This window comes from Sciurus vulgaris (assembly GCF_902686455.1).
Source record: "Sciurus vulgaris genome assembly, chromosome: 5".
NCBI lineage: Eukaryota > Metazoa > Chordata > Mammalia > Rodentia > Sciuridae > Sciurus > Sciurus vulgaris.
The window spans coordinates 162,042,442-162,186,620 of record NC_136465.1 but is presented as its reverse complement, the minus strand read 5'-3'; the positions used below and the strand labels follow the sequence as shown (position 1 = coordinate 162,186,620).

Sequence of the window (144,179 nt, the reverse complement as noted above, 5' to 3'; positions counted from 1 at the left end):
TATTAGACTGTCGCTGGCTCTTTGCAGTTCCAAAATCCGTGGATATTTGTCACCACCTGCAGCAACAACTTGCACGGGTCTTATGGGTGGTGGAGTGGAAACTGAGGCACTTCTATCTTTCTCTTTAGTGCACTGCTTTCTTGCTTGTTTATAGAGGATAGAGGAAATGAGGTTTACTTGCTTTGAGAGGAGAGAGAGAGAGACTTTGCTTATCAGAGAGAAAGAGACTTTGCTTAAGAGAGAAACTTTGAGAGAAGGACAGGCTTTGCTTAGAGCTTAGAAGGAGAGAGGCCTGCCACGTCTTAAAGTCCTGCATCCTGTGAACTAAGGGTACGTCCACCCAAGGTGCCCTAGTGATGCGTCTCAGTTCTCCGTTCTGCGATCTGCCTTCCACCGCTGCCCCTACTCGCTGCTGCCGTGCGTGTCTTTCTTCTCCTTTTCTGCTAATGGCTGCTGTGTCTGTCTCGCTCAGCCTACACTTATATCACCTCCAGGAGGCGGAGAGCAGGGCCACGCCTCTTACACAAAGATTAGGCGAGACGCTCCGAGCAGGCAATTAATGCTCGAGAACACATGCGCATACATTGTGTGCGTGGAGGAGAAAATCACCTGAGTGTGCTTATGTCTATTAACCTCCTCGCTGCCGATGTGACCAGGCGCCATCCCGGCACCGCCAACATGGCACAGCCCCCAACATTAGACCCAGTGATTTTATAAACTATGTTCTCCTAAACTTTTAGGAACCAGTAAGATGAATGATAAACATGTCAAAATATTGAAAAAGAGCAGCTTATAAAATATTAGCTATAAAGACATAATAATAATAATAATACTTGAAATTTGCAATCCAAAAAGGAAAACTATAGATCAATTTCACTTATGAATATTAAATATAAAACCATTTAAATAAATTCTTAACAAACAAAATCTAAATGAATATTACCACGAAATGATTAAATTGGTTTCTACCAAGACAATTCTAATAAGAGAAAGTATGTTAATGTAATTTACCACATTAATAAATCAAAATGAAAAATCATATAGTCTACTTTGTAAATGCTACAAAGACTTTTGATAAAATTCAATTTGATACTAGATTAAAATAAAACTATTAATAAAAAAGGAAAAGATAAATATATATTTATGTTTTCGATATGACCAGAGATCAGCATGATGCTGAGTGGGAAAATCTTAGTAACATTCCCACTGCAGACAGCACAAGGGTATCCGCCATCACTATCGTGATCATCATGACCGTCACCATCATCACATCATCAACATCGTCACTATCATTACCATTATCACAACTACCACCATCAGCAACACTAACAACATCATCACTATCGTCAACATCATTACTATCATTGTTACCATTCTTTTCAAGAGATTTTTACATGTTTTAACTTAATTTTTCCTCACAACACTACAGGACAGGTGGAAAATAATTCTTTCTATTTATAATAATTATTTAATCTTTTTTCTGTATGTACTAGCCTGTACAATTGGATTAGGCAAAAATACAAACTTGGAAAATGAACAGTTGTAGTCAACTTTTTTGTTGCTGTGACTAAAAAACCTGACCAGAACAACTGTAGAGGAGAAAATGTTTATTTGAGGGGGGCTCACGGTTTCAGAGGTCCATTCGTCAGGGCTCGAGATGAGGAAGAACATCATGGAGGAAGGAGGGAAGCAGCCCACATGGTGATCAAGAAGCAGAGACAGAGAGAGTCCACTCTCCAGATACTAAATCATACCCCCAATGAACCACTTCCTCCAGCCACATCCCACCTGCCTCCTGTTACCACTCGGTTAATCCCATCAGGGATCGATTCACTGATTAAGTTAATGTTATGATCCAATCATTTATCCTTTGAACCTTCTTGCATTGTCTCACACATGAGCTTTTGCAGGACACCTCATATCCAAATTATAACATGATAACATGAACCATATCTTTTATTTGAAAATTATTTGATTTATAGTTGGAAAATACATAATATTCAAAGTCTTAATTACTAAGTTCAAAGTCAATATAAAAACATTTCCATTTGAAGTCTTGTTTTTATTATTTTTAATTTTCATATCAGTAATTGAACCCAGGGACACCTAACCACTGAGTCTTATCCCCAGCCCTTTTTACTTTTTATTTTAAAACAAGGTTTTACTAAGTTGCTTAGGGTCTGGGTAAGCTACTGAAGCTGGCCCTGAACTTGGGATTCTTCTGCCTACCTCAGCCTTCTGAGCCACTGGGATTATAGGCCATTTCAAGTTTTGATGGACAAGTTTGTGTTAATCCAACTTCCTTACAAGAAAAACTAGAAATTTGGGTAATATAAAAACAACAGCTGTTTGAAAGTATGAGAAGCTATCAAAGCAACCAGGACCTGAGGAAGTAAGCTTCTTCCAGAGCCAACTAGTTAATGACATATATTCAATGTTAGTAGCACAGGGTCTAATCCTGCGAATTGAGTAGAAAGCAGGGGCTATAAGGCTGAGATGCTGAGCAAAAATTTCTATAGCCTTACCAAACCGGAGAGAGAAACCTGGATTCCACAAGGTAGCTGAAAGATGAGAAGTCAGTGGGAATTTCATTCTCAGGGGGAATGGAATTGTATTAAGATTGATTTGGCAATGCAAATAACCACCAGGCATTTGCTAGTTCATAAAAAACATGGAGCTAAGAACAAAAGAAGCCAAGCACCAAATTGCAACAGGGATCTTGTAATAATTTGTTAGGACTTCCATAACAAAGTACCACAGACTGACTAATAGATAGAAATTAATTTTCTCACTGTTCTGGAGGCTGAAAGTTCAACAGCAAGGTATTGACAGGGTTGGTTTCTTCTAAGGCCTTTCTTCTTGGTTTGCCCCTGGCTCTTCCCCCTGTGATTTTACCTAGTCTTCTTTCTGTATGTGTCTATGTCCTAATCTGCTCTCTTTATAAAGACACCAGTTATACTGGAGTAGAGTCCATCCTAATGATCCCAAGCTAATTTAATTACTCTTTGAAAGGCCATTTCTGCAAATGCAGTGTCATTCTGAAATACCAAGAATTAAGATCGAAACATCTGAATTTGAGAAGAGACTCAATTCAACCTACAAAAGATACTAAAAGATACGTAGAGAAAAACGTTAGGAAGTACTGCAATTTGGATGTGACTTGATCGTGCCCACCAAAGCTTTACGTGTTGGAAGCTTGTCCCTGGAATGATGATGTTAATGGTAATGTGGTGGGACCTTGAGGAGGTGGCCCGCTGACAGGTGTGTAGGTCATTAGGATGCTTCCCTGGGAAGGGATTAAGAAGGTTCTTTCAGTACTCTGAGTTAATTCTCACAGTAATGAATAGTTGTAAGAGTGTGCCTGGCCCCTCCAAATTTTCTATTAATCTGTCAGTCCAAGTGATCTCTCCCTCTCCTATAATTTCCACCTTGATACTATCTGCCATGATTTTATGAAGCCAGAGAGGACCTCACCAAGTTGGCACTTTTTTACACTTTCTGTCCCTAAAATTGTGAGCTATATAAATTTCTTTTCTTTAAAAATTAACCAGCCTTGAACATTTCGTTATAGCAACAGAAAATCAGTACAGCTACTTTACAGATAACTAGAGAGACAAAAATTGAAGGTTGGGACTCAACAAGAAGGAGCTCTGGTAAACATGCCAAGCATTTACTTAGATCCCCTGAAAGATTACACCTTAAACAGTAGACCAAATTAAAAGATCTGCTTTCTCATATACTGAAATCCATATCTGAACTAGCTCAGTGCCAGATTAAGGTTAAATGAACTGCCTTCGGACGTAGCCACAAATTCTCTCCAAGGGAAGGGCCAGTATTTATATCCTCCAATTACTTCTTCTCCTATGAAGTGTTTATCACACAATTAAAAATTACAGGGCTGGAGGTGTAGCTGAACGGTAGAACACTTCTCTAAAATGCATGAGGTCTTGGTTTGGATCCCCAACACCATAAAAACATAAAAACAAATTCAACTAAAAAGATTACACCATTTAGCAGGAAATAGAAGCAATTGAAACCCAGCTGAAAATAAACAACAGAAATACTAGGTTTACACCCAAAGGACATAAAATTAGCATGCTATAGTAACACAGCCACATCAATGTCTATAGCAACTCAATTCACAATAGCTAGATTGTGGAACCAACCTGGATGCCCTTCAACAGATGAATGGTTAAAGAAACTGTGGTATATATACAAAATGGAGTATTATTCAGCCATAAAGAAGAATATTATGGCACTTGCAGGTAAATGGATGGAATTGGAGAATATCATGCTAAGTGAAATAAACCAAGCCCAAAAAACCAAAGACCAAATGTTTTCCCTGATAAGTGGATGATGATATATAATGGGGGTGGAGGAGTGAGGGGTGAGAGCAGAATGGAGGAACTTTAGATCACATAGAGGGAAATGAGAGAGGGGATATGAAAAATGGTGGAATGAGACGGACATCATTACCCTATGTACATGTATGATTACACAAATGGTATGAGTCTACCTTGTGCACAACCATAGAAATGAAAAGATGTACCCCATTTGTGTACAATGAATCAAATTGCAGTCTGTAAAAATAAAAAAAATAAAAATAGAAATACTAGTAATTTAGAACTATTATTCTATTTGTACTGCAGCTATTTTTAAAAAGGCTTTATAAAGCTACCAAATGGACCTGCAAGTACATTAATCACCTGAGGAAACAAAGTTCAATAATTATTGAAGAAAGGGGAAAAAATAAAGATACTCTAAAATGTAAACCACACAATGACCCACAACTAATACAGAATTACTGGGCATACCAAGAAGCAGGAAAATATGACCCATTAACAAAAAAGGAGCTAAAAATATAGATTCAGGGTTACAAAGACGATGGAGCTAGTTCATGAGGGTACTATACATAGTAACTACGTAACTTGTAACTACGTTTAAGTATTTACAGCAAACCACACATCTAGTGAGAAAATAAATTACATGACATCTAGAGGCAGCTTCAATTATAAGAGCAAACTGAGTATATTATAGATAAATGACTGAAAACTGATGATAAAGTAAATATCTCAAACCTGCTCAGAGGAGGGAAAATAAAACACAAAAAACAAAGGAACAAAATCAGAATAACCAAAGACTTCTAATTGTAAACTATGCAAGAAAGGAAGATAATCTAACATCCTTAAACTGCTAAAAGAAAAAAAAAAAAAAAAAACAACTGTCAATCTAGGATTCTATATCCAGTAAAAATAATCTTCAAAAAAGTAAAAAATAAAAGTTGGGTACAGTGGCACATGCCTAGCAACACTGAAGGCTGAGGCAGAGGATTTCAGGTCAAGACCAACCTGGGCAACTCAGAGAGACTCTGTCTCAAAATAAAAAATAAAAAGGGCCAGGGATACAGGTCAGTGGTAGAGTGTCCCTGGGTTCAATACCCAGTACCACAACAAATAAAAGAAAGAAAAAATTAACATAAAGACAAATGTTGAGAGTCTTTGTCTTAGGATTTAAGTATTAAACGAATGTTGATGTTTTTCAACAGAAAAAAAAATAATACCCACATGGAAACTTGGATCTACATGAAAGAGTCAAGAGAACCATAAATGGTAAAGATACAGATAAATATAAAACTCTTTTTAAAATTTTTCTTTAAATGATGATTTTCCATTTGCAATATAATAATAATAATTGTGGAATGTATAATACATATAAAACTAAAATGTGTGATAATGATACCATAAAACAGAGAATACTTTTCAAACAATAATACTCTTTCTTACATTATATATGAAGTAGTATACTATTATTTGAAAGGATGCTGTTATAAGTTAAAGATGCATGTTGCAAATACTGGAGTAACCACTAAGAATGTAAATCAAAAATGTTTAATTAATAAGATAATAATGGAGATACAATGGCATTGGAAAAATTCTAAATCCAAAAGAAGGCAGGAAAAGAGTAAGAATTCAACAAAGAGAATAAATGGGACAAATAAAATACAAAAAAAAATAAAATTAAAAAGGAAGAGAGTAGATTCAAATGCAACCATTTCAATATTCCATTCAAGATACATTGTTGAAATGCCCTAGGTAAACATGCAGATTTCCAGAATTAGTGAAAATAGCTTAAACCTCAGTCATGATAAAAGAAATACAAATTTTCATTACAGTGAAGGTGATTTTTTTTTTTTTTTTTTTTTTTTTTTTTGCAGTGCTGGGGAGAATGGATATTTAAAAGGTGGAAAAGAAAAACACGTTTTCTAACACTATCCTGAGGCGTATGGAAACAACCACTCTCTACGTTGTGCGTAGGCAAGGGAACTGACACAAATGTATGAAGATAAAACCCTGGGCAGATTCCCCAGCATTGCTGAGAACACAGCTGGACTAAACACTGTGAAGCTGTAGGGGTCCCACCACCCCTACATTAATATTTCATGTGCTGCATGTCAGAGGAAGCCTGGAATGATAGATATCACTTGGTGTTCCCATTTTTCAGGACCAGGAAGACAAGAAATAGGAAGTGAAAGGATGGAGGGCTATAGGGAGGGACACACTCAAGTCACGGGTCGTGGGCCCAGGGTAAAAACAAGAGAGAAAAGGGAGATAAAAGTGAACTACCGTTTTGGGACAAAATGAATTGAAAAGGGACTAAAAGAACTGACAAGAGTCAAAAAAACCATCCACAGTCGGAGACCCAGAGAACAGGGTCTCCTCCTCCTCTACTATTTGTGAGTAATGGCACAAGTTCAAATAGACCTACTTACAAAGTTAAGAGTAACATGAGTGGTCTAATACCTCAAATGCTTTCCAGTCTTCATGAGCAACAATTAGGAATATTGTGCTAATTTGTGAGTGTCTCCAGAATCACGAATTGGACTCTGAAAGAATATGTGGCATTGACTTAGGAGTCATATTCGGGTGATGATAAAATTCATAAGCTAAAGCTGCTTGGTAACAGTTGGTAAAACTGTTGCTTGTGATAACTCAGAAGACAGATCATTTATTAAATTAGCTTTGAACCTTCAGGAAAAAAGTTTAAACGGAATGTGAGTAACGTGTCTTAGTTGCTGGCTATATTTGGCTAGTAGTGTGGTTAAAAATGTGTCCCCAACTTCCTCAAAAAAGATAAGTTGACTTATCTGCATTAGTCAGTTTTTTGTCACTGTGACCAAAATACCCAACAAGAATGACTTAGCAGAGGAAAAGTTTATTTTGGCTCACTGTTTCAGAGGTTTAGTCCTTAGCATGCTGACTCCATTGCTCGGGGCTCAACGTGGGCAGGACATCATGACAGAAAGGCATGATGGAGGAGTCAGGTGGCTGGAAAGGACAACGAGGGAGGGGAAGTAGCCACTGGGAAAGATGAACCCTTCCAGGACACAAGTCCAGTGACCCACCTCCTTCAAACACACCCCACATCCCTACAGTTGCCACCCAATTGGTTCATTCAAATTAGGATGAACCGATTAGGTTACAGTTCTTATAACCTAATCATTTAACCTCTGAATATTCCTGCATTAACACAGGAGCTTTTGAGGGACACCTCATATCCAGCAGCATCTATCCCCAGAACACAGAATTGAAGATACATGTTATTAATTTAAATGAGGTCCTATATAACAGGAATCATTATTAAAAAAAAAAAGAACAACTGGACAGAGATATGCACGCAGAGACATGCCATGGGAGGTTGAAAGTCAACATTGGGTGATGTATCTATAAGCCTAGATTATGCCAAAGATGGTCAGCCAAACACCAGGAACTAAGAAAGAGGCAGGGGATAGACTCTTCCTCATAGCCCTCAGCAGGAACTAACCCACCCACATTGTGATGTAGACTTCTAGCCTCCAGAACTTCAAAACATGAAGTTTCTGTTGTTTAAGCCACCAGTTTGTGGCACTTTGTTATGTTAGCCCTAGAAAACTAATATTGCAAGCTATTATAGGAAAGAGATGCACTTGCTAGATGTGGTGTCATATGGCTGTAATTCCAGCTACTTGGGAGGCTGAAGCAGAAGGGTCACAAGTTCAAGGCCAGCCTGGGCAGTTTAGCTAGACCCTGTCTCCAAATAAAAATTTTAAAAGGATTGGGGGTGTAGCTCAGTGACAGAGCCCTTGTATAGCAAGACAGGGAGGGACCTGAGTTTGATGCCCAGTACTGGAAAGGGAAACTAAAACTAAACTAAACTAAAATAAAATAAAATGAAATAGAGATAAAGAAGAAGAAAGAGATGCACTCAGAAAAGAATTGACTAATGTGTAAATAGGAATAAAAGTGAGTGAATTCAGGGATTTGGGGGATTTACAGGGAAGGAGACAGCAACTGTTTTTCAATTCCAGTGGTAAAACGTACACACAACTGAGCAACAAAGGCTGTTTAAAACTCAGCCTTGAGGCAAGGATCAAATCAAGGAGATGGCCAGCACATTCAGTTAAATGTGCTGAATAGATTAAGGCAACCCAGAGAAATGTCGTGATTTACTTAATAAATCTTTTAGGTTTATGAAATAATTGACAGTAAAGAGATTTAGGGTGGGCGTCTACATCAGCTTAACAGTGGAGCAGTAGCTACAAAAAAGCTCCATAACTCACACCCATAATCCAGACTCCGAGGACAGCCATCAGAACCTTCAACAAATGGATAGTTAGGTAAAGTATAGCAACCGGAAAGAGAAGGGGTGGTATCTTATACAGTATAAACTGCAAAGGAAATAATTTTAACAAAGAAATTAAAATGAACTCCATAAGAGGAACTGTCTCTTGTTTCCAACCGCACCTAATTCAATGCTTAGACTAGTTAATTGGTCAACAAACATTTGCTAATTGCAAGAATAAATGAAAGGGGCCAGGCACAGTGGCACACACCTGTAATCCCACACTCAGAAGGCTGAGGAAGGAGGGTCGTAAGTTCAAGGCCAGCCTCAGCAACTTAGCAAGGCCCTAAGCAATAGTGAGACCCTGCCTCAAAATAAAAAAATCCAAAGGGCTGGTGGGCTGGGACTGTGGCTCAGTGGCAGAGCGCTTGCCTAGCATGTGTGAGGCACTGGATTCAATCCCCAGCACCACATAAAAATAAACAAAGAAAATAAAATTATCGTGTCCACCTACAACTAAAAAAATATTTTTTAAAAAGGGCTGGCGATGTGGCTCACTTCCTGGTTCTAAACAAACAAACAAGCAAGCAAACAAATAAAATGTAAAGCCAGAAACCAGAAGAATATGGGTCCTTTCTCTGCTTGCCTTTCCTGGTCCCATTAGGCTGGGGGAGCGGGGGAAACACTTGCACAGTATCTCAAAGAAAACAGAATTCCACCAATAGTAAGAAGGTAGAAAAGACCTTTATTTTAGAAGTTTGTATAGGACCTTGCAGGGGATCTTTGGCCCCAGACACTCACAAGCATTAATTTCTCTTTGCCTCCCCAGTTTATTTCCCCCAGACTAGTCCAGACTTCTTTTGAAACCCACAAATTTCTGTATTCCCAGTCCTTGTTTTTCAGCACATGATGCTAATCCCCTTTATTTACTGAGCAGACTGGAACCATCCAACAAAAGCATTCCAATCAAATCTTCACGTCAGCCCCTACTTTGTGAAGAATATTGGGACCTTCTAGTACCCCCACCACAGATAAGGACAGGACCTCATCTTGAAGGCAGCGTTTCTGGATTCATATTGTTTGGCAAAGAGGCTATGTCTGCTCCTTCCATTCATTTACAATGTCTGTTCTTGGTAGAACTGGAAATTATTGCTTTGGTCCCATTGTCCCCTGCCTTGCCCCTCCCCAACCTCTCCTCCTTCAGACCAAGAGCTCTCCCAAGATCCTGAGGTAAATATTTCCAGATGTAGAAAATTCTCAATTTGCTGGCTCTGCTTGCTAGATGAAAAGCATCCACAGTACATGTGCACTACTATTATGTATTGCATAGGAAAAGAAACAAAGGCATTCAGCCTTAGTTAAAACCATTCTACAAACTGGGGCAAAGCAGGAACTGCATTTCAGGACTCTTGACCCTCACCAACTCAGCAGATATCTCTGGACACATTCACTTTATGGATGAGCACCTTTATTCTGAGATCTCAAGACATATCCCAGTTCTTCTGAAACTGTGGGAACATTTAGAAAATAACATTTAGAACAATATTTAGAAAATAACATTTAGAAAATAATATTTCTAAATGATTTAGAAAATAATATTTTCTCTACCATAATGTTTACTCTATATAACCCAGGTAACGACTTCTCACATTTATCCTATGTATAGATATTGATGTGAAATGAATTTAAGCTTTCAATTCAGGTTTGCAGAAATCCAGAGTTCTCCCTAAGACTTCTGTTCTAATGATCTCTTCTGCTCAGTTCTACATGGTCAATCCAGAAGTAAAATTCAGTCTCTTCATTAACTTTAATAGAAAAGCCCCTAGTCACACAAAATACACATTTTTCTGAATATATGGGGATCACAGAGCAAACATCATAAGACCCTATAGCAATTATCCTTCTTTCTTCAAAGTCATTTCCTGTCATCCTCCACTGGAGAGTCTTCTGTTTTCCCTCAACCTACACAACTTCCAACTCCATGTCTTCCCACAAACTCCCTCCTATTTTCCCTCCCTCCCTTTCCAGAAAACCCAGACCCTCAAGGTTTCATTTTTTACCTCCAAGGTATTTTTCTAGAAAAATACTATTTCATCCACAGCGGAATTCTGATGTGAGCTGTTTATAGTAGATTAAAATCTATTTTAATTACTGAAGAGAATTTGGTAATTGATTCTAGTCTCTAGTAGTTGATTCTAGTCTTGCCTTCATTTGTTTTTCAAATGAGAAAACAGGCTTAGACATCATAAGCACCTTGCTCACTTGAGCTCTTAGAACAGAAGATTCAGAATCACATGGGAGGTTTGAGGTATACATATAAAATATTTTAAATATATATATATTTTATATATATAAATATATAAATTATATATATTATAATATATATATATTAGTTGCAGATTGACACAACACCTTTATTTCATTTAGTTATCTTTATGTGGTGCTAAGGATCGAACCCAGTGCCTCACAAAAGCTAGGCCAATGCTCTACCACTGAGCCACAACCCCAACCCGGTTTGGGCTATTTTTAATGTTGAATTTGGGAGCATATCAATTTAGTAGATCATTTGATCTACTAAATAAGCTCCCCAAATAATTTTTAGGTCTATAAAACCACAGTCTTAGATGTATAACTTGGGGCCTAGGGAAAGGCAAAACACAAAAGATGTTACAAATTTAATTTAAACCCAAACTCTAAGAATGACAGCTTGGATTCACACAACTCCTGAAAAGACTTTGGACAACTTTGACCCAGGATAAAGTAAATACTGGTGTCATTTTGGCGGAAAGAACACCAGACTAGGAGTCAAGGCTAATTGTGTGACCTTGAGCAAGTTGCTTAACATCTCTGGACCTCAGGATTCTGGGGGAAAATACTACTTTCCCTTCTTAACTCCAAGGACTATTTGAAGGATAAAATGAGGTCATGTATGTGAAAACACTTGTGGGAGGAGGGGAAAATAAATAGCTCTCTACAACTGCTAGGTATTATTTCAAAGTCCTACTTGGGCCTGGAAAATATCAATCTTCTGCATGTTACCAGTTTGCTAGGAAGGCAGCCTGTGGAGTTTTTCAAGAAGCCTGTAGGATCCAAGTTAAGCAGCTCATTGCTCAGACTGAGTAGCCAGAGAGGGGAATTCTTGATTCAGAGCAGCATCTGCTTGTGATTAAGGTTTCAGAGGCATGTGCCTAAACTGAACAGAATTTGTCATAGCAGCAGTCCCAATTGTAAAACAGATCCCATCCTTTTAAAGTGGATATGAAAGGTAAACATGAAAGCATTGTTCTGTAATTGCATGAAACAGAGCAGCACTTGTTTAACACACTCCACAACGCACACACACACAAGCACACACAAAGAGAAACAACAGGCAGAGCCATCTATAAAAGAAAGAAGTCCCTGCGTAGCAACCACCATCCCACACTCAGAAGAGCTCCCTTGTACTCTGTTCATTGCAAAATATATTTGCAGAGTGGGCCTCTCTGGCATCCACTCCTGCCTGACATGTTCTTCCTTTAAAGTTCAAGTTTGTTCAATTTGGATTCTTGTGGGGAAAGAGGAAAAAAAAAAAGAAAGAAAACAGAACAAAGCAAAAATTCATATCCAAAACTCACTATCACTTCTATCTGTTTCGGAGATCAGACAAGAATTAAATTAAGCATGTTTATTGTAGCCCAAAAGTCATAATAGAACTGGAACAAAAACCAAAGATCTAGTCATTGTGGAGCAGAGTGATCCCAGGACTTCCAGGTGGGCCATATGAATGAGAGGTTCTGAGTGTTCAGTGGGTGGAGGTAAAATGATATCCAGAGGTTCTTAAGAGGGTGATTTCAGTTCATTTTATATCTACCAAAGGTGGGTATAGGAGGTATTTAGATTGAAATTAGGGAGGGATCTGTTTAAAATGCAAAGAAAAAGGTCAGACTAGAAGTTTAAGGTAGGTCAGAATTTACTGATGAAGCTGTAAAATTTTAGCCAAAGGCATAAATGATAAACATGATGTTCTGCACAGGAGAAAATTACTGTTCTTTGTGGGAAACATTCAGAAGATGACCAGAGAATAAGCAATTTGAACAGCCTGGTTGTTGTCAATTCCATCTTTCTAGAAGCCTTGAAACAAAAGCAGGGAGAGTTGTGATTATGTATGCATACAATAGTGACCAAAAAGAGAAAAGAGAAGCCAAAGTGACTGTATGGTAGGTGAACCTAAGGACACCCTAGCACAAGAAAGTTGCTTCAGAAGAGCAGAGCACTGGGCCTGTGGGGCCAGCCACAGAGGCCAAGGGAGAACAGACTGGATGAACCATAGGCAATTCTATTTGGTTAGAAGTGTCCATGCTTTCCATCATAAAATGAACAGTCACCTTGTAAGTTAGATCACCATAAACCACTCAGATGCATCCAATAGTGACTTCTGCTTTAGGACAGTCAACAGAATAAGAATATAAAATGGTGAGATGAGCTTAGAAATGTCCCTTAACCTTAACTAGTAGTGCAACATCCTGAGTTCTAGGCCCAGTTTTATCAATTCTTGGCCAAGGTGGAATTTTAGGGAAAGGATTTTAACTTGTCTATGTATCTTCTGGAAGCCTGCAGTTGGGGGACAGTGAGTGACCCTGAAGAGAGAAGGAAAGATGATCTCCAAGCCCCTTCCAGCTGCAGACTGTGATTCCAGTTAGCATATAAAATAATTGAAGAAGTCTTCATCAAAACACTACCAGAGGCTACCTCTGGGGAATGGGACTGGGGCAGAGGTAGACAGTTGGAAAGAAAACAATCTTGAGGGCAGTTTCAATGAGGAAAAGTACAAAGCAGAAGGGATTTTTAAATGGAACATTAACCATGAAAAGCTCCAGTCAGATATAGAATAATACAGTCTAGAAGGTCAGTTATCAAAACATTACTGGTAGTCTAGAGTCTGAGCATGGAGTAAAAAGAGAGAAGTATGAGTCAACAGCAGTGTAATTTTATCTCCCCTCTTTCTCTCTCACCCTTTGATGGAAAAGCCCATGGTAGAGCCACTGGAGGATACTCCATTCCATCTAACTCCTCTTTGTTCCCTGAGAACCACTCCTCCATGGCCAGTGACAGAGTAAGGAAAGTTGGAAGGAGGCTGTCCCTCAGTTTCCTGTGCAATATACCATCTGGTTTTCTAGCATGATATGAGGAAAAGAAGAGCTTATCTTCTGCCCTATGTGGATCAAGCTACTTTCCCTGGAGGGTTCAGAGTCATCATCATGGCTTCTTGTATCACCCTGGCTCTCCTCTGTGTCACCATCAGCTGTGGGGTCTACAAGTCTGTTACCAAAAAAAGGTCAAAATAAGACCAGGCCATCAAACTCCATTTTCAAATTTTCTGTATTATGAGAGTGATTCCATCAGCAGGACCCTAAAACCCATCATTTGTCTATTTCTGATGGAAGACCTGGCTATCCATGTGTTTGATGAACTTGGTTGATACAATTCCAATGGAATGGCCCTTCTGATCTTTGCTGACCCATAAGGTTCCAGCATTCCAAAGAAAAGTACAAAACCCAGATTGATTTACTATACTTCATCACGTGGGATCAGACTAAGTCAACTATTGAAGGACCCAAGCAAAACTTTCTAGCATTCAAAAAAAAAAAAAAAAAAAAAAAAAAAAAGGCAGAATAAAAGCATTTGGAAATTCAAGCATTTGAAATTTTAACACTGTACTGTAAAACATGAAGGAATATATTGTGTCCACTTCCAAACCTTTAAAAGGTGATTTTTTTTTCCTCATCTTGCTTCTTGTTCTTTCAGTACCAAATTTCATAATGGATAGATTGAACAGGAGTTGAGATTTTAGAAACCAAAGAAAAAAAGAAAGAAAGAAATGAAAAAAAAAAAAAAAAGGAAAAGAAAACTTCAAATTAATAGGATAAGCAAGAATCTCTAAGTGGAGGATGAATCTTTTGCTTATGGCATGAAAAACCAAAAGGTGAAAAAAAAAAACACAGTTCTTTCTCTAAGGCCTAAGGACTGGTCTCAAACCAGATTCCCACCATAGATTTGTCTTCTTATTTAAATTGTAAGGAATTATTATTATTTTACCACATAAAAATTATTCAGGAATAGGAGGAGGATAATGGCTACCCAGTTATCATTCTCATAACCCTTCACTATAGATTACTTTTACTCTCCTTTGATCTCATCTCTTTGACATTACGTGAGCAGTTATTCTAGTCATCATATCTTCTTCCATCCTACAGATCAAAATAGGTTCTAATCCTGTTAATAACTCAGGTGACACTGATAACCCCTGACTCCTAAATCATCATCTGATAAAGGAGATGGGAAACAGAAAATAGTGTCACGGAGGGTCTATTACTCTTTTCCATGTTTCTCGTTAGAAAATAAAAATCTCCACCATTGGAGAAAGTTTACTTTCGTTTCCTCTGGACACGAGTTCTGGGCTCAAGTGTGAGAAAGGTTCTTCCTGTCCTTTTCCCTGCCCATCTCCAAGTCCAGCAGACACAGTGAATGTCTATAACTTCTATAAAATCAATACTACTGGTTGCCTTGGGTAAATGGGAGAAGTTCACTGAAAGTTATTTTAATGCATATATGTTAGTAAATAATTATAGTAAAGTGAGTCATAATTTGGAAAAGATCCTAAATGTGATTAATAGAGGAGAATTTCTGAATTCTATGTCTCTGTAAAGAAAAAAATTGCCTAAAAGACTTCTGTTCCACTACATTTTTAAAACACTTGAAAATTGGTTTAAATGCCATTATCCCATAAAATACAAAGAAAGAAGTTTTGTAAGTGGCCTAACTATTGCCTCTTGTCACCAGAAATCACAGGATGGGGCCAGTGCCTCGTTAGTTTCTACTATAATTGAGCAATCTCCCCGAAAACACAGGTCTCCAAGTTTTTATGATATAAAAATATGTAAAAAGATTGAGTACGTTTTCTAAATAAATACCACGTTCACAGACTCTTTGTGATGTTGATGCTCCTAGGTCTAGTCTGAAACTTCACTGCCTTGGAGGCCAAAGAGTGAGAACAAGAAGTAAAGACAAAGGCAGCTTTCTGCTCTATACCAACACTAAATCTGAGCCCCCACCATATGTTACTGGTTGAAAGAAGCTATAACTTAGGAACATTACTCCCTTAGTTTATCAAATTCAGAACAAAAATAAATGTTCTGTTAACTGTGAACATATCATGACGCTCACATAGCTGAACATTGTCCTTATCTAACTTTGTTTTCATTTTTACAGAGACACAGAACCCACAGAAGCAGAAACGAATGGGTTTTGTATAACCCTGGCCTTTTCCTAGAGCCTAATTATTTGTTCTCAGAAACTCAAACCACTTCACTATACCCAAGCAGGCCAGAAAGTTTGCAGGTAGAGTGAGCCAAAGAGTCTGGTTTGGTTATAGAAGCCAAAACACGAATCGACCCATTTGAGCTGACTAGACACATAGGCAAAAGAAAAGATCAAATTTATATACGTGCACGTACGTGCTGGTCTGTGTAGCGTTGTGTGTATGGTCACTGGGGCTGACAGAGAGAATGACAAGAGTATTTTCACTGGCTTGTCTTTTCCTTGGCTCATTTCTACTCTTGGAGGCAGAGCAGCAGGGCTGGGTCCTGACTGACTTTAATTCGCCTACCTCATTTCTTGACAATCAGGAATAGAAATTGTAGTACTCTTTGTTATTTCTGCAGTGGATACAACCCTTCTGAGGTTCCCTACCCCCACTTAAAGCATCCTTCTTCTAAACTCACAAATGTTTCCAAGATTCTGTGCAGTATTTGAGGTAAAGAGAGAAGGTTATTATTAATTTACTCAACAGATGCTTGACCTTCCTAGCATTTACATTGAACTCTACTAGGCTCTGTGGGGGCAGGGGGAAACGAATGAAAAGAAGCAGAACACATAAAATTTTTAATTCTAATGGCAAGATAAGAAAATGTTTGTTAATAATGTAATGTCCCCTTCAACAAAGTACAATTCTCTCTTGCTTTCTCTCCATATGTATAGATTTAGATCCAGCTATATGTATATGTACAGACATAGTTACATAACTCCTAGCTATACAAAAGGATTTTTTTCTGTATCCCATATAGAAATGTTTGCACATGCAGATCTGTACCTGGACAAAATGGTGACATGGGGGTCTCCACTTTCAGGGCTTCCCTGTGTGCTTATATGTTTTCTTTTCCTTCGAGGTCCATTTTGCTCATGATTACCCTGACATCCAAGGATCCTTCACCCAGAAGTTCACAATGGACCTTCCGCACTCCACTTTCCTAAGTGAGCTCCTCTCTGACAATGGCTATTCAGAAACACCCATTTTGCTGAAGCCTTAAGAAGTGCTGGTCAATTACCAGCAGGCAGCATGGTGTGTTGGCCATAAGCACTGGTCCTGGACTGAGTTGGACAATTGTGTGGAATCCTGGCTCAGACACTTGCCAGTTCTGTGATCTCCAGCAGCTTACTTAACTTCTCCATGTTTTAGTTTCCTCTTAGGTCAGATTAGGTAAAGGGGAATGGTGGCTTAAATCATAACTCATCTAACTTACGAAGCTTTCTTATGATCAGTCTCACCGTGATTTTACATACCACAATGAAAGAAAAGAATGCTCTAAATCATACATGTAAGATGCTGTTGATGGTAAAACATATCCCAATTTCAGAGTGTTAATATATGAAAAAATGTGCATTTGAAAAGTGTTTGAATACCAGAGTACCAGCTTCATAAGGATTGTATATCACAAAGCTATTCTAAGAATTATATATTATATCATACGTGTATATATGTATAATATTACAAATATTACAGAAGATAGCTAATTTAGAATGCTAAGGAAAATGCCAGGCACAAATTAAGTTCTTAATTATCAGCAAATATTATTAATGTGTTACTCCTTTCCTGTAATAGATTTCATTTTAACAAAAGATTCTTTAAACAATGCATTAACATATAGACTAACACTGTGGTTGAGGGTGTTGGAGGATTATTACCAACAGAAACATACCTTCTGGTGGCTTGGATTTTATGATGACCTCATTCAGTTTATACATCTGGAAAGTTACCCGTAAGATTGTTCCAACTCAAGACCCTAGTGCCATAAACCTGGGATCAAAACCTTTGACAGTCTTAAGACACACTTTCCCCTATATAAACAAACTTGTTAATGACTTTACTAATTGGTTGAAGGCACAAAATATAATACCAAATTTATAAACAACACAACACAAATTACTTTCCCTGACTTACCAGCTTTCTTCTGCTCTTTAAACCTGAAAATTTACTTCACTTATGACTATCTCAGGTTTATGTCACCTGTGATTACTTAATGCTCAGAACACAAAGACAAAACAGGAAAGAATACTATTTCACCACAAGAAAACATAGTCATCTTTCAGATGAGTGAATTAAAGAACAAGAATATTTTAGCAAGCACTTTGAATGACATAAGTGCCCTATCTTTAGAAATCTAATTCTGTCACCTTCATATTAAATTCAACACAGAAAATCTAGGGGCATTCATCCAAGAGTTGAATATGATGTACATAACAAATGTAATTCCCATAAATATGCTGTGAAGCCTCATTCCTTTATCAGTCCTCAGTTTAGTCTGCAGCTTGAAAACTTGTTTATGCCAGCATGCCTGTCTGCCTGCTAAGTACTATACTAACTCTGTTGAAGACTTGACTACAAGCCCCACAGTTGACAATATGTTGCCACAATTGCATAACTTCACAAAAGCTTTCATCTAGATCTTGCCAAAAAATTTACTGTGTCTATTTACAAGCAAGTCAACCATTTTCAGGGAGGAAGTCTTTTGCATCTCTCATATGAATAATATACTGTGATCTAAATTGGTTAAGAAGATTGACTAAAACCTTTTATATACACTTGTCAAAGAAAGGTTGATCAACTCTTTAAGATTCACTTTCTATATTGCTCTCACTAATATCCACCTGCTCTGGCAGAATTTAGGGTTAGCCAGAAGACAGAAGACAGTTATTCCAGTTTGCAACCCTGATGCTGGAATAATCATACTGACCCTTCCCTTAACACTCCCATCTACTGTCCTACCCTTTCATGAACTCATTTGGAATATTCATTAACATCTAGGCTCCCCTAATAAATAATATATTTCTGAGAAGACAGAAACTATGCCTTGTTCATCTTGGCACATTCCTTTACCCATCCTTCTTCCTCTCCACAATGCTTTATACATGGTGGAGCTGAAAATTTGTTAAATTAAATTAAATATGTCTCCAAATATGTTAGTCAGTTTTCCATTACTATAACAAACATGCATGATAATCAACTATAACCAACTTATAAAGAGAAAAGATTTGTTTTGGTTCACAATTTGGGAGGGTTAAGCCCATGAGCAGATAACCCCATTACTATTGGGCTTGTCAGTAAGTCAGCACCTCATAGCAGTAGAATGTGGCAAAGCAACCTCATTATAAGGAAGCAACAGAGAGGAAGAGGAAGAAGTCAGGGTCCCACTATCCCTTTCAAGGGCACATCCCATTGACCTAAAGATATCCCACTAGGCCCCACTTCCCAAAGGTTCCACTACCTCCCAGGAGTGCTGCAAGATGGTGACCTAGCCTTTAACAACATGGATCTTTTGGAGACACTTATCCACACTACAGTTCCTCCTCTGGTCCCCAAAATTTCATTTCCATCTCAAAATGCAAAATGCAGTCCATCCATCCCAGAGAGTCCCAAAGTTTTAACTATTTTCATCATCATTAAAAGTTCAAGTCCAAAGTCTCTTCTGAGATGCCAGGCAAACTCAACTATGAGACCCTGTAAAAGTCAAAAAGATAGTTACATACTGTCAAGATACAATGGTGGAATAAAAAAGAGGAATGGGAAAATAGCAAGGAGGGGTAAGACAGAAATCCAGCAAGGCAAACATTAAAACCTGTAGGTCCATGTTTGACACTGGGGTACGCTGTGGCAGGATGTGGGCTCCGAAGGGCTTGGACAGCCCTGCTCATATGACTTTGCTGGTTGCAGCCCACATGCATACACTCTCTAGCTGGCTTTGCATACTGCCTACAGCTTCCCTTGGCAGGTGTTCTGTGTTTCCAGGACTTCTCTCCTTTTGGGTTCTCCGCTGCAGCTTTGACTTCACTCACCCAGTCAAGATCAACTTTTAGGGACTTCTATCCCATAACACAGTGCCTAGCCCCTCAGGATTTCCTTTGAAATCTTGGTCGCGGCCTCAGTGACCCAGTAACTCTTGTATTCTTCATTCCTGCAAAACCAGCATCACAAGGGTGCCACAAGTGCGAACTGTACCTGCACCAGCTTTAACCAAGGCTCAGGAGCCTCTGAGTCTTCTGCAGGCTGCATACAGGAAACTAATCTTCATGGCATCTGGACATGCAGGGTGCCCTGGGGGCTCTTCTATCAAATCAAAGTCTTTGACCCAAATTTGCATTTCTACATCTTTGACCCTATGATAGATAAGATGGCCTTGCAGATTCTTTAAATACTCTGAGGCATCCTTCCTATTGTCAAAGTGCAAAATACTTAGCTTCTTTTTAATGGTATTAACAAGCACATGCTCCTTAGCCACACCTTTACATGGGCTCCTTTTCTTGCCGAGCTACAAATCTTTTGAATCTCCCTGCTCTGCTTCTCTTTGTTCCTGATTCTCATTATAAATTTGACAAAAAGCAGCCAGTAGTAATACCTATGCTGCTGCCTGAATGCTTTTCTGTCCTGAAATCACCTCTGCCAGATAAACTAGTCCATCACCTTTAAGCTCAGCTTCCCCCAAAGTCCCAGGACATGGATGAATATTTTTTTTTCCTTTTTTTTTTTTTTGTACCAGAGATTGAATCCAGCAACACTTTACCACTGAGCTACTTCCCCAGCCTTATTTCTTCTTTTTCTCCTTTTTGTCAGGGGCCAGGGTGTCACTAAGTTGCTGAGGTTGACCTTTCACTTGCAATCTTCCTGCCTCAGCCTCCCAAGTAGCAAGGGTAAATCAGTGTACCACCATGAGTGGCTCTGGGGCCAAATCCTTTGACACAGTGCAACACAGATGGCCTCTTGTCTAACTTTCAATAGAATGCTCATTTCCATCTGAAATCTCATCAGCATAGACTTTTTGTCCATATTCCTATCATCATTCTGATCTTCTAAACTCTCACTGAAATTGTCCTTCAAGTTCCATTATAGAATTCAAGGCTTTCTCTAACCCATTTCTCCCAACTTTTCACAACTCCTCCTGCAAACAAGTTCTAAAGACCCTTCCACATCAAAAGTCACCCCACTTTCTCAGTATGAACTTCCTGTTAAGTTCTCTATCACTACAAAAATATGTCATAAAACGAAAAGGGTTATTTTGGTTCACAATTTTGGAAATTTCAGTCCATGACTGATTGGCCCCATTGCTTTTGGGATTATGGCAAGGAGACTTATCATGGAAGTAACAAGTAGAAAGCAAATAGCATTCAACTCATACCAGGATGCAAAAGAGAAAGGAAAAAGGGCAAGGGTTCCATGATCCCCTTTAAGGGCAGGTGCTCAGTGACCCAAAGACCTCTCACTAGAGCCACCACTTAACACGTTTTGCCACTTCCCAACAGCCCCATGAGTTAGGGATCTTTGGGGGTCACTTTGTAGCACCCACCTTCTAAAAATCAATTGTACTTGAAGAAAACACATACATACATAAATCTAAAGACCCTGAAATTCATGGTCTAGAAAGACTGAGCAATGATTCCACTTTTACGTTTCTGGTTTTGAAGCCTTGGGTAGAGAAGAGAACATACCAATTAGAACTACAACCAATTTAACACAGATTTCATTAACTGATACTTTTTTTCTTGATACCCACCTATGAGAGAGAAAAGTCTTCTACAAGTATTGTAAACATAATCTATTTTCTATGATAAAATGGGCCTAGGAATGGTACTCAGAACACTTCCTAGAGGACCAGTTCTCCAAGGAGAGAGTTATATCTTCAAGAAATTATGGAGCAGTGTGCTTCCTATGGGTAAAACTCAACTGAATAAGCTAAATTAGAGAAATAACCTAGAAGTTAATACTGGGACCAAGGAACTTGAAGGAACCTAGAGATCATCCAATGATTCTAGTCAACTCCCTCATTTTACAAATAAAAAATTTAAGCCCCAGACTAAAAGTAGGATTTGACCAAATTTCCAAAACTTGGAGGCAGAACTGCAGAGAGCCCAGGTGTCTGAATTCTTCAAAATATTGGTATTTGGCTGAAATTTTAATGTAGATTTTACCAGAATACCAATTTTTAAATTTGTCTCCAGTGCATTTTACATATGGGGAAACAACCCTTTGAAGAGTATGAGGCCACTTTCCTTTCCTTCTCTCCAGTCCCACAACCTTTGTCAAGACTGAGAAAGAGAGAGGACCTCAAACACATCTTGCTACTGGGTTTTTTTTCCGGCTTTTTTCCCCAGGAGTTGTATATACCTGCAGCTTCCCTTTCTTACTACCATTGCCTCCTTATTACTCATATAATTTGACTTTCCTTTTTCTGCTTTATGAAAATTACTCTTAATTGGTTCCAAAGACTCCTACTTGTCAAAATCAATGACTTTTTCCATTTCTCATTCTGCATAGCCTCTCTAAGGCAGGAGACTCTGCCAATCATTACCATTATTAAAATTCTTTACTTGTTCGACTTCTGTAATTCTATCATATTCTCGTTCTCTTCCTTGCCCTTCATTTCCTTTCTTTCCTGTCCCCTTCACCATCTTCTCCCCACCTTTCATCACCTACATATAAGGGTATCCACAGCCCACATATCTTAGATATTTGCTCTTCTGGTTTTTTTTTTTTTTTTTTTTTGGAGGTAGTCGGGATTGAACCCAGGAACTCATAAATGCTAGGCGAGCACTATTCCACTGAGTTACAGCCTCAACCCTTCTCTTTCTAACATTTCTAAGCCCTTTGGTGATATTATCAACCTCCTCAACTTCAATTTGTTACTTATGTATAAATCATTCCCAAGTTTTTATTACTAATTAATGTAATATAATGAACATGTCTTTGTAACTACAGAAAAAAACCCACACTCCTTTACCTGGTCTTGCAAATGGGTTGCACCCCACGTTTTATGTTATGATTCCCACTACTCTCCTATATTAACAGTATCTAAGTTCAGCAAACAGGTCTTCTGGTGGACCCCTGTACCTGGCTGCATTTTCCATTCCTCAGTGTATCAGTGCCTCACCCTGAAACACTCTACTCACTCTTCTCTAAACTCATATAGCCTTCAAAGGCACTCATCACACATTCTCACATCACACCATCTCACATTCTCCATGAATACTCAGATCATTCCCACCAGGAAATGATGGTTTCCTTGTTTGGAACTCACTGTCCCTGCCACTCAGTAGGCCTTTAACACTCAGGTTTATTTCATATCCTCAACCACTGGCTCATTCCTAAGTATAAGACTCTACACAGTATTGGTTGTCAATAATAATTCAGATAAATATTCAGAATTGTTTTATACTTTCAAGTTACTAAAGAATGTTCTACTCCTATAGTTCCACTGCTAATTATAGGAGTTGCATCATTATTGGTTCAGAAAATAGCTCTAAGAAATCTCCAAATTTTGAAAAGTTAACTAGATGTTTATATTCTAAGAAACAGACTTGATTCCCGTAGTTTTAAGGCACAAACATAAAGAAGGAATTAGATATTGATGTCATCAGAGCATAATATTTCAAATAATATTTTATTTTTTAAAAATGCAAAAAAGAAAAATTTCAAGAAACAGCAAATACCATTAACCACATTTTACTGGCGTGTGACTCATAGAGTTCATGTGAATTAGCTCAAATTTCACAGTAATGTGATTCCACGTAAGAGCAGAAACAATCACTTTAGAGGACAGTGAACCCTTGATATAATTCAACGAACATCACTGGCTAAATCTATTCACAGTTAAAAGAACCAGTTAGTTTGATAAGAATGTAAATGATTTGTGGAAAAACTTGTGTTATTTACTAACTGGAAGCTTGTCAACTTAGTCACTTCTATTCTCTGGCATATCGCTCTCTAAATGAATACTTAATTAAATTCTCCATATCTCTGGATGCTCTGAGATCCCAAATCATTCTAAAATCCTTTGAGATTGTCTGCTTCACAGCTTCAGCAGGCCTCTGACTCTTTGCCCCTGGAGGCTGTCTTCCACATCTGCCTAGTGTGAGGCTTGACCTCATTTTGCTCTGCAGTATTTGACCAGTGATCAACTGTAAATGAGGCAAGATGCTCTATTAGGTATGTTTAGAAATGAACGAAAGTATTCTAAATTATTTCCAAATGAATTCTGTTTCTGTTTTTGTTCTAAAATGTTTTCATTGTTGTTTATTGCTGGTCTATATGATCTCTGACTATATATATACACATACACACACACACACACACACACACACACATATATACATATATTTTCCTACATTGTATACCTCTGCCTGGAATATATTCCCCTGTGCCAAATATAATAAAACCCACTCAATAAATAGTCATTAAATTGAATTCTTATCCCTGGAACAAATAAATTTTATCCAAGGAGGATAGGGTCTAAATTATTGGGCTCTCTTTGAAGTGGAAAATATGTTTCAGAAGTCAACTAGGTAAAGAACTAGTTGTTCTCCTGGGATGACTTTTGAAATGAAAGCTGACCACAAGGGAAATCACTATGACAGGCCTTAACTCTGTTGGATTTAATCACCTATGAAAGATCTTCCCTGTTGTGAACATCAGGAGGCTTATAAATTGGATGCAGGCTACTCAATAGCTTACAAAATTCAGCTCTCTCCAGAAGAATTGGAAAGAATGGTTTTATAAGTCCTATAGTAAGAGGGGCTGCCACAGTAAAATAGCAGCAATTGGGGCTGGGCAGTCCCCCTTTCCCATGCAGATTCCCCAGTAAGTGTTTTTGTTTCTTGGTTTTGTTAAAATGAGATCCAACTTATGGTTTCATAATTTCCCCATCAATAGCCCTGAAATGAAGTTACTACAGCCCTTAAACTGGAAAGACTCCACTAGCTGCATACGAATCTTTGTCCAAGATTCAAACCAAACTGAATGTTTGAGGGTTTGGGTTGTTTTGAGTTTTCTAAACTTCAAGCTTAAATTTTCATGAACCTTATTGCACTTCCTGATCTCTTCTGGGAGAGAGAGTGGAAAAATTGACCACTTTGGTGCCAGTATTAGAAGCAGCCCTCCAAGTGTTTTAACTAACTGCATGGAGAGAAGATGGGTGTAGGTAGGAAGATGGTAAGATCATCCAACTCTGGTCCTATTATTAGAAATTATCTCTGAAACTTCCTCTTGAATACTATTCTCCTGATACCTGTCATTAATCAAAACACCTACTGGCAAAGCCAGAGGGCTGTCATTAGAAAAAGAGAGAAAAAGTCAATCAATGGCAGCTTCAGAGTTTCACACTGATGGTCCTTGTCAAGAGGGCGTTTCAAGGAAGATGGACACACTAAAATCAAGGATGAAAAGGGCAATTGTAGTCAAAGCATCACTAGCATTGTCTCCTTCTTCAAAGAAGCTGTGGATAACTTGCTCACATAGAAATCCACATGGCAGCCAAATATGAAGTCAGATGCATCTGAAATTGTTTAGTATGAACTTTTGCTTAATAAATATAACACTGATGCCACCAGAGTCTCTCTCTTAGTAAATGTAAAGGAATCATTTAAGAGCAAGCCAAATTCTAAATGATGTTCATATCATTTAGAACAGTTTTGTGGTGTTCAAACAAAACTGACCATAGGTCAATCATCAGGTGTGGGAAGTTCTAGGGTCATGACGAAAGGGAAATTGCTAGACAAAACAGGAATATTGAAAATCAAGGAAATAGCTCAAATTAGGCACTTGTACAGAGGGAAGGAAATATCAATCTGGAGCTGTGGAATCAGCAGGAATCAGTGCAGAATGACCAGGGAAAAAATAAACTATATGAGTTATAAATCAATTTTTAAACAACTATTCCTATAACAAAACGTATTTCCTATATGAATTCTGATATAATTGAAATAGTAGAGGTACACTATTTTGAGTTCTGCAGCAATGTTTAATACAGAAAATTCAGAATAAAAATAATGAGAAAATATGTATATTTAACTCCCTATATAATTAATCCTCCTACCAGAAATGACACTATTGATATTTTAGTGTATAATTTTTGAGACACCCAAGCACAGATAAATACTTGTTTTAAAAATATATCCTAAGATGGTTTTGTATTTTTATTAAATATATTTTAAAAATCTTTCCATGAACACTAATATATATCTACATCATCATTTTCAATAACCTCATAGCACCCTCTACCACAATTTATTTAACCAATTCCTTATTTAAGTTCATTTACATAGTACCTTATCAAAAAAGCATTTTTGAATAGACCTTTTAACATTTTCTGAGTATTCCCTTTGAAAGGACTTGTAGATTCAGATTACTTGGTAAAGTCTATGTATTGGTACGGATTTCCAAATTACCTTCCCAAAAGGTTATGTAAATATATACTTGCACTAACAGTATGAGTCCTTATTTATGCACATTTTCACTAACCCTAGGTTTTATTCTAAGTCAATGCCAATCTAATAACCAAACTATAAGAACTTAGCAGAGTTTTACTTATATTTATCATTTTGATGTCTTACCTTTGTAATTTTATTGTTTTGCAATTAGATTTAAATATTTAAAAGGTACAAATATATTCTATAATAATATACTTTTGTGATTATGTTTAAATCTTATCTAATTATTTATGTTTTCTTCTAGTCCTTTTATGGTTTGGTTTTCCATAATTTAAATATTTAATTATATTTGGACTGCATTTTCCTATAATGACAAATGGAATTTTAACTTTATTTTTTCTCTAATGGTAGACAATTATATAAACAAAATTTTGTTTTCTCTAGAGATATTCCCAGTATACAGGCATCAGGTGTCCCCAAGACTCCCCGTAGACTCAATGGTTCACTAGGACTCTGAACTTAATGTTGTTATACTCATGATTGTGGTATATCATAGCAAAGGGCTACAGTACATATGTCTGTGTGTACACATGCACACACACACACACACGCAAGCATACATATAAAATCATACACTACATAATGCAGGGACACATTCTGAGAAATGTGTCATTAGGCAATTTAGTCATTGTGCAAACATATTAGAGTATAATACATACCTAAGTTGTCTGGTGCACCCTATTTTAAATTTTTTTTTAACTTTTTTTTTGAAAAGTAAGACACAAACACACATTATCCTAGTCCTACCCAGAGTCAGAATCATCAGTATCGCTGTCTTCATCTCACACCTTATCCCACTGGCGGTCTTCAGGGCAGTGACACACATGGAGCTCTCCTCTCCTATGATAACAGTGCTTTCTTTTGGAGTCCCTCTTGAAGGACTGTTTTGTTTTGTTTTTGTACAAGGAAGGAGTACACAGTAAAGTAATAAAAAAGTAAACACCTAAACCCATCAGTCATTTATTATCAAATATCACATACTGCACACAGTTGCATGTGCCATACTTTTACACAACTGACAGCACAGTTTTGTTTAGACCAGTACATCACAAACAGCTCAGCAATGAACTGTGCTATGACATTAAAGTGGCTATGATGTCACTAGGAAATAGCAATTTTTCAGCTTCATTATAATTCTATGGGAACCCTCACATATAGCAATCCATCATTGAGCAAAAATGTCATTATATGTGTTTTAGTCAGCTTTCTTTGCTGCTGTGACTAAATGATCTGACTAGAACAATTTTAAAAGAGGAAAAGTTTATTTGGGGGCTCACAGTTTCAGAGGTCTTAGTCCATAGAAGGCCGGCTCCACTCCTCTGGGCTGGAGGTGAGGCAGAATGTCATGGTGGAAGAGTGTGGCAGAGGGAAGCAGCTCACATCATCAGGAAGCAGAGAGAGGGAGACTCCACTCAACAGATACAAATATATACCCAAAGCCACACCCCAATTCCCACCTCCTCCAGCCACACCTGCCACTTCAGTTACCACTTGGTTCATCCCTGTCAGAGGAATAAATCACTGATTGGATTAAGACTCTCACAACCCAATCATTTCTCCTCTGAACCTTCTTGCACTGTCTCACATGTGAGCTTTTGGGGGACACCTCACATCCCAACCATAACAATATGGCACATGACTGAATATATACACAGGAGGAAGGGAAGGGAAGAAGTCTTCATAGCAACCTGTATCAAACCCTTAGTCATGCATTTGCTAAAATTTGTCAAGAACGATGATGACTAATGAATAAAAATAGGCATAAAAGTCTTTTTCCTGACAATAGTAGAAATATTTGTGCTAATTATTATATTAGTATTAGTTTCCAACAATATGCTCTTTTTCATGTTATTCCTAATTCAAGAAAATTTTCAAGAACAATTGTGGAATTTAACCAAATGCTTTTGGTCATCAGTCAAGATAATCAGATCTAAAATATTCAAAAAAATGCAGGCTAATGATTTGGTATCAAGCAAAACCAATCCTCAATGACAAAGAACAATAACAACTTACAACATGCAAAACCTCAGGAAATACTATTCTCATGAGCTGCTAAGAGTCTACCACAGAATTTTTGTCTTACAACCAAAATGATTAGAAAGACATCAGCAAAAGACAAAGTGATATAAGGCAAGTAATGTACATTAAATATAATTACTCTTACAGTTAAGACTAAAAGTGCTAAAAGGGAAAAAGTGTGAAGTGATGATACTCTCAGATAAGAGTCAACTCTTGTACAAACACAAAAAGGAGCATAAATGAACAAAAACCACTTTCAATTCTTCTCAGTTACTACCTTGGTGGTAGTAGTAGATTAATATTTTTAAATTTTTATATACATAATTTAAATAAAATATATAAGTAATGAGATATTCTAATATAGCCTGTAAACTTAAACAGTTAGTGAGGATAAAGAAGACAAAGATATAATACAAGAGACATTAAATTAAAAATCCCAGGAGGACCTTCCTGCCGCCGGGCTGAGCTGCTACAGCCGCATCCTCGCGATTCGACCCGACGCGCCCACTCTCGCGACATCATGGTGGTGTACTGGCGACAGGCTGGACTCAGCTACATCCGATACTCTCAGATCTGTGCAAAAGCAGTGAGGGATGCACTGAAGGCAGAAGTCAAAGCAAATGCCGAGAAGACTTCTGGCAGTAGCATAAAAATTGTGAAAGTGAAAAAGGAATAATCAACCCTGACTAAAGTTCAAAATGCTACACTTTCAAGGTGAAGAAGTGTGAGCACATGTTATGGCAGATAAAAATCATCTTGCTTCATGAAAAAAAAAAAAAAAAGAAAATCCTGTCTTGTTCATAAATGATGATGCCAATAAAGTGATGGATGTTTCACTCTAAAAAAAAAAAAAAAAAAAAGTCCCAGGAGCAGAATTTGAACTAGAAACATCAGTATGAATTCATTAGATATTTAATTCAATGTTGATTTTATTGCTTTATCCACTGACAAGATCTAGAAAAAATAACTACCCCAATATCACTGAGCATCTCTACTACCAAAACTATGCTTATGAAATTCCAGTTTTTACTTTTAAGACTTTTGAGGAAATGGCAGTTTCCAGGTCTAGGGCAAGGAAGGTACAAGAATGAACTTGATATGTCAGGTTATACCAGAAAGCAAGAAAGCTATTAAAAGACAGGAGCCCCAATAAGGACGTTCCCAGTGGCCAAAAATGAGATCGTTTAAACTCCGGGATGGATCATTTCAACTGATTGAAATACAGCAAGTATGCTTAAATCTATAAGTTTATATTGCCATCCACAAAAAAATAATCAATCACCTTTGGAAAATGAGAGAAACCCATTCCTTATTTTGAATACTATAAATGAAGGAAAAGAACTAAGTATTCATCCTACATTTCTGTATAAACTCTACCACCGGGCAACAAAATATCAAATAAGGGGAAGTATTTCTTAGAAAAGTATTCCAAATAATAAATGAAAAAACAAATGAGAAAACTAGAATATCATAATCTTAACTCCTAATTAATTGAGCATCAACAGCTGATAACACAAATAATTATGTGTCTCCAGATGAAAAAAAGTGCTCACTTAAACTCTCATCAAAGGGTTAAAATATAAGGTACCATTATTAATTCTCTGTAATACCAATTTGTATGAAATAAGAAGGAAAAATAAATAGATTGAACTTCACTATGAGCAAATTAGTAAAATCCTGACTGTGAGAAATTCTACATGTCAAATATCTTTTTTTTTAAACAGCAAATTATAAGAAACAAAAGGATGGAAGGGATATATATATATATATATATATATATATATATATATTAAAAGGGACAAGGGGAAAATGTCGGGGAGTGACATTGGTCAAATTATACTGATATATTGTGTGCATGGATGAATATGTAATGACAAATCCCATCAATATGTACAACTATAAAGCACCAATAAAAAAGGTGGGAAAAAAAGAGACTAAATTATGGCATCTAGGCATATACCCTTGAGTAATGAAAGTACTTAGGAATTCAAAAGAACTAATTATTATGAAACTAATAATAATGGTTTCTTTTGAAAGTATAAATGGGATTTGAGATGGAAACTGGGCAACAGGGGCTTTGGGAGTAATTTAGTCAGCTTTGCATCACTGTAACCAAAATACTCAACAAGAACAACTTAGAGGGAGGGACTCTATAGAGGGATAAGATGGGTGGGGGGGAATAAGAGAATGAATCAAAAACTATTACCCTAGGTAAATATACGATAACACAAATAGTATGCCTCTACTTCATGTACAGAGAAACAAGATGTATCCCATTTGTTTACAATAAAAATGAATTTAAAAAAAAGAAAAAAATGAGCATTTTTCTGATTAAAAAAAAAAAAAGAAAAAGAAACAACTTAAAGGAGGGAAAAATTGTTTGGCTCACAGTTCAAAGGTTCAGTCCATGGTTGGCCAAGTCCATTGTTCTGGGCCTAAGGTGAGGCAGCACATCATGGTGGAGAGGGCATGACAGAGAGAAGCTGCTTGGTTCATGGAAGCCAGGAAGCAGAGAGAAGAGGAGAGGAAGAGTGGGGAGGGGAGGAGAGGAGACAGGAAGGGTCTGCAGGGCAGGAGAACCACCTCCTTCAGCCATGCCCCACCTGCTTAGGTGGACTGATTAGGTGACAGTTCTCATAATCTACTCATTTCACCTCTGAGAATTCCTGCATGAACACAGGAGCTCTTGAGGAACACTCATATCCAAACCTTAGCATGGGGTATATGAAAAAGATCTGTTTCTTCTCCTGGGTAGTAGTTATTTTTTTAAAATTCATCAAGACATACATTTTTTCCTATATTTGTGTGTTGTTCTACAATAACACGTCAAAATTCTCATTAAATTATTTGCTATTTACATATATTTTATTAGTCAGATATGAATTGCTTTATTAAAATAGGTACTTAGCAAATGTTGCTGTCATGTTTTAGAGTGAGGCAACTGAACTATAAAGAAATAATTCTAGTTTGCATGATGACATTCTTCATCAAATAGCATTAATCATCCAAGACACCATTACATTAATAAGAAAACCACATAGTGGACTTCTACTAAAGAAAGATATGTCTGTCTGATTCATTCCAGTAAGTTTTGTTTGGTAGCTACTATGTGCCTGATTTTCATTTTATGACTGAATGATACCTCAGGTCACAGGGAATATTTGACTAGCTATGATTAAATAATATTTACCAAAAATTCTTCATTAATTTAACCCATAGAAAGTGCATTTCTCTAGCTTTTCATAGAACTACATTTAGCTCACATCCATGAAAGCTGACTCTTCAGTAATTTCCCAACAAGCTCCCTCTTAAAACTGCAGGTATTTTTTCCATCTGCCCACTGTTCACCAGTGGTAATAGCTGCTAGGCAGAGGGGAAGACTGTTAGCTTCCAACACAATTTCTACACCCCTAGTTTTTCTTTCTAATGGAACTCCAATTATTTGGAGTACCCACTGGCTTCCCTTGCAATAAGGCATAATTGTATGAAAGTAGGCAGAAGCCACATTGTGGGGCTTTCAGAAAAGGATTTTAGAACCTGCTAACTGAACTGACATGTGACTTCTCTCCCCCACCTTCCATCTCCATCCAACCAGGAACCTGGGATGGAGTTGCAGTAACCACCATGTGACTTTGACGAAGGAATCCAGTATATAGGTGTGGCCAGAAAAAGGAAAGAGGGAACCTAGTGCCTAGTAACATTGTGGAGCCACCACACTGGCCCTGTACTGATTATTTCCAGACTCCTATTTGCATAGGAAAACTAAATCCCAATTTTTTAAGTGCCTCTATTGTGAACTTCTGTTACTCAGCTATTAACTGATACAATAATCACTCTGATTATCAGTGTCAGTGTCCAACAATAAAAAGCACACACAGATACAGCATTTGATAAAAGTGTGCATGAAGTTACATATATGAACAAAAAGAAATAATTCTCAGAGATGAAAATTATACTTCGTAGAACATTTTGTAGTAAAGAGAACTGCTAGGACTTAACGGCTCTTGATGATGTGAAGAGAGAAATGAAATTAAAATGAACAATGGTCAAGGGCCAATCTTTGTGGTTTATCTCTACAATTTTCCATGGAATGCCATTGACAACATTAGCAGCAACAGCACCTTAAATATTTATTAGACATCTGTATAACTTAAAATTATAGACAGGGAAGTACTGATTGAATAAATCTGGTAGCATGATCCTGCCTCCTAGGGAACATTCATACATGTATATGTCACCACATATCTTCAAGACAGAGGCTGCCATCAAGAAGAAAAACATAGTTTTTGGCAACTACAGGACACATCGTTTCTTTCCATCATTGGCAAGACCTTGGCTGGGATTCTTTTGGATCAGTTACTGCTCAATGATGGCAACTGTGTACTCCCAGAATAACTGTGGCTTTAAACCACAGGGCAACTGACATAATCTTTGCTCTATGTCAGAAACAAGAAAAATACAGAAAATAGCCTGAACATTACTAAATTTATTGACTGCACTAAAATTTTGATGGTGTCTGTAGACCTCAACTATAAATTACTCTCTAGCTTTCTGTGCCTATGATTTGTCAGTATCTAAGTGGGTTGGACTGTGTTCATTAATTAGTCAATTAATCAACATTATTTTAAATAGCTACTATATACCCAGCTCTAGAGATTCTTGTTCTTCGTAGATTATCTATTTAATGACTATTTCTCCCTTTATAATGTATCCTCTGTACAGAAAGGCCTGAGGATATCTTATCCACCTCTGAATTCCCAGTGCCTCATCTATGTTATTAGATGCACAATAAACATTTGTTGAATTAATAAAGGTATGAAAGAATTATAAGACACAATTCTTTCTATTTCCCCTCTAGGGAGACAAAAGAAAACAATTATACCATGTTATCTAGATTAATCTTTATAGTTTTCCCTGTTTCCTGCAATGAAGAAAATGTTCTGTATCTACTCTGCCCAATATGGTAGCCTCTAGCCACACGTGGCAACTGAGTGTTTGAAATGTGATAAGTACAACTATACCACACTACTTCATTGCCATCTCATTCTATGCTGCACTAATTAGTTTTTATTTTTAACATTCACGTAAGAATTTCTTGAAGTTTGAAGTAGAGAATGGTGAGTCCTAACATTTGTTTTGCCATTGGCACTACCCCAAAAATGTATACAACCAAAAGAAATCCAGGAAAGATGATCATTATGTTATTTGCATGGGAATTTCACTTTTCTAAGTCATATTTAAAGAAAGAATAGAAGAGAGCTTACCATCTTTAGCTATGTAAAAAACTAGTCACATTGAAGTATGCAGTATTAAGTTGGAATTACAAAATCAAACATTTAGAATAAAAAATTAATAGAAATACTTTCATAATAATGTTAACAAGGAGACCATCTTCCATCCAAAGTAGCACTATATTGCTAACTGGATAGTTATACTGCAGGATATTCTTTCAATTACTCCATGTATGCTTATTGAGGGCTTACTATGCGCCAAACATAATTATAGCATTAGAGACACAGTAATGAATGAAGAGAAAACTTCCTGTCTTCATGGAGCTTATATAATATGGAGCCTATATATTCTATTTTGGTGAATAGAAACAACCAAAAAAACCAAAATCAAACAAAAACAAAAAACAAACCCCAAAACAAAGATACAAGTAAAATACAACGTCAGGTCCTATGGAGAAAAATTAATTAGGGGAGGGGATAAGGATGCACAGTGACGGAAAGGGCTGGCCAGGGAAAGCCTCACTGAAAAGATGATATCTGAGACAAAATAGAGGTAAGGAGGAAACCAGACTTGGAGGTAAAGGAGAAAGTTTCAGGCAAAAAAAACAGCAAAATCAAAGAACTGGCATGTCCAAGGAATAGCAAACAGGTCAATGTGCTCGAAACTGAGAAGGAAGTGGAGAAATGGAGAAGAGATCAGAGGAGGACCAGATCGAGAAGAGGCTTGGAGACTACTGTAACGATCTTAATGTAATCCTAAGAATAATGGGAAACCTTTGGATGGTTTTTAATGGGCAAGCGAGAAGATAGGACTCACGTTTTCAAAGACTCACTCTAATTGCTAAATTTAAAAAGATACTGTTAAGGGTGAATAGCAGTGGGAAGAAGTGTGGAGAGGATCGGGACAAAACAGAAAACACTCTCTTGCCCTCAACTAGCTTTGCATTCTAATTTGATATTCCATAACCAGAGCAGATACTATTCAATCTTACAAAGGACCTTTCTTAATTCAGATATTTACTTATGTAACACTATGACTTCTTAAAAGTTGATCTCATCAATATCTGCAACAACCAGAAACAATTGTGGGACATATGTCAAGTATAAGCAGCAAAAGCAAAATGAGAGACAGAAAAAGGGATGCTGTTTCTACTTACCTAAATCTCTAAAGAGGGAGCAGATATCCCCACAATCTAGCCTAGTAATTCACGTTTCACAAAAAGGTATTGAGACTAATAATAAACTATTCCATCACCAAAAGGAGGTCAACTTAACACAGGCTGCAAAGATTCAAGATTTCTCTTCTGTGATTCATCTGTCATCCACAAATCTCTAGCTTTCTTGGAAATGTTAATGGCCAAGAGAAATCTCACGGCAATTATTTTAAAACAGCAGCAAGAGCTTTAAGAAAGGCTACATTTGAGGTGAATAAAAGCACAGTCTTATAGGACAAGAATGTCAGAGTTAAACCTCACCACTACCATATACTAGATGTATGACCTTAAACAAACGATTCAGTCTCTACCTCATAGATCTGTGCTGAAAATGAAGTTGGGTAAGGCATGGGGTGTCCTTAGGATGACGCCTGGCCCATAGGAAATGCTCACTAGGTGTTACTTTACCAGTGTAATGATATTTATTGACCACATCTCCTGGGAGCTAACCTGAGTGCTTACACATCAATCCTGACACAGCTTTCTGAAGTAGGTGTTATTGGTGTCTGTGTTTCATAGAAGAGGAAAGAAGCAGAGGGGTGAAGTAGCACAGTCATGTCCTCATAAGTGGCAAATCTGAGTTCCAAACTCAGGTATGCTGGCTCCCTAGTGCTTCTCTTAAATGATGCTATCTTCTGCCTCGCACACGCTAGCCGTTGATCATATCTCCTTATACATGTGGTAGGCCCCAAGGTGCTCCTCCCCCAAAGAATTCACCTTGAATCCCTGAAACCTGTCAGAGAATTAGCTTACTTGGAAAAGGGTACTTTGTAAAAGTTAAGGATCTTGAGATAGGGAGATAATGCTGGATTATCCGAGTGGGCCCTCAACGCTATCACATGACCTTATAAGAGAGAAGCAGAGGGAAATTATGGGCAGAAACAGAGAAGACAACCATTAAAGACAGAGTGGAAGAAGATGTAGCCACAAACCAATAAATGCCACAGGTCACCAGAAGCTGGAAGAAACAAGGAAAGACTCTCCCCTAGAGCCTCAACAGGGAGAACAACCCTGTCTACAAATTGGTTTTAGTTTTCTGGCTTCCAGAACTATAATAAAATTTCTGTTGCTTTAAGCCGCCAAGTTTAAGGTAACTTATCACCTAAGAAATTAATAAATTAATAACTACTTCACCATAATCTAGAACCTGTGACATCTGTTCTTGGGTATGGGGGAGAAGAGGATAAACAAAATCCCTGCCCCCAGGGACATTGGGGAGATGGACAACACACATGTAAATCAATTAGATAAACTTAGAAGCATGCTGAAGAAAATAAAGAATGAAATGGGATAGGGAGGTCCAGAAAGGGGGTTCCTTCAGCTCGAGGGGTAAAGGAAGCACTCTGAGGTACCCGTGGGCACCTCACAATGATGAACAGCAAATGCTCAGACAAATGACGGGAGGAAGATGCTCCTGATAGAGGGCACAGCAGGGAAGAGGTCTTCAGCCAAAAATGATTGTGGCACATGATATGAACAGAAAAGTCAGTATAGTTAGAGAGTGAAGAAAGACGGGGAGAGTAGTAAGAAACATACTTAGTAAGGAAGGCCGGGGCAGGCCATGTAGGACTTTTGTATCAGTTATCCATTGCTACAATAATACTTTCATGAGATGGCTTGCACTATACTTTTTCCTTCCTGTAACAAACACACTGAAAACTTCAGAAGGCACACAAACAAATGTTTATGATTTATGCTTTTGAGGTCAGCTGGGGGCCAGTTACACAGCTCTGCTGACCTCGACTGGATTTGCTCTAGGGTCTGATGATTGGCAGGATGCCCACTGGCTGAGGATGGCCTCAACTATGGCTGCTGGTATAACATGGCTCTCCTCCATGTGGCTCTTTCCAGCAGGCTGGCAGGAAAATGTCACGGTGACGATAGAGACTCAAAAGGGAATCCCCAAAGTGAAAGACCTTTTCAACTTCTCCTTGTGCACTATCTGATAATTTCTCACTAGTTTAGTCCAGCTGGGACCAGATTCAAAGAGTGGGCAGGCACTACCCTTACATGGCATGGACACAGGGAACCATGAAGCAAAATCATCAAGTCAAGAGTCTGCAAGTAGGATTGAGGTTGTGGCTCAGCAGTAGAGCACTCACCTGGAATGTGTGAGACACTGTGTTCCATCCTCAGTACCACATAAAAATAAATAAATAAAAATAGAGTATTGTGTCCATCTTAAAAAAAACTTTTAAGAGACTGCAAATATGTAGGGTTTTGATAAACTAATTAATATGTAATTATCTTTAAGTAGGATGGTAATGTATTACAAATGTAGGAATTTGGAAAAAAGGATTTATTTGGCTATAGTACTCAGAGAAAACTCAGAGAAGAGTCTTGGAGGAGATTTTAGATTTAGACGGAGGGACAGACAAGAGGAGGGAGTCTTAAGAGCAGGAATATCATGAAAAAGGTTGGGACAACAGTGAACAGCATGCACCTATGTGGAATGAAAACACCGGCATGCATGCTGATATTGAGATGCTTTAATCTGACCCAATCTCTATCACCAACAGAATACGCAGTCAAATAAATGACTCACACTTCCATCTACATTTCAAACTGTTTTGAGAGTATAGAGTTCTCAATATAATAAGTAGGAATGTCTGAGGCTACAGACACCATGAGAGTACAAATTTAAGATTCCTAACTTGTGCAAAATGAAAACTTGATACAATATTTACCAATAATAATGGTAAAGAAACCTGAAATTGTGAATCAATGTATACATATAACAATCCTTGTTGGTAACCCAATGTTGAAAGCTACCATCAGGTTGTTATTCTGGAAGAATGCTCTCAAATGACTCCAAAATTGCTAAGAATCAAAACAAAATCCAAGAATCATCTTTGCAAGGCAACTGGTAATATAGCCATGAAAATAATCTCAAGAATGTTCATATGACTCTTAGTGTCACTTATATCTTGATTGGGCCAATAGTTGTTAAAGTAATTCTCAAGATTATTAGCACCTAAAGCTCTAAAAATTAAGGACATAAAATTCATTAGAACTGCCTCTTCGTTTGGCTTCTTAAACCCTTTTATTAATCTGTTTCCATGACAATTAATGCAACATAACTTCCAGTAATGAGACTCAGGGAACCAGTCAGACCACTAGGACTCTTAGAGATGAATTCAAATCCTTATAAAATTAATTAAAAGAGGAAACCATATGCAATGTAAATATTTAAATTAATTAATCTATATTTAATAGCTGTAACAGTGGAACAAAGCTGGAGGACATCAATGTTCCTGCCCAACTTGTCTCGGATGCACTGGCTCTTTCCACAAGTCCCACTCTACCATCCTGCAAGTCCGCTGCACTGAGCATCATGAGAAGATACCCTACCCACCCCCACTGAAGGAGCAAAATAGGAGGGTTTTTCTATCTCCACCACTCTCAGTGGGGCCCCAAGACTACACTTTCACAACCCTGAGTGGTGTGCTGGAAACCTTCAGTCTCTCTGAACCCTCAAAGGAAATAGACTGAAGTTGATTATTAACTGAAAAAACTAGGGTCAGCTAATCAACTAGACTTAAACTCTTCAGAAGCATAACCTCCCAAGTCTACTGCTGATCTCTGAGTGGCCTAAATGCCCAGGAGGACCTAGCTTTCCCTGGCAACCACCTAACACAACACACACACAACCCCCTCCTAAGAGAATGCTAGCACTAATTCTCTAGTGAGCCAAACCCACCATACCATGTGTTCTGATGCCCTTGCTCCATATTGAGATGAGAGTCCCTAGAGGCATCTATTTTCTCACGCTTTCATCTCTAGATCGATCTGTTTCCTCTTTCCCTCTCTGATCTTTGTATCATGCCTCCTGGCATGATACACTTAGAGCCTGCCCGACTTCACTGAACTTCTTACCACCACATGTTTAAGAGTTGGGAAGGAGAACGAATGTCCTTCTCATTATACACTGTCAATAGCATGTAATACCTCCTGTTAGCTATCATCAAGATAAAAGTGACAATGCTCTCTTATCATCATGATATATTATCTTCCATCTTTAAACAGGAAATTCCCTTGGTGCCATCCTTCTGTCCACAGCACAACTCTTTAGTCTTCTATAAATTTTTGGCATGTTGTATATATCCACTGTTTCTACTTATTCTCTTCATTCTTTTTTAAACCCTCTCCTATGAGGGGTCAGTTCCTACCAGTGTCATTAAAACCTCATCATCAAGGTCACCAATGATTACCACATGGCAAAGTCAAAGATAAACTCTTACAACCCCAGAAGCACTTGGGACAGCTGATCATTATGCTTTCCTACATTTATGTAGATAATTATGTTTTTTTTTTCCCTTTATTCACTTAAAATGGTTAATTTGAGTAACTCTTTAAAAAGTGGGACTATTTTAGATTTCTGAAATAAATCTCACCTAGGCATGAATCTAGTTTCCCATATAACTGGATTCTATTTGATAATATTTTGCTTAGGATTTTTATGTTTCATGTTCACTGAAAAGATTGACCTGAAATTTTCCCTTATTATAATATTCTTCCCAGGTTTCATATTAAGTTTATGCTACACTCATAAAAAGAGCTGGAAAGTTAATCAGTCATGATCCAATCAGAGAAATAGAATATGTGCATATATATGTAGATATACAGAAACACACATGACTTGTTATAGGATCTGATCTCATGCAACTGTACAAATTATTAAGTAGCATTTGTAGGATTGTTCCATCTCATTCTAGAGGCCACAGGGCAGGAAGCTGAAGAGGACAGATGGATGTAAATTAAGCAGAAAGAACAAGAAGAAACTGGAATCTACCAGCATGAGTTGAAATCCATAAGGACAGACTGAAACTCAGTCAGATCTTGCTGCATCTGGCATGAATGGTATGGAAGTCCTGAGGAAAGCTAGTTACAGAACAACACCCATACACGAGTGTTCCAGGAGTCAGAGAAACTGAAAGTGGTTCCGGGGGAAAGTGGAGCAGTTGCTGCTGCCCCAGCCAACGGGATGAGCCAGCAGACAAGTGACAGCTGCAGGAATTATAAGTGGCTTCTGCTTCGCTCCCATCCTCCACATTTCAAACAAGAATGTCTTATGTGGCCCACTCCAATAGGAAACATACAGGTAAAGAAAGTGAAATTCTAGAAAACGTATTTCAGCATGGGTAAGTTGATACATTACAAAGCTACCACAGAGAACTTGAAATCTGCTCTCAGCAGTTTTCAAGTCGTTATGCACCACAGTCGCCATATTGTACAAGAGAGCTCTTCTGTATGCCTACCTAAAATTTTGAATCCTTTGACCAATCTCTCTCCAATATTACTTCCTTGGCAACTGACTTCTTTGGTTATCAGGGAAATACAAGCAAAAACACAATGGGATATCATGATTCACCTATCAAAAAGGATAGAATTAAGACTGTCAATATCAAATGTTGCTCTAACATATTCTCAACAGAAATATAAAATGGTACAACCACTTTGGAGAATAATTTGGCAATTCCTTATGAAATCAAACACACATCTAACTTATTACTCAGCAATTCCATTCCTAGGTATTTACCTAAGAAAAATTTTTAAAAACAGTACAAGAACACACGTAGCAGGCTTATTCATAATTGTTCAAAACTGGGCATAATTCAAGAGTCCATCAAGAGGAAAATGGAGAAGCCAAATGTGGGATATTAATATAATGGTAATAAAAAGGAAGAACTACTGACTCACACAACATCAAAGATGTATGTCAAATATGCTGAGAGGGAACTTGCATAAAAGACTACTCAATGTGTGATTCCACAAAGATCAAAACCAATTCATGGTAGAAAAAAATCTGAATGTGATTGCCTGAGAGGAGAGGACTACAGTGAGGGATAGTGAGAAGATCATGATATAGGAAAAACCATGAAGAGGCAAGACTTAATTTACTAGGGTGATGGCAATATCCTACATCTTAAAAGAAGTTTAGGTTAACAGAATATATATTTCTCAAATATATACATATGATTTATGTATTTCATTTTCTATAAATTTTCTCTCAAAAGAAAAAAAACTATAAGCAAATATTAGATTCCAGTTAATGATACATATGCTGAAGTATTCAATGGAATTGTACTGATACGTGAAATATACTTTGAAAGGCATTAAAAGAATAAGATGGTAAATGATAAGAGAAGAAATAAAAGAATGCAAGTAAAATGTTTATGGTAGAATCTAGGTGGAAGTATATGGGCTCACTAAAGAAATCTGAGAAAGAATTTCGACTTTTCTTTCATCTTTTGATAACATTAGTGAACAATCTTGGCTTTTACACTCATAAAATTAGCCACTGAGAAAGTCAGCATTCTCTGCAAATCAATGACCAAACTGACATTTGATTTATTGTAAATTTCCTAGCAACACATAGAAAAGATATGTTAATTGGAAGAAAGAGAAGTTCAATAAAGTGATTTATAAATACATGGTGTTAGTAGTAGCTTTCAGAAAATGAAGATCACATCTGATATAGACCCTGTGCCTTCCCAAGGTTTTCTGAACCACCTCTTTCCATCTGGCAATAGTTTTTCTTCTTCAAAGTTCCCTTCTACCACTTGGGGACATTTCATTTTCAGCATCAATGAAAAAGAAATCTACTATGCTCCACTGCACATCAGAGTAACCAAGGTTAAAAAAAATTATCATTAAAAAAATTGGAAACCATATCCATAATTAAATGGTTATGGGAGAACCTCATAATGTTCAAGAGGCTATGACAGTTTAAGCAAAATAAAGGAAAACATTAACTAACTTCTCTAAACCATCAAAATGGTTTGGATTCGGTCCCAATTTTGGCTAAGATCAGCCAAACCAATTCGACCAGTGGAAACCTAAAACAAAATACAGAACTGTTAATATTTATACACTTTCAGAATAGCAGCTAAGACAAAACAGTTACCATTAACAAGCATTTCTGTAGATTAAATAGGAACCTCTAAAGCAGGTTTTCAGCCCTGGGAAACAAACCAGGGCCCAACCAGCAACATTAGAAAGATAATGAATGGAACTCTAAGAGCAAAGAAATGAAGGGATGTCAGTCTCTTGTTTATAAATATGCTCAGAAACCATTTGCCTAAAAGATTTAGGTAGCCTCCAAGTGAATCAGCAGCTGTCTACCTCTGATAAAATACACTAAAGTAAAATGGACAAAACTACAGAATAATATATATATTCCTAAAACAAACTAACAGATACAGAGAATTGAATGTTTCTAGAGTCACTAAAGAAAGTAAATCATTAAAAAACAAACTCCCAATAAGTAAACACAAAGCCCAAACAGTACAATAGAGAATAAATCTTCATATTCAATTGATTTATGTAGTATAATCTTAATGTCAAATCTAGACAAAGTCAATTTTAAAAGGGTAAATTATAGATCAGTCTCACACATGACAATAAATGCAAAATGTACTAAATCAAATATTGCCAGATTGAATATAATTAAAAGTTTTGTTTCAAAACCACATGGTTAGTTTAACACTAAAGAAATCTACCAATTTAATTTATTAAAGACTGAAGGAGAAAATGATATGATCATCTCAACAATATATGCAGAAAAGGCATTTAATAAGATTGAAAACCAATGCATAATTTTAAAAAACTATTTGTAATCCAGAAATAGAACATCCTTCTCCTTATAAAAAGTGTCTGTAAGAAGCCTTTGCAAATATCATGCTCAATGGTGAGACATTAAAATCATGCTGTCAATTCATGGACACTGCAGAGTTATCTCCATTCCCAACACATACTGCAGGTTTTGGTCAGGTATATGAACATGTGCACACATGCAAACACACACATACACGCACACACACACACACACACACACGCACAAAATATAGACAAACTTACAAGGAAGAAATAGAATGCCATTGTTTTATTTATCAATATTGTCTTCAAAGAAAATACTGAAGCATTTAAATATTTATAAACTATGAAGAGTTTAGAAAGTTTTTTTTCTATATCAGATCACTAATATAAAAGCCAACTGCATTTGTCCATACCATCAATAATGTTAGAAAAAGTATTTTTAAAAAGATTAAATAATTCTCAATTCCTCTCCAAAATGAATCTATAAAACCAGTGAAATTACCTTGAAGTCCCATCAAATTTTCTCACAGAACTTGAAAAGCTGATTTTAGATGATATATAAGGAAAAGAAATGTCCAAGAGTAGCCAAGGAACTATTGTTGAAGAAAAACTGGTGGGTGAGTAGAAGGCTGAGAAAACTTACCTTCAGATATTAAAAATATAAAGTTATATTAGTTAAAATTATAAGCTGATAGTTGAATATGGAGCTCAGAAAGGAGCACACACATACAAAGAAACTTGTACTGCATAGCTGCAATGTAGCTCAGCAGGGAAACGATGAATCAATCAGGAAATATGTGAGGATATTGAAAAAGTAAAATTCTACTTCTAAGATCATATACAAAATTCTAGATGAATTAAGAATTTAAGTGTAAAAATCAAAACATTTTAAGTTTTAAAAGAAAATATGTGGAAATATTCTAATCATCTCAGAGTTGGGAAAGATTTGTAAAAAAATAACACATTAAAAAACTACTAATCATAAAGAAAAATATTATTAAACATTCAAAATTAATGATTGGTTCACCAAAAAGTACCATAAAGAGGTTGAGAAGACAAAACCTAAGAGAAAAATATTTGTAACCCAGATAGCCGAAAAAGAATTAACAACTGAAATAGTAAAGAACTCCCATAAATCAATTATAAAAAGACAACCCAATAGAAAATGGACAGAGAGAAAAGGTATTTTACATTGAGTGGAAAGATAAATGGCTCAAAGATATATGGAAAGGTACTCCACCACTTTGGTTGTTAGGGAAACAAAAATTAGAAGGGCAGGGAGATAACCAAGCATTAGCTAGGACATGGAGGAACAGGAAATCGCAGATCCTGCAGCTGGGGACATAGAATGATTGCTACTATTCTGGAAAACATTTTGGCATTAGTAAAACTGAATCTATGCATACTACAGTGTCCAACAATCCCAAACTTTGGAATATAACCTATAAATACATACATACAAGAAAACATATATGCAAATACATTCTTTTACTTCCTAGAATCAAAATTAGACATTAATTCTGAAATGTGATTAAAAATCCTATAACATCCAAAATTAATATTCATGGAGCACACAATATTCTTTTCCAGGACATCTTACTCATTTACTGCTAAATCCACTAATAAATATCAGCATTATCCTTTTGTAAACACAGAGACAAAACAGATCTGACAGGTCAGTTTTAGATGAAGCATGAATGGCTTTCTGTTTACACTGACAAGTTTATGTCCTTTCAACACCAAAGACTATATCAAGTATTTATCAAAGAAAATCCTTTCTGAAGATTATTTCAGTTTAATCAGGATTAAAAGGAAATAAAACTTTTATCCTTATCATTCTTGAGTGAAGTAACTTGAGTTTTAATATCTTAATCAGAAAATACACTGAAGGAAACAATATTTGAAAGAACCTGATGTCCTGTGGTCTTCCTTAATAACTGCCCATTTTCAAGAGACTATAATCTACTCCACAGAAAGCCTTCTACCAAGGATCTTAATCAGATTCTGAGAAAAGTCACACTCAAAATAAACAATATGTCACTAGATCCAAAACAATGTAGGTATTAGCTGCTATACAAAAGTTTAGCCCCCATCTGATGAGTCATTTCTAAACTGATGAAAGTGTAAGTCTTTGAAGTGCTTTCTATTCAACCTGGAAAATATATAAAGGTAGGATATTTAGCAAGCAGGTTGACTGTGAAAATTTTCATTTTATACATCCTTGTTTGACTTTATGCTCACATCAAATTAAGAATGACAAAAATGAGTCTCTCTTCCTATATATTAGTATTAACTTTTTCTCTGTTTTCTCACGGTATTCTACTTTCAGCTTCCAAGTCCATAAGAAATTTAGAAGATGACATGGTGTTTAACACATTTCGGATGGGAAAAGCCTTTCAGAAGGAAGATACTGCAGAAAGATCAGTTGTTGCCCCTTCTCTGGAACAGTATAAAAATGATGACAGCAGTTTCATGAATGAGGAGGAAAGCAAAAATTCAAAGGTGAGTGGCAATGTGACTTGTCTTTTATTGTAATAGAAATGTAAATTATTTTTAAAAAATCTTCTGAAAAGAAAAATAGACATTTTTATTTAATAAGCAGAAATATATGCAAATAGTGACAATATTCATTAGGTAGGATAACTAATGACGTTTCATATAAAACAGGTGGCTTTCTCATCCCAGAGAATACCTCTTATCCAAAAGTTTTTCTCCCCACTAAACTTGTATCTGAGGTATTCTTAAGAAATCAAAACCAGTGCAGAACATCTTTAAATTGATCAATAAGGGCACTGAAAAATAGTATCATTGCTCCATTCTGAAGAAGACACCTAAAACAGAAATTTTCTCTTCACAGAACACAGGCTCCAAACATAATTTTGTGAGTCACGGTATGCCACTGAATCTGGCTATAAAGCCTTATCTTGCATTAAAAGGATCTGTAGCTTTTCCAGCTGAGAATGGAGTTCAGAATACTGAATCCACACAAGAAAAGAGAGAAATTGGGGATGAAGAAAACTCAGCTAAATTTCCAATAGGAAGGAGAGATTTTGACAGTGAGTAGTCTTTTAAAATTCAATTCTTACATCTTAATACCATAAAAAGATCTCTGAGTTTAACTGAATGTGGATCTAATCATAACAAAATCAAGTAAGACTAAGGTTCAATTCCAGTTAATATTAAGTGACTATCAAAAATGGGGGAATAAAAAAATGTAGGTATTATAATTTTGATTTACTCAGAATTAGTTACAGTAGATCCATTCTTATCTTTTTTTTTTTTTTTTTTTTTTTCCTTAATTTTGTGTGGTGATTGCAGTTCTTTGAGTAATTTAAACTTTTTTTTCTTCCTTCAGTGCTCAGGTGTATGCTGGGGAGAGTCTACCGACCTTGTTGGCAAGTCTGACACCTGTCAGTTCACATCATCTTTTGGGAAGAAAACAAAACCATTTCATTGCCAGTGGAAAGAAAACCCTTAATGTTACTATAACCTGTATTACTTTAAATGTCTGCTTTAAAAGAAAATAATGTTAAGACATACCAATAATCTAAATGATGTGCTTTTTCCATGTATTAAACTTTGTGAAAATTCTGCATAATTCTGACTCCGTAGTGTTTTTAAACAGTGCTTAACACACGAGCCGTACATACACTTCAAAGAAAAATACAAAAGCATCTTAATTCACACCTGGGTCTTTTATAAACTAAGTATATGACTTTGGTGAACAGCTTTGCATATGCATAAATCTAAAGCTCATAAAAGACACAATCATAGTCTAAAAAATTGAGTTAACTTTGTCTGGCCAGTAATCAATTTAGCCTTGGCAGTACACTTATTGCCTTTTGCTACTCTGGCTAGTTTGCCATCCAATTTATTCTGTGAATCGTTTGATGTTTTAGGTCTCTTAACATTTTTATGTTGAGGTGGTTCATTTCTGTTATCATGGAGAATATTTTCACCAACCAAATCCACCTGTTTCCTTTTTGAACTTTCATTTCCTGTCTGACCACTTGATTTTCTTGATACTTTGTCATTTTTACTTCCATCCAGATGAACATTCCCAGAACTTGTTGCAATTGTTGCTCTTCCAACAGATGAATTTGTGCCCTCTGTTATGCAAGATGAAAAGGGGAAAGAAATCATATAATAATTCATATTATTACTTGTGACAATTTTAAAATAAACTTTAAAATGGGCAGAGAATATTCAAAAATCAATGACTTAAAATAAAATAATACTAACCAATTAAACAATTAACATATATAGCTACATTATAACATTAATTTTCATTTTTTCATACCACCTCACATCCCTTCCCAATAAATATTTATTTGAATATATGACATTTAATATTTAAGCAAATGCTATGAATTTTAAAATATATTTAGTTAAATCAAACTGGAACCTCTCCTTTCCATACATTTGTACTTAGATTTTTAACCTCTTAAATAAACTCAGGCCTTAAAAAACATAAGCCTTTGCATTTCCGCACTCTGCAAAAATAATCTGGGTTTACCTAAATTAAAACCAATAGGCATACTAGAATCAAATTATTATTTATTTACGCAAATAAGGTCAATTACCAGCAAGGTTGTTTTCCATATGAAGAAAATACAAAGGCTTTGATGCAGAATTCATGTTACTCCATTTATCCTTGCTTATTATGTAGTCATCTTTATAAGTACAAGCAAACTGTGACCTAATTAAGGTTTGCTTCATCTAATAATAGAAAAAAGAAGAAAATACGCAATTTATACTTTAGTTTACTTTTTATCTAGATAAATACACATTCTATAATGGTTGAGGTATAAAAATATTTCACTTAAAAATTCTATTATTGATTGGAAAGTTTTGACCTTTTATGTTTCATAGTTTGCAAACTCACTCTTTTGCCATGGTTGGCATTTTTGTTCTTTCAGCAATACTAGCTTTATGTATAATTCTGATTTTTTTGGTAATACTTATTAAAAAAATCAACTTCAGACTCTAGAGTTTTTTGTTACACATTCCTGTGTCTGGGCTGCTTTGGAGGGTGAATTTTATTATAAGTGAAAAGAATACACATATACATAATCATACAAAATGTTGGTTTTACATTCTAAGAAATAGAGCACAACTCTTTTGGAAAAACAGCCTATGGCATTCAACAAAGTAAAGAAATTGGGGAAGGGAGAAATGCTAAAATAAAAAAAAGAAATAAGAGGTCAAAAGAAGCAGAACAGAAAAAAGCAAGAGAAAAGAAATGGCATTGGAAAGTCATTATTTCTTGTTTAAAATCTGCCTGTTTAGGAAAACAAGAAAGATGATCTAAATGATCTAAAGATGATCATTCTAAGATTTAACCAAGTATTTTAACTGTCAAAAATTCAAAATATATTCTTGTATCTCTCTTCAGACATAAAATAGGAAGGTCTAATTTTCTTCATAATTAGGAAAAAATCAGAAAGATATGATTAAGAATTAACTTGAAAATTAAGAAATTTTAAGAATTAAAAGTAAAATTTAAGAATTACAAAGGATATAGCAAAGAAAGTAGTTTCAGAAATGTGTTCTGCAAACATAAAAACACTGAAATGCTTTAGGGATAGGAATTAATTTCAGAACAAAGTAGCCTGTATCTATAACGCAAATTTTAAAAATTAAGCTTTTCTGTAACCATTTAGTTATAATGGGGAGATTTCTCCAAATAATTAGAAGTCACTTCAAATCCTACAAACACTTCAAAGCATAATATATGCTCAATATTATTTGTTGAAAAAATTACTATAAAGCAGACTTATAATTGAGCAATTTTGCATATTACATTCAGTAATTTATAGAATTTATATAATCAAAGAGATCAGTGTATCAGTCTACTCAGATGTTGCAAAGATAAAGGCAGTAAAACCCACTAACTATGGTCTAAGAAATTAGAACAGTCTTCTGTTCAGTTGCTTCATAAAGGCAAATTTTGTTAGGATGATACATTTTCTATCTTTCTGACTAGTAGGGTTTGGGAGAACCTCTTTTCCCCAGATCACTAAAAATTATATTTCATGTGCTTTAATGCGGCATCAGACAACTGGAGTTTGTTGCGATCTTCCATTTAACCACAAAAAAATTAACAAAATTGCAAGGAAAAAAAAGTACACGATCAAAAAACTATGTTTTTTTTTAAAAAGCAAACTAGAGTTGGCTGTTGATAACAAACAGGACTATGAATGTGATTCCTGTGATATCATTCCCACCACAAGGTTTCCTATAATACAACAGAAAGTTTTAAATAGCTCTCTCTGGACTTAACTCTATAAATACAGAATTAAAATAATTTATAAAGCTATATAAAGAAATTTTATTTAAAAAACAAACTCTACATTACTTTACATCATATCATTGCTGTAATAACCTTACTTGGAACTTTTATTTCTATCTCCAAGACCAGAACTAATCATGGACCTTATCTTTTCATATACTTTTTCCATTTCACCAGTTATTGCTTTATAGAGAATTATAAACTATTGCTTATAAAGAGTTACAAAGAGTATGGAAAGACCATACAGGCAAAGAGATGCTAAGTGACTGTCTTAGATCACTCCTTCAGTACCTACAGAGTGAAGGCACCTATAGGTAGTTTCTTCCTACTACAAAATCTTCATCAGCACCACCCATAAAACACTCTAAATAAAAAAACAATAATTATATTATTTATTACAGACAACTGATATCCTCTCAATCTTCTATTTAGCACAAATTTCTTCAGCAAGCTTTATTATTTTTATTAATTTTTAATATACGATCTAAGTAAAACTCTTCGTTTTCCATGTACGTAGAGTCACAAAATTGGTGTTATGACTAGCTAGATTTCCTCTCTTCAGGTTTCTTATAGAGCAATGCTAGAGCCCTTAGTGACCACAGTTATGAGTTAAAGTACAAACAGGTTCAAATGAAAAAAAAAAAAAACCACTTTACTTATTATGAAAAATAGCATTTTAAATATAGCAAGATATGAGAAGGAAATACAAGAGCTTTATTGTAGTCTTGGAATAATTGTGTCCAAAGAAATAACTGAAAGTAGTTATATTAAGGGTTTCTTTTTTCATTTTATAAAAAATTATATACAGATTTACTTTTCTCTGTCCTGTACAAAGATCTTTTTTTTTTTTTTTAATCAGTTACTGTTTATTAAATTCCAACTTAGGTGGTAAGAAAACAGTATACAAAAAAGATAACTAGAATGGCTCCTATTAAGTTCCAGCTACGTAACAGGCACACAGTATACAAAGGAGGTAAACAGAATGGCTTCTACAATCACAAAGACATTCTATTTATAAAATTTGCTGTTGACACGCAGCTGGAAGGAATAACAAACTGGATAACAGACTCAAGATTGAAAAGGTTTCAGAAGGCTAGAACCATAAAGAGAAAATAATAAGATGAAAATGGATGGTAATAAACAAAGTCCTATATTTAGTCCAAAAATATCAATTACAAATGTACAGGACGAGGAGAACCTGACTTGAAAACAACATAGGAGAAAGACCTAGGCGTTTTACCTGAGCATGAACTTGACTGAAGTCAGCAATGTGATGTCTAGCTAATAAAGTAGCAGAGAAAGACAAGGTGGGAGAGGGGAGGGACGAGCACCTGATTTGTAGTCAAAAGGCCCAGTTTCTAACGTTGGCCCTATTACTTATTAGACAGAAAGTCCTGGATAAGCCACTATACCTCTCGCCTTTCCACACATAAAGAAAATAACATTTACCTTACAGAATTGCCAGAATTACATGAAGTAAAAAACATGGGCAGAGACTATATAACTCTAGAGATATAATGTAGATACTGTATAGTTATTATTGTAGTAACATATATGAAATAGGTATTCCTATAAAATAAGCTTCGTTGAATTACATCTCCCAGGTCCGGGCTAATTCTAAAATGAACCTAAGAATGCAGCTAAAAAAAATAACTTATAATCAGTTTTTTCATTTTCATTTTTAAAACAATGCAAGCTACAATGGCTTGTATTTACAACTTAAAAGAGATTGCTTTTTCTTTGTTCATAAAAGTTGAATTTTTCTGCACAAGATTAGTGGCTACATAGAATTGAGATTACTTCCTGTTGCAAATCTTCCAAATCTCTCTGTGTATTTGATTTGGAATCACAAATAAGCAAAACAATTCCCTCTTGAAAGTGCTTTTGAAGTACTAAACAACTAAGAATAATGTCCAGATTCATACATGGCTGTTAAAATCATTTTATGTTCAAGTCACATGAGAGAAACGGATTGAAAGTTTTCCTTTGTAGAATGATTTCCCCCTTTGGAAAGATTTCTATCCACAGTAAAATTGCAATGAACTTCAAACTTGCCAAGAATTGGAAAAGTCTTTTTGCCACAAGCTCTTTTTAAATTGAAATTATTAGTAGGTTCCCAGTTTGAGGAAAATAGTACTTCACATAGGAAAGCCTGACTCCAGTTAAATTAAGATGAATAAGTCAAAACACAGAAAAGTCACGGCCATTCTGAGTTAGCTGCAGTATTAAGAAAATGGAAGTTCTAAGTTGCTATGCTACCATACCAACACATATATGTACGAGTTTGAAAATGGAAATTATTCCCAACATGTCTATTAACTAAAATAAATATTCAAATTTATCTTTTGATTCTTATATGATCGCATTTTCAAAAGCAGAGATTTGGCACCTTTGATGGCATATGAATTTGTACATACTTCAAATAATTCATTCTATATCAGTTAAATTTCACTTACTTTGATAAATAGAAAAAGATTTTTGACCTCAGTAGTAACATTATCTTTTTATGACCCTTCATTATAATTATGCTGCCTCTATTTACTCTTTGGGGATAGTATAAACCTTGAAGTCTGACACCTGAAGATAAATCCCTGCTCTCTTAACTACTAGTACAGAAAACAATGCCTTCTAGAGTTGAGGAAGGATCATCTGGGATTAGCAACACAAAATGTCCCATGACAGTAGATATTCAATAAATCCCAACCTCATTAATTCAGCCAAAACAAATTCAATTTTAGTCTAATACAAACATTCCCTCTTCATTCTAATAAATGATGCTGCTCAATCCCTTAAAGTCTTTTCTTAATGTCACCTTCTCAAGGAGACCTCTATTTATTATCCTACATAAAATCAGAACACACGCAAAGGGAATACTCTCCTTAGTCCTCTCCCCATGCACTTGTAACCTTCTAACATACCATATAATCTTCTTGTTTGGTTTGATTATTGTCTGCTTTCCTCAGCTAAAATATAAACTCCATAAAGGCAAAACCCTTAGAGTTTGGCAACTGGTGGGCCACTCTAGTTCTCCCCTCTCCACAGAGAGGAGGCCACAAGGCCTCAGACATGCCCACCAGGAGACCAGACCTCCCTCTTAGATCCTGTTCCAGGATCCTGGAATCCATGGGCACTAGCTGGCATTGGCCTCTTCCTCCAGGTTCAAGGGACGACAGTTATGGCAAGGGTGATGGGGGCAGGGTACCCTCACAAGCCTCCTGATGGAATGCCCCTCCAAGTAGGAAACAAAGCTGGGTTTGAAGTGAGTGTAGGAGTAGGCCAAGGCTAGGGCCTTCCCTTTATGTTCTCACACCCCAGCTGCACACGTGTGGAGCAGCTTTGTCCACTGTAGCAGGGTGTCTGCCTTGTCCACTGATGTGCCATGTCCAGTGCCTAGCATAAAGTCTGGTACACAGGAGGCACTGAGGCCTGGCTGAATGAATTCATGCACGAAGAAGTAAAATTAAGGTTATAACAAGGGTATGTGAGAAGATGTGAGAGAACAAAAAAACACGGGTAAGCCAAAGCTCAGAGGTAGAAAGTGATGCACAGAACAGACTCCATTCTCTTCAACAGAGACAAAAGCAAACACACCTTAATTCACATTCATCCTCTGGACCTGTCCCTCCCCAAGGCTTGTGGGGGGGCTTGGCCTCTGGTCTGAAAGAGTCTGGGGGTTTCAGTCTGTCTTTCAGAGGTTCTCACACCCTTCTCTTTGACCTCCGTCCCCATTTCATTTTCAAATGTCTTAAAAAAGGAGAGCAGCCATGTGTCTGAGGCAGGTCCCACCCCTCAAGCGGAGTCCCCTTTTCAAGTAAGACCACACATGATTTTAGTCCCCACCTCCCACAGCTACAAAATTAAGCATATGTGTCCTGGGTAAAAAGCCTTTCAAAACACCCCGAAGTTTGTTGGTCGGTTCCCTTCTCTTTCAGCACTGTTCCTTTATGTGGGCCCAAGTCAATCCTCAGCTCCTATCCAACACTGTCAAAGAACACCAGGGGAGAAAACAGCCATCAAACTGCTCATCTCTCAAAGACTTTATCCTCGCCAGATGTTTAGTGTACTTCTTTGCTTACATAGCCCTGCTATGTCCTTAAAAATGTGTTTATGGGATGATCATACAACAAATACTTACATAACAAAGAAATGGCAAAGTAATTATAGAAAAACAACAAAATTCAATGATGTAGTCCACAGACATTAAGTACTAACAACTACTAATAACCAACAGAAAGGCAATACTTAGTAATAAATAAATGGGTTTCAGGTACATAGATGAAACAGATTATAATTAAAAGCTTTGGCTGGGCGTGTAATCCCAGAGACTCAGGAGGCTAAAGCAGGAAGATCCGTAAGTTTGAGGCCAGTCTTGCCAATTTAGCAAGATCCTTAGCAACCTAGTGAGACCCTGTCTCAAAATAAAAGGCTGGGGAATGTGGCATAAGGGTAAAGCATTCCTGAGTTCAATTCCCAGTACCAAAAAAAAAAAGCTTTGCTAATTGGACCAAGGAGCATTAAGGGCAAACAAATTACAGTTCTCTTTTTAGTTGTATCAAGATGAAGAATTATTTAAGGATAATTGTAAATTTTATATAAAACTTTGTTTAAAAAATTAATGATTATCAGTCTACAATAGTGTCTAACACATAGTAGCTACTCAATAAAAATGTGTTGAATAAATGAATGAATTAAAACTAAGTTTCTTTTTAAAAACAAAGACCAAGGGCTGGAGTTGTGGCTTAATGGGAGGGTGCTTGCCTGGCATGTCTGAGGCCCTGGGTTCGATACTTAACACCACTTATAAGTAAATAAAATAAAATAACCATTGCCAACTAAAAATATATGTATATATTTTTAAAAAGGCAAAGAAAATATTAAATGCTTCAAGAAACACATTAATAACTACTTATAGGCACAAATGTTTTGTATGAGAATAGAAAAACTTGGCTCAAAACTAAATAAAAATATAAAAAGTTGCTCTAGTCAAGAACAATGTAAAATATTCTTCCCATGTTGATTTACAATTATTTATATTCTGCCATTATATCTCCACTCAGGTACAATTTTAAATTACATAGTAATGTAGTTGGACCTGGAGAGTCTTCCAAAGGCCCATGTGTTAAAGTCTTGTTCCTCAGCTTGGCAATACTGGGAGTAGTGAAACTTGAAGAAATGGGGCCTAGTGCACAGTCTTCAGATCACTGGGGACATGCCCTTGGAGGGGACAGTAGGACCCAAGCTCCTTCTTCCTTCCTCTCTCTTTCTTCCCCAGCCATGCAGTGAGTGGTTTTGTTCTGCCACAGGCTCCCTGTCATTGCCATCCATCACCACAGCCTACAAGCAACAGGGCCAATCAGTCATGGACTGGATCTCTGAAATTATGAGACAAGTAAGCCTTTTCTCTTTATAAGTTGATTACTGCAGGTATTTGTTATAGTGATGGAAAGCTAGCACACACAGTGTCTTAAGATTCCATTTAAGATATTAGAAATGCAAAGGAGAAGCCCATGTCTTATTTATTTTCCCATTCATCCATTCAACATACTTATTCAATATTTGTGATAACAACTGCTTATTTCTTTTCTTCTTGTAGGTCTAGTGAATTAAATAGCCAAATCAGATTAGTCAAGACTGTATAAAAGGAAAATTTCTGTAAGTTAACTCTCATTCCTCATTTTCCACCATTTCATTCTTACTGTGTCATATGCAATGTACGTTTAAATATAGCTTTAAATATTTATTTGTTCTAAAAACAAAACAATATTTATCATTTTCATGACAATATATTAAATTGTACCTTAACTTTTTTATCTTGCATTGACTTGTGTATTCGTTCTCTTAGGGGTTTCACCAATGAGTTATTCCCTTGTGTGGGAGATCTATGTAAAAAAAAAAAAAAAAAGGCAAAAACGTATTGCTATGGTTTCAATGTTTATGTCCCTCCAAAACTCATGTTGACACTTAATTCCCAAAGCAAGAGAGGTGAGACCTACAGAAGGTGATTAGGGCATGAGGGCTCTGCCTTCACAAAGGGGAGTAATGCCCTATCACAAGGTGTAAACAAGTCCATACGGCCCCTTTTGCCCTTCCACATTTACATGAAGATGCAGTAAGAAGGTGCCATCTGCAAGGAATAGACCCTCATCTATGAACACCAATGAATGTGCTGGCAACTTGAACTTGGATTTCCAGTCTCCAGAATGATGAGAAATACATGTTATTTACAAATCATCCAATGTAAGCTATCCTGTTATAGAGTACAAATGAACAAAGACACTTATAAACCAACGTAATTTACAAACTAGTTTTCCCCCACTGCTCTACCTAAAAGTGGCTAAAGGATAGAGAACAGCTGAAGTTATATGTTTATAATACTTTATATAAGTACCCACATCCCTATTTGAGAATCCTAATAATAATTTGCTTAATTAAGTCAATAACTAAATATTTCTTGAACTTCTGCATTTATTTCTAAGACACTATACTATGCCTTAAAGGACAGAATGCCACCCTTTCAGGATAAAAGTTGATTCATTCATTGACTCTATGTTCAGGCATTGTAAGATCTAACTAAGGAAAATAAATATCTACGTAAGTAAAATTCAAAAGGGTAAGGAAACGCAAAAAAGAAAAACATGAGAATTAGAAGGTCAGAGAAGGCAAAATGGAGGAGATTCTGGAGTCTGCTCAGGTCAACCCGTATTCCTCAATAAATTAATACCTTTTTAGCTTAACAGAGTCAGAGACTGAACCTCTTTGACTCAAAAGATGGTTAGAGTAAAGGATAGTTTACCTAAGAAAGAACAGCAATAACCTTATGTCGACTTAAATTTATAAACTACATACACTACTTAATTTTATCATTTTGGTGCAGATGATTAAATTTTTGCCTTTCTATGGACGGCCTGCACAATGACAACTAAAAACCTAATGTGGAATTCCCTATATGTAATTCGAATGTGTTTGGCCACAGATTAAAGTACAGGAAAAGCTCTTTTTAAAGTGGACTCAGGAATTTGATTTAAACAAATTCTACAAATATAAAATTTTCTCTAAGAAAATGATATCATTTAATCCAAGAGAATATTAAAATCATCTATACTTCTATAAAGCAAATTTGTTAAATAGAAAAAAGTTTAAAAAGAGAGAAAAAAAGAAAGGAAGGAAGGAAGGCAGGCTCATTGTTTTTATTCTACTTTCTGAGATTCCAGCACAAAGTGTCAATAAAACATTCCTAAGAGAAATTTCCATTATCAGGATAATACGTAGGTATTTTTAAGTAAAATGTGGAAGAATGATATTGTGCTCAGATAGAACTGTCAAGGAAAGATAGTAAGGAAGATGAGATGTAAAGAATTAGATGAAACACTGAATGAAAAACCATTAAGAAATCACTCTCTAAAGAGGAAAAAAAAGGATACTGAGGCATGGGAGAGAGCCCCTGGAGCAATCATGAATGGATATGAGCAATTTCAGACCTAAAAACAGGTCTCTAAAAAGTAGCTCCAATAGAAAAAAAAGAAAAAAAGAATTATTGTTATCTACAAATGACCCTCAAAACCTCATTGATACCAAAATAACTAATACTTCTAAAGCAAAAATATATTTCAGACCCAATAATTTTAATAGCAGTGATGAAAATCAAATGAAAAAAAAAAAAATAAAACATCTACAGTCTTACAACCCCCCCAAAAAAACCAGAAATGATCAAACAGTAGGATGAGTCTGTGAAATTTTTCTACAATGCACTAAGCACAATTTAAAATGGCTGTTCTACAATCATTAAAATTCCTAAAAGTCTATGTTCACTTAATTAAGAATTCACCCACCTATTGAGTAACTGACTTCACTGCTGTTAAAACTGGAGTACCCAGTATAGATGGAAACATACTCCCCCTGAGAAACAGATATGTTGAAACCTTAACCCCCAAACACAATGGATTTGAAAATAGAGCTTTTAGGAGATAATTATAGTTAAATGAGATCATACAGGTAAGGTATGATCTGACAGGTAAAGTCCTAATCTGTGGCCTCACAAGAAGAGGAAGAGAGCAATCTCTCTGTACAGGCACCAAGGAAAGTCCGGTCTCACACTTCCACCCCAAACAGAAGGCAAGTTTCTGATATTTAAGCCACCAGTCTATGGCTGTCTCTGTCAGAGAAGACTAAGACACCATCAAGGTCTTACATGCTAATTTAGCATATTTTTCTTAAGGTGAGAACAACCAGAAAATGTCAATTCCAATGTGCACATGCCTTCTAATTGCAGGTTGAAGAGCAGTCCTTGGAGCACAGGCCTCAGGCTTTGGAGAAAGAAACCTTTGCTACTTGTTAACTGAGCTCTCCTGGGCATATTAATCTGTCTCAAGTCTCTCGTTCTTCACTTACTAAGTGGAAATACTACTAAAAAGAGTGGTGAGGGCTGAGATAATTTAAACAAAAGCACTTAGCCAAGTTCCTGGCACATAGTAAAACAAACATGTTCTCAAATCAAAAAAAGGAGAATAAAAAGCAACATTGAAACCGAAAACACCTGCAGTACTCTCACAAAATAATACCTTTTTAATACATAGCCTCTTTGCATTTAAATATTCACTCTCCCTTTAACTTTTGTTTTCTTTCTTCATACTTGTTTGTAGTTCCCAACCTTCCTACTGTAAGCATATATTTCTTTTATAATCGATGAGTGATTTTTTTTTCAAAAATTCTCTAGAATTAATATTTATACATATATAACTTCCACAGTACTTACCTAAAAAGTGTAAGAATAGAAGTTGCATTACAATGAATCGTGCTTCCATCTCCATATAAAACCTCTGCTTTGTTTCTGGTAGGAACACAAGCTGCTTCTTCATCCAAAAGAACTAGTAAAGTTTTCACGGTATCTCTGCCACAGTACACAGTGTCGTGGTTTATGGCATGAGTTTTGGGCTAGAACAAAAAGCAATTCTAAGTACATGTGAAAATCACCCCAGCTAGGTGAGTCAGCCACACCTTTCCATTTCACGTACCACTCTTCTTCCTCTGCTGTTGAAGCAAGAAAACATAAGCTATAAGAAGTGGCTGTAAGACGTGAATGCTTCTCTTCCAAGCCATGCCATTATCCATCTTATCAATTTGTAAATGCACTAAAAAACAGTCTCACCAAAGGAAGACATTAGGATCTGATCAAAGTAACATTTGAATCAGAAAAATCTAGTTACTCTCTAACTATATAATCTCAGCCCTAGGTGGTGCATCTTCTCTCTCATTCCAAAGGGCGATATAAGGTTCTGGAGATCTGAATACTAACCCTCATAGATGATAGTTAAGATCTAATCAAAAGAAAAGTGAAAAATCAGTTGACATGCATTCATTCAATCATCATTATTTAGTTTATAGTATATTCCAAGCATTATGCCTGAAGCTAAAGTTACAAAGATGAAACTCACTACCTTCAAAGAACCCACAGTATTGGGCATATTGATGAGGTAAGTAAGTGATCAACACATTGCATTACAGAATGCTAATTGATGTTTCTAATAAGTATATGCACAATGGTGTGGAAGCATACAAAACTAAGTGGTCAGTGTGAAGTCAAGGATGGTGTCGAGGGAGAGAAGAGCAGTGGGAACGAGCATTAGCACCCTCAGAGACCAGGGAGAGTGACAAGGTTGGGGAATAAGGTACAGGGAGGAAGTAATACAAGACGAGCCTGGAAAAGCTTCATGTATCATGCAAAGAAGTTATAAATCAGTCTGTTACACAGGTAAAATCTCTTGCTTTATTAAGCAAGCAAGTAACAATAACACTGCTTAGATTTTGAAAAATCAATGCTGGCAATGTGTAAAATATAGTTCAGGATAAGAATATTATCAAATCTGGAGACAGGGTCACAAATTAAAAGGCCAGTTCAAGAATGAAAGGGTCTGTAGCACTAGAGATAAAGGAGATTAAAAAGGGAGAGCCAAGCCGGGTGCAGTAGCACAAGCCTATAGTTCTAGCTACTCAGGAGGTTAAGGAAAAGGTGTCACTTGAGTCCAAGAGTTCATCCTGTCTCCAAAAAAGGAGACGTGGAGCTGGAAAAACTTAGTGACTAGACAGAGGAAAGAAAGAAAATATATAATAAAATAATTTTGCAGATAGATATAGATATACACAAACTTGAGGTTTTGATACCAGATTATTAATTGTATATACTGTACAACTCTGGAGAAATTTCTTAACTCTTCTATTCTAAAACCTAAGTTTAAAACCAGATTTTTTTTTTTTTTTTTTTTAGGGTAATGTTGATTGATTCATTTCCTTCCCCCCGACCCCTCCCACCCTTCTTTTCCCTCTATACAGTCCTTCCTTCCTCCATTCTTGCCACCCTCCTTAACCGTAACCCTAAACCTAACCCTAACCCTAACGCTAACCCCTCCCACCCCCCATTATATGTCATCATCCGCTTATCAGCAAGATCATTCGTCCTTTAGTTTGAGATTGGCTTTTCTCACTTAGCATGATATTCTCCAATTTCATCCATTCGCCTGCAAATGCCATAATTTTATCATTCTTTATGGTGGAGTAATATTCCATTGTATATATATATGCCACAGTTTTTTTATCCATTCATCAACTGAAGTACAAAAACCAGATTATTAATAATATACCTAGGTTTGATTATTACCAGATTATTAACTGTGCCAGATTACTAACTGGTATTATTATACCAGATTATTAACTGTATATGCTGTTCAACTCTGGAGAAATTTCTTAACTCCTCTGTTCTTAAACTCACTGGCAAAACAGGGGCCATGATAGAGCCATACATGCGAGGCTGATGAACACTGTGCCAAGATAGCAAATCTGCCTTTTCTGGGCCATTATTGTAGCTCTGACGGTTTCCTCAGCTTTCATTAACAGGGTCTTGGCCTCTTTACTTGGCAGACTCAGGCCACCAGGTGAACTATAATGTGCAGCTCTACTGAAATTAAAACAAATGTCCTACCACCATCTGGTGCTTAATACATAGTTTCCATGAGTACAAGAGAACCATATTGTTTAATATTCATTTCTTTGACTATTATTGGATTGAACTTTTTCAAATATTTGTGATTTGGTGGAAAACATAAAATTAAGAACCAGGTTGTTTGTATCTTATTTCTTCTGCCAGAATGGGAGAGATTGGTGCACTTCATTACCTGAGATTGTGACAGTTCCTGTCACTTATAGTGATAACCTGGTTGTCATCTGAGTCAAACTAGCCACTGGAAATGTTAACACATATGAAATAAATGGGGCAGCATCCCAGAGTCTCATGTCATGCCTTCGAAGTAAATCTAAAAAGATGCATTGTCACAGAAAAATAACTAAAAGTGGGCATCAAGCTCTGTGAAGGAAAGAGTAAATGATAAAATTAAGCAAGTTTATGCTACACACTGGTTGCCATAATAACAGCTAATAAAAAGGGGCCTTATTTAACTGGATAAACTACAATAAATGAATTAAAATGCATACTCCAAAATTCTGCTCTGGAGCTAAAAACACAGTAGTCAATTTTTCCTGTGATAGCATAGGTTAGAATCTTTTATATTCAATTACCTACCTAAGACAATCAAGAAAGAAGTAAACGTTCTGGGAATATACACTTTAAAAACTGCCAGGTATGGGGAAAACTGGATTAGAGTAGATTGGGAAAGGAGGTAGAAAATAAGAATTATGGAGATCTGTACAAGAAAAGTCAATTGCTCAGTGGAAACCATTTCTAACAGGACTGTTGAGGACTTAGTCTTGGGGGTCAGAAGCCAGGCTCTTAACTTATATCTGAGTAAATGGAAAAATAATTATTTTATAAGACTAGTTACTGAAAAATACCATAAAGCACTTCAATATCCATCAAGAATTAGAAATTTTTAGTGCTACAAGGGGTATTGGAGATTATCCAATGACTTACTTCAGCAATACAATTCTGCCCAAAGATATTATGATTTACCCATGTTGAACATAATCCTGTTGAGAAAATTAAATTTTCAATATCATCTTAGAACACAGGAAATGCATTCTTCAGACTTAAGTATCAATAGTAAACCACTTCTATGATAAATAGAAGAGATAATGTTTTGTTTAGATGCACAATGAAGAATAAAAAGCTCATTACCCGGGCAGGACTGATGTCAGGGGTGCTGACTGCTACGCCCTCTTGTTGAGAATTGATAATGTTTTTAATCCTCAAGTCCAAAGCCTGAGCAGCTCCCTCAACTGCTTTACAAAAAGGATCCCTGCTGTTCTGGCCTTTAGTCAGATGAATCTTTATCACTGACAGAATCCGACCCCCTGCAATGCTGAAAATAGAAATAAGATCACCTTTATAATAGTATTGCAAACAGCAATGTGCTTATAAACTTGAAAATACAATTTTCAGTGCTAATCAACACCTTTCAAAGAATTTAGCTTTGATCTTACAAATCAAATAGTAAAGTACTTTAGAAAAAGATGAGAACCATTAGAAACAAAATGTTTAAAGTTTTCCTAGAGGCAAATAATTTCAATAAGTTATGTCTTCCTTGATTTGAAAGCTGAAGGGAAAAACTTTAGTTTACATGAAATATGATACAAATCAGACCCAGTTTTATACATGCAATATCCTTAAAGTATGTACTTTCAGATATTACTAAAATAACAAAACACCTACTCTCATTAAATGTCTGGAATGTGACATTATTTTAATTTTAAAACCAGTTCCAAAAGTTGTTAATGTAACCCCTACGTTGCAGATGAGAGAATTGAGTCTCAAAGATTAAATGGCCTGGCTGAGAACACATCGTGTCTCGGCTAGGAGAGGAAGGAGATTGGTCTGAAACATACGATATACCATTCTAATATGTGAAGGGTTATTGTATGTGAACAAGGAAATTTAACAGGTTAGTACTAATCCAAAGCAAACCAAAGGCTGGAAAACTATGACCAACATACAAGTGTTTTTAGAAACTTGAAATGTTTCTTTATGCCAAGCCTGACCCTGAAGGAACTTGGATTGCAGCTGCTGCTCTAGAGGACCCACCTAGGACCGACGTGAGACATACATAGGAAGGATCTAGGTCCATTCGGAGACAGGAATTAGAAGTTTGTCACAATAGAAGAGGGCTCTCATTTGAAGTCAGAAGATCCTCATTCCTAGAGGCACCATGCAGAATGAGAGAGAGGTCTGGGCTGACCATGGAGTCAGGCTACTAGGGACAATGACACTTCTGCTATTTGCTGCCGAGAATATGCTGCTAAACTTCTCTTTTGTAGTGGCATGAGGAAATTTTATGAATTGAAGTTTTCACCCTCATGGCCTTTTTGCCAGGTATTTTGTCTTAGAAAACAGTCAAGCTGCCTAACAAGCATGGGAAAAATGATAGTTCACATTTAAATAACTGGTCCAAGTAGAAAAGTTAAAAGAAAATTAATGATGACAATACATTAGATCAGTGTCTCACAAATGTTCCTGATCATCAGAATCATATCCAGCTTTGTTTAAACATCAACTCTGGATTCTACCCTACTGAATCAGCATCTCCAGAAGGACACTGGATAGTTACATTATTTAAAAAGCACAACTGGTGATTTTTAAAGTCAAGGTAGAAAACAATTCAGGCAAAAATTAGGTTCTTTGAGAAAGAAACCATATTTAATAACATAAGTAAATGAACATTGTTCAATCTCGAGTTTTTAATAGTGAAACTAAATATATGTAATTGACTATTATTTATATTAGTAATGCAATAGTGCTTACAGGGTTTTTGCACTTACACTATAAGTCTAAACACTCTGGGAAAACATCTCACTGAGCATGGTGGGAATAGAGGAAAATCTCCAAATACCCACAAACTCTCTCTCAGAAAGGAATAAACAAAGCTGGAGTGGTAGGTCAGAAGCTGTGAGTGTAAGAAAGCAGGATGAATGAGGTTTTCCTAAGGCAAATACCTCCAGAAGCATTGTGACCAGAAGGCAAAGCCCTGGGCTAGCAACAAGTGGAACAGGGCAATAACAGAGAAGTGACTGGCAATACGTGGATGTAATTATTGATTATTCTTCATTTTACTAAATAAAGTGACCAGCTTTGAATTTTCAGTTTCAAAAATTTGATAACTATTTGCTGAAATGAATTTTATCTTTAAAAAGTAAATTTGATGGGAAGCACTACATAAGATGGTCTCAAAAATGCTTCAGAAATATTTAAAACAAGAAAAATTTTAACAGATTAGACTAGAAAATTTTAAGCAGGTTTAACACTCCATAAGCATATATCTAGTCCAATATGTAATGTTGGTTTGCATTAAAATTGGGTAATAATCTTGAAAGACAGCATTTAAAACTTCTAAACAACAAGAACTAATTTATATAAACTAAAGCCTAACTAACTCCAGACATTTTTTTCAGATAAAGGTATGGTATGCATTTTGCGGTGGCACCTACTGGCAAAATGTAGAAATGCAGCCAACAAATACACAAATGCAACTAAGATGGCCTCATGAAAAGCTGGCAAGAGTGATGAATGTGAGAATCAATTTGTTGTTGTTGTTGTTTTCCTTTCTTTCATGTCTATTCCCATTCTTCCATGGACTCAAAGGTGACTATAACTCCCCTACTATAAGGTTAGTAGTACAAACTTATTCTCAGATACAAGAGTTAAATATATTTTCATTTCTATTATAATTATGGTTTCGAGACAAAGAAGATTAAGATACCAAGAGTGAGAGACAGGCAGGAGTTATGTATACCCACTATACACTCCTCCATCTATTATTTCAAAAATAGGGAATATATTTTGGTTTTAAATAATTTTACTCTTTTAAATTATAAAATGAATATTTACTTACTGGAAAAAAATCAAAAACTAAAACAAAATCATCATGAGGAAGAAAATCCAGATTGCTCACTCAAAGCCACTCACCATTTAGATACCCACTTCTTCAAGGTCTTCCCTTGGAAAGAGAGTAATTAGTACTACACAGGATACTCAAAATAAATGGCTGCTAAATTGGGAAACCTAATCCCTCACCATAGATGCCTCTCAAACAAATGCACTTCCACCCCTGTTGATCACTTTCCCAACCAGAAATTCTTCCAAAATTATAACTTATGTTGGATTGAATATATGCTTCCATCTCAACTCCCAAAATCTTGCTGAAATGACAAAAAAGAAAAAAAAAATTTTTTTTTAAATCTTTAAAGAAAAAGAGAATAAGCGAGGAGATGATGGCTGACACTGGCAGAGACATTTCATGAAGGTATGAAAAGATGAAAAGTAGATGGACGAGTGGAAAGCGACAGCCCAAAAACCTAAGTAACTGCACTAAGAGGGACATCAGAAATTAAAGTTGGTACCGAAGGTATGGTAGAGACAGGGGAGTGAGTTGTCTACATAAGGAACAATTACACCTCTAAAATCCCTTCTCCCACTTTGAGCAGCCCAGATAACACACCTGTCCTTCTTGACATGGAAAGCAGGATTACTGGGAAGAATCTCACCCAGGAAGACTCCAGACCCAGGACAACAGGGACGGGAAACAAAGGGGTTTAATACAATTCTACTTACTGAACCGAGAGTCAGCATCAGCCTGCCCCACCTCAAATCCCAGAGTTCTGCCAGCCAGATTTATAGCCTTCAAAGAGAAAAGGATGCCTCTGTGGAAAGTTCTGAGAAAGCCCCAAAGAAAAGACAGACAGCTACTGGCATTTGGAGAAGTCCCCCAAAAATAGCCAACTGGCCATCCCACTGGCTCTAATTAATCTCATTAGACAAAACTGCTAATCAGCTTTACAGGGTCTCACTTTAAATAATAAAGGGTAGGTCAGAATCACCATACCTTTTAGGAAAACCTCTAATATCAGAGAGGACAAATAGAGAGCTAACAAACTTAAACACACTCAACCTAGATAAAACAAACACCATCCAGGAAGCAGATAAAAACATTCTTTCAATTAAACATAATTAATAATCTTAGAGAAATGAAACATGACATAAGATCATATACAGTCAAATGTAAGAATAATGATATTTGCCTCCCATTTATTTTTTATCTTTTTTAAATTATTTTTTTATTTTTTTATTTTTTACAGACTGCATTTGGATTCACTGTACACAAATGGGGTACATCATTTTGTTTCTATGGTTGTACGTGATGTAGATTCATACCATTCGTGTAATCATACACGTACATAGGGTAATGATGTCTGTCTCATTCCACCATTTTCCATTTGCTTTTTGTAAGAAATCTATCGGAACAAAATAAAAACCATGAGATCCAGGAAAGGTGACAGAGGCAAAGAAAATCCACACGGTAAAGACAGAGCATCACAGTCAGCCATATAACACAGGCTTGGCAAACAAAGCATGGCTGAACAAAGATGCCGCGGTCCTTCCCAGAAGCAAGGTCTTCTTGGGGGGCGGTGAAGTGATAAAAGACAGGTAGATAGCTCAATATTTACAAGATATTTTACAGCTTCATTGACAAGTTCAGTAACAAATGGATGGAAAATACACCGGAGGCAAAGCAAAAGGAAAAAGTAGATAATTATTAACTCCAGGGAAAAAAACAACTTTACGAGAAAGGAAGTAAAATCATAATATGTTATATAGATTAGCTGCAGACAATATTTGCGGTCATAATAATTTAAGTTCTAAAATAGGATACAACCAAAAACGGGCACATCTACATGAGAAGAATGAAAAAAGAGAAGTGAGGAGGGGAAGACAGAGGAGGGCAGGGAATTGTGGGGAGGCTGAATGGGTTGCAAATCCTCATATTCCATGGTGGGAAGTTAACAGGTAACATCTAGAACTTGAAATCAAAAGCAGCTGCCTAAAAATTTTGTTTAAATGGAAATAATTTTTAAAAAACACATTTTAAAAAAAAAAAGACATTTAAAGACTATCCCTCTAAAAATCTCTTTTTAATTTTAAGTCTGTGGTACCATTTGAGTTCAACAAAATATAAATTTCTTTACAAAAAAAAATAATTCTAACAATTATCTGTAATTTCGGAAGAAATGACCAGCCAATATAATATCCAGAAGTTCAGAAGAGGTCACTGATATTGTTTAAAAGTCATTTTCAAAACCTCTTCCAAATTCACTTCCTTGTCATAGATATCCATATAAGAAGATAGAATGCAATTTGGAATAAAATCCTAAAGAAAATTCTTCTTGGATCTAAGAATGGAAACAAGTGTCAGAAAAAATAAATAAGTAAGAAGACAGTTATAGAATAAGGAAGAGAATGGGTGTCAGGGTCAGAACTAACCCCAGTTCAGGTCCCAGCTCTGCTACTTGGTAACAAGGTAATCTAGGGTAAATTTCTAGGTCCCAGTACTTCAGCTTCTTTATCTCCAAACTGGAAATAGCAACAGTAGCTATCAAACAAGGTTATAATGCAGAGCAAAGAATGATTTACATAAAGAGTTTAGCACAATGACTTATACAATTAATGTTCAATAAATACCAGCTATTTTTATTAGAATCATGCTATGGCATACCAATCAAAATCACAGTAATCCACCATAATTGCATGCATATACATTCCATTTCTACTTTCCAAAATTACTCTAAAATTTACCTATATTATAAATGGAAATCTAATAGATTTTTTCAACTTTTATTTCTAATATCATATATAAACAAATGACAGATGAACCAAAGATTTATACATTAGCAAATAAAAGATAACCAGTGGAAATAGAATAGAGAACTCATCATAGCTTTTTCAATTTTCTTACTCATTCTTGGTATTGGTTTCCTTCAATGCTAAATTAAAAGTTTAAAGAAATTGTACCTATTTGGCCATTTCTAGTCTTCAAAAATTTGTTTCTTCCAGACAAAAAAATACTAACACTTTTTTATTAATCAAAGTTAATTTTCATGTATCTTTTAATTTTGGTAAAGATTTAAGAACTATAACAAGGCATACAATTATAATTTATTCATCTAGATATGTTGCTTTTCTTCTCCATTGTTTGGCCTAATGCTTGATCATTTTGGTATCTCTTTCAATCCTACCTGAATTTGTGAAGTGTTAAAAGATAAACTAATATGACACATTTGTAATTTATGAAAAATTATTACCTTGGACTTGGTATTTCTCCTAGAATCTCATCTAATTTGTCCATGAAGTGAATAAAATCAGACAGTCCCTTTACATATGTCCTTAAAGGATCAGATGGTGACGGTGCGTAGCCTTTGCCTCCGAGCTCTATGGCTCTAATAAAGGATGTGGCCATCTGTGAGTGGAAACAAATGGTTTACTTATGTTTAATGATTTAGCAAGCAAAAAATTACTGTTGACTTTATGAAGTCGATGTATGTAGATTTAGGTATACAGTTAAAATGAAGCACAATTTATGGTTCATGCCACACTTAATTAACCACAGAAATAAATACCAGGCAGAATTCACATAGCAACAGTGGAGCAATGATGCCCAGCTCCATTGGAGGCTGAGGTGCTAAGTCAGAGTATAAATTTAAGGACTAAAGAACATCTTCACATTCATAAGAACAGATCATTGACTATAATTTGTTGACATTCTTAAATCGATATGAGGCTACTGGAAACATTATGAAGAACAAACTCACTTTCAGTGCCAATGAATCTACTGTGAACTGCTCTGGCAATTCAACCTTTCCAAATTTTTACTTTACCTTTCTTATAAAATAAGACTAGAAAGTCACTAAATTCCAACTAGCTCTTATATCCTAGGACTATTTGGCCATGTGTAGTCAAAAGGCTTTGACTTAACAAAGACAAAAATACATATGTAGTGAATAAACATAAGAATGTCTCCATCAAAGAAAAAATGTTTAATAGGTACATTTTCCAAAGCATTACCCCAAGAAAGACAAACTCTATGAAATACCAATAATTTAGAGAAAAGTTCCGTGGTCAAATAACTTACGAAATAACAGATTAAATAATAAGGTTAACTTCTTAAAAATAAGAAGCAAACTTCTTTATGACAGGATTTCTCAAAGTTCTTGATACACAAACATGCATTATGAATTACCAACAAGGTATATACTATTTCTAAAATGTATGGCTTTGGAAACAGTTATTCAAGAAGAATTTATCAGGGCTAGCACTCTATAGAACATATGTAGTTAAACAGGGCTTTAGAGAATTTCTTCCTTGCCAAATTTGAAGAATAATAAGTAAAAATACCATGGGTTTTCAAATATTGAGATATAACATGAATTGATCACTTAAAAGTTGTTCCATCATAATCATAAGAACTCTATATCAGATCCCTAAAGTTCAGGAAATAATGCCAAGAGTTAATAAATGAGATGGCATCAAATTAAAAAGCTTCTGCACAGCAAAGGAAACAATTAGGAATGTGGAGAACTACAGAATGGGAGAAAAACCTTGCTACTCTTCTGTCAGAGGATTAATACCTAGAATATATTTTAAAAAAATCAAAAAACCTTAACATAAAAAAACTCGATCAATAAATGGGGAAATGAACTAAACAGATACTTCTCAAAAGAAGAAATAAAAATGGTCAACAAATATATGAAGAAATGTTCAACATTATTAGCAATTAGGAAAATCAAAACCACACTGAGATTTCATCTCACACCAGTCAGAACGGCCATCATCAACAATACGATAATAAATGCTGGCGAGGATGTGGAGAAAAAGGAACACTTTTACACTGTTGGGAGGATTGTAAATTAGTACAACCACTATGGAAATCAGTATGGAGGTTCCTCAAAAGACTAGGGATGGAACCACCATATGACCCAAAATACCACTCCTCAGTATTTATCCTAAAGAATTAAAGTCATCTTACCATAGTGATACAAGGATACCACGTTTATACCAGCACAATTCAAACTATGGAACCAACCTGCATGTCCACTAATGGATGAATGGATAAAGAAATTATGATACACACACACACACACACACAGCAGGGTTTTATTTAGCCATAAAGAAAAATGAAGTATGGCTGGGGTTGTAGCTTAGTGGTAGAGTGCTTGCCTAGCATGGGTTCGATCCTCAGCACTGCCAAAAATAAATAAATAAAATAAAGGTATTGTGTCCATCTAAAACTTAAAAATATTAAAAAAAAAAAAGAAAAATTAAGTTATGTCATTTGGAAGAAAATGAATGGAACTTGAGAATATTATGTTAAAGGAAATAAGCCAAACTCAGAAGGTCAAGGGCTTTGTTTTCTCTCATGTGAAACATAGAGAGGGAAAAGGAAAAGAAAGGTGGGGGGGGGTGATGATTTCATGAAAAATCAAAGGGAGATCAGTAGAGGAAAGGGTCTGGGGGAGGGAGGAGGGAAGCGAAGTGAAAAGTGCTGGGGAAAGATATTGGCCAAAATATATGGTTATATTGTATACATGTATGAATATGCAACGACAAATCCCATCACTATGTACAATTATAATGGGACAGTAAAAATGTGGAAAGAGGAAAACAAGAACTTTATATCAAGGTACATGGATCCATTGCTAGGAATCTTAGAGCAATCTTGACAATGAAACATATCCATACCAAAAAGATAGACATCTGTTTCTCTCGAGCAGCATGTTTCAAATCAGTGAAGGCTTCTCTTCCGAGTCCTCTATCAGGAATATTGAGAATATGAGCCAGAGCCAGGTCATTCTTTGAATTCACTAGCAGGCTTATATATGAAAAGATAATTTTCTTTGCTAGTAGCTGTACCTGTACAATAAAATATTTATTTTCTTTATTATAATTATTCTAAATCCATAATCTCATTTATTATGTATAATAGTACATATATGAATGCACCACAGTGAATCTCTACATCATGTACAACCAAAAGAATGGGATCCTAATTAGAATAATCCATATATGTATAATATGTCAAAATATACACTACTGTCATGTATATTTAAAAAGAAAAAAATAACAAGAACACATATGATTCAATCACAATACTTCACACAGTTCTTTAGGAAATAAGAAATATATAAACTGAAAATTTAGGTTGAATAGTCAATATATTCTTTCTCATGAAATAGACTCATTGCTAATCAGAAACCAATCAGTAAATAATAACTATTATAATTATTGGAAAATGACTGTTAAAAAAAGATACAAAAGATACAGTTCAAATCTACATTTCTTCCTGCATACATCTGCCACTAATTAATAGCCAATAATAAAGCTCCAGAAGCTCAGAGTATGAGCCAACTGGCTCTATTTGTTCCTATATCTACATTACTTAAATGTCAGATTTAAGGGCTAAAGTTAAATGTTTAATTTTTGAGAATGAGTGTATATATTGACTAGTATATAGTCAAATAACCAACTAAGCATTAACATGAAGAGATTTAACCAAATGTTAAATAGCAAAATTCAATTGTTGCTGATATTTATTGGTCTCCTGCAGAGCTGCAGACTTTCAAGCACAAAATAAGTAAGATTTGGGAGAACTTGACAGAGACGTTAGGTCTTTCATATTTTGTATATGAAATATTTTGTACACACACACACACACACACACACACACACACACACACACACTGATTGCACTTGTCCTTCAATCTCAAATGATAAACCAGGTAATTTAATAATCTTTACCATCAAATTAGCTATTCATAGGTATTAAGGACCTGGCAACTTTTAATGCTCACACAACGACAATAAAATATCAGTTAAATTTTAAAAATAACTATAATAACTGTATAAAGACACAAGAAAGCATCCAAAATACACAAAATAGGAAATTTAATGGCAAACGAACTCCAGCAAGAGGGTTAAGAATTGCAAATTGATTATTTGAGGCCCTGCAACTTCCTGTAATAGGGGGTATAAAGTGATCACATGAACCTTACCCACGACAATTTTGAAATAGTAAATAAACACTTCAAAGTACAACTTAATGACAGTGGGAAGAATTCAAAAGCCAGCAGAAGCTGCATGAAATTTTACTTTTAAGATAACTGCAACAAGAAGGGTATGGTTTACTGACCCAAGAGTATGCCCAATTCCCACAGCTATGGCTGCAGAAAGCAGAGATTAAAGGTGTCAAAGAAGAATTCAGGGCTGGGAAGGTAGATGAAATTTTACAGGGGGAAATTCTGGTAACAATTCAGAGGATAAATGCCCAAATCTGTGGCTGCCAACTAAACTACACGAGCATGGGAGAGACCCTATAGGGTCCATCAAAATGCAAGCACAAATCAGAAAGAAAACTATTTTTTAAAAAAGTGAGTACAAGGAAGCAGAGCTACCAGTTTCAAAGTTTGCCACAACTGTGCCTAGATGAAGTGACAGAACACTGAAGCTGGACAGGCTTGAAGTCTGATAGTAAAAGTCTGAACCTGGTAGATCAACTGGAAAATTCAAGAAAATCCATACTAAAAAGGAACCCAGTAAGAGAGTAAGTTCCATCTTGCCCTAAATTCTTGACTGACCACCAAATCTGGCAGGCAGAAGAGTGACCTATAAAAGCCAAGATAACAAAGCAGCAAAGGGAAGTCACAAGAACAGATAGCAGCAGCTGCATATCAACAGGGAGACAAAGTATGATATTGGCATCCAAGCAAATTGCCTGCTAGAACAAAAGAAGGTATTTCTCAAAAGAAGACAGACTCCAGGGTCTCTACAAAATATTATCTACAATACTATATCCAAATATTACTAGATAGTCAAAGGAAAGTATGACTTCAAAGCAACATAAAAGGATAGTAGCATGAATCAGACATTATTACCCTGTGTACATGTATAACTTTATGACCAGTGGGATTCTAAGTCATATATAACCAGAAAATGAGAAATTATACTCCATTATATATGATGTATCAAAGTGCATTCTATTGTCATGTATAACTAATTAAAACAAATTAAGTAATATAAAATTTAAAAACAATACAAATTGTCACAAATCTCTATTGAAGAAATAGTCACAGAGATGTAGGATATATGTTATCAATAAATTAACAAAGGAAATGTCACAGAAAAATGGTCACTGTGTAGAAAGTATACTTAGTACAAGTGAAACTGACTTTGATGAATGGGCTCAACAGCAACATGGAGAGAGTGAAAGAAAATATTGATGAACAGGATACATCAGTAGATACTACCAAATCTGAAAAGCTAAGGAGAACACAAAAAGATGAAAGAACCAGAAATCTAGGAATCAATTTAGAGAGGAACAATATATATGTAATTGGAACTCCCGAAGAGAAGTGAAAGAAGCAGAAAAAAAAAAAAGTGTAATGAAATTATGCCCAAAAACATCACCAGTTCGGAAAACATTAACTTAAAGATCCAAGAAGCTATTTAAGTCGGTAAATTATTTTTTAAAAAATCACTCCTACGCACATTATAATAAAAGTCTAATAGTCAAGAAAAGACAAAAGTTGGAGGGCAGTCAGAACAAAATATTGCATGACTTACGGAGAGCAAGGATAAAGTTAACAGATCATCAAGAAATGTGTAAACCTGAAGACACTTCAACAACATGCTAAATACGCTGGAAAGTGATTTTTGAGAATTCCTATACAATTGCAATAATCAAGATAAAGTAATATTTGGGAAAAGACACCCAGTTCAGTGGAAATGGAACAGGGTCCAGAAATACACTGACACAGACATGGTAGTTAGATTTTGACAAAGGTGCAAAAGGATTAATGAAGAAAGGACAGTCTTTTCAATATCCGATGTTGTAACAACTGATCATCCATATGTAAAACAAAGAAACCTCAACTAAAATCTCATACCTTTCATAAAAATTAACTCAAAGTAGATCATATATCTAAAACTATATAAACTATATATAAAACTACAAAACTTTTAGAAGAAAATCTTCAAAACCTGGAACTAGATAAGAAATATTTAGACATGATACCAAAAGGAAAAGAAAAAACTGATAAATTTTCATTCTGTTTTTACCATTTCATCCTCTGCTCTGGAATCGTGTTTGTTTCTAGTTCTTGGATGTTGCTTCCAGACAGAGATTTTCTTTTTTGCCTATTCCCTCAAATAATGGTTCACAAACTCTAAACTCCATTTGCTCTCAAAACATGAAATTCATAAACCCTTCAATAACTTAGCTTAAGTCCCAGTAACTTATCATCTGCAAACTCTTAAGAAAATATTTTCCTTATTCAAATTAAAATTTCTTTTATTCTGTCTAATCACATTTAAAATTTTTGAAGCACAAAAGGAATTTCAAAAGGTAGCAATAAAAAATTAGAAGTCATTAGGAAGCTATTGTCTCAAGTTCATCTACATCTTAAGATAACATGCTTTTAGATTATTTAGATTTCTATATGATAATTCTTGAAATGTGAGAAGCAGTCATGGTCAGTTAAAAAAAAAAAAAAGAAAAGAAACTTCACTGGACAGGAAAAGGCTACTTTAAATATGGACTTGAGATACAACGTAAGCAAAAATAATGAAAAGGAAATGAAATTTAAAGATTAACCCTAAGAAACATTTCCTTTTCCAGAGAGGTTCCCTGCTTTCCTCATCTATAGTAGACATGAACTCTTTTTTCCCTACCCTGCGATAACTCTTTATCACCCTATTATAATTCTCTGTAATTTCTGATATTTTGCTAATTTTCTTAATCCTTCCACTACTCTATGAGATATATGTCAGCAAGGACCAGCATTATAGTAGGTAAGTAGTATAGTAGGTAAGCAGTCCACTTTTATTAATAGGTCTCAATGAGTTTTTGCTTAATAATGAATGAAAGAAAAATTAATACATATGTTTGGTCCTTGTAAAACTTTTAAATTGAAATTCTATTAATTAAAACCTACCTGGGATCAAATAAGTGCTCTTTTTTTAAAATTCCATTGCCTTACAAAGAAAAGCACTCTAGGGTACAACCAAATAAAAACCAGCATTAATATTTGTTCTAATATTGTATAAAATAAGGAATAATACAGTTTTCTCCTTATATTTCAAATGTTTTTTAATCTCTATTTTCACAGTAAATTGTAATACTGTATGTGATCTATAATAGAAAAGCTTCAGTTTTAACTTCACAGTGCAATGGTCTAAAACAAGACAGACAAATTATTCTTTTGATATCTGGAAAGAATAACACAATTTGTCAAAATCAAAACAGAGAAAAGTGATGTTTACATTGTAATTAGGAACTTTTTAACATTTCCTACATTTTATTTACTGTAACCTGTTTCATTGTGCTTCTACTATTCAAAAATAATAAAGACTCACTATTATGCATACTCCTCTTTCATGGGTACAAAACCAGGGTTCCTGCTTCCACATCTGCAACTTGCTCTTTAAGGCTAAAAAAATTCTAAGTTTCTGATCTATAATCCTGGGCAAACATCAGGGAAAAACATCTTGGAGTCTTCACAGATGGAGTGTTTCTTTTAACTCATGGCTGAATTGGACATCTATCCCCATCATTATGGTCAAATAACATGGCAGTTATGGTTTCCCTGCTCTTGTATGTGCAAGTGGGTTTTAAAGAGGCTCTCTGTAAAAGCAGTCCACATGAGTACAGTTATGATGTCCAGAAGCAAGGGCTTAAATTGAAAAAATCCACAAGACTAAAGCTCTTCCAAGATACCAAAAATAAGGATACTGTTCTATTTATTTGTTGAATAAACTGATTCTATCCATACCACAAAATATGCGTGGTGTTTGTTTAGAAATTGGACAATTTTTTTAAATCTTTCTGACAGTTCCAAGTTGCTTTTCCTATCCCTTAACTCTTACTGAGATGCTGATATTCAATCTCAGTTTGAAGAAAGTTTCTCTAAAGTGAAAAAAATTTGTAATTTGTACAGGTATTTTTTGCCTCTTTAGGTAACACATAAATGCTTGCATTTGCAAAAAATAAAAAGTTGGATTAGAACTAATATGCCAATAGAATTTTTCATTCACTTAATGATGGGGTCTGTATTCTTCTTCCCTTCAATACTCAGAATTCTAAAACAATAGTTCAGCATTTTAGGAAAAATTAAATAAGAAAACAAAAATATTGTTTCTTAAATTCATTCCATTCTTCTGTTTGAAGATTTTGGTGTAAGTAAATTTGGTGATCAAAATATTTCTTAGCCAGACCATAGCCCAAAAGAAGTTAGCATCTCAATAGAAATATATTGACTTCCAAAAATGCCTTCTGAAAAGAAAAATTAGAAACTGTTCAGCTGTCAGTGTGGTTATAACTTTAAAGGTCCTCAGAAAATTAAGTCCATCAGCTACCTAGTAGATAAAATTCTACTAGAAAATACAGTCCAAGGAAGCAAAAGATAAAAAGTACAGGATTAACACAAAGAAACAAATTATGAGTTTTTTGAGTTTTCTTTGGTGATATTTATTTTGTTTTGGTGCTGGACCAGGGCCTCGAACCCAGGGCTTTGTGCACATTAAGTACTTCCACTAAGTTACACCACCAGTCACTATCAGTGCTTTTTCAATATGCGTACAATGAAGACCCATCAGTTTCTTTGTCATGGAAATCACTTTAAGATAATGTTTTATAACTGTAAGCCAAATTCTAAGAGATTAGACCTTTTTACATATGCAAATCAGTTCATTTCTCCTTTAAAAAAGTATAATAACAATTACTATTAGATTCTCCCCTATAAAGCACCAGAAACAAGATAGATCAAAGAAAGGAGGGCTGTAAGAGATCTCCCCTCTTCATACATGAATGTACTTCTTAAGTGCCACTGAGAATTTTTTAAGCAGTTTGTCAAGCTTTGGGGCAGGAGGGTAAAAAAGGGAGCCTATAAGTGAAAAATTAATTTTAAGCAGGAGAAAATAATCATAAATCATAGTGGTCTGGGCAAGAAACATTCAAGGTAGGCTTAGAGAAAAGAAAATGCTCAAAAAATCTAATAGGGCATGTAAAAAAGGCACAGGAGTTAACTTGACAGGACTCCCTCTATCTTAGCATCAAAGATTAATGAGTGTAATCAACTTTAAAATACTACATAAAAAAAATCCAGGAGTCCACAGCAATCTACAAACAAAAAAGGAGAGAAATAAATAGGAAAAAAATCTTATTTGCCTCTTATGTATAAAATGGTAAAGAGAATTAAGCTGTGACCTTGACGTTTTAAAAGAACCACATCTCATCCTACTTGACGAGATAAAGATTTTCTTTACTGAGAAATGGCAGGTGATTAATGTAGACATGACAGAAACAGAAACTCACCTTTCTACAAATGCTAAATATTTGATTCAGCCAAGGATCACCAATGCATATGGAAAACCATTAGGGAAACATTGCTGGGAAACAAGGTTATTTACACAGTGCTGAAGTATCACCCCACAGACATGCTGACAGCAAAGGGAAAACTACATCTTTATGTTGGAGCAGTCTTACAACTTGGGGCAGCCTATTTATGTCTCCTAAAGTGATACATAATGAAATATTCCACCTCTGTTATAAAGTATTTCTTATAAAATGTTAAGCCCAAATCTAAACTTCTAACTTCCGGTTTATTAGAAATACAGCAAGTAGCTGGGCATAGTGGCAGGTGCCTACAATCTCAGTGACTTGGGAGGCTGAGGCAGGAGGATCACAAATTCTAGGCCAGCCTTGGCAACTTAGGAAGACCCTATCTCAAAAAAAAAAAAAAAAAGACTGGTGTGTAGCTCAGTGGTAAAGTACCCCTGGCTTGAATATCCAGTACCAAAAAGTAAAAAACAAAACAAACAAACAAACAAAAAAACACAAACACAGAAATACAGAAAACAAAGGAACATGTCAAATAATACCAGAGAGCATTCATCAGACAAATAAAAAGAAGGAAAGAAAATGATCAGGGGAATTTTTATAAATTAACAGTCAAAAGAGATTAAAAACCATTTTGGGACAAATGCTGAAATTGGACTAGAAAGGTGTAAATGATATCAAGGGGTGTTTAAGTTTTCTTCATACGATAAGTGATACTGTGAACATTCCTAATTTGCAGGAAGTGTATGCTAAAGAATTTTAGAGATAAGGTGTCATATGATGTTGATGAAAGACAGAAACAAAACCTTATTAAATTCAGGATGCAGGCATACAGCATAAAATGTGCAATAAAATGTGTTTTTGAAAGTACAATCTATAAAATATAGGTCTTCTGGAAGAATCTCAGAAACATTTTCTGAAAAATTAAGAAAATTCACCAAATGTGTTGACTTAATGCAGCAGTTGGTTATAGAAGTAGGTACATTCTACACCATTTTTTCCAACACTCTCTAATTCTTATCTTGTCAATGGTGACTTTATTAGTCACAGAAACTTACATAAATATAATTCCCATGGTTAGTGAGGGTCACTACATATAAGATACCTAACAACATGTAGCTGAAAGCAAGTTACATTAGACTAAACCTGGCTCTAATGTTCTGTGTTCATTTGCACAACAAACCCTGTGGTAGGAACTCTTGATCATCAGTAGTACATCATTTGTATTACTGTGAAAGATACTGACCAGATTTTTCATTGAAACATATTCTCCCAAGAATCACACATCTAAAACAGTATATGTGAGATTCAGAAACTGATAACCTTCAACTATTTTTCTGATTCTTTGAACAATATCTATTTTTGCTTAGTGTAAGTTGCCTGGGCTCAAAACCATGAAGAACCTTAATATCAGGCTCTCTCTAGACTTCAGTGTTTTCATTTTTGCAAATAGTTTATTTAAACAAACTAAAAACTTATAAAAAACAGAAAAGAACAAAACATTAATAGATCCAATGAACAATCAAATTCATAGTGATTTGAAGGGGTTCATATTCCTGCTTTAGTTTACTAATTTATCAGTACCTTTTCATTATCCTGGTTGTGTTTCACTGGTGACGTCGGCATATAAAGATCAGTCTCATCATCTACTGCAAGCTCTTTGCCAGAGAGAAAATCCCGTAGTTGAATCTGCAGAAAATATTGGGTATTACTAATAAAAATACTTCACAGTTAGTGTCACTGATACTCCAGTGCAGAGTATTACTTGACATTTACTGGCAGTTATTAACTATATGTGGAGTCCTTCATGAGATATTAGCATGATATTCTCTTTTTGCATATTTCATAAATTCTTCCATTTGATGATTATCTTGATTGGGGATGAGATTTGCAGGTCCTCTTCTTTCAGGACATGGTATTAAATTTTTTGTTAAATAACAAACATTTAAATTATAATTAAAGAATAAAATACAGTTAAATAAGAAAACTAGTGAGATTTATCATTATCCTTAAGAGTTCAGGAATTTTACCAGAATGTGACGAGGTACATATCTTTTCTCATCAATAAAGCCTGGAACTGTTACTCATCAACAGCAGACTTGGGTTTTCCAGCTAAGGAAACTATTATGACAAATATGCATATTTAATTATGCCCTTGTATACATCTGTTTTCTCTCCTTGGAGTACTATCATATTCATGTTAAGTCCTCTAGATTTAACCTCCAAGTTTCTTTTCCTTCATTTCATAATCTTGTATTTATTCTATGCTTTAAATTCTTATTATGCTTGAATAAAGAAAATGCAGTATATCTGCGCCATGGAGTTTTATTCAGTCATAAAGAAGAATGAAATTATGTCATTTGCAGGAAAATGGATGACACTTGAGAACATTAAGGGAAACAAACCAAACTCAAAGTCAAGGGTCATGTATTTTCTCTCATTTGTGGAAGCTAGAGAGGAATAAGGTAGGGGAAAGCAGGCAGGATGAGTCTTATGCAAATCGAAGAGAGATGGGTAGAAGAAGGAAATCTGGGAGAGGAGGAGGAGAAAAGGGGAGGTACTAACCAAATTATATTGTTTTATTATGTGGATGTATGACTATGTATAATGAATCTACTATTACACATAATTATAATGCATAAATTAAAAATATATAAATAAAAAGATTTATTGTCCTTGATTTTCAGGATACTAACTTGATTTTGAATTTATCTGTTTTTCTTCTTCTTTTTAAAAATATTTTTATTAGTTGTTGATAAACCTTTATTTGCTTATTTTTTTAGGTGGTGCTGAGGATCAAACTCAGTGCCTCATACATGTTAGGCAAGTGCTCTGCCACTGAGCCACAACCCCAGCTCTCATCTTTTTAAAATTCTCATGAAAATGGTTTATTTTCCATAATGAATAGAAGGAGTTACTCTGAACTATTTATCTGTATATGGTTACCCAAGAAGTTTGCTTTCTGCTTTCACGCTGTATTTGAAAAATTAACAAACTTTCATCACTTTTATGAGTATGATAATTTCATAAGCCGATAATAGCTTCTAGAGGAACTAGCTCATAAAAGTCACAAATGTGGAAACACCTTACACAAAGAATAAATTACCATACACAGAACATTACTTGATGAAATTTGAACAGCCACATCCAATTCCTCTTTGTGAGGGATTTCATCATTCCCTCTGTTGCAAACCTCCAAAGAAATGCAGGTACTTCCTGGGAGAATGGAATTCTTGAGGCTGAATACTTTCCCTCCCCACCTGCAGCTCTGAAAATAAAACTTTCACCCATCTCTTAAAACAATCCTCTAGAATCTATCGTGTGCTATTTTCTCAATCCAGTCTGTGATAACATTTAGGTATTGTCCTTTTGATTCACTCCAGCAATAAGTTTTTATCTGCAATCCTGAGAAGAGCCAGTTCACCTGCCCACACATCTGAAAGAGGGACCCAGAAGCAGCAGAAGGGATGGGGCTGAAAAGTAAGCTTTCTTTTGTTTCAGGGAGGAGAAAAGCAAATGTTTTGTGGGGGGACAAACATTTATAACAACAAAATCTTGCTCTGTGTTTCGTAACCACAAGTGTCCACAAAGACAGGTGTCTCTGAGGCAAAGGAACTTGGGAGGTTTGCAGGTGGTTTTCTGGGTTAAACTGAAGCTCCTCTCGGTCCTCTCTCTCTTCGGCTTCAACAGTGAGATGGTGCTGAGTGGATTCTTCTATGTTCAAAAGCAGGAGGCTTTCCTACTGCCTCGCTTGCTCCTGGCAGCCACCAGCTTCTTGGGGTCTTGTCTTCCCCCACAAGTTGTGTGGGTAACCCTACACAATCCTGAGTTTTGAGGTCAGCTCCTTGCTGGGGGAAACTTCTGCTTCTGCCAAAGATGCTGGGCAGACTTGGCCAATGGGGTAAAATCCTCCCTAGGAGCCAGGAGGTCCAGTGGCCCTAACTGCCCACTGCACCCCTCGGAGGCCCAGATCATGCAAGGGCTCCTCTTTCTGGAGGTGGCTGCAGAGCTGACCCCTGCAGGCATGGGGGACCCACGCTCTGGCTCTCCCTTCATGAAGGTTGGAGGCATCTCCTGGAGGTCTCAGGCTCCCTCTATGAGGGTCACTTCCTTAGGAGTCCTGTGTCTTCTGAGCTTCAAGAAGGGCCTTCCTACACAGAGTTCAGCCCCAGAAGCTGGGTCTCGGGCCCCCATCCCACCTCCCCAGCTGCCCTGGGCAGTTGCAGCTGGAGCCCACCAGTGCTGGAGCAGTCCTTGAGACCACACTCTAACATACTCCCGCTCCCACACCACCCACACAGAAGCCCCGCAAATGTGGCTTGTTTTGGTTTGCTTGTTTCTGGTTTGGGATTTGTTATTTGCAAAGTCTAGGAAGTCTTGTGTGTAGCTGCTATCTTTGAGGATCCTTAAATACTTAATAATTGTGTATATTCAAGTTATCATTCCCTTCTAGCAGCTCTGTGCTGTTGGGCAGGTGTGTTGTCAGCTGACCTATCCTTCTCTGGCTGCTGGTAACCTGTAGATGGTTTGTTGGTTTTCCTTACTGGCACTTTGGGGCTCAGCTCTGACCTGACAGTTCTGCAAGTAATGGAAGGGGAAATGCTCTTCTATGCCCATGGCACAGCAGTGGGAGAAAAAGAGAGGCTGCTGAAGCCAACCAAGTTCTCCCAAGCCTCACCAACAGGAAGCAAGCCCACCCATCCGCTTCTTCTTGGCTAGAGGGACAAGGAATCCTGGCACACTCACAGAGGACATTTGTTGACCTTGCTCAGAGGGTCCAAAAGTCTCTGTGGCTAAGCTCTTCTGCTCCTCACCATGGCGCTGATGCCAACTTCCAGGTACCCACTTGGTTCATAAGAAAGCAAGCCCTGCACCAATCTCTACTTCCACTCCAGCTAGAACCAAACCTTGCCTGCTTCCAGATGCCTACAGGCCCTGCAACCATGGTCCTCAGGAAAGAAACTATAAACCAGAGAACAAAGGTGAATGGCGGGGGCTGGGTTGTGGCTCAGTGGTAGAGCGCTTGCCTAGCATGTGTGAGACCCCTGGTTCGATCCTCAGCACCACGTATAAACAAACAAATAAAGGTCCATCAACAACTAAAAAAAAAAAAAAAAAAAAAGGTGAATGGGGAACTCTTCAAGTTAGAAGGTTGCTGTCTTAGCTTTATCCTAATTCTTCATAATTCCTGCCTTATTTAAGCTATAATAAGAAACAAAGAAATTTTATCAGGGTAATGAAAATTCAGAACCATTTGGAATAGTCTAATGTATAACTTTAAAGGCACTTTAAGCATAAATTAGTGTTATATTTAGTACATTTTTGAAAAATACATCTGTCCACTTTTTCCTCACTAGAAATTTCCCTAGAGCAAGCATAAATATCAAAGACCAAATTGTTAGTGTTCCAGAGTTTAAATACCAGAAATTTCTTCATGCATTACCATCTTAGCAGTTTCAATTTCATCTCTGGTGTCCTTCAAGGGAGCCATGTTACCATTTGGAGACCACCTCCCTCATAGACAACTCAAATGTGCACCCTTATATGTCTCATACTACAGGATGATCCACTCAAATGAGGAAGCTTCTTTGAGAACTCACACAGGGGCGAGGCGCAGGATGAAAACGATGCGCCTAAAAACCTCAGGTAGATTATACTACCCCTGATTGATCCAAAGATCTTCTTTCTTGTTTCTACAACTCAATGCTTATGTATGATTAGTCTCTCTAAACAAACTGAGAAAAGTAGTGAAAATTCATCTCCATAAGCAAGAAAACAAAATACAACTAGGGGAGAATTGAAAAATTATCTTCACTTATAAGTACCTTACCACACTGTAGGTGTGCACGTGATGGCTGCATTTGCATGTGTGCACATGTTGTGAGGAAGTTACCAGTAAAGGCCTCCATGGAGCTCGTGAGGCAAAGATGACAAGCCACCAACTCTCCAACCCCATGGTCTATTCTTTCCTCTGTCCTCACTAATAGTCTTTCATTATATCCTTGCATGTTACTACCCGAGTAATGACTATCTTCTCCACCCTCCCTCGGCTTGGAGTGCCCATGTGGCTATGCTTTGGGGAATGAAATGGAAGCAAAAGAACTATGTCTCCCTAAAAGGAGAATGCTGTTCCTCCTTACTACTTCCTGTAGCAAAGAATGCTGATACAATGCCTGGAGTTTCAATGGTCATCGTGGACCATGAGATGATCCTGAGAACAGAGAAAAAGAACTAAGATGGAACATGAGATGGGAAAGCAGAATGACAGAAAAAAAGCCTGGATCTCTGATAACCATGAAATAGCATCAGTCCTAGTTGCATATATTTCAATATCTTTTATAGTAGAGTGAAATAAGCTTCTCTTTTTTCTAACTCACTTTTATAGTAGAAGTTTTCATTATAAACAGCTAAAACAATATTCCCATATGGAAATATTTATAAAGCATTCAAATATCTTATAAAACATGGTAAACATCTTCTTCTAATTCCAGCTACAATTTAGCTACAATTATTTAGCTATTACTATTTAACTACTACTTTATAGGCATTCAGTAAATGTAAAGATAAAGGACACTTTCAGTGTTTTTAAAAAATTAAATACATATGAACATATTCTAAAATAGGATTCATAAATTTTAATGTAAACAAAACCAAACTGTAAATGATGCTATTGTATTAATTTTTAAATTTATACTGTTAAAAATAACTATGCTTATACAAAAAAATAAGTCTATATCTCAAACATATTGTACCATACTATTCTCCTGAAATAAATGACACTCCTATCTAGTAAAATAAAATAGTGTTAATCCATAGGATAAGAATAATCCTTTATAATAACATATACTGAATAAACAGATGTACATTCAACCAAGAAAAAATACATTTTAGAAAAGCAATCCTTCACACAATTCAAAAAGAAAACAGGCATTTAGGACTGATTTGTTATTTTTTTTTTAAAATATATTTTTAGTTGTGAATGGACCTTTATTTTATTTATTTATTTATTTATTTATTGCAGTGCTGAGTATCAAACTCAGTACCTCACACACGCTAGGTAAGTACTACTGAGCCAAGTTATAATGTTTTTTGATCTAATAAAAAATTGTCATATCAACCAAATAATAACACAAATTTAACAAAATTTACCAGCAAAATACTTCTTTCAAGTACTAACTAGCTTTCAGGTACCTAAATTTTCCATTCTTAACAAGATCCCTAAAGCAAAAACATCATCAAATTACTACAGTTTCTGTTTTTCTCCCAGCATGTTACTAACCAGAATAAAGACTAAATTCTCTGCCCCTCTTCAGAACCCTCCTCAAGTTACTATAACTGTGTAACTATAGTTTAATGATGCACGTTTGTAATCCCAGCTACTCCAGGCAGGAGGACTGCAAGTTCAAAGCCAGCCTCAGCAACTTTGTGAGGCTCTAAGCAACTTAGTGGGGCACCATCTCAAAATAAAAAATAAAAAGAGCTTCAGATGTAGCTTGGTGGTAAATTGCCCCTGCATTCAATCCCCAATACCAATAAATGAATACATTACATGCACTTATTATTTATGCATACATGAATAAATAATGTATACATTACTCATGTATACACTACAGGCATACATAAACACATAAAAGTAAACCTAGCTGAATTTTAATCCTATTAAAATAGGATTATTTTTAAAAATACTTACAGGGGATATCATGTCATTATTTTCACAATTAGAAGTCAAAATCCTACATTTTTCATGAACATCGATCAGATCTAACATATTATTATTCTTCAAGAAATCATTGTAAGTCTTCTTAATGTCTTCGTAATGGTCAACCACTTCCATATCTTCAACAGGTAACTTCAATTTCTCATGTAGGAAATATTTCCATGTCATTAAAACATCACTGAAAGAGACTGTAAATTCTTCATAATGCTGAAAGAGATAATGCCAAAAGAAAAAAAGAATAAAGTTGGGTGCCAACATATTTATCAACTTATAATTGAGATGGAAAATACACATAAAACTTTACTATAGCAAAGTCTAAAGTTTTGATGATTTTATAAAATATGTACAATTAAGGCAAGTTTGCACATGACAAAACTGGCAAAGAAAGTCATTGACTTACGTCCTAAATTTCACTGAATGTCTTCTACTCAAAAGGCAGTAATCAGTACTTAAGTACTACTAACTAGGAAAACATGTGTTTCTGTTAATATTTACTTCCTTTTAATTAAAGGGTTTTTGCTGCTTTGTTTTGTTTTGTTTTGTTTTGCAGTCCTGGGAATTGAACTCAGGTTGCCCCATGTTAGGCAAGCCCTCTACTACTGAGCAACATCAATCTACAGCCTTAGCTAATGTATCTCGAATCTCTTCTTTAAAATTGCAAATGTCATGATTCCTACATAAGACACTATTTCAATGTTGGACTTGAAATACGGTCTTAGAGGTTTTTCAAAATGCTGTTTCATTTCATTAGTGTTAGAGGGTAAGCAAAGTATCAGTATTAAAAGCTAGGGCTTGAAAATAATTTTGATTCTTCCCTGCTTAGGGACACCCTAAACTATATAACAAGCGTTAAAAAGCAAAAGTCAGGTTTCTTTCTATAAGTTCTCAGATGTTTCTAATCAGGCAAAATTATTCTTTTTCTTTCTCTATTTTGACTTTCTAATTTTCCAGAATGAAATAAAACAGATTGTAATCTGGCTTCAGTGACTTATAGTTGCTTAGAGACCCACTAATGTTACCAACATGTTTCTATGTCAGTATTTTATCTGACTAAAAAAAATTCTTTAGTCTCTTCATCAATATCCACATGATAAATTCTCTCAGTGGACATACTGAAGATTTTAGTTTTTTATGGACTGCATTCTTCTCCCACATTAATACCCTACATACTAATAACAGTGACTTCCAAAGAAATGCCAGCCTTAATTCAGTAAAAATTCTAACTGATCCTTTCCAATGCAGCATGAGTAACAAATATGTTTAAGTATCCATATGTAGTTTTGTGAAATGTAATATGTGCTATCTTCCACCATTAAGTTCCTTTAATATATTAGTAGTTTCTGCTAATAACAAGTTCTTTCCATTAATCTCATTTCAAAATGGGTGGGTAATTAAGAACTGTATAATTCACTGAAACTAAATTGCTAGCATCATCTTTACACAATGAAGAACAATAGAAAGAAATAAACACACGCAAACCACATATCATTTTCTATATATTTGATGCATTTAAATTTTTATCATCATGTCTTTTATGATAATCAGCCACATTTGCTACTTACTATTGAAATGTATAACAAGGTGTCCAAAACTATCTTAAAATAATTAACTCTGCACTCATCCATCTGGAGACAACTAAGAAAATTATTCTAATTGTTCTTAGGATAGGGACCTATTATACCATGAATAGGAAAATTCACTATTGTCTATGAAGCTAGTTCAATGAACAACCAAAACAAATCAGTAATTCTCAAATCCAAACATAAGACAGATTTGTAACTTCCCAGCACTGCATCAAAAACTGGATACTTTACTTCCCAATTCCACAAAGCTTACACTTCAGAAAATTTCCAAGTGGTATTAAATTAAATAAATCCAGATATTTAGAGTTTCAAAACTCACTTATTTTATCCCCCAAAATTCTAAAACTGTTGTTGGTATGATATTCTTCATGTTTAAAATCAATTAAGATTTTTGCCTAATATAAATGTATAATTTATTCTCACCCTATTTAATATAACTAGTTAAAATAAAACTATGCAAGCTCTTGATCTTGTGAGAAAAGGTTTTGACTAGATTAACAGTGTTTATCCTGGGACTGTAAAAACATTTTAAATCCAAATAAAAATGCATTCCAGATATCAGTTTTCATGATCAGGTGCCCACCATGACAGCATATTCTATTATTCAAACCAGTAACAACTGATTGAGAGAGCCTGTGGTCAAGTCAGAAAATGTTTTGCTAGGAAAACATGCCAGCTGGCTAATATAAGAAGGAAGTTCAAAATGTTCAATTCTTTAATTCTCTGATGGACCTAAGGATTGTATTTCATAAGAATCAAATGAGAAAATCAAGAGTTACACATTTTTTCAGAGCGCTTGTACCTGATTATATATCACTTACCTTATAATAATTCAAAATTGCAAATGAAATTTACATTTTTGAATTACAAGTTTTTGTTGTTAGTACCAAAGATAGCAGGTCTACTAAAGAGCACTAATTGTGTGACCTTGGCCGTTGACCTTGCTTGCTATTAAAGAGCACTGAATGATTTTGTGATTCCTCTTGCATCAGTTTCCTTTGGTTATACAATGAGATTGTACAAATTAAATAACACCTGATAAATGGTAGAATATAAAATGTTAATTTCCTTTCTCTTTCCCTTTTCAAAGTTAAAAAATTGTTGGTGGATAAATGCAAGAAATTTTAAAAACCTCTTTCTTCTCACTTCTTAGGTGACTATTAGGTCATTTTCAAATCTGGCAAGTCTACCACAGGTGCTGTGATTGGTTTCCATGAAGCAATAAAACTAATACCTTTTCTATTTTGCAAAATGAAACATTTGAAACCTTCTTAATAAGAGTATGTAAGGTGAAAAATATCTTAGGTCACAGAATGCCGCATCTATTTCTTACCACTCCAACACTTGACACGGATTCTGTTGGAGTAGAGGATTCAACACTTGACACGGTTCTGTTGAAAGATCATCCTCCCTCTTGCAGGCCATAGGTGTGTCATGTCTCCATGTGCAATTGCTTTTAATACTAGTAATGAATATATCCTTAGATTCAGATTATAGAGAATACTGGGGAGATTTCATGGTACTGGGACACAAAATAACATACAATAAAGTTTAATATTAATGCTTAGATGAAGTAATAAATAAGCAATTATGATTTGCTCAAATTTGTAAAGAGCCTGAGATTTCTTTAGTATACAAATTCTCTAAAAGTTATATATAGGTATATAAGAGTATATTCCTCTGAGCTTTGATGTGGTGTTTGGTCTTCACTGCCTTCTTAGTGTTTATGATTTAAGTTTAAGGATATTTTTCCCACTTTCTAAAAAATAAATAGGTTAATCATAAGTACAATTTGTATTCTTCCTATGTCTAGTTAGAGTTTTAGTCCACCATTGAGTTCATGAAATAGAATAAATATTAACTATAAGCTGATTCCTCTATTCTCTGTCAGTAATAACAAAAACATTCCACTGTTAATAACTAACATTAGAGTTCTTGGAAGGGGTAACTTCTATAGAAACTTAATGACGTATTCTTTCAGGGAAAATAAAACTAAACTGAGCATGGTGACCTCTACCTTGCTGGGAACTGTTTTTTTTTTTTTTTTTTATGCTAACATACAGTAAACATGTTTCTTGAATAAGATCATTATTATATTCTTGAAGATTTTTTACTTAACATTTCCTTGTATTAACCATGAAATGATGTAATCGATACCAAAGGAAAAAACACACAAAAAGACTCTGTGAACTATAAAGATTCAGATTCAGCCTCAGAACACTTGGTGTCTCTGTGTGCTGTTTCTCCACTGCGCGGACACCTCCCATCCACCTAGGACCCCCGACTGCTGCTAGGGTTGGACCCCAGTAACATAATTACCAGATAGATTCAAACTATGATGTCATTTCCAAAGAAAGACCAAAACAGTATTTGCCACCTACTGAAGTAATGTGTATTTGCCATATAATAAAGTCAAGTCCTCGATGAATCTATAGGTTACCTTTCTAGCAATATAAAGCTTCTAAAGAAGTATCATATGATTCAAGCCAAGAAAATTCCCCCTCAAAAGGCATGTGAAAAATATATAACCTAAAGATTATTGTAACGTACCTTTTCTTCCATTTAAGCAGTTAATAAAACAAACATGACATGACAGACTAACAATTCTACTAGGTATTCAAAAGTTTAATTGTAATAAAATTCAGTTGTAAGGATCATACTTTAGGACTCATCTCTCAAACTTAAGAGAACTTAAGTAAAAAGAGCTCAAAAGATGAAATATACAGGTAAAGGACACACATACAACCAGCTCCACCCTGCTATTACCATACGCTATTTATGAAAACACCTGTAGAGGTGTGTGTCGCCTCATATTGTTGACCGCTTGGAAGTCTGAGCACAGTTGAGGGTGCCTGAGCTGATGTGTACACAGAGTTGAATAAAATTGAGCTGCAAAACATCATCGCCACTGCATACATGCACACACATTCGTGAACACTGAAGAGCTCAGTTAAGACTCACCTCTCCTCTTCCCCACCTCTTCTCTTCCCACTTTCAGAGTGAATTAAGTGAATTGGCAAGTAGCAAATTAGCAAGCAGAAAAAGACACTGAACTACAGCTACATAAACACACCCTGAATAAAAACTGTCTTGGGTTGAATATTTCAATATATCAAGATTTTTACTATGACAACTAAACTTCTTCAGTGTATTTTAGTTAGCTTGTTGGTAAAATATGTTCACTCCTTTAAAATGAGATGATTTGAATACACTGATTCCAGAATAACAGCCTTCAATCATATATAACACTGATACTTTATCACCTCAATTTCTCTATTTTCCAGTAAATGGTCACCAAGGTTTAAACCCTGCTATACTGTTCTATTTATATAATATCTTCAGAATCTCTTACTTACCGTGGTGTCATTTCTTCAGATTATTAAAGACGGACACTTTATTTTTAAACCAGGAGCAAAACTGGCAAGACTTGAATATAGGTTATAATGGGGAGCAAAGGAAAGGGACACTGGGATAACCCTCAGGTGGCTCTTTAAGTGAGGAGTGAACAATGGTATGTACTATTTGAGAATAAGAATATGAATGGAAGACAATTGAAGGAAACAAATGAAGTTCACTAGTTTTAGGAATTGATGTGGTGATAGTAATGGGGCAGCAAAGGAGCACTTGATCATACCAGACTAAGAACCAATAGATCTCAAATATAAATGCTGGTAAAATGCATTCAATGCAAGTAGATTAAATGGAGCGCACTGGAAACTCCTGGGGAAATAAAGACATGCCACTACAAATTCTGCTGCTCTGGCATATTGAAAATTTGAGTTAAAAGCACTTACAAAAAGGCAGCTGCAAGGAGACCACTCTGAACTTCCTAATATTTCTTACAAACAGATTAAATTACCATGTTTAAAAGTCCTCTCTATCCCAGAAGGAAAGAACATTCTTATCATTAAGTATAGGCAGTTGAAGCCAAGGGAAATCTGAACCAACAAGTCTCCTTAAACTAACCCCACCTTCCTAGCCTCTTCTCCATCCAACTAATTACCTGGCTGGATCTCTTTGCCATGTCACATTTTCATTTTAATAGTCTCTGTCAAATTCAGTACATAAGCATTCAACTTGAACTCCTGTTTGGATTTTCATTTCCTTATGAAGACCCCTGTGTCACATTAAGACTTGTATTAAAAAAAAAAAAAAAAAGAAAGAAAAGAAAAAAGGGTATGCAGTTACCCTATTGATCTGTCTTCTGCCAATTTAATTCTTAGGCCCAACGGAAAAACTCTAGAAGGGTAGAGGTAAAATTTTGCCTCCATAAAATATGAACAAAGTGTAAAACAAGGAGAGTATCTAAAATATGTATAGAATCTTTCAAGGAATACAAAGATAAAACCAAATTGATGGTGTAATAAGCAAAAGACATGAACAGGGCATTTAAGAAAAGTACTAGCCTCATAAAATGAGTTTGGAAGTATACCTTCATTGTTTTGGAAGAGGAGAGGGTTGGTATTAGTTCTTTCAATGTTTGCCATTAGGTTTGAGGCTTTTCTTTGATGGGAGACTTTTTATTACAGATTCAGTCTTCATGCTATTGGTCTGTTCAGATTTTCTATTTCACCATGATTCAGTGTGTATCAAGGCATCTGAACGTGTTTTCTAGGTTATCCACTTTGTATATTGTTCATTCCAGTCTTCTGAATGCTTGGAATGATCCTTTATACTTCTGTAGTATCACTTGTAAGGTCTCCCCTTTCATTTGATTTATTTACTTGTGTCTTCTTTTATTCCTAGCCTAGCTAACAGTTCGTTGATTTTATCTTTTTAAAAGGTCAAACTCTTAGTTTCACTGATCTTTTCTGTTGTTTTTTAGTATTTATCTCAAGTATTTCTGCTCTTGTCTTTAATACTTCCTTCCTTTTGCTAACTTTGGATTTAGTTTGTTCTTTATTGTGTAGTTATTTGAGGGACGTTAGGTTGTCTATTTGAAATATCTTCTTTTTTAATGTAAACATTTATTGGTATAAACTTCCCACTTAGAACTGCTTTGACTCCTTCCTAGAAGTTGTTTTGTTGTGTTTCCATTTTTGTTTGTCTTGAGATAGTTTTAAATTTCCCTTGAAATTTCTTCTTAGACTCTATGGTTGTTCAGGAGTTTGTTTTTTACTTTCAATGAGTTTGTGAATGTTCCAAAGTTCTATTATTGATTTCTAGTTTTATACCATTGTGATCAGAAAAGATACTTGATGTTTCAATCTTAGATTTATTAAGACTATTTGTAGCCTATCACACGAACTATCCTGGATCATTTTCCATGGGTACTTAAGAACTTTTCCAAAAAATTAAAGAAGAGGAATACTTCCAAATGCACATTAAGAGTCCTGATATCAAAGCCAGAAAGAGATATGATGAGAAAAGAAAATTGCAGGAAATATCTTCCTGATGAACAATAGACGCAAAAATCCTCAACCAAATACTAGGAAATAGAATTCAACAGCACATTAAAAGGATCATTCGCCATGAACAAGTGGGATTTATCTGAATGATGTAAGGATGTTTCAACACATGTAAATCTATAAACATGATACACCTCATTAACAGAGTGAAGGACAAAAATAATATGGTCATCTCAAGATGAAAAAAAAAAAAAAAGCATTGGACAAAACCCAATATCCTGTCATGATAAAACCTCTGAACCCTGGGCTGGGTTGTGGCTCAGTGGCAGAGTGCTTGCCTAGCATGTGAGGCACTGGGTTCGATTCTTAGCACTGCATATAAATAAATAAAATAAAATTTAAAAACTCTGAACAAATTAAGTATAGAATAATGTATCTGAACACATTTAAGATCATAAATGAGAACCCCCACAGTTAACATCATACTCAATCATGAAAACCTGAAAGCATTCCTTCTCAGATCAGCCATAAGATAAGGATGCTCACTTGCACCACTTCCATTCATCATGGAACTAGAAATCCCAGCGAGAGCAATCTGGCAACAGAGAAATAAAAGTCATTCAAATTACAAAGGAAAAAGTTAAATTTTCCCTGCTTATAGATCACATGACCTCATATACAGAAAACACTGAAGACCCCACAAAAAATTGTCAGAATTAATAAATGAATTCAGTAAGTATGCAGAATATAAAATCAACATAAAAAATCTGCAGTGTTTCTATACTAACAGTGCACTATCCAAAAAAAAAGAAAATTATTTCATTTATAATAGCTACAAAAATAATAAAAATACTTAGGAGTTCATTTATTCAAAGACATTAAAGATCTGTCCGCTGAAACTATAAAATATTGATGAAGGAAACTGAAGAGACAAATAAATGGAAAATAATCCCATGTCCATGAATTAGAAGAATATTATTAACCAAATTGACCTACACATTCAATGTAATCCCTATCAAAATTCTAATGGCATTTTTCACAGAAATGGAAAAAATATATATTAAATTTTATATGTGTATGTGTGTGTGTGTGTGTGTGTGTGTGTGTGTGTGTGTGTGTAAAGCTGGAGGCATCAAACCATCTAATTTCAAAAGATACTACAAAGCTATAGTGATCAAAACAATATGGTATTGGTTTAAAAACAGACACGAACAATGCAAGAAAATAAGAGCACCCAGAAATAAATCCATGCACTTAATAGTCAAGTGCCTTTCAACAAAGATGCCAAGAACACATGACAGGGAAAAAATGAATAAACAGTGCTGGGAAAGCTGAATATTCACATGCAGAAGACTGAAAACAGACCATCATCTCAGATCATTCTAAAAAATCAACTCAAAATGGATTGAAGATTTACATATAAGACCTGAACTGTACAATAACTAGAAGAAAACAGGGAAAAGCTCCATGACCTGGTATGGGCAATGAATTTTTTTATTTTTATTTTTTTTAAAATGAGCCTAAAAGTATAGGCAACAAAAGCGAAAATAGGCAAATGGAATTACATCAAACCAAAAAACTTCTGCAGCAACAATGAAAGAAAACAAAACCCTACAGAATAGAAGCAAATGCTTGCAAAACAAACATTAACAATGGGTTACTATCCAAAACACATAAGGAACTCACACAATTCAATAGTTACAAAACATATAATCCCATTAAAAATGAGTAAAGGATCTGAATAGGCATTTCTCAGAAGATAGACAAATATCCAAGAAAAACCAAAATACGTTCAGCATGAGTAATTATCAGAGAATTGCAAATTAAACCCACAATGAGATATCACCTCACACCTATCAGAATGAATACTATCAAAAAGATGAAACACAAAGTGTTAGAGAAGACATAGACAAAGGAACCCTTGTGCTCTGTTGTGAGTTGTGTAAATTAGAACAGCCATTATGGAAAATAGTATGGAGGTTCCTCAAAATATTAAAATTAGAACTACCAAATGGTCCAGCAATCCCTCCACTGGAGCTGAATTCAGTTTTTAAAACAGCACTCCCATGTTCCTTTGCAGCATTATTCACAATACCTAAAGTATGAAATCAACTTATGTGTCCACCAATGGATGAATAGATAAAGAAAATGTGGTATATAGAATACCATCAGTTTTTAAAAACAAGGAAATTCTGTCATTTGTAACAACATGATGAATCCAGAAGACACCATGCTAAGGAAGTAAACCAGGCACAGAAAGACAAATACTGCAAGATTCACTTATATAAGGAATGTAACAAACTTGAACTAACAGGAAGAGAGTAGAATGAGAGTTACTGGGAGCCAGATGGGAGCTGAATTAGGGAGATGTTGGTAAAAGAATACAAAATTTCAGTTAGACAGAAAGAACAAGTTCAAGAGATCAACTGTGTAACATGGTGACAAATTGAGAATGTTTTGTATCCTTGAAAATTAATAAAATAACAGATTTTAGGTGTTATCACCATAAACATGATAAGCATGTGTGGTAATATATGTTAATTGGCTCTAGTTAATCATTTCATAACATATACATATTTCAAAACAATATATTATTCATGATAAATATATACGATTTTTGTCTATTAAAAAAATTTTAATTGAGATATAATTAAGGCCTCTCAAAAGCCTAACATGAACTGTGAACCCAAGCAGACTGACTCCCAGACCGTTATTCTTAACTATAACACTATGCTATCTCTGTTTTATTAATAATATACCCTGTATATTTTTTCCAACTCAATAAATGTACATCTACCCAAGTTTTTAAAAATTACTTTATTTATTTATTTTTATGCAGTGCTAAGGATAGAACCCAGTGCCTCACACGTTAGGCAAGTATTCTGCCACTGAACTACAGCTCCAGCCCCTACCCAAGCTTTTTAATGACTGCATAGCATTCCATTAATGGTTTATAAATTTATATAGAACCTATAAACAATGTACATTTAGATTGTTTCTAGTTTATTTCATTATTAAAACTTATTATGCTATGAAATACATCCATCCTCTAAATCCTTCCCTTCTTTTATCCAAAATCTATTTAAAATCAAGAAGTCTTTCCTTAACTGCTCTAGCCTATATTTATCCTTTTCACCTATGAATACCTCTGATCCCTTTCTTTAGCCCAAGCTACCTATGAAAGAATCATTTTGGGGAGATTTTAAAAGGCAGTTTTCCAGCACTTCTATGCAGATTAGGATAATCTGAATTTCCAGGATTATAGCACAGAGGCCAGTATTGTTTCAAAGTCTTCACAAATTATTTTGATACAAAATTTTGTTTTGGAATAATTAATCCATACTACAGAGTTTGAAACTAGATATATATAATACTTTGTGATTATTAAAATAGAAATTATGTGTGTCATCTAGAACTTCTTTTAGGGAACAAAGGAATACTTATTAAACAGGAATATATTTAACAATAATTATCATAATAGTTGCATGTTTATCTTATAAGACATTCCATGAAATATTAAATGTGCATGTCCTATGTTCAACTGTACATATGAAGGTCTTAATTTTGAAACAAATCATTTCAAAAGCAATTGAAGTATTCTGACAGAGATATGCAGTTAAATTTTTAACATACAATACTATCATAGAAGGTACAGATGTTGCAAAGAAATTCAAGAACATAAGCTTAAGTTTACTCAGACAGGCAGCAACTGGGCTGGGGCTGGGGCTCAGTGGTAGAGCGCTTGACTAGCACATGTGAGGCACTGGGTTCGAGCCTCAGCACCACATAAAAGTAAATAAATAAAATAAAGGTATCATGTCTACAACTAAAAACATATACATATTTTAAAGGGGCAGCAGCTAAAAGACCTTTTTTTATTTAGAAAAAAATAAAAGAGTTTACCAAAATATAGTTTACTAACCTGTTTATTGTTCTCTGCCATGGAAAGTTGCAATGCCAAGAGCATGGAGTCTGCACCACACAGAGTAGTTCTTTCAGAATCACAAAGAACACGCCAGTTCCTTCTAAATTCTTTAATCATATCCAAGACAGACTTCTGATTAAGCACAGCCATTCTCTTAAAGTAGGACAGAATACAATGTTAAAGTGCCTTATTTTAATTGGAAATTAACATTTAACATGTGTAAGCAAGCACAGTGAGAGGGGAAAAAAAGCAGTAAACGAGAGATTATTTTGTATTTACCAAGATTGTTGTTAATTAAATTCAGGAAAACAGAATAATACAATTTCTGCTCAATCATATTTTCCTCTACTTTAGTTTTCTTAAGCCAAATCTTTTGAAATAACAATATTCAAGCTTCAATTCTGAAAATTCACAAAAAACCAGACATATGAATTCTGCAAACTTCTAATTAAAGACACAGACATAACTAATTAAAGCTGTGTTTGTAAAATATTTATTTTGAGATATATGGTATTTTAAGGGAAAAAAAAAAAAGCCAATTTCCTCCCATCTCAACATTGTTCCAAAAATGGTGGTCTATTTTTCCAACCTTTTGAATCTGGGCCAGTCTTGTGACTTGATTTGACCAATAGCATGTCATGAGAATGACACAATGGGAATTCTAAGACAAGGCCTTAAGACATCCAGAAGAGTTAATGCACCAAGAATGACTGCTAATCTTTCCAGCTAGATTCTGGGAACTTGGATTTCAGGAGGGTTTCCAATAAAAGTAGCTCACTGTGCTAAACTATTTTTACAAATAATATAGTTTATGCTGAACATTTGGTCTCCTTCAGAGTCTGGAATTTTGGTACATGCCAGACAGAGCACACCTATGTGTTCTTCCCCCAATAAAAACCCTGGCACTAGGTCTCTAATAAGTTTCCCTAGTAAATGCATTTCATGTGTGTTGTCCCAACCTGTTTCCAACCTTTAGAAATCTGTACCTCGCTCCTTGGCCTTTGCCCCATATTCCTTTTTCTTTGCACTATTGTTCTGAATCCTTTTGCTGTAATAAACTATACCCATGACTATGAATATATGCTGAGTACTTTGAATCCTCCTAACAAATCATCCATTCTGGGTCTTGGGTTCCTCCCAACACAAGGCCTTGAAGCTTCAACTCTCACTCTTTGGCTGCCCTGAGACTGCTGTATTAAGAAGTTGCCTCTGGAGAGGACACATGCAGGCGAACCACAGCACTCCACATGACAACTAATACCAACTCACAGGTGAATGAGGGAGGCTTCCTTCACTACCTAGCCCCAGTCACACTGACAGAGGAACTTCAGCAGCATGGGTGATCCCAGGTAAGACCAGCAGGAGAATCACCTGACTCCCTACAGAACTATAAGCAAAAAAAAAAAAAAATGGTTGTTATTTTACAGTCACTAAGTTTTGAGGTGGTCTGTTGCAACAGCAATAGACAACCAATAAAAGAGCTAACATTTTGGAATTGCATGGTATCAGATATTTTTCAAAAGCTTAATATTATTACCTCACTCAATTCCTAAAAGTGTCATATCGAAGTAAGCCTATTACTATCCTCAGTCTATACCTGAAGAAAATGCACATGTCACTCAGCTAGTAAATGGCCAAAAGACATAAATATAGATTTCTAAGTCCACAGGCTGGACTCTTAAATCACTATATTTCATAACTTCTTCTAATGCAGACCAAAGCCCTTCAAAATAATCTGATGTCATGTCAATGTTTTATTTACACAAGAAGGCCAATTCCTTTCTCTGAGTTTATAAATATGCCTGCTAAGTTTTTTCCCATTTTCTTTTAACTACTCAAGTCTCCAACATATTGATAGCATGTGGTATTTTCCACACACATCCCATTTACTGACTCCTTCTGTTATCCTTTTGTTTTTATGAAGCACAAACAGAATACCAGACATTTACTAGGTTCCTCAGGTTTGTACAATGAAGAAAAAGGGCATATGCCATTTGCAACATAATAAGTTAAATTACAGACATAATCTATGATACAATTTAAAGACACAAGTAGCAGACCATAAGTAGCTAAGCTATATTTCTCTTCAAAATATCACCCTCATCTCTTAAACAGAACATAAAGAAGTAAATTAAGCATCAGCTCTAGTGACACGATCAGTTTGCTTAAATAAATTTTCAGCAGTAGGTTCCTTACTGTTTTTTTTAAGGTACTATGAATTGAGATTGTTGTTAAGGGAATACTCATCTAGAACTGGATCATTCTGAATCCTGGCTCCACCACTTACTAGTTATGGGATCTTGGTCAAGTTATATCACTTGTCCTGCCTCAGTTTCCTTTAATTAAAAGTGAAAATAGTTCCTATGTTTAGGGTATGTGAAAACTAAATGACATAAATACAAATAGAGCTTTTGGAACAGTATCTGGCACATAATAAAGCACATAAGCTATTATCACACATTATGAGATTCTAAGTTGTTGTGTTTTTCTTTTTGCTTGTTTTTGTTTTTGGCACTGGTGATTGAACTCAGGGGCACTTTACCACTGAGCTCCATTTCTAGTCCTTGAGCTTGCAATTCTCCTGCATCAGTTTCCGGAGTTCCTGGGATTACAGGCATATGCCACCCTGCCTGGCTCTAGGTTGTTTTGAGTTAAAATTGAAACAACATTACACCAGGCACAATGGCACACACTTGTAATCCTAGAAACTTTGGAGGCTAAGGCAGAAGGATTACAAATTCAAGGCCAGCCTCAGCAAATTTAGCAAGACCCTATCTCAAAAATAAGGATAAGAAGGACTGGGGAGCAGCCTTAGGTTAAATTCTCAGTACCAAAACACAGAAAAAGAGAAGGATAAGAAGAAGGGGAAAGAAAAAAAAAAAAAAAACACTAACAGTGACAGAAAACCCCAAGAGTCTCTCTCATCTAGGGGTCAGCAAACTTTTTGGAGAGAACAAATAGTAAACATTTGAGACATGCAGGTCATACTCTCTGTGTTATAACTACTCAATTTGACCTTGTAGTGTGAAAATAGTCATGGACAAAATATAAACAAATGAGCATAGCTGTGCTCCAATAAAACTTTATGGACACTGAAATTTGTATTTTCATATAATTTGCACATGTCACAAAATATTCATTTTTTTCTCACAACTACTTAAACATGTAAAACTCATTCTTAGCTCAGAAGTCAGCTGTACCAGAACAGGAAATGCAAATGATTTGCCAACCTCTGATCTAGTTCCTGTTCTTCCAGTAGCTCTTGCTGTGGCCCTGTGAGCCTAGGTGTTAAGCTTTACACCTGGCTTCCCAGTAGAGGTATCAGAACACTGAAAATCTAATTTTTCAACTTACCTTGTGAGGAGTCAATGAGACACTGACTCACAAGCACTCTTGAACACAAGCACTCTTTTTTTTGGGGGGGGGAGGGGGTGCTGGGGATCGAACTCAGGGCGTTGTGCTTGCAAGGCAAGCACTCTACCGACTGAACCATCTCCCCAGCCCTAGACAAGCACTCTTAATGGCAGTGTGCACTATACAACAGCCTTAGAAGGCCTCAGTAACAAACACTTATTTTTAAAAACTGTACTCCACGCTGCACTGTGGCAAAAGATACGAAACAGAAAATTGTTGCTGGGAGGCAAAGTGAGATGGTTGATAGGGCTACACTTTGGACTCAGAAAGAGCAAAATTCACACCCAGTCCCCTTATTTATTAGTTCTACGTCTTTGGGTATTTAAAATCTCTGATGAGCATCTGCAGAAAGGATTAGATAATTTCCACCTAATAAAATTATTAGACATTAATAAAACAATCATACAATACACTTAATGCTAAGCACTTAGTAGGTACTAAATAAAAATGGCAATTGTGGAATTGTGGAATTGGAGTCAGCCTACATAGTAGAACTAGAATCCCGATTTCTTGCCTTTCTTATGGACTTTAAGCAAGCCTCCATGAACCTCAATCTTCCAATCTGCAGGATCCCTCGGGATCGTCCAGCTCTAGCACAAAATACTGTGAATTCTGTCCAACGCCACCAAACCCAATAGGCTCCAGAGAAAGCCACTGCACACAACCCCAGATGGTCACTTGGCACTGTGCTGTCACCGAAACGCTCTGACAAGCTCATCCTGAATCATCAGGCGAAGAGGGACAGGCGGGCAGGTAGGAGGCGAGACTCACCTAGCTCGGAGAAGACCCAGGAGGTGCAGATTTCATGAAGGAAAGGACCCTGAGAGCTGCTGATTGACTGCTGCTCAAGTAGCCGCGGATTACTTTCAAATATCGCGGGAGGGCCCGGGAACCAATCGCTGCGCCCGCCCTTCGACCCGGAAGCAGAGGCGCGCGCGTCGCGGCAGCCTGCAGCCGAGACCAGCACCGTTCAGGTCGCTTCCCCGCCTTCTCCGGTGCGTACCGCGCGGGCAGTGCGGGGGGCCGCGCCGGTTTGCTGCGGGGACCCACGGGCCCCAACCCTGTCACCCAGGAGCCCTTCCCTTTGATCTTGGGCTCAGGGAGGCGGGTTGTCACGGGACGCACCTGGCTCTGGGGACTTACCTGGCTCCTTCCCTCTTCTGCCCTTCCAGTCTGACTTAGGTGGGGAAGACCCAGCTCTCCGGGTGCAGAGAAGCGCTCCCTTTGAGTGTTTTGGCACCAGGCTTTCAAGAGCAGTAGGTGAGGCACCGAGTTTCGACCTCCAAACTCTGGCACTTCCATCTCTCTCGCATTGGAGGACTTCTCACCTGCGGTTACCCTTAACACGTGTCCAGTCCGGGATGCGCATCCATTAAGGTTATTAGCTTATAAGCTCCCTGAGGTGAGACTTGTCTCATTCTCAGCACAGGCTCATCAGATATTTGCTTTTATTGCCGTGTCCAGCTGTTTTCAGGACAGCTCTTATGTGTCTTTTTTTTTTTTTTTTTTTTTTTAGTTGTAGGGGGACACAATACCTTTGTTTTATTTATTTTTTATGCGGTGCTGAGGATCAAACCCAGTATCTCACACGTGCTAGACAAGCACTTTCCCACTGAGCTACAAACCCAATCCTTGTATCTTAGTCCTTTTGTCTTTTTAAAAAAAAATTTTTTTAGATGTTGATGGACATTATTTTATATGTGGTGCTGAGAATTTTAACCCAGTACCTCACGTATGCTAGGCAAGTGCTCTGCCACTGAGCCACAACTCCAGTCTGTGTCTTATTTTTTTAAAATATTTTTTAGCTCTTTAAAATTCATAATTCTCATGTGGGAATGTTATTTCCAGAGCACACTCTAAGCCCTGACAGGTTAGTTGAGGTTTTGTGCCCAGTTTTGTAAATATGATTTTTTTTTTTAATATCTCATTGTTGGCACTCCAGATCATCCAGGATCTATATTTTGTATCCGTTTATGTTATGGCACTTTTTACACCTAGTCATAACTATCCCTGTTTGTGATTTCCTTCAAGGCTATGTGTTTGTTTGTTTGTTGTTCCCCCTAGCACCAGTGCCCAACACAATAAAATCTATTTATGCAGTTCTTTTAGTTTATGAGCTTAACAAATTAACCACCTAAAACTTCAATTTCTTCATCAATAAAATGGGAACAACAGGTAATACCTGCTTTTAGGTTTGTGCAAATATTAGGTGTATGTCAGTAAAGTGCTAAACATGGTACCTACAAATAGTGTTTATTTAAATATTAGCTATTATTAATTTCTTATTAATATACTTTCTTTTAAGATAATTCCATCTTTAAGTACTCAGTGTATCTTTTACCTAATCTTGACAGAATTTTATAGTGTACCTATGTGGGTATCCTGAATGTGATATAGAGGAAAGCTGTGGAACAAGTGCTTAATCATAAATAATTAGTGGGTTTTTTTTCCTGTAGCTTCTGTCCCTTGATAAGTAATTTTAATGCTTCTTTGGAGCTGTGTATGACAGTGCAGTACCAAACATTATTTTTAATCATCTGTTAAATGACTAACACTGACCACTTCTAATTATGTCTATGCTATAATCCACAGTTTCGTGACATTGTGCAGTAGGAATCTATTCTCTTTCTACAACTGCTCAAGTTTTGACATACAAGATGAAGCAAGATCCCACAAGAAATGCTGCCTACACTGTGGATTGCGACGATTATGTGCATGTTGTAGAATTTAATCCCTTTGAGAGTGGGGATTCAGGAAATCTAATTGCATATGGTGGCAATAATTATGTGGTTATTGGCACATGCACATTTCAGGTTAGTGTACAGACTGCAGTGAATGTCAGTGAAAATATTCCACTGATAAGAAAATTTATACAAAACAAAGTTAAAATTTGAAAGTATATTGAATCTGAGTGCTAAAAAAATATGAAGACTCACACAGAATATTCCCAGTAATATGTGCTTGAGATTTGTGCAAACATATAAATGGTGAAAAAGTAGAGTACAAAGTTCCTTTTTTGCCTGTGATTAGAAATGAAATATTGTGGTAATTAAATGCTCTGAGGTGGCGCACTCCTGTAAATCTCAGCGGCTCTGGAGGCTGAGACAGCAGGATCCCGAGTTCAAAGCCAGCCTCTGCAGAAGTGAGGCACTAAGCAACTCAGTGAAGACCATGTCTCTAAATAAAATACAAAAAAGGGCTGGGGATATGGCTCAGTGGTTGAGTGTCCCTGAGTTCAATCCCCAGTACCCCCCCCAAAAAAAAGATTGTGAGTAACTGAATATTGATATCTACAAGGAAAACTCAGTTAAATGTAACCCAATTAATTACAATATTTCTATGTTCTGCTTTTACATAGGAAACAAGGTCATATTGAAAGCCTTAGAAAGCTGCCAAGAGAATTTACAACTTTCATGATATCCACTTTTCCTGTTTGCTCTCACTTTTTGCATTTAAAGTATACAAAGTATGGAATCATATTAAGTTAGCAGACAGTTCAGCATAGCCCTTAAGAACATGAATTCTGGAGCCAAAATACCTAGATATTTTACTCCTGCTTGGCTATACCTCTGAATAATTACACAATCTTGAGCAGATACTTAGCCTCTCTTCTATAAGCATTAGAAACATAATGCTCAAAAGGGTTTTGTGAGTATGTGACGGGTTAGTATGTGTAAAATTCCTAGAGACCATCTGGCACATTGCAATCTATACATGTTTTAGTTATCATTGATAGGTGTTGCCCTGATTGTTGTAGCCCCATATTTAACACCAAAGTATGATTGCTTTGTGGTGAGCACATGCAGTGTTTTCTTACAGGAAAGCTAGTACGTGTAAGAATCTAAATAATGAAGCTTTAACCCTCTGGAATTTATGGTTAATCCTTTGTTGATCATATTATTCATAGAACTATATTTCTCAAATTAGAATTAATCAGTGAAGTAGTTTGGCAGTCACCAATTTTCAAAGGTTAAAAATATCTTACTAAAATGATATTATAAACATTAGTTCCTCTTTGACTTAGGCAGTTTCATATCTTGAACGGTTTGACATCAAAATACAATTTAGCATTTGACAGTACAATAAATGTGTAAAGTTACACAAAATTAGGATGCATTCATATCCTAAAGGGAAGTATGTATTAAAGGTTTCAGTTTGTTGGTATTTGAGTAGAATATGAGAACTCTTAGGCTATCCCACATTGTCTTTCTAAGTAGGTGTAAGAGTTTCTAACTTTTAGGCTACCTGTGTCCCTTGACCTGACTTCAGCTGGAATGCTGGATTAGGATCATAGAAAGTTATAATTTTTTTTTTTTTTTTTTTTTTTTTTTGTGGTGCTATGGATTGAACCCAGGGCCTTGTAAAACAGCTACCCACTGAGCTAAATCCCCAGCCCACAAAGTCATAATACAATGTAACATACTTTTGAAAAAGACCAAGGAGAAACCATTTCTGTAATGTAGGCCACTAATACAAAAAAGAATAAAACAGCCCCCTACAGGTGAAACTAACTTCCTGCTTCATTATTTTAACATTAGTAAATGTAAACGGATAATTATATTCAAAACATTGAAAAATGTTTATCTCTAGTTTATGATCATTTAAAACATGTTGGAAGAGAAAGTCAAGAACAAATTAGGGAAAAGGAAAGACAGATAATAGGTAGAAGGGAGAGAGAAAGAAAATGACTCAATGAGAAAAACAGTTCTGAAGGAGATTTGAGTTCCAGTAGTTTGCCCTTGAGGATTCAGGAGAAGTTAATCTCTTTGAAGTTATTTTTTAGCTAGTTAAACCTACTAAACATTCCTACTCTTTCATCATAGAACCTTCAAGTTCAATAGCCCTCAATTTCCTTTTTTTAATTTATTTTTTTATTGTAAACAAATGGGGTACAACATGTTTCTCTGTACAAGAAGTAGAGGTACACCATTTGTGTAATCATACATTTACATAGGGTAGTGGTGTTTGATTCATTCTGTTATTTTTTTTTCCTTCCTCCCCACCCCTCCCACCCCTCTTTTCCCTCTATACAATCCCTTCTTCCTCCATTCTTGCCTCCCTCCCACCCCCCATTATGTATCATCATCTGCTTATCAGCAAGATCATTCATCTTTGGTTTTTTGAGATTGGCTTATCTCACTTATATTCTCCAATTTCATCCATTTGCCTGCAAATGCCATAATTTTATTATTCTTTATGGCTGAGTAATATTCCATTGTATATATATATATATATATATATATATATGTGTGTGTGTACACACACACACCACAGTTTCTTTATCTATTCATCAATTGAGGAAATAGCCTTCAATTTTATGCCTCTTAAAACTATGTAAATCATATTGAGAGATTTTCACATTCCTATCAGAAAGGCAGTTCTCATTGTAGAACTATTAGGAAAATACTGATTTTGAATTTCAACAGAACATTTTTCAGAATCTCACGCTGTCATTTTTAGTATGATAGAAGTATGAGCTAAATGAGATAGTACTAGTGACTGGTGTCATGCATTTGTCAAGTATTCATTAAGTACATACTAGTTGCCAGGAAAATAGGAAAGCAAAAACCCTGCCCTCAAGTACATATGTAAGTATAAAGCAGTGCAGTAGAAGCCCTATGTATAAAGGACAAAAGAAACATGAAAGTTCCTAAGTCTATTCTAAGAGTGTTCATTAATGAATTAAGATCTCTAGTTGGACTTGAATGAGAACACTGATTTAGGCAAGCACATTGTTTTTATGTGGAACATCAAACTGAGGATACCCTAATGCTTTGGATAATAGACTTCATTTATTGAGCACCTGTTATATGTCAGGTTGTGTTTAGATCCAAACATTATTTAATAGATTGGATTAATGGGCCAAGTTGAGCAAGCTAAAGTTTAGCAAAGATGAATATAAGTCTTAAAACGATAGACTGTTAGGGCCACAAGGGAGAATTGTGACTTAGTCATCTGTATGTTCACCATGAATCAGCTCAATGACTAAATTGCCATAGGGAGCTAATTCAGTGCTGTCAGTAGAAATATAATATGAGCCACAAATATCAATTTAAATATTGCAGTCACATGAAAACTTCAAAAACAGGTGAAATTAATTTTGACATTTTTTTACCCAATATATCTAGAATATTGCACATGTAAACAGAAAAATTAATGTCTGGCTGGAAATAGTGGCACATACCTATAATCACAGATACTGGGGAGGTTGAGGTCACCCTGGGCAATATAGGGAGACCTGTTAGGGAGTTTTTTAGTGATGTATTTTATATTATTTTCATAATCTTTGAAATCATCTAGTGTATTTTACACATACATGTGTACATGTGTCAAACTGAACTAGCCACATTTCAAGTGCTTTAGGTCCTATGTGGCTAGTGGCTACTATATTAGATAGCACAGTTCTCTTATCTTCCTCCGTAAGTTGATAGTAATATTTATAATCATAATCTTCAGTTCTCAGTAGTATATTATGATTCAAAGAAGATAATATATTTGAAGACAAATCAATCAGACTAGATAAACTTCACAGTCTTGTCTAACTGAAATTCTGTGTTTGTCATTAAATAGGTGTGGTGGGTGGGCCAACCCATTTCAAACCCATAGAATAGCCCTTTCATCAAACTGACTGTGTCCCAACCTCACATTTTTGGAAACTTGTATAATCATTTCTCATAGCAAGTTTTCCAGAGTTTCTTAATTTCCTGCCTATATCATACTGCCTACACCTCAGACTGAACTCAAAATAGCATTCCTCTCTGCCTATACCACACACGCACTCTGTCCTTTTCATTGGCTCAATGGCAGACAATGCTGCCAGGAAAAAAAAGGTTTCACTGGTAATTCATAATGCTAAAGCTACATGTGATCTCTGACATTTTGTGCCCATGACCACCTAATGATTCCATGTATAATTTTCAACAAATAGAGGACCTGATTTTAACCACTGTTGTTACAGGAGCAAAAAAATGTGCATTTTTACTTGAAAACTTCATTTTGAGAAGATTGATTTGTCAGGTGTGGAAAAATAGATGTAACCCAAACTATGAAGTCAGCTATGATTAGTCTCCTGAACTTATTTTAAAATTGGTTAGTGGTTGCTGCCTTGGCATATCTGGCTGTTAGCTATACAGCTAGTACACACACACACACACACACACACACACATCATGAAGCAATAAAATTTGGCAGTGTTTTTCTTTCCTGATAAGTGTATTTCTATTTTATCCTTTCATTTACAGAAAAGTTTTTGCTATTAACTCTAAATTTTAAATTTAAAGTTATTTTCAAAGCATATCTGAATTATGTAGAGAAAATATGTAGTATGTCTGTGAAATGACTTTGCTAAGATCCCAAAGGCTGCCCTGGGAAAATCAGTACATCTACTTGGATGCAATTAGAGTACACTTACGACATGTTACATTTAGTTCAGGTTGAAGGAAATTCTTAGAACAGGCTCAGGTAATCCTGTTTATACAGGCATATATATCAAGTTTCACTTGCTCTGGATTTTTCCCCCAATATTTTATAATCCCATAGTTCTATAAAATATGACTATAGTTACTTAGTACTAAATATTCCTTTGGCAAATTTGTGAAACTTTTTCCTTTTTCTTTAGAAAGTTTAGTTCAAGTAATGGTTTAAATAGGAGAACAATGATTTATTTTTGAAACTTAGTATTTTATGCTCATGAAAATAGGTATTTAAAAATAGGTATTCTCTAGATAAGTTATAAAGAAAAATAATAAAATGGATCCTTGTATACCTTCCCGCTACCTACCTTAAGAAAGGGAATTAGCAATTTCTTTGAAGACCTTTGAATATCCCTCTATTCCATTCTGTCTCACTCCAAGAGGTACCCATGTCTGAAATTTTGTGTTGGTGATTCCTTGTTTTCCTTTATAACATTTTTATGTATGTATACTGCAAACCAAGTATGTTTTCATGTTTTAATGATACTATTCTGTTCTTTTTTACTTTGTTACTCTTGCTTCACGTTATATTGGATTCCTCCAAGTTGAAGTTCCTTTATTTTCAGCCTTGTGTGGTATAATAATACCACAATTTATTATCTGTTGCTATACTATTGAGTATTTGTGTTACTTTTCATTTTCTAGTGTTGAAAACATTGTCAATGTGCATGTTCTTATGTTTTCAGTTTGTGTTTTGCACATATACATGTATACATTTACCTTTTCAGTTTTTTCCTCCTTAGTTGTTTGGAAGTTTTATATGGTGCTTCTGTTTTTATAAGGATTACCAAAGACATTTGAACGTCCATGTTTAATCAGAGTCAAATCATATCTTTACCTTCTTCATGAAGAAGACAAGTCCTTTCACATTTGAACTGTCATCACCATTCCAGATTTTTGTCTAGTATTTTAGTTCTCTTTTCATTTTTCTTCTTGTTTTAACCCACAAGTGAGATATTGCTGTCTTACATGGCTAATACTTGTTTGTACTTAGCCACCTGTTAGCCTTTGATTTTTTTTTTTTTTTTTTAAACTCATTGTTCCTTTCATTCAAGCTTTCTGAGATCACTTTTCTTCTCCCAAAAGCACATTCTGTGCTTCAGGAGTTGGCAAATGTTTTCTTTAAAGGGGCTGATAGTAAATATTTTATGCTTTGCCAGGCTCTCAGGACTCTGTTGCACGTTACTCTTTCTTTTTTCATTTGCTTTTCACAACATCTTCAAAATGTAAAAATGATTTTCAGCTCATAAACCATATAAAACAGGCCATGGGCCAGATTTGCCTCTTGAACCATAATTTGCCAGTCCTTGCTTTAGTAGCTTCTTTAATTGATGTTAACTCTGGGTTTTGTTTTTCTGAAAATTTATTTATCACAACCTCATTCTTGAAATCAGATACGTTGTGTCTGAAATTTTATTTCAGCATTTTTAAGATATTAATTCCACTGTCTTCCTGCTATTCTGCTGAGAAGTTGGTTATTGGTCTAATACTGCTTTAGGAAATCTCTTATAGAAGACTTTTTCTTTCTAGCTTAAGTTGCTAAGATTGATCTCTCCATCTCTCTCTCTTTCTCTGCATGTAGGTGTGGGTTTTCTGAAGTTTCACTTCATAATTTCTAGCTATGGATTTGTTCTAACCTGCCTGGGATTTATTGTCCTTTCTAAATGTGGGTACTGATGGGTGTCATCTAGTATGGAGAATCCTTCGCCATTATCTCTTCAAATACTACCTCCCCCCTGTATCCTCTATTCTTTTCTTCTACAACCCAGATTAGATAAATAATGGAACTTCCTGAATGCTCTCTGTCTCTAAACCTTTTTGTCTTCTCTTGAATTTCTGAGCAGTTTTTGTAAATCTATCTCCCAGCTGCATCTAAACCATTGAATTTTAAAATTTCAAGCGTATCTTCATCTCTAAAAGTTCTGTAAATTTTTTTTCATTGAAACAATTTTATATTTATGGGGTGCAATATGATGTTTTGATAGACATGTATAATATGGAATGGTTGAATCAAGATAACGTGTTTAGTTTATCACCCCATTTTTTATAATGAGATATTTGAAATTTTTTTTAACCATTTGAAAATACATTTTATTATGAGCTATGGTCATCATCCCCTACAGTAGATCTCAAAAACATTCCTCTAACTGAATTTTTGTGCTTTTTGACCAACATCACCCCTCTTCCTCCCTGTTTCTGGAAACCACTATTCTACTTCCTTTTTCTATTTGACTTTTTCAATTCTGAATGTAAATGAGGTTGTATGTGATTTGTCATTCTGTTTGGCTTATTACATTTATCATAATATCCAGGTCCATCCATTTTGTCACAGATGATGTTTCTTTCTTTCTTAAGGCTAAATAGTGTTCCATTGTGAATAAATACTTTTATCCATCCCATTCTTTATCCATTTATCCACCAATGGACACATAAGTTTATTCCATACCTTGACTAATAGTGGTAATGCTGTAGCGAACACAGAAGTGCACATATCAATTCTATATACTAATTTCAATTCCTTTGGCTATATTCCCAGAAACTGGATTGTTGTATCATATGGTAGTTCAATTCTAATATTTTTTAAATTTTTAATATTTTGAGGAACCTCCATATTGTTTTTCATAATTGTTGGACTAATTTTCATTTCTACCAACAATATACATCTATTACTCTACATCCTTTTCAACTCTTGTTTTCTTTTTGATAATGGCCATTCTATTAGGTGTAAGGTGCTATCTCATTGTGATTTTAGTTTGCATTTCCTTATTGATCATAAGATACTGGGCATTTTTTATATACCTTTTGGCCATTTGTGTGTCATTTTTTAAAAAAAGATGTGTTTGGATCCTTTATCCATGTTTTGATTAGGGTTTTTTGTTTGTTTTTTGCTTTTTTTGGATATTTATCTCATCAGATGTACAGTTTACGATGTTTTCTCCCATTTCTTAGGTTCTCTTAAATGTTGTTTGCTTTGTAAAAGCTCTTTAGATACAGAGCTATCGTATAGTCCTGTTTTTGCGTTTGTTGCCATACATTTGGGTTGCCCAGACTAGAAGCTTTTCCTTCATGTTTTCTTCTAGTAGTTTTATATTTTCAGGTGTTACATTTAACCCTTTGATTTTGAGTTGATGTTTGTAAAAGGTATGAAATCACAAATTGATTTCATTTTTCTGCATGTATATTCAATTTTCCCATTTATTTAAGACTGTCCTTTACCCTTCGTGTGTTTTTCAGACCTTTATAAAAAATCAATTGTCTGTAAATGCATGAATGTATTTGTCTGTAAATGCATGAATGCATTTATCTGTAAATGCATTAATTTGTTATTTCAGGATTTTTGAATCCTGTTCCATTGGTCAATGTGCTTGTTTTTATGCTACCATCATGCTGATTTAATTATAGGTCTATTTAGTTTATTTTGAAACAGAGTGTCACCAAGTTGCCTGGGCTAGCCTTGAACTTGCCATCTCCCTTGCCAAGTAGCTGTAATTGTAAGCATGTCCCACTGTGGTTATTCTTTATTTATTTGAAGTACTGGACATTGAATCCAGGGGCACTCTATCACTGAGCCCTTTTATTTTATTGGGCAGGACCTTACTTGTGATCCTCCTGTCTGTCACTGGAATTACAGACATATGCCACCACATTCTGCTCCAATAATTTTTTATTATGATGTATTTGTAGGTTTGAGTCTACTGTTTTATTATTTTTGTTTGTAGTACTTTTTTTGCATATGTGGAGTGCACAAGCACATGTTTGATTGGACTACATCTTTGGGAACTTTTTGAGGCCTGGGATGAGGTAGTTCATCCAGAGAGAAATTGCCTTTGTTTTTTTTTCAGGTGCTTGAGGTCACTACCAACATATGACCATTTTGAAATAAGTCCTTTGTCAGTTTCTGGACTCCATAGTATGAATTCAAGCCCCAGACTTATGCTGGGTCTAGCAGTTGATCGATATTGCTCTAGAGTTGTTTTTTCTTTTTCCTGGCTTTAACCCATGATGGATATTTTCCATATCAGAGTTTTCTTTTTTTGTTTATTTTTCTTCCTTCCCCCTTAGGGCCTTCAGCCTTTGTAGAGATCTTTGATATAATGTCCTTCCTTGTGTAGTACTGAGCTTTGTCTCCTATCCCTTGCAAACAGCTGCTTTAAGTCATTGGATGTGGGCAGATGACCTTATGACAGCTGCATGCTTTACTATTTAGTTGCTTCTCTGGATTGTATTTTTTCATTATTTCTGTAGTAGAAGAGCTTCTTAAGTTGTACACATTGTCAGAGATAGCTGGCTTGACAATTAAAATTCAATTTTTTTCTCACCTTTTCAACTGAAGTCATTTTAGTAGGACAAAGCTAGGTAAATAAGCTGACTTTATTGAGCATATATACCCTGAATCAAATATCTAAGAGTGCCATACACAGTGGCACACTCCTATAATCACAGCGACTTGGGCAGCTGAGGCTCCCAAGTCCTTGCCCATTCTCAGGAACTTAGCAAGACCCTGTCTCAAAATAAAAAAATGAGGGCTGGGGATATAGCTCAGTTGGTAGAGTGCTTGCCTCACAAGCACAAAGTCCTGGGTTCAATCCCCAGCTCCACAAAAAAATTTTAAAATTAAAAATAAAAAATGAAAAGGGGCTGGAGATGTGGCTCAGTGGTTAAGTGCCTCTTGGGTTCGATCCGCAGTACCAAAAAAAAATTACTTTAAAAAAATCTTAAGAGTAAATTAATTTATTATTTGCATACTATTATTCATGAACTATAATCACACATCTTAAACCTATATAAAGCCATGTACAATATCATATGAAAATCATTAACACTCATTTTAATGCCTTTGAAGCATTTTAAGGCCCCAAAATATCTAATCAAAACTTTATATACCATTTATTTTTTAAAAAATTTCAAGTTGATAGACCATGTATAATCATCCATTTATTTAGAATGTTATAATTTTAAAATCATCAATTTTTTTTCTTGAATGTGTTATAAAATGTGTTTACTATTAAAAGTAAAGTGTTTCTCAGTATAAATCATAACACATTTTCTGTTTGGTTTTAGTTGTCTTAGGGATTTATTTTGTGAGGCCTAAACAACTTTGCTTTTGTTGTTTATTCTATAAACTAGTTTAATCTCAGTATCCAAAAGCATTTACATGACCTCCTGATAAATTCATTATTATAATGAAAATCAGAGTACTATATTATTTGTCTTTGTAACTTGTTAAAACATTTATTATATATGCTTAGGAGGAGGAAACAGACATTGAAGGAATTCAATATAAAACCCTTCGAACATTTCACCATGGAATCAGAGTTGATGGCATAGCTTGGAGCCCAGAGACTAGACTTGATTCATTGCCTGTAGTAATCAAGTAAGTTTAAAGTTTAAAATGCAGTATTTAACAATGTTCTTTAATTATGTTAAATGATCACAAGTCTAATTGTAGAGACTTTTTCCTCCATGCCCGTTTTCCATGACTCCAGATGATTCCATATTTTGATATTGCTATTAATAAATTAGGATTTTCATCTTTATTTGTGATTTAAATATGCAACCATGGCGAGAGTTCGCCTAGCATGCGGAAGGACCGCGGTTCGAATCCCAGGCTTCTCAAATGAGAAGAAAAAAAAAAAAAAAAAAAAACCCGTAAACATGCAACCATGGCAGTGATGACTTCACCTTGTGTTTGGTCCAAACTACGAAGATCTTTACCTGAAATTCATATGAATGAATCTTTTGAAGTCTTCACAGATTCTTCTCTTACTTCACCATCTTAATTTCTGAAAATCCAACTCTTAAAAACTAAGTTTAGTTGAGACAGCAATGCCTGCTGAAGCCTTTTTCACAAGGGCTGTTACATCCAGTGGTCATTCCCCTCATTGCTTGGTACTTCTTTGCTTTTTAATGAATTTGCTGCAATTCATCATTTGGGTAAGCTACTCAAATCCTTTTTGGAACTGTACAAATATAAGTAATACAGAAAATATTAACCATCAATTAATTTTAAAGACAATATTTTGGGACTGGAGGTATAGCACAGTTGTAAAACACATGTGCAGCATGCAAGGCCCTGGATTCAATCCCCAGTACTGCTAAAAAGTTAAAGACTATTTTTACAGCAACCTAATGACATAACTTTGTCCTTTTTAAATAAATTATATACTTTCTTGTAAAAAAAAACACATTGTCAATGTATAAATTTAGAAAATACAGTAATATGAAAAGGAAGAATCCATTTATACCTCTAGTTCACTGTTTTATACATAATTGTACACAGTTGTGGTTAAACTTTATATATCCCTCTTTGCTTTGTATTTTTTTCATAGTGTTTCAAAATAAGTAGTATTTCCTTCATAACTACATAGTGGTCTAGCAAGTAAGGTGTAACCATCATTAACTTTTATCTTACATTTAAAAAGAAGTTCTTCTTGATGGTTTGTCTTTATAATGTTATTACCTTGGAGTTTTTCTTCTTTTTCTTTCTCTTTCTCCCTTCCTACATTTCCATCCCTGCTTTCTTTCCTTTCAAAATGGCTAGAGAATAAATTGTTCACCTTACTTTACTTCTCTGAGGTTTCTGATTTAATTAAGAAATGACTTGAATACCCTTAAAGTAGAAGAGATTCAAAGAAAATTGGAGCAACACCAGGTATTCATGTACTGATTTATAATTAAAGAGACAAATTCAGAATGAGGTAACATTTTATGTGTTTTCAAAATAAAATATTTAATTTGCCTTCTATGTGCTTTAATGGGCATATAGTATTTCCTACAACTGAGCTATAATGTTCTCCTCCCCATCCTCCAGTAAAAGCATGATTGTGAATTATAAAACGTTCCAGTGACTTGGAGAGAAGGACAATGGGAAGAGAAGATTTTTTACTCTCAAAGGCTAAAAATGGATTTGTTTTGGTTTTTTTGCTTCCAGATTTTGTACTTCGGCTATTGATATGAAAATTAGATTATTTACTTCAGATCTTCAAGATAAAAATGAATATAAGGTATGTTGACAAGTATAATTCCTAAATCTTCAGAGTTTTCTTTAAAACATGTTGTTATTTTTGCTTTTAAATTATCCTAATTTGAAATGAGTTTTTATGGTCACCTTTAAAGTTTGTAATTGAGGGTCTCATTTACTCTGTTATATACTGTAGTAACTAGGTTCTTAGTAATGACTGAAGATTCTAAATCTGATATCATTTAATGGTAACATAATACATAGAAACAGCAAATAAGAAAATGCCAAATTCATAGTTAGGAATTGCAAATAAAATGGATGCAAACATACTTGGAGTAAGAGTTGAATGTCAAGGGAACAAATGAGAAGTGCAACATAGCACAGACAGGCTTACAAAGTGGTGAAGAGCACAGACACAGGAGCCAAAACCCCTGCCTTTAAAGCCCTGCTCTATAGTTTAGTAATGGTGTGACTTTGACTTTAGTCAAGTAACCTAATCTCTATAAACTCTTACCCTAATCCCTAGGAAAAGGGTAATAATAGCATCTACCTCATAGAATGATGAGCATTGTTTGAGCTATTTCATGTAAAACAAAACAGTATCTCATACATAATAATCCCATATATGTGTTTTCTAGTAATGTAATAGCCCTCGGATTAGGTTGAAATTGTTATCACATTTTCTTAATTAGAATTGTTGCCTTCTTGACTTTCCAGTAAATTAAAAATATGTTGTAAAGCAAAGGTAAACCTTTCTAATCATTTAGAAAGCAGTAAAAATTATGCTGTAAGCTATATGCAATAGGGTTACTGTATTGTACATATTGGTTAATCTAAAGCTGTACAATGAATAACCAAATGTATAATAGCACATAAAAAATTTACCTATTAAAAGTTAATATGCTCATTACAATAGATATTAAACATTTTATATTAATTTGTCTTATAGAACATGGCAGAAGCTTTGGAGACTTATTTGGAGTACTGGGTTTGTTAATATTACACAGAAATCCTTTTTTTTTTTTTAATTTTCATGATGCATTTCTATAATAGTGAACAGTACCATATTAAAAAATGCTTGATTAACTTTAGGACTAAGATCAAATTCAAGTTTTTGGATGGAAAAGAGAGAGGAAGGAAGAAAATCCATTCAGATATTTAAATATCTGGCAGACCTTTTTGGGACTTCAACTATAAAGATTTTGACAAATGGAATCTTGCCTGTTCACGTTTTCCTCCAGCTTGCAACTTCCCATTTGTTTCTTCTGTGGCCAGAGGGGATTACTGTATTGATTGTGACTGTGGGCCTGTAATACCGTCTCCAGTGCTGGCAGTCACATTGAGCAAGTAAATGAAAACATTTGAAGGTGAAAATCATATTATGTATAGGAGTAGTAAGTGTGTGAAAGCAGTAGATAACAAGGTAAAATGCTCAGAGGGACTCTATGCCAGTATCCCTAAAAAGTTTTTTAGCATGTGGTAAATGAGAAAGGAGGTTATACAAGGACAGGTGCAATAAAAAAAGTATGAGTGTTTTTGTGAGAAATACATACTAGAAAAGTAAGACTAAGCTAATAGCAGTGTGTTGAATGATCAGCTTCTTTCCAAGATGAACCTTCCAAAAAAGTGGGTGTGTAAATCATGCTTTAAAAAACAGCAGCTTGCCCAAGAAATATTTATAGAAAAAGGAAGCATGCAATGAAAGCTCTTGAGCAGAGATGTAAATATATTAGATAGGAATATTGTAGATTATTTTCCTGTTTTCTTATTCAATTTTCCCCTTTTGTCAGGTTTTAGAGGGTCATTCAGATTTCATAAATGGTTTGGCATTTGATCCCAAAGAAGGTCGGGAAATCGCAAGTGTGAGCGATGATCATACCTGCAGGTATGTTTGTTGCTTATGTTATAAGCATATTTTTAAATTTTCATTTTATTTTAATGAGAATTTATATTTTAAAGATTAGATCAAGTGCAGTGTTTATATAAACTGCACAAATTGTTGTAAAATAACAACATTAACTTCATGAGTATCTTTCTGCCTCTTATTTTAGATGTACACATTTATAAAACTTAAATATATGTTAGATCAGACTCCAACATTGGGCAAGATCAATAGGGTAATAAAAGGCCATTATCATATTATGACGTTATGTCACAGATTCTGTATGAGTGTATAATAATGAATTGGCAAATCTCAACTTGCTACATAAGACTCATGGAAAATTTGGTATTTTGACAAATTCAAAGGTCTTTGTATAAGGTTTTCTACAGATACATTTCAGTATAATGTTCTTCCACCCTGCCCCCTAGTTTAAAATGGATGAGGTAGCTGTGACATTTTAATAGTGCCTGAAGCTAGAGAATATCACAAGAACAAGATGAAAAGCAGGAGTAGGAGGTGGAAATAAACTGAGGAGTCAGGAGTGAGATGAGAAGTCAGTCATTAGAGAGTGTCAATTGCTTCATTGGCTTTATTAATACTGTGAGCAAAGACTGCTGTTTTGCATAGTTTTAATGTTTGATAAAGCTGTCATAATCATTAGTATTTATTAATTCTTGTACACATATATAAAACTATTAAATATGTATCATTTCACATTGGAAGTAAAACTGCTGGCTACTTTTTAAAATTTTGGTCTTAATATAGCTCACCCTTTTAAAGTTTCAGAATTGTAGACCATTTATTCTTTATGTATGCACTGCCTATTAAAATTTTTATGTCAGGGACATGAAAAATTTATATGACATTAAAAATTTAGGGCCCCAAGTATTTACAGAACCAAGTTTGTATAGAGATCTGAAGAGTTAAATGACTCATTTTCAAGGTAGAAATAAATATTGGCATTTTAGTTCTCTAAAACGATATTTCTAATCACAAGCATTCAGAATAATAAAACCTGAAAAGAGAGGAAATGGGTGTATTTGCAAGCCAAGAAATAACCTGAGAATGGTGAACAACAGCCAGGGAGACAAAGGAGTACTCAAATGATTATTTTTTCCTTGTTGTAGACATTTCAAGTTTTTTATAGACTAGTAAAGTTCTCCGAAACTCTTGGTGATTGACATAGGGTTGCCATCTTTTTATTTTATCAAGAAATAAGAATTTTAAGTCTTACCACCTTTTATTATCATTTCATAAAAGAAAGGACATGGTTCCTTTATAAAATAAAGGCTTAACTTCAGAGTAAGTCCTTTAAATAAATTTATCTTTTTGAAAAACTCTTTACATTGCACCTGAGTGTTTCATTTTGCTAGACTGTGGTTGATGGTGTTACTGTTCAGCAGGTGTTCGTTCTCCTTACTCCCTCCCTCTCATGGAGGGAGAATTCCCCACCATTGGGCTCAACTTTGTGACTCGTTTAGGCCAGTGTGATGCTAGCAAGTGTGACACCAGCAGAAGCTAGAAATGTTTTTTTTTTTACCTGGTTTGACTTGACCTCTTGTGCTCTATCATCTGCTGTAAGGTGAGCATGTCCTAGATAGTTAATGGCCCCAGAATGAGAAATACTGGAGCAGGTCTGGAACCATCTGGCATTATGAAACAGCTTCCTGTAGACCCATGAGGAAAAAAATTGTGCTTATTTTTGTAAGCCTCTGATATTTTGAAGCAGGTGCACAACATCATTACAGCAGTAACTGTGTAACTAAATTTAGAATTTGTCAGTTTAGTTCACTAACCAGAAGTAAACAACAACTCTGATTGGCTAATAAAGCTAAGCAGTATAGATAAGATTAAAAAACAAACAAAATACAACCACCAGAAGATACAAGTATGCAAAACAAGAAGTTAAAAGAATAGTGAGTGTCATGCACACTCTCACAGTTGTAAAAGAGAGAAGAAATTCTAAAGGGATACACAATAATAGAAATACTTTTCAGTATGACCATCTTCATTAACTCAAAGGATAGACTTTCCAAGCTGCAAATAAAGTCACTAGCACATGGGAAGTGTATAATTTGAATAGAGGGAAGAGCCATTTACATCATGAGTATAACTTTTGTCACAATAGCAAAGTAATGCCAGTCATATTTTGGGCCTTCAGTTGGCAGTAAAGGTACATTATTTAAGTCCTTGCCTGATCTTAGTCAAACCTCTATCACCATAGGAGCAGTTTTATGTGCAGATACTATCAGACAAAAAATAAATTTAAAAAAATTTTTAAAACCCCTGTGCTAAATCTGTATAGATCAATAAAACACAGAGAACTTCAGTAACATAAAACTAGATGTAACAGACTACAGTAAACACTCAAAACACTTGCAGATTAGCATAAAACACATTCTTCTCACGTGTACATGGAATTTTTTCCAGAAAAAAAAAAAAAAATGTTAGGCCTTAAGACAATTATCAGTAAATTGAAAAAAATTTAAATCATACAAAGATTTTTTTCTTAGACTGCAGTGTAATAAATCTAGAAATTAAGGAATACTGGGAAAATCTATAAATTGATGTGGCACTCATATATCTAGTAGGTCAAAGAAGGAATCACAATGGAGAACAGAAAATATTTCAAGATGAATAACAACAAAGTACAGTGCATAAAACTTATGAGATGTAACTAAAGCAGTGCTGCAAAGGAAATTTGTATGTTTGAACCTACATTAGAAACAAAGGTCTCAAATCAGTAACCTAACTTTATACCTTAGAAACTTAAAAAAAAAAAAAAAAGGACAACTAGAACTAGAGTTAACAAGAAGGAAGAAAATAAAGATCAGAGGAGAGAGAACCAAAAAGTTGTTTCTCTGAAAAGATCAACAAAATTCACAAGCTATTAGCTAAACAGAAGAATAGAGAGAAAGCATACTCCAACTACTCCAACAAGTATAATCAGAAAAAATGGGGATGTTGCTTCTGTTCTTGAAAAATATGAACAATTATATACCAGCAAATTAGATAATCTGAATGAAATGCTCAAATTCCCAGAAACACAAAACTGCCACAACTGACTCAAGAAGAAAGAAAATCTGATTAGACCTATAACAAACTAAGAGTTTGAATCTAAAAAACCAAAACACTCCCAACAGAGAAAAACCTAAGATAAAGTGCTTCACTTGTAATTTCCACCAAACACTTAAAAAATTAACACCAATCTTTCTTAAACACTTTAAAATAACAGCAGGGTACACGTTGTAACTCGTTGTGTGAGACCAGCATTACTCAGATACCAAAGCTTTAAGAAAGAAAAGAAAACTACAGACCAGTATCCATTATAAATATATATGCAAAAATCCACAACAATATCTAGCTAAAGCCAGTAAACTTTTGTAGAAGAAAACATAAGGATGAATCTTAAAGACCCTGAATGATAATGGTTTCTTAAATATAACACCAAAAGCACATATAACAAAAGAAAAAGTGCATAAATTCAACTTCATCAAAATTAAAAACCTTTCGACATCAAGAGGCTGTAAAAAGAGTGAAGAGACAACTTACAGGGCGGGAGAAAATATTGTAAGTCATAAATCTAATAGGAGTGTTATATTCAGATACATGAAGAACTCTTATAACTCAACTGAAAAGACAACCCAGATTAAACATGGAGAACAGACTTGAATAAACAATTCTATAAAGAAGATATACAAATGGCTACTCAGCACATGAAAAAATGCTAAGTGTCATTGATTATTACGGAAGTGCAAATCAAAACTATAAACATTCACTAAAATATCTATAATTTAAAAATGGGAAAATGAGTGTTTAGGAAAATGTGAGGGAAGAAATTGGAATCCTAATAATTCACTGGAATCAAGCCTAAATATGTTATCAGTGGATAAATGGGTAAATAATATATGGTATATCCATATATTGGACTATTCTTCAACCATAAAAGGAATGAAGTACTGATACATGCTACAACATATATCAACAAAAATATTATATTAATTGAAATAAGCCAGACCAAAAAGGCCACATTTTCTGTGATTCTTTTAGGATAATGAAAATGTTCTAGAACTAGTTAGTGGACAGCACTTTGAATGTACCAAGCACCCTTGAATTATGTCCTTCTAAAAATGTGAATTTTGTAGTATATCACATTTTTTTAATCCTTAGCTTAGTATCTAAAATACTATATAGCCTCTGCGAAAGAATATTGTTGCATATATATAACAAAAGAGACTATATCATAGTACATTCCTACAGTATGGAGTCTTAACATCCTGTACTATAAAGGGCAGAAAGTAAATGTCTCTGTCTCAGTGTCTCTCTTAAAAAGTATTTTTTGAAATTACTTCACTATTTTGATCTAGCGTTTTTTCTAATGTTTGATTTTGTCATTCCTAAGAGAGGTATACTACTATGATTCATTAGTATATTGGTGGCCTTAGGAACACAGTTTTAAAACAGCCTATTTCCTGAGTAGATTTATGAAGTATATGTATTTTGTTTGAAAATTGACAAGTTTGAATCACACAGAATAAAGATTCACACTGTGAACTAAGGTGCTGCTGATAATATGAAATATTATTATGGTGGATGATTGGTTAAATTTTTATCTAAGATTTCATCTAGTTTTATTTTGTGATCTGTGCAAATATGAAAATTGAGTTCTCAATTTAGCCTATCAGAATTTATAATTATAAAAAATACTAAAGTATCTTAATTGTATTATTTTTTATAACATAAAAACAAATTTTTATAGAATAACTGCTAAAACTACATGAATACATATTGAAATAGTTTTTGTTCCTATTTTTAATGGATAGATAGGATTGGACATCAAAAAATAACAGGAAAATTTAAGGCAGAGGCTAGACTACCAAGTGCACAGTTCCGGGGATATTGCTGGCATGGAGTACAATGTAAATAGTGCCATCTGGAGTTCTACAGCATCATAGCCCTGAGCAAACTACAGTGTTAGAATAAAGGCTTGTGTTAGCAATAATAGAACAGGTTAAATAGGCTAAGAGAAAGAGGGAATAGCATAGCAAGACAGTCTATAGGATGTAAAGTTGAAAAGTACAGAAGGATAATGTTCTTGCAAATCATCCAGTTTGTATATATATAGTTTCAAATAACTCAATGTTTTGCCAAGAAATAAATTATTGAAAAACATTGCAGAAGACTATTCTCTCTTGAAATGTTCCCACCTTTTCATTAGTTTCTAAAGTTTACTCTGTCATTCAAAAATTATGTAGTTATTAGTATTGTTGACTCTTAGCAGCTGACTAGCTGTGGCACCCCAATCATCAGGACAACCAAAAATGCCACTTAGGTATTGAGAATCACCAGTTTTTATGGCACTCTTTTGTGCATTTATATGAATGCTGTAAAGTCATAAATCAGTGAATCTGGATAAAGGAATGAGTACAACTACGTATTTGTCACAGCAGCTTTTTAAGAATGCTGTTACCAAAAAAAAAAAAAAAAAAAAAAAGCATCTTGACATATGTGTTTAGCAAAGGATATGCTGAGGTAAATCGCGGAAGTGCTAGCCATTCAGGCTCTTGTACAAACATATATATACACCAATATGTATGTGTACATACATTGGATGATGTAAATACTGCTTTGATCTGTGTGTATTATGTGTGCTCTTCTATGTTAATGCACAGGAAGATATAAATACTGATATTCATAGTTATGACCCAGCATCATCAAAAGGAAGTTAAAATTATTACAATATTTTAGAGGCAAAAAAGTACATATTAATTTAGAAAGATTTATTGTCTCCTACCTCCAAAAAGAAGGTAAAAGGTAAAAGTAGTGTTTAAGAATTTTAATGGGTTAAACTTACTGTTTAAAAAACTCACAGAACATCTCATTCCCAGTCAGTGCCAAATAGCAGATGTTCTTGTATATTAGAAACAGTTTCATTCTGTAGAACAAGATCAACACATTTAGTATAGTCAACATTTAGTACTTTGGGGGATACAAAAAAAGAGAAGACCCAGTACTCACTGTAACTATGAGAGATGTCAGAAATAAATCCCTTTTCTGCTTCTCCTTACCCTTCAGTAATCTTTTAAGATATTAGATAAAAATTTATGACAAAGGAAAATTGCCTTATAGAAATTAGGGATGTTTTAGTCTAAGACTAGTGAATTAGAGACATATAATGTGCCATTCACTTTGTTTATAAAACATGAAATATTTGTAAATGTCATGTTCTAGCTAGGATCATTTTTTAAAAGAATGGGAGAAGGGATAGGATATAAGAAAGAATAACTTTGTTTTGTTTTGTTTTTAAGAATGTAGTCACACCAGTGGATAAGGGAATACTAAATTACCTAAACTAGTCACTAAGCCAATAGTATAGGGTTACAAGAGGAAAAATTTTTGAAGAGGAAAAATAATGTTTATCAACTGTCTTTTGTGTACTACATGCTGAGTTCTTGCAGTATCACCTGTCTTGATACATTTGAGAGTCTCTTAAGTTCCCTAGAGTAGTGTTGTTTCTCCCCCACCTCAGCTGAGTTCACAAAATATGTGATATATTTAAAAACAGTCCTTGTGGAAAGCAGAAAAAGGGAGACTAAGAGCCTTCTGAAGGTAGGCCAATGACCTATTCTTGGGAGTTAATCCACATTTAGGAGCACATAAACCATGCCTAAATAATTCCAGACACAAAGTGAAATCAGAGTAATTCCTATTATTCATTATAAAGTTATGGTTAAATCGGGAAATGAAGTTCCCTGCTTATCTTCTAAAATTCCCTCTAATTTTTAGAATATGTTCAATCAAAAGTAATTATTGTATAAGTTTAGCAGAGCTTTGAGAATGGAATAAAATTGATAGTTTGTGTTATTTGATAATACTTTACCTCCAATAAATAGAATTTAAGGATTCTGTGTGTGAAAATATTCTCCAAAAATACTAAAACCTTTTGGTCACATTTACAGACCATTTTTATTCAATGAATGAAATAATAAGTTAATGAAAGATTAGAATACATTAAAAAATCAATAAAGTAATTAAAGAATTTTCTAAAATTTTGCATGATGATGTACTGCTAACATCACTCTGTGGAATTCAATACTTTGTTCTTTCTCATGTTCCCTTCTAGATAAAATACAAAACCAGTATTTAATAAAGTCTATTACCAAACCAGTGATTACCATAATTTCAGCTTGCTTTATGTGGTCCTCATGTGGTTACATTAAGTGAATTATATAAATGAGGGTCATGCACAAATACTTTCCAGGTTTACTTTGAAAGTCCATTGATGTGCATAATGAGGACTACTTTGCCTTATTTATAGTTTTAGTATTCAGCATGTCAAAATTTTTAAATTGTAAAGTTTATCAAAAATTTCTTGGACATCATGAAATTCTCATATTTCCTAAATAGTGTAAGGGTGTTTGTGTTAAGGCTTGTGTCAGTTAAAGGAAACGTCCTACTCTGAATTCCTTAAAAATGAAATTATATATGATTTGTTTGAAAACTACCATATGGTATTTCTTTGCAGTTGAGTTTAATTCTAAGGTTTATTTTTAAATGTGACAAAATTTCTTAAAATTCTCATTCTTAAAAAATCTGCCTATTTAACTTAAATGAGATGTTAATAATTCTGCTGTGGGGTGTTCTCAGTTTCTCACCTCTGGGATATTAAACTTGTAGTTTCTGCTTAATTTGTTTATAATTTCAAGAAGTCAAAATAAAACAACAGTGTGTAAGTTCACATGATCTTTTCTTACCCCTCTAAAAATTTATGAAGATAGGTAATTGTAGAGTTTTTTGGTTTGATATAGTTGGTTCATTAGTATTATGCTTGAAACAAGACACTTCTTCACTTTCCCCAAAATACTCAACAGCATTTGATTATATTCTCTAATTTTGACTCACTACTTTTAATTATTGAAAGGTAAAATAATAAACATATGCAATTAGTTCTTTCTTACCCTTTAGTTCTTATTCAAAAGTCAGTAAAATAATCCATTAATACTGCTAGCGCATTGAAACTTACTACTACTTGCTCAGTAGATTTGAGTATTTAAAAAGAATAGAAATTGAGCTTATTTTCTAAATTCATTTGAAGTATCTTTTATAAAATTCCTACTTCAAACTGTCATGCCATTTTGGTTTTGCTCACTTTTAAAGCTTTTTTGCCTCTCAAGATTCTCCATAGTCTGGGCCATAAACTAACAAAGTCTATTCACCTCTCTAACCTACCAAACCCACTGTCAAGATTTGTCAGTCTAATCCGTGGATTGGGGCTTTCAGTTAGAAGATTCCCTATCTCTGAACTTCCATTATGCTTAAACTGAGGTTTTGTTTGTTCATTTGTTTTTGTGGTGCTGGGGATTGAACCCAGGGTCTTACGCATGTGAGACAAGCACTCTACCAACTGATCTATATCCCCAGCCCAAACTCAAGTATTTCAGCAGTAAATCATTTTATTATGTTTCACTTTCCTTTCTAATTGTGTGTTTACTTACTAAAGAAGTTTGCCATGGCTTAACTTTTTTTGAGTCATCTATATCATAAGTATCTTAGTTACTGATTACTTGGAAATGAGAGGGAAAATCCTCATTTTGCTATCACAGACTCAGTAAAAAATGTGTTTCTTGTCTAAGAGTCATTGGAGGTCCCATTCATGCACCCAGGGACATTGTAAAGTGACTCCCAATCCTTATAACTACATCTCTGCAGAATTACTTTTGTTCTTGTTTTCTTATTTAATTATTCAGTACACTGATTCATGTGATCTAGTCATTTCTTTTAGAAAGATTGTGGTTTGTATTCTTTTCTTTACCCTTTACAGAGGGCCAAATGGATACAGATGTGTCATTTAATGTCATCCATTCCTCCTTTTGTCTTGCTGTCAAAAACATTTGGTAGCAGAAATTTCTGTCTACAATGAACTCCCTAGGAGACAATGAGCTGCCAATTAAAAATGGAAAACAAGAAGAGCAGAGTATTGCTCAGGAAATTTCCGTTTGAATTCTCAAACAGAATATCTACCTCTGCTAGTTGTCAATTTAAAAGTCTCTTGAGATATCTAAGATATACCCATATGCCAATGCCAAATTTATGACACCATTTTCTTAATTAAATGGGACAATTGCATTTGAGTACTATATGGTAGAGATACTTAATGTTCTGCTGAAAAGCACTCGGTCTGAAATGAGGCAATAATTTTAGCAATAAACTACTAATAGTAAAGTAAGTATAATTCATAATCTTAGACCCAGTTAACTCTTCGTTCATTCTTTTTACGGCAAACCACAGCAGTTCTGTTTAGGACTACAGTGATGGTGCGGGAAAGATGTTTATTATAATTACAATTCAAATTGGATCAAACCTTATTTCGCTTGAGGATAATACTATACTCAGTGCCCTTTGATTTATTGGGTCTGACTTCTTAATGTATCAGCAGATAACCTTCACCTTAGAAGCTTTTCCTTTAAAATTTCCTTTGCAAACATTTAAATATAGTATACATGTGTATTTCATATAGCTTCTAATTTTTTGGCCCAGGTAATTTAACCTGGTAACATTTATTCCATACTTCTGCAAATGGTCTATTGTCTTTTCATTTATTCATTTATTAAGAAGACTATGAACTCTTAAAACTAATTAATTTTTAGGTAATTTTATTATTATGAACAAATTTGCTGAATAAATTTACCAATATTAAACCCTGAATTTCTAAATATTAAATTTGTTTTCCTGTTTCAGTAGAAGCCCTGTTTTTTTAAGATCCATTTACAGAGCTTCTGTGTATTGTATTCACTACATTTTAAAACTTATGTAAATATGTCCAGTAGTTTCTTAGAACCAAAAAGTCAGTAAACTCAGGAAATCATTTTGAAAGTATGCCTACCTATCTTATTTTAATATATAGCATATATATGAGAAAAAAATTTGCCGATCTTTTTATATTAGGCCCAAGCTTTTTTTCTTAGATTATGAGTCATTGATTGGCATTAGACTTCTTGTATTGCATGAGCAGTAACAATAATACAATGTCTACCAGGAATACAGCACTTACAAAAGTAGTCTTAATTCAGAATACATCTGGATTTTGATTATTTTTGTCCTTTAAGCTTTTGTAGCTGTCTCACATACCTAACTTACAAGAGTTTTGTTTTTGTTTTTGTTTTTTGTGGTGCTAAGGATTGAACCCAGGGCCTTTTGCTCACAAGGCAAACACTCTACCAACTGAGCTATATCCCCAGCCTGAGGGTTTTGTTTTGTTTTTTTTTGTTTTTTTTTTTTTGTTTTTCCTTTTAGAAACAGCCTTAATTGCCATCAACTTCATTAAAAGAGCACTTTGATTTTCGTGTTTTGTCCATTCACATAATAATAATTATATAATTACAACAATAAGCAAGATTTTACATCAGATTTAGAAACATGGTTTGCTAAGAAAAAAAACCCATATTCCCTCTTGGTAAGCATACAACAAATATACAAGTGGGAACATTAAGAAATGGCTTTCTCTTTCTCTTCATTCCTACAGAGGGAGAAAGGAAGAATCTGTCACAAGGAAATCCATTTACAGAGCTTCTGTGTATTGTATTCACTACATTTTAAAACTTATGTAAATATGTCCATACATACATATATGAAAATAACAATATAAAATGTAAGAATTACAAAATAAGACCACTGAAAAGCTATGCCTTTTGCCATTCTGACAGTATTTAATCAGAAATAAGAGAAAGTGTTAGCTATTTTCCTTTGGTAATTTAAAAAGAACAGGGCTGGGACTGTGGCTCAGCAGTGGAGCTCTTGCCTTTCATGTGTGAGGCACTGGGTTCAGTCTTCAGCAGCACATAAACATGAGTAAAATAGCCTGTAATCCCAGCGGCTCCGGAGGCTGAGGCAGGAGGATCACGAGTTCAAAGCCAGCCTCAGCAAAAGTGATAATGAGATAAAAAATAGGGCTGGGGATGTGGCTCGGTGGTCAAGTGCTCCTGAGTTCAATCCCTAGTACAAAAACAAAAGAATAAAATAGAAGTGTTGTGTCCATCTACAACTAAAAATATCTTAAAAAAAAAAAGAAAAAAGAAAAGAACAATGAGAGAAAAAAAGGAAATACGAGGTGCAGCCAATTTGGAAAACAGTTCAGTGATACCTGTAGAACATATTTGTAAACTATGGTCCAGCAATTCAAAGCCTAGGTATATACCTAGCAGATATGTGTATGTAAGGGGGGTTGTATATGGATATCTGTACTCAATAAAATTAGACCATGCACAAAAGGGTTTATAGTGGCATTTTTGGTAATGACCAAAAGTTGAAAACAACCTAAATATCTGTCAGCAGAATTAATAAATATGTTGTGGTATACTTAATTAATGAATACTGTGTAATTGAGTTGTTAAATCTTATTTCCCTTTTTGATAGATGAGAATGAAGAGATTACAACATGCAACAATGTTTGTAAATCTCAGAAAACCTAATGACCAAAAAAATATGAAACATGATTCCATTGTTATGGTATTAAAAGACAGACAAAAGTAAGTTATGGTGTTAGAAGTCAGGATAGCCATGTTAGTAGTCAGCTCTTTTGTGAAAGCAAGGAAATGGGATGGAGGGCTTTTGGAGTTCTGGAAATACTCTGTGGATTTGGATTCTGTTCTCTTTGAATACATTCAGTTTAATTATATGCCTAAGATTTGTATACTTTTATTTTGCATGATGTACTTCAAAAAAAAGCAAAAGAAATGTAATTTTTATCTGATGAAACTAATGTGAACTATATGAACCATGTAGTAAAGACACAGAAAAATGAGTTAAGTTCCATTAAAGGATTTGAGAAGGGTTTTATTATAAAATCTATCAAAAGGGAAATAGGCCTTAACAATTTAAATTATACCATCTGTAGCTAATTTAGTTAGGATAACTTATTTCAGCTCAATTTGTTGTATTTTGCATATTTAGTACTTAAGTTATGCAACCACTGAGAATTATTGAATAAGCATGTAATTATGAATCATAAATCATTTTATCCTAGTCCCCTGAAAAGTAATCTGGATCACCCTCTTTAAATCTTCCTCGTGTTTAAGTCAGTTTTTTTTTAATCAAGTTCTGTTCAGGATAAAATACTATTTTAAAATTTGGCTCATTGGAATATACTTAATTAGTTGACAATTTTTTATAATAGCTCAACCTATATTTTCTGTCCCTTTTGTTTCCTTCATTTGAAAATGTTGAAAAAATCATGAAAATGTCTGGTATGTATTTCCTCAATTCATATAATAGCCAACAAAAAATCAAATACATATTAGAATAAGATCAAAAGAATGGAGGTTTTAAACCAACCTCTCATGGGATTCACTGAATTTGGAAGACAGATTTATGCTATTTCAGTAGTGGTAAAATATATTCTGGCCCAGTACTTTATTATGCAAATGAAAATGGAGAAGAAAGAAATATTTAGTTGCCATAATTAATAATCTCATTCACTGTGGGAAGTGAAACTCTATTGTATAAACCCTTAGTAAATGTGATTCCGCTCTTCAATTACATTGTAATTGTCTCCCTTGTACAATAAATTCAATGAAAAGTGTTGATTTGGCAAAAGAAAAGAGTGTGCTTCAAATATTTAATCAAGTAGATAATCATAAAAATGTTTATGATACTGTAATTCCTATAAGGAAGAAAAAAGTTTGAAATAATGTCATTTGACACAGAATAGCATTGTCTAATAAATATATCTACTTTCTCTGAAATAAGATTTAACCTATATGCATAGGATATATTCCTGAAATTTGTTGAAATTATTTTCATTTCAATTTATCAAAACAATTATAAGTATTTTATAGATGAACTATAAAAACCTAGAAGAAAACGAACTCAGGGTCTTAGGCTTGCCAAGCACAGGATCCACTGGGCCCCAGTCCCTGAAGATGTTCAATTCTCAAGAACCATAATTCTGTGGGCACTTTGCCAATCACCTACTAATTTCTGTCTTTACCTTGCTAATCTCTGTCAGTACCAAATAATAGTGACTAAGTTGATGTAAGAAGTCTGGGTGGGGAATAGCAATTCTCAGAACAAAGTACCATACCTGAGATTTCAGAGTCTTAATTCCACACTGTGGGTGGAAAAGTCATTGAGATGGAAAGCCATGGCAATGAGTAACCCTTGTCCTTGTTACTATGGATTTGTAACTAATGAGGACAAAAAGAGTAGGAGGAACCAACTGTGTGGTCTTCAATCCTTCTTTAATCTGGTAGCTGTCAAGCCCAGCCACCTTTGGGAGAAAACATTGGAGAAGTGAGCCAGATCACAAACTATATAACATAGGAAATAACCTATACCTTTAAGTTGGAAACCCAAAGGTATTTATTGCTTATTCCATCTGTGGAAAATGGTCATGCTTCTAAATTCACATCACCACTTCATATTAGCTTCTTTATATGTTATTTTGAAAATGGAAGTAGTGGGTGAGGGTGGTTTAAGCCTTTCTGATAGGAATGATTGTTAATTGAAGTGACTACCAAATGAGAATGTAACCTGATAATTGACCTAGAAGCTTCAAGATTTTCCACAAAGAGCATATAAATAATTGAATACCAAATAACTGTGTTACTATGTTATGTTAATTAGAATATGTTTGCCTCTTTTACAATATGGTTAAACCAAATCCTTCATACTATTTTCCACGTTTTCAAACAACAGCATTAATTGTCTTTAAAAATGCACACTAAAAAGTGTTCAACATCTCTAGTAATTAGAGAAATGCAAATTAAAACCACCCTAAGATTTCATCTTGCTCCAGTTAGAATGGCTATTATTAAGAACACAAGCAATAATAAGTGTTGGTGTGAATGTGGGGGAAAAGGCTCATATGTTGCTGGTGAAGTTGCAAATTGGAGCAGCCACTCTGAAAAGCAGTGTGGAGATTCCTCAGAAAACTTGGAATGGACCCACCATTTGACCCATTTATCCCACTCCTCAGTTTATACCCAAAGGACTTAAAATCAGCATACTACGGAAACAAAGCCACATCAATGTTTATAGCAGCTCAATTTACAATAACTAGATTGTGGAACCAACCTAGATGCCCTTCAATAAATGAATAGATAAAGAAAATGTGATATATATATAAACAATGGAACATTATTTAGCCATAAAGAAGAATAAAATTTTGACAGTTGTAGGTAAATGGAAGTTGGAGTATATCATGCTAAGTGAAATAAGCCAATCCCAAAAAACTAAAGGCCAAATATTTTCTCAGATAAGTGGATGAGGATACATAACAGGGGCGTTGGGTGGAGGATAAGAGAAGAATGGAGAACTTTGAAATGTGTAGAGGGAAATGAGAGGGGGAGGGGCAGGAGAAGGAAAGATAGTGGAGAGACAGACATCATTACCCTATGTACATATATGATTACATGAATGGTATGAATCTACATCATGTACAGCCATAGAAACGAAAACGCAATGAATCAAAATAAATAAAAATTTTTAAATGCACATTAATTACAAATGTTTATCATGTAATCTGTAGTAATGGCTTTGAATAAATTTGTAGAAATTTCATTTTTAGTAGTAATTTATCAAGAATATTTAATGTACTCCTGTTCTTTTATTAGGATTTGGAACTTGGAAGGAGCACAAACAGCTCATTTTGTTCTTCATTCCCCTGGAATGAGTGTGTGCTGGCATCCTGAGGAAAATTTTAAGGTTATTTTTTTTTTTTTTTAGATGTTGATAGACCTTCATTTTATTCATTTATTTTTATGTGGTGCTGACAATCAAACCCAGTGCCTCACACTTGCTAGGGAAATGCTATACCACTGAGCCACAACCCCAGCCCCAAGGTTGTTATTTATAACTTAGCGTTCTTTTATCAAACTGAAAAAGACATACACATACAATATATACCCCCACAGAAAAGAAAAATCAGTGGCTTCTCATCTGAGAGACCCTAATTGGCATGAGTACATTTGGATTAGTAAGTTTATCTAAAATTGTTAATGTTTTAATTTGACAGCGATCACCCAAAAATGGCATTAATTCAGAGTACACTTTTCCTGACCTTTAGCAGATTTAGTCTAAAACTTGATATGCAGATGATCTAGTAGCAGTGTAAAGTTTATAAAGAACAAAGGCCAGGAGCGGTGGCCTGCCCATAACCTCAGCAACTTAGTAAGGCCCACAGCAACTTAGAGAGGCCCTTTCTCAAAATAAAAAAAAGGGCTGGGTGTATCTCTCAGAAGTAAAGTGATCCTTGTTCAATCACCAGTTTCAAAAATAAAAAGAGAGGCAGGCACATCCAGACTTATGAGCCATAATAAATAGAAAGCATCAGTGGCTTCAGGCAGATTTGCCCTATCCCAGGGGTTCGAAAAGTAGAGCTTCCTAAAATACTAAAGGTACACTAAGAGATCTGATTATCCATTGGCCTTAACTCTGATTTCACTGGGAAAACAGGAGCCATTCAATAAGAGTTATGCTATTAATGGCTCATGCCTGTAATCCCAGCAGCTCAGGAAGTTGAGACAGGAGAATAGCTAGTGGAAAGCCAGCCTCAGCAACTTAGCAAGGCCCTAAGTAACACAGCACCTGTCTTAAATAAGATATAAAAAGGCTAGGGATGTGGCTCAGTGGTTAAGTACCCCTGGGTTCAAGCCTTGGTATCAAAAAGTTATGTTATTGACCAATATTTTCTATTAAACATCGCTGCATTTATTGTATCTCAGTAGAATCTGAGAAGTTTCTGCTTTCTTAAAGTTAATACTTAAGGTGTTCTCTGGGACCCATGCCTGTTCCTTAGGCATCCTGCTTTCACAGTCCTCTAATGTCTTTAAACACTTTCTCCATCCCCTCTCTTCTGTCCTTAAGTTTGCACAAAAAGGTGAATTTGACCATAGCAAACAAATAGTGCTCTCGTATGCTAGGCCCATAGTTAGCATTTCATTTACTCTTCATGGTACCCTTCTGAGGCCTCTGATGATCCCCATTTCATAGATAAGGAAACCACAGTTCAGAGAAGTTAAATAAACTTGCCCAGAGTCACATCAGTGCTAAGTGGAAGAATTGGCATTTGAACCCGAGCAGCCCAACACAATAGTTATTGCTGTTAATGACTGCATTCTTCCATATTCCCTTTAAATTTTAAACTTTCATGCCTTTTATTTTTAAATGTTTGAATATGTCACCCATAACTTTTAACTTGGATTTTTGTTTTCTTTGTCCCATGGTCTAACTGCAGTCTCATTCAGTTGCCACTTCTTTCAGAAATTATCACTGATATTTTTCAAAACATACATTGTCCTTTTCCTTAATTCATGATCCCAACGCAGTTTTTCACACCGTGGACCACCTCTCTCTTGAAGGCCCAAGCTGCACTACCCTAGCCCTCTTGAGCAACGTTGCATGTATCTTTTTACACTGCCAGCTTTTTTTTTTTTTTTAAACTATATATTCATGAGTTGTCCCAAGGATTAGTTCACATTGATACCGTACCCTTTTGTAATAGGGGGTAATAAAAAGAATAAAGTTCCCCCTTTAAATTACACACTGATTTGTAAGGAAGAAAAACATGTAAATATAGCCTCACAGATAATAAGTACTAGAATTTTAAAAATCTATTTAATAGGCTACTGACATAAAGCACAATGAATCCAATCGTCTTGCAGCTTTCACAGAGGAGGTAAGCCCCAGGCTATGTTAGTGTGTTCTTTGACCCTGAGATTCCTTGGAAATTTGTCTCAGGCCTATTAGGTCTTTATATGAAAATTATTCTCTGGATATATGTATGAGCAAAATATTCTAATTTATTCATGTTAGTGCTCTAGTAATGTTTCTGAATCCAGGTTCTAAATTTTTATGCCTAGATTTCTGTCCTAGCACATGAGTCTACTTGAAACAAACATTCTACCAAAATGTTAATACTGCCATGTTTAACTACAATAAACTACTTTTTAAAAACTGACCTAGATGAGAAGAAAATGCATTATAACATCTACCTCCAAACATATATCTTAATGCTAAATTTATTATTATTTCAGATTCCTTTCTTCCATATGCTTTAACTTAATTTTTATTTTCCTTCTAAAGATCATTGAAATTCCACCCTACCCCATCTTCTTTTTTATTTAATGTTTCTATGATTTCCTAATGTTTGGAAGTTCCTGCTCCAAATCACATTAACTCACAAACCTCAAGTCATATTTAATTCTTTCCTTCCCTAAATAAACATAAACATTCCCCTGCCTTTAAATTTTTCCTTCATTGTCACCAACTCTACTTGTTCCCATCTTCATTAAGATGCATCTTCCTTTTCCTGTTCTCTTAGTTGGCTTTCATCAGGCCTTGGTTTGTTTCTGAGGTCTCTGACTTTCCACTCTTTGATCCTTCTTGCCTTATTGGTTAATATCCTTAAAATACCAGATTCACATATCACTCCTAAACTCAGAAGCTTAGAATACAGAAAAGTGTCACAGAGAATTGGTTTAGAGTATGAACTCTTGTGTTAACTGCTTGAAGTCAAGTTCAAGTCTGCCACTCAGTAGTTGCTTAAACTCTGTCATTTGCTGCCTTCACTTCCTCCTCTTGTAAAATGGTTATTTTTATTATTTCAACACTAAATAAATTAACATTTGTAAAGTCCTTTTAAAAGTACATAGTAAACAATCAGATGTTGAGGGTGTTTTTATAGCTATAACAATCTAGTGCTTTTCAGTGGCCTACCATGTTAGTTCAAACACAAAATTTTTATTCTCTTCTGCTTGATCTTGATGAAAATTAAACAACCAAAAGAGAAGAGAGTTGGGTCTCTGATTACCTATCTCATAGAAAGCTTAGAAAAATCACATGAGATAAACTACACGAAGGAGCCATATAATCTGGAAAACACAAAATAAATGCATATGGTAAAATGGAAATTTTCTTGAGGTTAAGGCTCATGTGTTTTATCTTTGACTTCTGTTGAAAGTAACAGTGTTTACATGTATATTTGTATACAGTGAATCCTCATTATTCACAGATTTTTGTATTTGTAAATTTACCTACTTATTAAAATGCATTTGTAACCCCCCCAAATCAGTATTCCTAGCACTTTTGTAATCACCGATATGTGCAGAGCAGCAAAAATATTGAAACATCTAATGTGCACATTCCCAGTTAAGGTCAGACAAGGCAACGCTCTGCTTTCTTGTCTGAGTCCTCATACTATAAATACATGTCTTTTCCATGGTCTGCCAGTGTCACATTTTTTACATTGTTGTGCTTTTTGTTGTTAATTTTGTTGTATAAAATGGCCCCCAAGCATAGTACTGAAATGCTGTCTAGTATTCCTAAGTGCAAGGCTATGCTATGCCTTATGGAGAAAATACCTGTGTAGATAAACTGTGTTCAGGAATAAGTTATAGTGCTTTTGATCATGAGGGTCTATGTTAATGAATCAAGATAAATCAAGATACATTACATAAGGTGTCTTTAAGCAGAAACACAACAGTATGTATGCATTGACCAGTTGTGAAAAATGATCTTGGGAGCTCCCAAGAATCTAACCCTTTATTTCCCCTAGAAGCAGTTGTTTAATATTTGCTAATTCAGTGTTTGCCACAACTTCATAGCACCTATTATAATTAATGAGAGTCAGCTATCTATATAAATATAGTAGATGCTCAATGAAGGACTGTTAGAAGAATAATGGAATGACTAAACAATCACATTTTAGCCATATCGTAACTTTTTGAGTCTGATATAATTGTCCCTCATTTTACCAATAAGAAAAAAGCAAATTTCAGGTCATTCAACAGATTATGGCAGAGACCAGGAATTTTGATGCCAGTTTCCACATTCTCTTCAGCCTACCACTGCTATTTCATACCTTTAGGGATGTTTTTATCTTAATATAATCAAAATTAAAAGAACATTCTTACTCTGATTTTTTTTTTTTTTTTTTTTTTTTTTGGTGCTAAGGATTGAACCAAGGGCCTTGTGCATGCAAGGCACACACTGTGCCAACTGTGCTATATCCCCAGCCCCTAAAACAGCATTTTTAAAAAGAAAGAACTTTACAGAAGATGTAAAGAATTTTATATAGCACCCTCTTTGGGGGTCAACAGCTCATATACTTAGATAAACACAGCAATCTCTTATTTGTGCTTTTGATAAAATCACAGATTTAAAAAAACTGATTATTGAATATATTAAATCAGTGTCATCTTAGAAAAAAAGGAAATACCGAGTGCAAAGCTACTGTGGGTCGCACTGGCTACGTGTTTTACATACATTACTCATTTAATCATTACAGAAACCCATTAGCTATCCTTACCCTCCAGTCTCCAGTTTAGAAATGAGGGAGCTGCCTATCATATGGCAGCATTGTTCAGTTTTTAAGTGGAGGAAGCAGCCTTGCTACCCAGAACTGCCTGAGCTCTTCGACTATACCATGCTGGAAACAAACTTAAATTGCATATATATATATATAACAAAGATATAGCTACATCAAGAGATACATATTTAGCTATCCTTTCTAGACAATAAAGCTAACATAAAAGGTTAACTTTTCCCAGAATGAATATTCAGGTTGATCTCTTCTGCCTAATGACCATACGTCATCATTTAAAGTTCTTTTTTTCTTGAATCTTTATCTGAGGTGTTTTCTTTTTTTTCATATTCAGTAGAAATTTTTACATATCTTTCTTAATTCTTTTGCATTTTATCTCTTTAAATATGTGCATATGTTTACTTTTTGTAGTATAACATTGAATCTCTGCTTGCTTCTCAGATTTAGCTAGTGAGATCAGTAGTTAAGTGTTCTTTTCTTCGTCTGTCTTACAGCTGATGGTTGCAGAGAAGAATGGAACTATCCGATTTTATGATCTTTTGGCCCAACAGGCTATTTTGTCTCTGGAATCAGAACAGATACCATTAATGTCAGCACACTGGTGCTTAAAAAACACCTTCAAAGTTGGAGCTGTTGCAGGAAATGATTGGATAATTTGGGACATCACTCGGTCCAGGTACTTCCTTAGTATGTTTGTATCTTGTTTACAAAAACACCAGTAACAATCACTATATAATAATATAATAATATAATCTGGCCCTCCAAGTGGAATGAAAATAAGACTGTCCTGTAGAAGGGCTGGAGCTCTGGGGTTTCACATAACATAACATGCTTTGCAGGTTTACTTTGGGAGTAACTCAGGACAATGCAGAGGAGGAAATCTTTGATCTGAGTAATGTTTACTTATGTTAGAAAAGAAGAATAACTGACCCTGTTGAAAGATGTGCCCTGTAATGAATGGTTCTAAGTTGTGTCGTATTTTATCTATTTTAACTGGGTGCTTACTTGGAATTTTGTTATTGTTTAAGTATATTGTGCTTTTAAAGAGCAAACACCATTAAAACCTTTCATTTCATCTACTTAAGTTTAACACATTAAAGTCACAGAATGCAAAATCCTTTTTTAGTTATCCTCAAGAGACAAGACCGGTACACATGGATCGAGCCTACCTGTTCAGGTAATGCACCATTTTTGTTGGAGTTGCCACCTTTGATTTTGTGCTGTACCACCACTGAAATTCTTCCCTAGCCTTCACCATTAGACTGGATTTTTTCCCCCCGATTGTTTTGTTGTTATTTTGCTTTCTCAACTCAGTCTTTACTTTTGCCTTTTGGTCTAGGCTACAAGTGGGGGTTTTTCCAGACATTTTGTTTGAAAAATGTTGTAACTCACAAAAATACATGTTGTCACTCTATCAGTATCACTCAACAATTTGAAATATATTTTGCTACCTTATTGTTCTGTGCTGATAAAGATGTAAATGTACTTGGACCTATGTTTATTTATAAACTTCATTGTTGCATTTTGAATGAGAACATGCCAGACAGTATATATCTTCATTTCAGCATGCCGGGTTTGTTTCTACTTAAACTGATCTGCCTTGATCTTTTTCATTCATTTCATTTTTCTTACTATTCCATTGTAAAGTGTAATCAGTGAGCTGCTTTCAGCTTTAAACAACAGGAAACCCAAATATCAGATACTACAATCAGTAGTAATATGCTATTTTTCATCAAATCTAAAATATCCCCCAAAAAATATAGGACTTGACACCATTATTGAAAATAACATATATTCAATTACTATAAGAATGCCATAGATATAAGCTGCATCCTGGTTTCAGAGATGGTAGCAAACAAATATTTTTAGATCAATGAACTATGGTACTTAAGAAGTCTGGAGGAAACAGTTTGGGTGTTGGTTTAGTAACTCTTCAGTGTTATCAAGAGCTCAGACATTTTTCACCTTTTCCTCTGCCATCCTCAGTGCCTAGGCTCTGGGCTTGTTGATACACAGCTCTAAGATGGCTACTAGAGCTCCAGGCATCGTGGCCTCATTCCAGACTAAGATCAGAGGAGAACCAGGAGCATTCTCCTTTTCATTGGGTATTGCTGTGACTACTTTAAGATAGTTATATCTCACTGGACTGTGCCAGAAAAAGTTGGGGTTCAGTTAGCATGAAAGAAAAGCAAAATAGCTGCTGGACAGGCAACTAAGAATGTCCAAGACTAGCCATTTTCTTAAATCATGGAATCCTTTTTTCTTATATCTTCCATACTCCATTTATTATGCTAGCTAGGCATGTTGTCAAAGCCCCAGTAACAGGACTGGGGGTGTGGCTCAGTGGTAGAGTGCTTGCCTAGCATGTGTGAGGCACAGGGTTTGATTCTTAGCACCTCATATAAATAAATGAAAAAAATAAAGCTTTATCAACATCTTAAAAAATATTAAAAACAAAAAAGCTCCAATAACATTGATTTGGTTAACTTCAATGTCCAGAATGCCTTGAAGCTTAAATGTTTAACTATTCTAGGCATTTATATCATGCCAGAAATTTAAACACATGAATATATTGCTTATAAGAAATGTCAATAAACCTTAAATGTATTGTACTATGAGGTTTTATATCTATCTGCTGTCTTATTGGTGTCTTGGGCCTCCCACTACACTGTTTGCCCTTTGCGTATAAGAAAGGGACTGTATTAACCTCATGTAACCTTGGAGCTTAATGCAATGACACAATAAACATTTAATATTTACAAAATGAGAACATATTTATAGCTAACTGTAGATATCCCCAGTCTAAAGGTAAAGCCACATTACCAAATTTAAGATTAGAAAAGTTTTGCTTTTTTGCAGGGGGAAAAATAACCTGTTTCAGAAAAGCTTGTAGTTATCTGTAGAATATCGTGCTTATTCTTATGCTTTCTCATTTCTTAGATGGTCCACAATTAGTGAAAACTTGTTTGCAACCACTGGTTATCCTGGCAAAATGACAAGCCAGTTGCAAATTCATCATTTAGGACACACTCAGGTAATATCAAAATGTTTTGTGGCATATTTGTTTTTTTAATTTACAATTTCAACTTTTCCACAAATTTGTAACTTGTAACTAAAGACATGTATGTTTTTTATGTGCTTAAATTGAATGCGTTTTTGTTATTTAAATCACCAGTGACAACAGATTTTTTTTTCCCAAAATTCATGTAAGAAGCATATTTCTTCTATTGGTTCTGTATTTTCTCTTTTATTTAAATATATTAATCGAATTTTGCTTCTTTGGTTGGTACTGACTGCAAAAATTCTTGAGTCAGGGCTATATCAGTTATTCATAAATAGATTATAGCCTTCATTCAAGCCATCTGCAAATAGATAATTTGCATTTCATGTCTGAGGAAGCATATTTTTAATATTTCTACTTTTAACAAAGATAATTTATCATTGTGTTTCTTATTTTTAGTTTTCATTTATGAGCTTTGGGGATTTATTTTGCTCCTTTAATTCTTCTCATATTTTATAGCCTGTCCTCACTGGTTCTGTAGCCGTTGGATCTGGCCTTTCCTGGCACAGGACTCTCCCACTGTGTGCAATTGGAGGAGACCACAAGCTGTTGTTTTGGGTGACTGAAATATAAAATAAATTTTGTCTTTAGATTCTTAAACTTTGTATTTTTAGTATATATTTTGGAAAACTCCTTATTTTTATATCAAATAGCCTATAAACTCTAGAATGTCTCAGTTGTTGCTTTTGTTAAATAAAATGTTGATGGTTTGAAAAATAATTTTCCTACTCTACATATTTTTTTAAATCATCATGTAAGACTGTATAATTGTCTTAGCAAGCAACTCAGCTCCAGAGAAGAGATGAATGGGAAAAAAATTTTTGATTTTACTAAAGGATTATTTCAAGTATGTTCTATCTTCTATATTAAGTATATGCTCTTTTCTTAATTCTCAGGATCAAATATTTACAAAAGGAGAATAAGATCTTATTTTTAGTTTTCATTTATGAGCTTTGGGAATTTATTTTGCTTCTTTAATTCTTCTGAAAGCGGATGAATGTATATGTGTGTATGTGTATGCATTTTTGTTAGCAATCTATGTGTATAGGGGTGTTAAACTTTCTCATTAATTTTAAAGGATTATTAGTCAATTTAATATAAAAAAGGTTTTCAATTTCTTTAAAATATGATTTGATTATGTTACCCTACCCTGTATACTATATGTAGATTGCTTTGGTCTGGACTTCTCAGCGCTCTTAGAATATCTGGTGTAAGAGATAAAACTCACCTGAAAGAATGACTTGTGATTTATACCTTTAAAACCCTCCCTCTTTTATGGATCTTCATCATTTTTACTAAGAAACATTAACATTTTAGGAATGGTACCTCATGGCGAACTGTGTTTCCCCGCTATTAAAATCAGTGTTATGTAAGATAGGCATGTCGTTTTTATGACACATCATGATGAAGCTAAAAGTGTATAAGATGATGCTCTGCTTGTCAGTTTGGTAGAGTTAAATAAATTTCTATAAATTAAGCATTCCTGCAAGTTAATGCACTCACTCTCTGGAGTTTCATTTCCTCTTGTAAAATAGGAGATTGAAATCATTGTCTTATGGAACTGCTGTGAGGATTAAAGGTGAATGGAAATACCTAGCATGTGTCTGCCACACCATTCAGAGATTTGCAGATATTACTGATTTATTTCAAAGATGTATAATTTTATTTTTGAGGATCTAAAGATGTATTTTTAATTAATAAAGTCAATAAATATTTTTTATTCAGGTTTTCTATTCATAAGGTATCTTATAATAAGTATCCTATGGAATCAGGAAAATTGTGAGAGGAAAATATTGTAGGTAATTTTAAAAATACAGTGAAGTTTTATAATCAGATAAGTGTTTGTAAATCTCAAGCTTTGAAGTATAGGTGAAAATATTATATAGCAGTTTTTTCTAAGTCAGTTATATAATACAGTAAGTATAATTACCAACTAAGATAGTTTACCTCTTCATAAGCAAATTCTGAACTCCTGAAAGAGAGAGCAAAGTACAGGGAATTTTTATTGTAATCCCTTTTAACAGTCTCTCTAATGAATGAAGATCTCTAAAAGTGTTAGAATAAGTCAAAAGGATACAATATCAATAGTGACTTGTAAGAATCTGCCACTTCAGGATGATCCAAAATATAAGGTCATTTGATAAAGCCAGTGTCTTTTAAAGTTGTGACTTTGAAAAATTGATGTAGAAAAATAGGGTGAGTTGTGTTGTGGGATGGAGATCGGGGAAATGAGTATGTTGGGCTTGGGTCTCTAGGAACAGATTCTCTAAAGTGTAAGGCCTTATCCAGAACGTGAAAGTGTACTGATTAAATTTCCCAGTAGATCTGCCATCTTTTATTTGGGGAAACCTCCTTGGGAAAAGAGAACCCATGGTGAATGTGTAAATATAGTTATGTCAGAAAGAGCAGGAAAGGTCAGCCTCAAAGGGAAGAAAATGGCAGTTCCATTTGTCAATAATGTAACAATTGTATGATAGATCATTTTGAAGAATTGAGAGATGCCTTTAGCTCTTAGTTGTAGTGGTGGAATGTACTTTATCCTGAATAAACATGGAACACTCGAACCTCTCCTTTAAGTTTTACATAGGCTTCAGGTCCACTTTCTAACATCTACATTGTTAAACTGTATTGTACTCAATTACTTTTGAAATGGTGTAATGATATTCTTTTACCTTAGTAAACTTTGTTTTTTGAAATGTTTTCATTAGACTAAGACATGAGGAAATGTTTATGAGGAATTAGTTACTGGTCATCACTTCTAATTCCTGATAAGTAACAAATGAGGTCCAATATTGTTTCCCAGTTTTAATTTTCCATGTTTGTTTATGAATATGTCTGAGAGGGTTTTTCTTCTGTTGAGATTAAGTTTTCCTAAGGATTGCTTCACTTGCAAACACTGTTGAAAAGAAAAGAAAAAAAAACAGCTCTAAAACTTAGTATTATTTAAAACTGTTGAAGCAAAAGTCAGGATATCACAAATCTGCAAGATGTCAGAGCTAAATCCTACTCTTTCAAAATGATGGGATCATAAGTCTCATTTTATTTTTTATGATTTGGTCTGTATGTTATGAATATTTCAACGTGTCTCCCATGCCAGAACACAAAATCACACACCCATGGACTCTAATTTGTTTCTTACTTTGGTAATTTGTGACTACATATTGACACTGACCTAGAAATGTTCCTGTGGCTGTTTTAAATCTCATGTCAGTGGAGAAGAAATTGAAATCTGGTTTGCACATTTGTGTCTGGTTTTTCGTTATTGTTCAAAATCTGATATTATCCCAGAAATGCTGATTGGGGAGTTATGAGATAGTATTATGCCCCAGACTAATTTTAAGAGTTGTGAAGAGAGTTGTTCCAGACTATTTCCATGGTTCTCTGTTGCTCAAAAAATTAGCTCAATTTAACCCACCTTTATACCATACCAGTAGCCTTTACTCTGAGTCTCCAGAAAATTTGCAGAGTGCACATGACCATTTTGGAGGTTCATTTCCACACATTCCTCATAGGAGCTTGGTCAAGTCCTCAGACACAGCACTCTGTTCCAGTATATCTTTATCAGGCTGTCTGTGTGCTCAGTAATAAGGACAGGAGAGAACACTCTGTGCTTTCATCTTAACACCTTGTTGATTCAAAACATTTATTTTAACAAGCATTTGAAAAGAATTTCAAAACAGCATGCATTTCTAATCATACATTTAAAGAAATATCTTTAAAAATTAAGTAGATGTTTTCTTTTGCTATTAACATGATTTCAGTTTATAATAACTGTTACCTAAGCACAGTAACAAAATAATTAGGATATCAACTTTGAAGATCTCATTTTACAAAAGGGAAAAATACATCCATATTTATGGTGCATCCATACTTAAATTCAACATAAGCAGTTTCTTTTGCATGGATGCACACTTACTTCATGGAGAAGCAAAAGCATTTAATCTATTTTCTGACCTTTAAAGCTGTTCTTTGAACTACCCTAGGAAAAACAACTGTTGCCCTTATGTAGGATTAAGTGACATTGGTCTGGAAATTTCTTTGGATCAGTTTATTTTTGTCTAACTTATGTCTCTTTTATAAAGTTATTTGCCTTCTCAACTAATTTTTAACAGGGTACTCCACCTTGGGACTTGTAACACTTATGTAAGCTTATAAAATCCATATGAGAGAAGAAGAGGAGTTTTCTCAGCCTTTGCAAACAATTGGAGGAACTCAATAGGTTTTAAAGAATTATGAAATGCTTACTTTTATCAACTGCATTTATAATGTGTATTGAGTTGAGCGTCTATTTCTTTGTAGTAAAAGACAATAATGCTGCTGGTCTCTGTTCTAATGGTGGTTAATACAAAACTTTGATCTTTCTATAAACACAGCTGTTGTCCTATTTTTGAGCCAAATCCAGACAAGATTAGACTCTGGCCAAAATTAAGGTTAATCTTTGTAACCATCTCAAGTAAGAACTTTCTAATACTGTTTTAGGAAATCTCTATTTTTGAGACAGTGTACAAAGGAAATAAGTGCTAGGCTGCTAACCTCTAAAGCAAGCCAGAAGCAACTAATGATAAATTATATCTTAGTGATAAAGAAGATGGAAACTCTAACCAAATAAGTTCATTTGTGTTCTTTTACTTAGACTGTAATCATAAGAAATTTCTTTGTTCACATTAAATTTAAATCAGACCATTAGAAGTTGCTTTTTAATGAACTTCTGCCATCTTAATATTTTTTCCACAAATTCTAATGAAAATTAGATGTTTATTAAGATAGAATAATGTATTTTATTATATAATAGTAATAATGTATTATTATATAATAGATTCATTTTGGTGTCTAGCTAGCTTACCACTACCTCCCCCAAAAAATCTTTTTAAGATTTAGACTCCAGAATTTTTAATCCTTTGCCAAAAGTTCCTTAGGGCTGATTCTTCTTAGTGTTGGACACTAGTGCTCCCAGCTGTTGTGTGAAGAACTAATCACACATTTCCCTCTGACTTGCATGTTTCAGGAGAACATCCATGTGAGTGTCCCTCACCTGTAATCTAGAGATCTCTAATATTAGACTTACTTAATAACATTTCCCTAGTACTTAATTTTGAGCAAGTAGAGGATATGGTCATATATATATATAGTTGTCTCAGAGGTCTCACCCCATCCTGAATTTACACCACTGACACATGAAACCCCAAGCTTGTAGAGCAATTCTGGAATTCTGTGTTTTTGACATATTACTTGCCCCATGAATTCAGTTCACACAATAACTGCATTCACATGTTATGTAGATAATCTTTACAAAACTCAACCTACTAAGGGCAAATACCTGGGAGAATATGAGATTATTGCAAGAGCTTCTCAAAATTATTCATACTACCACTGTCAAAGTCCTTTTTCCTTAGAAAACATGATTTCCTGCAGTACTAAGATAAAACATCCCAAGATCAAACTTGCTTACGTATTTCTAACAGACATTGACTTCGGCTGTCCTGACAGCTGCCACTTCATTTTTAAACACCTTAACAGTTAGGAGGGGAAATGAGCCTGCCAAGGGACCCTTCACTGCCGTTCAGACAGAGACTGTGGAGATCTTAGTCAGAAATTGAGGGAGTCAAGAAGTTCCCAGTATATTAAGATAGATCTGTCATCTTGATATGTATTATGTGAGTCCAGGTTTGGCTATGGAATTCAGATGAAAGCCAGAATACTCGAACCATTCCTGCCTGTGAGACATATAAGGTAAGACTTTCTAAGGCAGGATGTACTAGGGATATTAATGGAATCTAGCCTGGAAGATAAAAGGAAAAGTAATACTATCTTTGAATGAAAATAGATGATTTTTTAAAGACCCATATAGGTCACCAATTTCTAATACTCTTATTTTAATTCTCCCTCAACAACGTATATGTATTTGCTCAATGAATACTAGATGTCCAGCCACCATTGCCCTGGGTTCTAACACACACATAAAGGATTCTTGAACTGGGCATGGTGGCACACACCTGTAATCCTCAGCTGACTGGAGGCTAAAGCAGGAGGATTGCAAGTTTGAGACCAACCTCAGCAACCTAGCCAAACTGTCTCAAAAAATAAAATACATTTTTAAATAAAAAGGGGCTTCTTTCACTGAAGATGGAATTCAGTGGTAGAGCTCTTGCCTGGCATGCAATGCCCTGGGTTGGATCCCTAGCATTGCAAAATAAATAAGGACTTAAGCTGCAAAATATTGTGAACTGCTTTCCTAGACTGATGTTCAAAACTTCTATGCTCTTTTTCAAAAGGTATTATCAAATACTTAAACCATTTTAGATTCCAGAAACAAGACTCTAGGAAGAAAGGTTGATGTTGAACATCTAGAGTGCTTTTAAATGATTTTATATGGTTGTGATTCAAAACAACCTGACCGCTTTAAGAAGGCCAGGTGCTGAGTCATTTATTAAAACAGCCAGGAGGGGTTAATTAGAAGCAGCTGATAGTGGCATCATTCACTGCCCTAAGTGAAGACTCATGACTGAAACCCACCTCATTTCTAGCCCCACTAACAGAAAAAAAAAAAAAAAAAAAAAAATCTGACTTAGTGAACTCAAGATAATCAAAGCTCTATAAAAAATGGTAAAATCAGTATTAAGACGAGTGATGTGCATGACATTTCCCCCTCCAATGCACTGAATTTACTTCTTAGTTTTCCATGATAAATACATCACTTTTTTTTTTTTTTTTTTTCCAGTATGGGGGATTGAACCCAGCCAGGGCCTCACACGTGTTAGACTAGTGCTCTTATCACTGAGCTGCATCCCCAGCCCAGCACCACTTTTATAATAATTGCTTAACTTAAAACTAAGCAGATATTAACTGACTCCATCATAGTTGTAAAAGAATATAAACAAATAGATACTGATGTTTTCTTTCATGTAGACACTAGAAAGAAAAAGTGGGTATCATGAAAATCAGGGAGATCAGTAGAGTAGAAGAAATGGATGGGGGAGGGAGGAGGGGAAAGTGGAAATACTGGGGAGCAATATTGTCCAAATTTTATCATATTGTGTTCCTGTGTAATAGGTAACAATGATACTGACCTCAAAGAGGTTACAAAGAGGTTGGCAACACCCCATGGTCATGAAAAGATGAAGACAGAATGTGCCAGGTAGTGTGGGTAATGCATGCAGGGAAGGATAAAAGGATTAAAAAGCAAAGTAGCTTCGTGGTTTTCACCTTCTAAAGCAGGAAAATTCAGACACTTGAGTTTCTAGAGCACACCCTTGCTGAGGAATTTGGGGCACCAGTTCTCTGAAGAGAGCAGTATTTCAGGGTTGCTGAAACAGTCTGGATCAGGAATGCTTAGACTCCACAAATACCCTCCCCCTGGCTTGCAAAGCCAAGCAGCTACTCCTTCCCTTCTGATCATTTCTTGAGAAATCAAATCAATGAGACCCCGAACTCAGGAGTGGGGTGCCTTGCCAAAACCAACAGTATGACATAAGTTCATATACTGAAATATTAGGGTTCCACGTTTCCTTAGATTCTATGTTTTATCTATTTGGCATCCATTCATTGCAGGGCCAGTTATATTAACTGTATTCTCTTCTCTGTATTCTTCGAACCCTAGCACTTGTGGCTTTACAGAACCAAGACAGACTGCCTGTCCCAGAACTGGATAATTCCTAAAGATGGAAACCTGCTTACTTGATAGCATGTCTTGGGTGTGCAGACCAATCAATCCTGAGTCCAGATCCAAAAACCACCCTTTATATTACACACCAAGTCAATATTTCTCCTGCACTAAATCAACCTAGGGCCGGTTACTAGACAACTAGAGACAGCTATATTCCAC

The 144,179-nt window shown here is 35.2% G+C and overlaps 4 protein-coding genes across 12 annotated transcripts; 3 read left to right on the top strand and 1 right to left on the bottom strand.

Annotated features, from left to right (window-relative positions):
• The first annotated feature begins 28,634 nt into the window (after nucleotides 1-28,634).
• LOC306661200 (ATP synthase subunit epsilon, mitochondrial-like) lies at nucleotides 28,635-29,021 on the top strand. The gene has a single exon (XM_079140028.1). It carries the CDS (start codon nucleotides 28,706-28,708, stop codon nucleotides 28,859-28,861), a length of 156 nt encoding a protein of 51 aa, XP_078996154.1. The 5' UTR covers nucleotides 28,635-28,705; the 3' UTR covers nucleotides 28,862-29,021.
• Nucleotides 29,022-42,627: 13,606 nt separating this feature from the next.
• Nucleotides 42,628-45,723, top strand: PMCH (pro-melanin concentrating hormone). Its single transcript, XM_079140567.1, has 3 exons — nucleotides 42,628-44,731; nucleotides 45,087-45,285; nucleotides 45,585-45,723. Exons 1-3 carry the CDS (start codon nucleotides 44,483-44,485, stop codon nucleotides 45,632-45,634), a joined length of 498 nt encoding a protein of 165 aa, XP_078996693.1. The 5' UTR covers nucleotides 42,628-44,482; the 3' UTR covers nucleotides 45,635-45,723.
• PARPBP (PARP1 binding protein) lies at nucleotides 45,294-98,522 on the bottom strand. Of its 5 annotated transcripts, XM_079140562.1 has the most exons (11): nucleotides 98,435-98,522; nucleotides 94,247-94,402; nucleotides 83,367-83,600; nucleotides 77,261-77,365; nucleotides 69,028-69,198; nucleotides 66,594-66,748; nucleotides 60,643-60,826; nucleotides 57,274-57,452; nucleotides 54,319-54,400; nucleotides 46,813-46,948; nucleotides 45,294-46,338 (listed from the first exon to the last, which is right to left on the bottom strand). In XM_079140562.1, exons 2-11 carry the CDS (start codon nucleotides 94,397-94,399, stop codon nucleotides 45,998-46,000), a joined length of 1,740 nt encoding a protein of 579 aa, XP_078996688.1. In that variant the 5' UTR covers nucleotides 94,400-94,402; nucleotides 98,435-98,522; the 3' UTR covers nucleotides 45,294-45,997. The 5 variants fall into 5 exon arrangements, with proteins under 5 accessions (XP_078996688.1, XP_078996689.1, XP_078996690.1 ...); XM_079140563.1 differs by lacking the exons at nucleotides 45,294-46,338; nucleotides 54,319-54,400 and having other exon boundaries at nucleotides 46,820-46,948; XM_079140564.1 differs by lacking the exons at nucleotides 45,294-46,338; nucleotides 46,813-46,948; nucleotides 54,319-54,400; nucleotides 57,274-57,452; nucleotides 60,643-60,826 and adding an exon at nucleotides 61,207-61,316.
• A 51-nt stretch (nucleotides 98,523-98,573) lies between these two features.
• NUP37 (nucleoporin 37) lies at nucleotides 98,574-138,015 on the top strand. Of its 5 annotated transcripts, XM_079141392.1 has the most exons (12): nucleotides 98,574-98,658; nucleotides 98,836-99,065; nucleotides 99,728-99,838; nucleotides 100,256-100,476; nucleotides 110,385-110,509; nucleotides 112,067-112,139; nucleotides 113,887-113,981; nucleotides 128,588-128,678; nucleotides 133,791-133,972; nucleotides 134,423-134,473; nucleotides 136,237-136,330; nucleotides 136,817-138,015. In XM_079141392.1, the coding sequence occupies exons 4-12, from the start codon at nucleotides 100,321-100,323 to the stop codon at nucleotides 136,928-136,930; spliced, it is 981 nt and encodes a 326-aa protein (XP_078997518.1). In that variant the 5' UTR covers nucleotides 98,574-98,658; nucleotides 98,836-99,065; nucleotides 99,728-99,838; nucleotides 100,256-100,320; the 3' UTR covers nucleotides 136,931-138,015. The 5 variants fall into 5 exon arrangements, with proteins under 5 accessions (XP_078997518.1, XP_078997519.1, XP_078997517.1 ...); XM_079141393.1 differs by lacking the exon at nucleotides 99,728-99,838 and having other exon boundaries at nucleotides 98,836-98,923; XM_079141391.1 differs by lacking the exon at nucleotides 99,728-99,838.
• The last annotated feature ends 6,164 nt before the right edge of the window (nucleotides 138,016-144,179 follow it).

Excerpts from the sequence above, each read along its gene's own strand:
- LOC306661200 (XM_079140028.1), top strand. The coding sequence starts at position 28,706 with ATGGTGGTGTACTGGCGACAGGCTGGACTCAGCTACATCCGATACTCT.
- PMCH (XM_079140567.1), top strand. The coding sequence starts at position 44,483 with ATGACAAAAATGAGTCTCTCTTCCTATATATTAGTATTAACTTTTTCT. Across the intron at positions 44,732-45,086 it reads AGGAAAGCAAAAATTCAAAG|AACACAGGCTCCAAACATAA; the intron begins GTGAGTGGCAAT and ends TTCTCTTCACAG. Across the intron at positions 45,286-45,584 it reads AGGAAGGAGAGATTTTGACA|TGCTCAGGTGTATGCTGGGG; the intron begins GTGAGTAGTCTT and ends TTCTTCCTTCAG.
- PARPBP (XM_079140562.1), bottom strand. The coding sequence starts at position 94,399 with ATGGCTGTGCTTAATCAGAAGTCTGTCTTGGATATGATTAAAGAATTT. Across the intron at positions 69,199-77,260 it reads ACAACCAGGATAATGAAAAG|GTACAGCTACTAGCAAAGAA; the intron begins GTACTGATAAAT and ends TTTATTGTACAG. Across the intron at positions 60,827-66,593 it reads GGAGAAATACCAAGTCCAAG|CATTGCAGGGGGTCGGATTC; the intron begins GTAATAATTTTT and ends TTCTATTTTCAG.
- NUP37 (XM_079141393.1), top strand. The coding sequence starts at position 100,321 with ATGAAGCAAGATCCCACAAGAAATGCTGCCTACACTGTGGATTGCGAC. Across the intron at positions 133,973-134,422 it reads TGGGACATCACTCGGTCCAG|TTATCCTCAAGAGACAAGAC; the intron begins GTACTTCCTTAG and ends ATCCTTTTTTAG. Across the intron at positions 134,474-136,236 it reads GATCGAGCCTACCTGTTCAG|ATGGTCCACAATTAGTGAAA; the intron begins GTAATGCACCAT and ends CTCATTTCTTAG.